The 102,198-nt window shown below is 39.5% G+C and overlaps 1 protein-coding gene and 1 pseudogene across 1 annotated transcript; one reads left to right on the forward strand and one right to left on the reverse strand.

Annotated features, from left to right (window-relative positions):
- Positions 1-8,448: 8,448 nt before the first annotated feature.
- Positions 8,449-85,498, reverse strand: TBPL2 (TATA-box binding protein like 2). Its single transcript, XM_020986156.2, has 7 exons — positions 85,136-85,498; positions 83,089-83,549; positions 80,781-80,868; positions 60,369-60,460; positions 53,734-53,901; positions 49,306-49,400; positions 8,449-8,525 (listed from the first exon to the last, which is right to left on the reverse strand). The coding sequence occupies exons 1-7, from the start codon at positions 85,496-85,498 to the stop codon at positions 8,449-8,451; spliced, it is 1,344 nt and encodes a 447-aa protein (XP_020841815.2).
- Positions 85,499-99,778: 14,280 nt separating this feature from the next.
- Positions 99,779-100,678, forward strand: LOC110208463 (L-lactate dehydrogenase A chain pseudogene; annotated as a pseudogene).
- Positions 100,679-102,198: the final 1,520 nt, after the last annotated feature.

The following is a 102,198-nucleotide window of genomic DNA, read 5'->3' on the forward strand; positions in this document are numbered from 1 at the left end:
GTCTCTAGAAGAGCATGATTCATTCCAAAGTGTATTTCGCATTTCTGTTCACACAATTTTTAGGTCTGCCTTGCCCTTCCCTCAAGCTCCAGGTAGGTAGAGACCATCTACACTTCCTGATGCTGAATGAAGTGAGCAGAACCAGGAGAATATTGTACACAGTAACAGCTATGTTGTGCGATGACTAATTTTGATATACTTAGCTCTTCTCAGCAATGCAAGAATCAAAGACATCTCCAAAAGTCTCATGAAAGAAAATGCTAGGCACATCCGGAGAAAGAGCTATGGAATTTGAATGCAGATTGAAGCATACTGGAGGCCTGACTTGCCCCCAGCCTAGGCACCCTCCATGAACCACCCTTTCCCCCTTTCCAGTCAAGCATAGATCCCTGACAATTTTCCATACTCCGCTGACTGCACTCTTATCCCTATCCCCCTCAACCCAACTCCCCTCAAATGTCCCACTGTAAGCTACCCAACCCTTCCACTGTGCTCTCTGGAATGCCTGCACCATAGGTGACACTAGATTTCATTGTAAACCTCTTTCTTTCTTGCTCAGTCTTCTTGCACTCACTGAGACCTGGTTCCCTCTTGATGACATGGCTTCCCTGACCACCCTTTCCAGCTGGCTGCACTTTCGCCCATTCATCCAGACTTACTGGTCACGGTGGGGTAGTTGGATTATTCCTTGCTCCCCATTGCCACTTCCAGACTCTCTTCCTTTCCATCATCACTCAGTAAACTCTCCTTCTTTGGAGTTCATTCACTACAAATTTATCTTCTAATCAAGATCCTAGAAGCTTTTGTCTACAGACCTCTAAGATACTATCCTTCCTTCCTCAGCGAGTTCAGTGCCTTACTCATGATCTTTTTCTGCTCTCCAACTCTTGCCCTCATACTAGGGAATTTCACCATATACACTGATATTTCTCAAATACTCCAATCTGCATGACCTACTTCTCCACCCCACCTCATTCATACAGAGATGGTCATACCCTTGATCTTCGCATCACCCACAAATGTTCTACATCCATGTTCATAAACTCGGAAACTCCTGTATTTGATTATGATCTGTTTTTATTCCACTGCTGCCTCTGCCTGGCAACCTCAAACCCTGTTCTTTGCCCTTACCATGACTTCCAATCCCTTGACCCCCCTCAGTTCTTTCCTAGGCCATCACCCCTGCACTAGCTACTTTCTCTTCCCTTGCCCATCTTGATCCTTTGGTGAAACAGTTCAATTTTATACCATTATCTTCTTTTCAGCCCCTTTATCATATAGAAGAGCTTCCCCTTCTAAGCTTCAATCTTGGATCACTCATACCTTTCTACAGCTGGAGAAAATCAAAGAACCACATTGCCATGATCCTCTACAAAACTGTGTTACATAGTCTCAACTAGGCCCTCACTAAGACAAGGCAATCATTTTTACACCTCCCAGATTGACTATCCCATCCATCACAGCAGCTTTTCTAAACCTTTTATTGGCTTCTCAAAGCTCCCACAGCTCCTCCTCCCCCATTCTCTCAGCTAAGAACTTTGCCTTAAATTTCAGTAAGCTCAGATTCATAAAATCTAACCACTGCTTAGATTCCTTAAGAACTTAGCCAATAGCTCACAAATGTTCAGACTCCTTAAGAATCTGGTCCATATAGTGAATGTTCTAATAAACCTCGTCTTTGGCTGAAAAAAAATTTTTTTCACTGAAAAAATTGAGGCCATTTCCTAAGAGTTCTTTCTTTTTCCATTATCTTATCATATCATTCAGATGTATTCTGGCAAGATCTCTTTCTTTATTCCTTTTCCACATGAAGAGGTAGTCTTTCTCCTTGCCAAGGCAAACCCCTCTATATGCATAAGTGATCCCATTCCATCCCATCTTCTCCAGGATATCGTACTGTCTACCCTTCCTACTCTTTTATTAAATCCAGTTGTTCTGTCTACCTGCAGCTTTCCTACTGCCTAAAAACACATCTAAGTCTCCCCCATCCTCAAAAACCCATCACTTTATCCTACCATCCTGGCTAGTTATCATCCTATATCTTTCTTCCCTTTTTTGACTAAACTCCTGGAGAAAGCCAGATACAGTAAATGCCTTCATTTACTTTCTTCCTCCTTGCTTAACTCTTTGCCATCTGGCTTCTGTACTCATCATTCAACTGAAACTGCTTTCTCCAAAGTTACTGACAATCTCTAAATCTAATAGCCTTTTCTCAGTCCTCATCCTTCTTGCTCTCTCTGGAACTTTTGACACTGATGATCACCCCTCACTTCTTGATAGCCTTTTTTTTCCTTGAGAGTCACTACTATCTCCTGATTTTCCTCCTACCCATCTGACCACTCCTCAGTCTCTTTTACTGGATTTTCATCTATATCACGCCTGCTAACAGTGAGGGCTCAAGGCTCTGTCCTGGGCCCTTTTGTCTTTCTACACTTTTTCACTTGGTAAGCTCATCATCTCCCATGGCTTCACTTATAATCTCCATACAGATCATTTCCAATCTATTTGTCCAGCCCTCACCCCAGCTCCTAGTCCTCTCCTCTCCTGTCCCTGAGAGATTCTTTTTTTAATTGTTCGGAGTTTCTCCATCTGGTGGCTTAGAACTAGATAGAAAAGAGATGTTATTGATAATATTTTTATAAATTCCAAATACAGAGAACAAATTAATTTGGACCCTTGTGAACATAGAATAAGCTCAGAAGCTCGATAGAGGCTGTATGTGAGGTGGCAACTCAGAGAATTTTCCCCATCTCCATTGATCCGTCCCTCACAACAAGTTTAATAAACTATTCACAGGAAAGGAAGAGAAGGATTGAAGGCTTTGACTAAAAAGAATGTCACAGCCTAAAGCAGGAACTGAGAACAGAAGGCACTGCACACATAAGGGATAGGGGTAAGAGGAGGTAGCTAGTTCTCCATCATCTTTCCCATACACTTTCTCCACTACTAGATAAACTACTACTACTACTACTACTACTACTACTACTACTACTACTACTACTACTACTAGATAAACAAAAATACGTACAAGATAAAAACTTGAGTACAACAATCCTCACTCTGCCTTCCTCCTCCTCTTTTCTGTGCCTCAAAAAGGTGGACAAATCCCAGCATTATTAGCCTATGGCCACACAGGTGAGAGGAGGCTTAAGAAGGAGGCAATAACAATCACCTGGAATACTAATTTAGGCAGAGAAATGGCTGGGGAAAATGATGTGAGCCTGCTACTCATTGTCCTTCAGCCCTTTTACTGTAATGAAATTTTTTAAAAAAATTATTTATTTTTAGTTTTTAATACTCTTTTTTTTAATGAGATTTTGAGTTCTAAATTTTCCCCTCGCCCTCCTCTCCACCCTCCCCAAAATGGTATGCAATCTGATATAGGCTGTACATATATGATCATATTAAGCATATTTCCACATTAGTCATGTTGTGAAAGAAGAATCAGAACAAAAGGGAAAAACCATGAGAAAGAAAAAACAAAAACAACAAAAGAAAGAGAAAATAGTATACTTCCATTTGCATTCAGATGCCATAGTTCTTTCTCTGGATGTGGATAGCATTTTCCATCGTGAGTCTTTTGGAATTGTCTTAGATCATTGCATTGCTCAGAAGAGCCATGTCTAACCAAGTCGGTCATCGAACAATGTTGCCGTTCCTGTGTAGTGTTCTCCTGGTTCTGCTCACTTCACTCAGCATCAATTCATGCAAGTCTTTCCAGGTTTTCTGAAATCTGCTGGCTTACGATTTCTTATGGCACAATAGTATTCCATTACATTCATATACCACAACTTGTTCAGCCGTTCCCCAGTGGATGGGCATTCTCTCAATTTCCAATTCTTGGCCACCACTAAAAGAGCTGCTATCAATATTTTTGTATATGTGGGTCCTTTTCCCCTTTTTTATGGTCTCTTTGGGCTATAGACCCAATAGTGGTATTGCTGGATCAAAGGATATGGACAGTTTTATAGCTCCTTGGGCATAGTTCTGAATTGTTCTCCAGAATGGTTGGCTCAGTTGTGATGAGATTTTAATAGCAAGGCTGTGCACCTTTGGGCATAAGCTACACTCAGAAGCATTTGGTGAATGCAGGAGGAGCCCATCAGGAATTGAGAGGCATCCTTGGAGAAGAGAATGTAGCAGCATATTCTTCATCAGGGACCTGAACAGAGGTGAATAAAGAACAGTAGCAGGAGGTCTAACATCCAGCATCCACCCTGGCCATGTGATTTTGTAAGTGATTGAGTCCTTCCCTTGCCAGGGGCAACGGGAGAGAGAAGTTTGACTTTGAGCACCTGAATCCTATTGCACAGAGATTCTGCATTTTGGCTTGCTTGCCAGAGGCAAGGTATGTGGCTCCCTGGGATGGAAGGAAAAACTGCAATCTCAAGTCTGAGCTTGACTACTGGCAAAGGCAGCTGGCAGGCTGTCTCACTTGGAAGGATTTGCCAGCTGAGGGCGGATGCCTGTCTTGGTTGCTCTGCTGTATTTGATTACTGATTTTCCAATATTTTGATTAAAGAACCATACAACCATACCTGCCTTGGCCAATGACCTCAACCTGATCATGGATAGGTTGTAAAGGACAGAATTTCTTAAAGCAATGATAATCTGATTAGATAAAGCCACGATTTTAGACTACAGAGGGTCGCTGATCACAAAAGAGGCCAAACTAAATAAAGGGGAGAGAAAACCAAATCAGAGAGTCAGAGAAAACGTGACTATTACTCCTAAGTGCCTTTTTACCCTTGGCTGGTGCACATAACAGCTGAAGTTACAATTTTTGATAGACTAGTGACTAAATAGTCCCAGGCATTGCTCTATAACCCTGGTTCCCATTTAGTGGCTTGAGAACCCTTTGGGAGTTTATGATGGTTCAAGGGATTTACTCAAAAAATTCTTTGATGGTTCCTTAAGCAATAAATAATTGCCCAATTATGTTACAAATACATTTTACCTTTGTGACAAGCATGTGCATGTTTGAAACATTATAAATTTGTTTCTGCAGCAATTTCAAGCTTTTTTGCACAAAAGTTATCACTGGAATTATTGTGAGCACTTAGTGAAAAAAATCTAAAAGAATATCATTAGTGATTGTATAAACCCAGGGGGTTTATAATACAATTTTGGGGTGAAAGGGGTTCACAGAACACAAAAAGTTGGAAACTGCTGTTTTATAACACAGCTTGGTTTTTGAATGGGGGGAGGGTTGCATAGTTTGAGGTAGAAGAGGAAATTAAAGGATGCTTTATATTGAGCAGGGGAGCTTAATTTGAGGTCTGTGACCTTGTTTTTAAAAATAGTTTGGTAACAGTATTTCACTATAATTGGTTTCTATTTTATATTTTACAACTAATAGGCCAGTTTGGCTAGAATGTGGAAGAGTCATGAAGGAGAATAATATGAAATAATCCTAGCAAGGCAGGTGAGGGCCAGATTTTGGAAAGTTTTTAAGTGCTTGACTGAGTTAATATTTTATTCTAGAAGAGAGAACCACTGAAGACGTTCAAGCAGAAAAGCGACATTACTGATGTCTTCACTTTTGAAGACAAGTGGCTACGCTTAGTTGACACTTGGATTGCATTTATAACACCAGCACTTACTAACCACCTTTACAGAAGCTAGAGTTACTGCTCTAAGAGTCAAATGGAATGTTGAACAGATGGGAGTTTGGGTGGGAAGTTTTAAGGCTGACGAGAGTTAATGGTGGTTTTAGAGAGACAGGAGAAGACAGAACAAGGATTAGGAAAATGCTTTTTTTTTTTGAGAATTATTTAACTCATTGTGAAGAAACATTACAAGTGGAATTTCTTGAGGAGACTGGAAAGCGTAACTAATTCTATGAGGAGGGAGTTTGGAAGGAGACTATTAAGAGAAGAAAGAAGATGAAAAGAACTTCTTTCCTAATGAAATTGCCATAACCTTTATCTTATGAATATAATGGAGAGTTCTTGAAAGGAGAAATTAATTGCTATCCTGAGTGAACTGAAAGTGTTTTATAAGTCATCTGCAGTTACAAGGAAAGTTAGCAGTAACCCTTGGCTGTAATCTTCCTCACAACTAAAATATTGTTAAAAAAACACTAAAAACTTATGTCTTTGTGTTATTATTAGAATGTTAATAAATTGTAGGTCCAGCAACTAATATTATTTAAGCCTAGAAGAATAAGGGTTTTGATATGAGATGTATAATTGTTTGTGAAAAAGGAAGTTTCCTCTAATTTATCAAATAATAATAAGAGTTAATAAACAGGGATAGAAGGGTTTAGAGCTTGCCAAAGATTGCAATTTAGTAATTAGTGAATTTATCAATCAAGAAATATCCAAACATATCCCCATAGCACTTTAGAACTCACGATGGTGAGAATGATCATGCTAAGAGATCAAGTAGCAAACTGTAGGGTAATTTACACACGAGTGTCATCGATCCTGTGTCATCTTGTTACATCCATGACCACTTGTTAAAGGAATCCAAGTATTGCTAGTTTTGGTAGAACGTCATGAGTGAAAAATTCCAGTGACTAAAAACTGAACTGTGCTATTTCTAATGGAAACCCCAAAATACTGGATTTCAGTTGATTGTGGACTACCAGATAAACTTCCATAATTTATCTTGACAGCAAGGTTCATGTCATGTTTGATTGCCAATATAGTTCCCCAAAAAGCATTGTAAATATACTACAACTCTACTGACTTGGCTTGTTTTGTTAGTTTCCATATCTCTGTCCCTGACAAATCATTTTAATGTGTAATTCCTCTACCTAGGTATTTAAAACTTAAGGCTGTCTTAAAATTTCTTATTGAATTGTGAAGGAAATGTTTCCTTGATCAAATTAGGTTAAAAATCACTGCAACTGAATATGGCTTAGCAACTCTAATATTAGTTTGTCTTTTAGCAAAAGTTTTATTTCAACATTTATCCAATTTTTGTTATTGACTAGAATTTTTGTAAGGCAAGACAGGACATTCAATTTCCTAGTTTAGGTTATCATGGCTCATGTTTGTTCATCAACTGGATCCCTGCCTCTAATTGCTGAAAGGCTATGAGTGTCAAATAGATATCACAACAGACTAGAAATGTCTATCCAGCTATATCATGTGAATAAATTTTAGTCTTGTACAAATATTGATTTGAAGTTTACACATGTAAACTTTGTGTCAAAGGGCCAGTTGCATGGGATTTGCTCCTCCCTGGTGGAGATTGATTAATCAATGCTCCATGCCCGGGTGAAGGGCAGGGCAGAGTAGATGACAGCTGGAGAGAAGAGAGGATTTTTTAATTGTTTATTTGGGTTTGTTTGTTTGTTTTGCTTCCAGCTTCTAAAGAGAAGATACACTCTTCCAGATTTTCTTTAGGTCCTTGGAGGGAGAAAGACCCTGGAAAGAAGTTGACATGTAGAGGAGCTGGCACTTCAAACATGTCCCTCTGCCCAGCTTACTATACTAGAGACTGAGCAATTTCTCCTTGGGTGAGACCTCATTGAACTGAGTTTTCTTGCTCCCAATGGGAAAGCTTATTTACTCTGTGTATTGTCTGGCATATATTCTCCTATGTATACTTTCTCTGATTTGTTTTTCTACCAAACTGGATAATGAGTTTACTTGGTATTTGCTGTGTGTGTGTTCATTGGATATATAGCTTGCGGCACTCCTTTCCCATTAAGGGATGGCAACAGTGCACCTTGAACCTAAAAATTATTTTCTCTAGACTAGCCATATTTAAGGGAGCAGACAGATTTAAATTTAGCCTAGGACTCTCTCTCTCTCTGAGGAGCACAGTGTGGCCAGCCTCTGATCCCAACTTCTTGCTTCTCTGGCAGGAATCAAAGTGTCTTTTTTGGAGAAGAGCAGGGTGAGGAAACTCTAGAGAAATCTTGCCTCCCTGTGAGCTGCATCTAGACAGACTCATGTGGACATACAACAACCTACATAGGCAAAATAAAATGACACCCATACATTCCCTGTACACATTGCTATAAACCTCATTTTTGTAGGATGTTTATTTTTATAATATATTACATATTCAACAAAATGACAAGCACACTGAATTTTGTCATACTAGAAAATACCAGTTCTGAACCTCTCAAAAATTTATGCTATCTCTTGTGCATTTTATTTTAAAAGTAAATTTATATTTCCAAGTTCAAAAAATAAAATAAAAAAGGAATGTTCTGATGTTATCAAAAGAGTTATTTTTTTCATTATTTAGGTATTTTCAACAAATTTATTAGAAAAAAATAGAAAGGTCTGGGTTTCATAAAAGACATGGCTATTAAGATAGCAGGATACTTCAATGTAACATTTAAAGTCTAAGCTTACATTGTGAATAGTCATAAACTAGCAAACTGGTTCAGTGTTATGCTGGTTGTAATAACAGAAAAATCTGACTTTAGTGGATTACTTTTGTGTCCACACAAACTAATATTCTTCTAAGGATTTAAAATTATATTTAGGCTTTTTTAAAACCCTTTAAAATGGGATAGATGTTTTCAAATGCTTCATAGATTTCAGAACGCTCTTTGGCACCTACAAAAAATACAAAGTTTATTCAGTTTATTCATTGTAGTCTTTAAGATAGAATAGATTCTATTTTAAAAACCGAAGTCATAGCTCTTATGCTTAACTCAAACTTCACCAGTTAAATAGCACAAATATTATGGCTACCATCTCTTTAGTTGCCATATTCTAGAAAAATAATATGGGTATGTGTGCAGTGTAAAGTGAAGAGAATATGACAACTATAGGTCACAGAATATTAGTCAGACATCAATGGTCATCAAGTCCAACCTATACTGCAAAGCAACCCCATTTAAAACATTCAAGCAAATGGTTATACAGTTTTTGCTTAAAGATCACTAATGAAGATGAGCTGACTACTTCCCTTGGCAAATCACTCTTCTTTTGGACATTTCTGTTTATAAGAAAACTCCCTAAAATCAAAGCTCTGCATTCTCCTCCCTGTGTTATCCCCACAACTTGCACACCCACAGTGGGTCCCACAGGGGATGTCCACTCCAGGTTCAAGGCACTCTATGGGTCCACACTTCTAAAACTATAGCTCACGGTTCCTTCCAGTACATCCACTTATAATCCTTTGACACAACTTTCTTGAAGCAAAGGCAATGACTGAAATGGCATAAAATGCACAGTATTAACAAAACATCCCTCCACAAACCATGGTTGCATTCTCTCATAAATACAGCAACAATGGGAAGAGTCAACATATACACTGAATACAAATTAGAGGGAGACACACATGCAGTAGTGGTGTGTTGGAGGCAGCCCACACTAGATCAAGAGAGGCAAGTGTTAAAATTTCAGTCGGAGGATTAATACATCAGGAATCAGCAACTACTACAAATCACGGTCTGATTTATCGTGTTGATTATCTATAATTGAGAAAGTGATGAAGAAAATACTAATGATGCAGATTAAACCTAAAAGTGTGTCTTGTGTATACTTTTTTCCTATCAGAGTCAGTGGTTAAATATTTACCTGCACACCCCTGTATGCAGAGAACAAACACAAACGGCCAAGGCCAGGGGTGGAGAACCTGTAGCTGTGAGGCCACATATGGCCTTCTAGGTCCTTGGGTGTTGCCTTCTGACTGAATCCAAGTTTTACAGAACAAATCCTTTTATTACAGGGATTTGTTCTGTGAAGTTTGGATTCAGTCAAAGGGCTGCACTTGAGGACCTAGAGGGCCACACGTGGCCTCAAGGACAGGTTCCCACTCCTGGCCAAGGCAATTCACATCTCTAGCACTGCAGGACTCCAATATTCTTTCCTTTCTTGTGGCATACTCATGCTGCTCTCCCCTAGGCATCGTGTTTCCACCCAGCAAGTCACTCAGAAGTGTTCCCTGAGCCTGATTGTCTTTGTAGTACAACTCAACTGCACAACTGGATTCTACGGACGTCCTTACTGCTAGGTATAGGGTTTCATACTGGGCAAGTTGCCCTGCCACAAAATACCATTGCTGATGCGGTGGAGGTGGGGAGAATAATCCTACTCCACTGCACACTGGAAGAAGTTCAAGGGTAAAAAAGTGAATCCTTCTCAATGGCTGGGTTCTTCCCTCTATAGCTTGATGCTCTCACTGATTCACTCAACTCACAGGTGGACTCCACTCCATGAGATGCTGCCGTGGAGGTGAGGATGATGAAAGAAATTCCCTGTCCGTGTTACCTTGCCCATCTTTGCTAGATATTATAGAGCACCTGCAGAGACCATTAGCTTTTTTTTTTTTTACTATTAGCTTTTAACCAGGGGTGTGGTTGATCCTTCAGCCAGCCAAGGCTAGCCACCCTCTAATTCCATCAAAATCACTTCTTCCTGCCTCCTATAAGAGAAGCAAAGTATAAGCATCTTTATATTTGCTTTACAAGTTGTGAACAGATCAGTTTTGAGTTTTGTTTTCTTTCCAACAGATCACTCAGGGTCTGAACCAAGGTCTAACACTTTTTTTTTTTTTGGCTAGGCAGTGGGGTTAAGTGACTCGCCCAGGGTCACACAGCTAGTAAGTGTTAGTGTCTGAGACCGGATTTGAACTCAGGTCCTCCTGAATCCAGGGCCAGTGCTCTATCCACTCCGCCACCTAACTGCCCCTTAACACCTTTTATAAGATGCAAATGTCACTATCTTAACAACTTGTCTCTATTATCACCTCTTCTATTCTATAATTTCAGCAAGTGGAGGGAACTCAATCAGGTTTTCTCTAACCCATTCCATCTAGCCTCCCATTCTACCAAAATATGCCCTTCTACAACTTCCACTAATTGAGGTTAAACTTATTCCTCTTCACTAATGTCATCATCATTATAAATACTTGAAAATCACTATCATGTCCCCCTAAATTTTATCTCCTCTAGATTTAATGCTTCGCACTCAGTGAGCTTACAAATGGTATGATAATAGAGGGTCTTCAGCTTGTCTTCCTTTGTACATTCTCCAGTTTATCAATATCCTGCCTAAAGTATGCCAGTCTAGATGAAATCTGGCCAGAGCGGAGTGTAATGAGATTATCAGTCTGTGTACTGGACACTACGACTCTCTTTGTGCAGCCTAATATCATAGTACTTTTTTGATTGCCAGGTCACAGTGGGAACTTGTAGTCTGCCAAAACCTCTAGATAGTCTTCAGAAATTTTTCTTCTACCTATACCTTCCCATCTTATATCTTTTATTCATCTCATTTGATTCATCTCATTGTTCTAGTCCATTGAGATTTTTTTGTATCCTTCTTAATCCAAGGTGTTAATTATCAAACTGCGGCTTTGTGTCATATATGCCAATTCAAAAATTGAGAAGCTGAATGACAAAGCACTTATGATGCCCAAGAGATCCACTGGACGGCTTCTTTTATCCCGTTAATGACTAATCAGATCAGTTGATTTAATCAGTTTCTAATCCACCGTACTAAACTGTCATTTACCCCCTATCCAGGGGGTAAGCTGGAGCCAACTCGATTTGGCTCAAGAGAATTGATTGTTAAATTTTTCAGTGTAGGCATAGACACTTCAGAAATCACCAAACACTACAACTCAGGGCTTGATTTATTGCTTTGTTGGTTGTCAAGACATAAGGTGATGGAGGAAAAAAAATATTATTAATGAGCTTAAACTTAAAAGTGTGTCAGGTGTACACATTTCCAGAGGGGGATTTGTTAAACATTTACCAGTATACTCTTGCCTATATATCTCTATTTTGTCCATAAAAATAAGCAGGCTATACTTTGTCAAATGTTTTGGTAGACAATCTGTGTCTACATGCTTCCCTGATTTACTGGTAAAGAAACCTTAAGAAAAAAAAAAAGATCAAGTTTAGTCAGGCATGACCTAGGCTTGAAATCTTTGCTGAATGCTAAATAAAAGGTTCTATCTAAGCTGCAGTAGTATCTCTGGTTAACAAGTGCTATGGATGACGACATTAACAGCCATATTCAAAGGACTCTGGAATTCCTCGAAAAACAAATGATTCCAGAGCCATAGCCTATTCCATTACCAAATTAAATGCCCTACAGGATGTTTGAGGTGTAGAACTTTTTGTTGTATTAGGACTATTAACCAACTTTGCCTGAGAACAGCACGTCTGAAGCTTAATAGAGGTTGTTTTATACTAGTATTGTCGTTTATCTCCTTCTCTATGAAGAAAACCTAAAGGAAGCCCAGAGTCTCTCTTTCCCAGCCCTGTGTTTTGCCTTTCTTTGTATCCATAGTGCTTAGCAGCAGTGTCTGACGCATAGTAGACATTTAATAAGTGTTTACTGACTGACCCAGCCCCTTCTATTCCACTGTGGGGAACACATTCAGGTAAAATTTAATTACAACAAATGCCATTAAAAAGGAAGGTTCAATATAACAAAGCCTTTTCTGTATGACAGAGAATACAGAAATAATGGGCTAGTCACAGAACATTTTATACAACGCAGAATTCTGTAGGGGTTATTTCTGTCCCACAAAGCCCAACTGTAATGCTAGAGACAAACTGTCTAGTACATTGACCAACACCTCCCAGCTCATGACTAATTTGTGGCTAATTGCTGAGCTGAACATGGAGGGTGTGCTTCTTTATATAGTATTATATAGTCACATGGGAATTGCCTTTCTTTGTCATTTAGTCATTTTTCAGTCATGTCCAACTCTTTGTGACCCCATTTGGGGCAAAGATACTGGAGTGGCTTGCCACTGCCTTCTCCAGCTCATTTTACAGATGAGGAAACTGAGGCAGACAGGGTTAAGTGACATGTCCAGGGTCACATAGCTAGTGTCTTGGGCCAAATTTTAATTCAGAAGATGAGTCTTCCTGACTCCAGGACTGGCACTCTATCCACTGGGCCACCTAGTTTTATTTCCTCAGCACTTTCTAGCACACCAGCTAAATTGCCTTTCTCTTCTCCTATTCTTCATCACTATTTCCTTTTATCATTTTCCCCATACTACTTGTGGTTATTAATGGGATGAACTGATGATCACAAAGTAGACTGGTTTTCATCTTGAACTCTGATTTACAAAGAGTTTGTGAGAGGGAGGGAAAGATCAATACCACAACTCCCAACTGCAGGAAGTCCTCTGGCTGCTTTTCTAGGAAAGGGTGTGTGTGGGGGCGGGAGGGGGAGAACACAATAGAGACTATGTTTCTCCACCCCTTAGGGTCAGAAAGTCCTTGTTATAACCCCTCCACCCCATAAAACTATCTGGACCCTTACCAAAAAATGGGGTGGGTCCAAAGTTCTATAGCCAAGCTACCACAAGCATCTTATGCCTGAACTGGAATTGCTAATGTTAGTACAGAAAGTCCGTGAAATCAAGAAATGGGCATTGGTAATGACTTTCTTTCCTTTCTTTCTTTCTTCTTTTTTTCAAGGGGTTGGGGGAGATGACTATTTCTGGGAGGAGGTCAGTGATGAAAGAACCACAGATCCCTCAAATTCAGCATGTCCAAAAAAATCATCTTCCCTCCAACACTTTCCTTTGCCTCTTTCTTTTTCCCATTGACGATCAGATAGACAGTCAATAAGCTTTTTTATTAAGCATTTAACACGTGCCAGGCACTTTGCCAAATGCTGATGGGAAGAAAGGTAAAAGACAGCCCCTGCTTTCAAGGATCTCACAGTCTAATGGTGGAGACAACATGCAAACAATGATGGTGCTGTGAAACTTCTGATACCTCAGACTTCTAACTTTGGAGTCACATTTGACTCTACCACTTCCCCCCTCCCTGACTCCATCCCAGTCCAGTTAACTTCCAAGTCTTGTTAAATTTACCTATATGTCAGTTTGTGGGGCAAAGCTTCTTTTGGACTGAGTGGCTCATTCTTAGCTGATAAAAGATGTAAAATTTTAAGTGACTTTGCATACAAAGAGGTCAGGAAACTCTAAAAATGATGATAATGATTTGTTGTTCAGTTGTGTCCAACTCTTCATGGCTCCCTTATGTGCTTTTCTTGGCAAAGATGCTAGAGAGGTTTACCTTTTCCTTCTCCAGTAGATGAAGGCAAACAGAAGCTAAGTGACTTGCCTAGGGTCACACAGCTAGTAAGTGTTTGAGGCTGGATTCGAACTCAGGTCTTCCCAACTCCAGGCCTAGCACTTTATCCACTAAGCCATCTAGTTGCCTCCTAATACGAAAGATAACTAGCATTCATATAGACTTTAACATGTATAAGACATTTTACAATGATTATCTCATTTGATCCTCACAACACACCAGTGAGGTAGATGCTATTATTATCCCCATTTTACAGATGAAGAAACTAAGGCTAAACAAGGCTATGTGATTTGCTGAAGGTCACACAACTAGTAAGTATCTGAGGCAGAATTCAAATTCAGGCCTTGCTGACTCTAAGGGTGCCTCTCTCTATTCACATCATCACACTGCTGCCAGACAAGGGCCTTGTCCCAACGCCTTTCTTTCTCCCCACTCACACAGTGACACTGGTGAACAAGAGAGATAAAGCTGAAACTACCAGGCAGTCCAGCTGCAAAGCCGAGCAAGCCAGAGAGAGAAGTTAAGAGTCTGGCAGCCTGGAGCTGGGATATGGGCTTTGATTCTCTCCAAGAGCACAGGATCAGCGTGGCTATGATGTCATCTCAGACCAAAGCTGTGAACGGTGCAAACTACAGTCAAGCAAGACACACCACCACCAAAGAGCAAATCTAGGGAGAAGACCATGAAACCATGCTGACTGGGTTCATGACAAATGTATGCTATGTGATCTCCAGCTCCCCTCACTGCAGCAAGCAGTCCTTTTACTCCTCCCTAAGTGAGTCACCTTTTCAGCCTTTCTCAAGTCTCATGGCCCCACTTCCTCTCACTCTCTCAGCTGAGGACTTGCCTCATACTTCCCTGAAGAACTGAGACCATCTACCAAGAGCTCCCACTTTTCCCCTCTTCTCATCTGACATCAGTCAAATGTCTTCTCCCACTCTTTTCTTCACTTGGCTCACGTGAAGAAGCGGCTCTTTTCCTCGCCAAGACAGATTCCTAAATATGCACCATTGATCCCATTCCATCTCATTTTCTCCAGCAGATTGCCCCTTCTATCATCAATATTCTCTCTTCAGTCTCTCACAACCTAATGGTTGCTTCCTTACTGCTTATAAACATGGCTATTCCTCCCTCATCCTTAAAAAAAACTCTCACCTGCTGGTTATCATCCTCCATCTCTTTTCTCTTTTGTAGCTCAATTCCTTGAGAAGGTTGTCTACAATCAATTCCTTCCTCTCCTCTCATTTTCTTCTAAACCCTCATAACTCAAAATTCTGACCTCATAACTGAACGGAAATGGCTCTCTTCAAGTTTATCAGTGAACTCTTAATTGTCAACATAATAGATTTTCCTCAATCCTCATTTTCCTTGAGGTCTCTGCAGCCTTTGACAATGCCAATCACCTTCTTCCCTGCCTGGATACTCTCTCCTTCCTAGGCTTTCCTGACACTGTTCCTCCTACCTGTCTGTTGCTCCTTTTCAAACTTTTTTTTTAATTCATTTTTTATTTTGATTTTTTATAAATTTATTTCTAGTTTTCAACATTTACTTCCACAAGATTTTCAGTTTCAAATTTTCACTCCATCTTGCCCTCCCCCATCCCAAGATGGAATGCATTCTGAATACCCCTTCCCCTAGTCTGCCCTCTCTTCTATCTCTCTCCCCTCCTTCTCTTATCCCTCCCCTTCTATTTTCCTGTAGGGCAGGACAGACTTCTGTACCCCATTTCCTGTATTTTTATTTCCCAGTTGCATGTGAAAACAATTTTTTTTTAAATGTGTTTTCAAAACTTTGGGTTCCAAATTTTCTCCCTTCCTCCCTTCCCACCCATCCTCATTGAAAAGGCAAGCAACTCAATATAGGTTATACATGTGCAGTTATGCAAAACATTTCCATAGTAGACATGTTGTGAAAAACTAACTCTATTTCCCTTAATCCTATCCTGCCCCCCCATTTATTCTATTCTTTCTTTTGACCCTGTCCTTCCTCAGAAGTATTTGCTTCTAATTACCCCCTTTCCTGTAGGTTAAGACAGATTTCCATATCCAATTGAGTGTGTATGTTATTCCCTCCTTAAGCCAAATCCTATGGGAATAAGATTCACTCCTTTCCTCTCACCTTCCCCTGTTTCCCCTCCACTATAAGAGCCTTTTCTGTTTTTGTTTTTTGTGAGATAATTTACCCCGTTCTACCTCTCCCTTTCTTCTTCTCCTAGTTTAATCCTCTCCCACCCCTTAATTTTGTTCTCCAGATATGACTCCTTGATCTTCAACTCACCCTGTGCCCTCTATCTATCTAGCTATATACATATACATATTTTTTTCCCTCCAACTACCCTAATACTGACAAAGATCTCATGAGTTATAAATATCATCTTTCCGTGCAGGAATGTAAACAGTTCAACCTTAATAAGTCTCTTATGATTTCTCTTTCCTGTTTACCTCTTCATGTTCCACTTGAGTCTTGTATTTGAAAGTAAAATTTTCTATTCAGCTGTGGTCTTTTCATTAAGAATGCTTGAGGGCAGCTAGGTGGCCCAGTGGATACAGCACCGGCCCTGAAGTCAGGAAGACCTGAGTTCAAATCTGACCTCAGACCAAACACTTGACACTTACTATCTGTGTGACCTTGGGCAAGTCACTTAACCCCAATTGCCTAAAAAAGAAAAAAGCTAAAAAAAAAATCAAGAATGCTTGAAAGTCCTCTATTTCATTGAATACCCATTTTTTCCCCTGAAGGCTTAGACTCAGTTTTGCTGGGTAGGTGATTCAGGATTGTAATCCTATCTCCTTTGCCCTCCAGAATATTGTGTTCCATGCCCTGCGGTCCTTTCATGTAGAAGCTGCTAAATCTTGTGTTATCCTGATTGTGTTTCCACAATACTTGAATTATTTCTTTCTGGCTACTTGCAATATTTTCTCTTTGACCTGGGAACTCTGGAATTTGGCTACAATATTCCTAGGAGTTATCCTTTGGGGATCTCTTTCAGGGGGAGATCTGTAGATTCTTTCAATTCCTATTTTGCCCTCTGGTTCTAAAATATCAGGGCAGTTTTCCTTGATAATTTCTTGAAAGATGGTGTCTAGGCTCTTTTTTTTGATCATAGCTTTCAGATAGTCCAATAATTTTTAAATTCTCTCTCCTGGATCTATTTTCCAGGTCAGTTGTTTTTCCAATGAGACATTTCACATTGTCATCTATTTTTTCATTCTTTTGGGTTTGTTTTACAGTGTCTTGATTTCTCATAAAGTCACTAGCTTCCAATTGCTCTATTCTAATTTTTAAGGAGGTATTTTCTTCAGTAAGCTTTTGGACTTCCTTCTCCATTTGTCCAATTCTGCTTTTTAGGGCATTCTTCTCCTCACTGGCTTTTTGGACCTCTTTTGCCATTTGGGTTAGGCTATTTGTTCAGGTGTTATTTTCTTCAGTATTTTTTTGGGTCTCCTTTAGCAAGCTGTTGACTTGTTTTTCATGATTTTCTTGCATCACTCTCATTTCTCTTCCCAGTGTTTCCTCTACTTCTCTTACTTGCTTCTCAAAATCCCTCTTGAGCTCTTCCAAGGCCTGGGACTGATTCATGTTTTTCTTGGAGGCTTTGGATGTGGGAGCTTTGACTTTGTTTTTCTTCTTCTGGTTGTATGTTTTGATCTTTGTTACCAAAGTAAGACAATATAGTCTGACTCCTTTTGCAAGGTTTGCTCATGATGCCAGCCAACTACTTGAGTTTTAAACTCTTTGTTAAGGTAAGAGTCTGCTTCCAATGTGGAGAACGTACTGTCCCAAGCTTCGGGGGTTTGTATAGCTGTTTTCAGAGATACTTGTAGTGACCTGTAAATTTTCAGTTCTTCCAAGGTGGTATGATAAGGGGGGAGGTGTTTACTCCTTTCCTGGCCTGTGCTCTGGTCTTTGAGTGACAGGCCACAAGCAGTCTTTTCTCTCTTGGAACTAACTATGAGGAGGGTTTCCTCTCCACTGCCACTACAAGTTCCACCACGCCAACCCTCCTCCTCATCCCAGGACTGCCACCCAGAACTGTGACCCAGATCCACGCACAGGCAAAGCAAGAGATTCCTGCCTCAGCACCAGCAAAGAGATCCCTGAAATCTCCATCTGATCAGCCACTCAATTCCCCCTCAGTCTGTGGGCCAGAAGCTCAGGAGGCAGTTCCTGCCCTGGGCCGTGCTTGGGGAATGGAGCTGAGAGAAATAGACTTTTCCCACTGACCCTCTAAATTGACTTTGGTGTTCATGGATTGAGAAGTCTGGAAACTGCCACAGCTGCCCACAATTCAGTTCTCTGAGGCCTGCTCCAGGCTCACTGTGGTCTGCCTGCCCCCGTCGAGTTGCACTCCTCTCCCAGCCCAGCACAACATGCCTTTCCAATTAACCATCCAGGTTGTCTTGGGCTGGAAATTAGTTTCACTCTGTCTTTTTGGGCGTTCTGCTTCTTTAGAATTTGTTTAGAGCCATTTTTTGTAGGTATTTGGAGAGGTTTGGGGGAGAGCTCAAGCAAGTCACTGCTTTCACTCTGCCATCTTGGCTCTACTCCTTTTCAAACTCTTACTAGGTTTTCCTCCAGGTCATGCCCACTAACCATGAGTATGCCCCAAGGGTCTGTCTTCCACCCTCTGCTCTTCCCCTTTTATACTGTCTGCATGCAGATCCCATCCACTCCAGTTGATTCAATTATCATTTCTATGCAGATGATTCTCAGATCTATTTATCCATCCCTAACCTCTCTCTCTCTCTCTCTCTCTCTCTCTCTCTCTCTCTCTCTCTCTCTCTCTCTCTCTCTCTCTCTTTAGGCAATTGGGGTTAAGTGACTTGTCCAGGTTCACACAGCTAGGAAGTATCAAGTGTTTAGTCTGAGGTCACATTTGAACTCAGGTCCTCCTGACTTCAGGGCCGGTGCTCTATCCACTGCGCCACCTCGCTGCACGCAACCTCTCTTCTGACATCCAGTCTTGTACCACTACCTTCTTATTACACAGGTGAAACTCAGTATGACCAAAACAGAACTCGTTTTTCCTTCCATCCTACCCCAAACTCTGCTCTCTTTGGAGAGAGCAGCCTTACAATCTTGGTATTATCCCCAAGTCTCTCACACCTACGCCATATATCCAATCTCTTGCTAAGTCTTGCAGTTTGTACTTTCACATTTTCTGGATGTATTGCCTTGCCTTAACACACACGTGCACACTCACGCACACACATATGCACGCACATACATACATATACATATATATACACATACACATACATACATATACACACATACATACATGCACACATATATACACAGACATACACATACACACACACACACATACTACCATTCAGCTGCCTAAGTGATCTTCTGAAAACAACAATCTAACCATGTCACTCCACTAAGGACAAAGACAAACTGAAAGGGTTAATGTGGATGGATAGCCTTCCATGCTTCCTAATTCATGATATCTCCACAGCAGAATTTACTGGCTCTAAAATAAAGGACTCAAAAAAATAAAAGCAAACCTCTGATCTGTTTTTGGGGTTAGAAACCCTGACCTTTGAAGGAGGAATCTCTGGGTCCTAAAAGGAACATGGTGTTGCCCCTGATGAGATACAAAGGCCTGACGTGAGGAAGTATGGGTGACTGCTAGAAAACCTCATAATATGATACGCTCAAAGTACAATACTCTTGAAAGTACAGTATTTGAATGTTTGCAAAGGTTAGTTAACCAGTTACTTAGCCAGATAGAAAAAAATGCTAATGATATCTGTATGAGGTCCCTAACTACCCTACCTTTCAGCAGGAGGTATCTAATTTTGTTTGAAGATGGGAGAAGCTACTACTGAGGGCTGGGATCAAAAGTATAATTCTTATAGAGTCCGTGGACCATGGTAGACTGGGACTGTGTAGGATGGCTTGCTGTTGATATAACTATGGCTGCGTAAGTGCAAGGAAGGAGGAAGAGAATAAACATTTACTATTTTCCAGGCACCATGCTAAGTGCTTTTTACAAATGTTATCTCATTCAATTCTCACAACAATCCTGCAAGGTAGGTGCTATTATCCCCATTTTACACATGAGAAAACTAAGGTAAAAAGAGGTTAAGTGACTTGCCCAGGGTCACACAATTAGTTAGTGTCTGAGGCCATATTTGAACTCGGGTTTTCCTGACCCAGGCGTAACACTCTATCCACTGTACCACTAAATCTAAGGACTTAAAGAAATATTGCCCATGCCCAGCGTTCTGTATAAGTAAAAATTGGTCTATCATAAAGAGGAGCCTAAGAGCATGCTGAGGAAATAGAAAGCTTTTTTGTGGGGTTTCAAAATGTCCATAGGCAGGTTGGCTAGGGGGCGCAGTGGATAGAGCACCGGCCCTGGAGTCAGGAGGACCTGAGTTCAAATCCTGCCTCAGACGCTTGACACTTACTAGCTGTGTGACCATGGGCAAGTCACTTAATCCCGATTGTCTCACCAAAAAAATAAATAAAAATAAAACAAAATGTCCATGATATGGGCCACTGAGGCCCATGGATCTGTCTGACTCTGCTTCAGGGAACCAAGATGGGTCTTCTTGGAGATGACCTAATGGGCAGAGACACCCCTCCTGGAAGGGGTAAAGAGCTTAGGACCAGAAAAGCAACAAAAGAAAGAAGATGATAAAATTGCGCTGTATTTTGTTTCTACTGTGGTCTAAACAGATACATCAGGGATACTGTATATACCTGGGAGTATGCTGGTAAATGTTTAACAACTGGCTCTTTGAAAAAAATGTATCCACAGAACACTTTTAAGTTTAATTTGCCTTATTACCATTTTCTCCATCACTTTCTTAAGTCTAGACAATCAACAAAACAATAAATCAAGTCATGATTTACAGTGTTTGCTGATTCCCAGTGTAAATGGCGTCAACGCCAATTCCCGGTGTAAATGGCGTCAACGCCGACTCCCGGTGTAAATGGCGTCAACGCCGATTCCCGGTGTAAATGGCATAAATGCTGATTTCTGGTGTACATGCTCACAATGAAAATTTAATAAATGGCTCTTAGGAGCCAGTAGGACCTGGCTTCTGCAAAACACTGTATGTAGCTAAGAGAGAAATGCAGAGTTAATTCACTAGAGCCTGAATTCCAAAGGAATCAGCTTTGGGAAACAGAGATAAAATCAGTTAGAGGTTGGCCTAGACCCTGAAAATAGTAAGCATGACCCCATTCTTACTTAAGTATTATTCCAACCCATCTGGACTTGTAGGACCCCAGAGAAATGATGATGAGAATATGAAATGCACTACTGTACTGGAGAGTGAATCACAGATGACTATGGTGTCCCAATTCCTCTATGAAAAATATCTGAGGACAATTCTGTGGCAGCCCATGGAAAGGTTAGGGCTTCATATACTGATTGACAAGGACTACCCATACATGGGCTGCCTAAGAGAGAGCCTGGAGTTTGATAAGGAAGTTGTGCATGATGACAGCAAAACAGATACCTGGTCTCTGATATGTTTAAACCCAGAGAATAGTTCTAGCATGACCTCATTAATTGGTACCTTAGTTTATTTGAGATGCTAGTAACATTCTGTAAGCAGCAAGCTAGGACTCGGTATTTGAACATTTTAACCATGCAGCTTGTGCCAAGGCCTGTGGAAAATACAAGTGGTGGCAGAGAATAGGCCCAGAGCACTGATTTCTTCAAGTTAGGAACAGATTTAAAAAAAAGTTGATTTGGTGACTCTTTGGTACCTAAGAATGGAAGAACTAGTGGAGGAAGAAGCTCACTTGGTGGATAAAGGTGTTTTCATTGCAAGTGTGAGATGTGGGAGGTGGGGGGGGCGGAGCCAAGATGGTGGCATGAAAACAGTGACTTGCTTGAGCCCTCCCCCAAACCCCTCCAAATACCTGTAAAAAAATGGCTCTAAACAAATTCTAAAGCAGCAGAACATACAAAAAGAGAGGAGAGAGTAAAACAAATTTCCAGCCCAAGACAGCCTGGATGGTAGATCGGAAAGGTATATTGCGCCGGTCAGAAAGAGGAGTGCAGTTCGGCATGGGTGTGCAGGCCGCAGCAAACCTGGAACAGGCCTCAGAGAAATGAATCACAGGCAGCTGTGGCAGTTTTCAGACTCCTCAATCCACAAATGCCAAAGACAACTTAGAGGGTCAGTAGGTTTCTGCAGTGCTGAGAGAGGAGTTAGGTCAGAGCCAGCTCCAGAGCGCAGGCACCGGGGCGGTATCTGAGTTCCGAGCTTCCAGACCACAGACTGAGGGGGAATCAAGTGGCTGATCAGAGGGGGATTGTAGGGATCTCTTTGCTGGTGCTGAGGCAGGAATCTCTTGCTTTGCCTGTGCGTGGATCTGGGTCACAGTTCTGGGTGGCAGTCCTGGGTGAGGAGGAGGTGGCGTGGTGGAACTTGTAGTGGCAGTGGAGAGGAAACCCTCCTCACAGTTAGTTCCAAGAGAGAAAAGACTGCTTGTGGCCTGTCACTCAAAGACCAGAGCACAGGCCAGGAAAGAGTAAACACCTCCCCCTTATCATACCACCTTGGAAGAACTGAAAATTTACAGGTCCCTACAAGTATCTCTGAAAACAGCTATACAAACCCCGAAGCTTGGGACAGTACATTCTCCACATTGGAAGCAGACTCTTACCTTAACAAAGAGTTTAAAACTCAAGTAGTTGGCTGGGATCATGAGCAAACCTGCAAAAAGAGTCAGACTATATTATCTTACTTTGGTGACAAAGAAGATCAAAACATACAACCAGAAGAAGACAACAAAGTCAAAGCTCCCACATCCAAAGCCTCCAAGAAAAATATGAATCAGTCCCAGGCCTTGGAAGAGCTCAAAAGGGATTTTGAGAAGCAAGTAAGAGAAGTAGAGGAAAAACTGGGAAGAGAAATGAGAGTGATGCAAGAAAATCATGAAAAACAAGTCAACAGCTTGCTAAAGGAGACCCAAAAAAATACTGAAGAAAATAACACCTTAAAAATAGCCTAACCCAAATGGCAAAAGAGGTCCAAAAAGCCAATGAGGAGAAGAATGCCCTAAAAAGCAAAATTGGCCAAATGGAAAAGGAAGTCCAAAAGCTTACTGAAGAAAATACTTCCTTAAAAATTAGAATAGAGCAATTGGAAGCTAGTGACTTTATGAGAAATCAAGACACAGTAGAACAAATCCAAAAGAATGAAAAATTAGAAAACAATGTGAAATATCTCATTGGAAAAACAACTGACCTGGAAAATAGATCCAGGAGAGAGAATTTAAAAATTATTGGACTATCTGAAAGCCATGATCAAAAAAAGAGCCTAGACATCATCTTTCAAGAAATTATCAAGGAAAACTGCCCTGATATTTTAGAACCAGAGGGCAAAATAGAAATTGAAAGAATCCACAGATCTCCCCTGAAAGAAATCCCCAAAGGAAAACTCCTAGGAATATTGTAGCCAAATTCCAGAGTTCCCAGGTCAAGGAGAAAATATTGCAAGCAGCCAGAAAGAAACAATTCAAGTATGGGAAACACAATCAGGATAACACAAGATTTAGCAGCTTCTCCATTAATGGACCAGAGGGCATGGAATATAATATTCCAGAGGGCAAAGGAGATAGGATTACAACCAAGAATCACCTACCCAGCAAAACTGAGTATAATCCTTCAGGGGAAAAAATGGTCATTCAGTGAAATAGAGGACTTTCAAGCATTCTTGATGAAAAGACCAGAGCTGAATAGAAAATTTGACTTTCAAATACAAGACTCAAGTGGAACATGAAGAGGTAAACAGGAAAGAGAAATCATAAGAGACTTATTAAGGTTGAACTGTTTACATTCCTGCATGGAAAGATGATATTTATAACTCATGAGACCTTTGTCAGTATTAGGGTAGTGGAGGGAAAAAATTATATGTATAGATAGATAGATAGATAGATAGATAGTAGATAGTATAGATAGAGGGCACAGGGTGAGTTGAAGATGAAGGGGTGATATCTGGAGAATAAAATTAAGGGGTGAGAGAGGATTATACTAGGAGAAGGAGAAAGGGAGAGGTAGAATGGGGTACATTATCTTGCACAAAACAGACAAGAAAAGGTTCTTACAGTGGAGGGGAAACAGGGGAAGGTGAGAGGAAATGAGGGAATCTTATTCTCATAGGATTTGGCTTAAGGAGGGAATAACATACACACTCAATTGGGTATGGAAATCTGTCTTACCCTACAGGAAAATAGGGGAGGAAGGGGACAAGAGAGCATGGGGATGATAGAGAGAAGGGCAGATTGGGAAAGGGGTAATCAGAAGGAAGTACTTCTGAGGAGGGACAGGGTCAAAAGAAAGAATAGAATAAATGGGGGGCAGGATAGGATTAAGGGAAATAGAGTTAGTTTTTCACAACATGTCTACTATGGAAGTGTTTTGCATAACTGCACATGTATGGCCTGTATTGAGTTGCTTGCCTTTTCAATGAGGGTGGGTGGGGTGGGAGGAAGGGAGAAAATTTGGAACCAAAGTTTTAAAAACATATGTTTAAAAAAAATGTTTCCACATGCAACTGGGAAATAAGAAATACAGGAAATGAGGTACAGAAATCTATCCTGCCCTACAGGAAAATAGAAGGGGAAGGGGATAAGAGAAGGGGGGGAGAGATAGAAGGGAGGGCAGACTAGGGGAAGGGGTATTCAGAATGCATGCCATCTTGGGAGGAGGGGCAAGATTGGGTGAAAGTTTGGAATCCAAAATCTTGTGGAAGTAAATGTTGAAAACTAAAAATAAATAAATTTATATATATATATATATATACATATATATATATATATATATAATAGAGTGAGATGTGGAATGTGCCTGAGGTGAAAAGCACAGAATCCACAGTACTGACTTCTGAGCTTTTCAAGAATTCTCATGGAATATTACCCTGTCTGTGATGAAAGATCTCAGAAATCATATAAAAGAACCGCTGTTCAATAATATCATTACAGAATTCCAAAGTCATTATGCGTCAATAAAGGAAGGAAGAAGCCTTTATTAAATACCTACTATGTGCTAGGCACCGTGATAAGCACTTCATAAATATTATCTCATTTGATTGTCACAAATACCCTGTGAGGTAGAAGCTATTATTACCCCCATTTTACATTTGAGGAAACTGAGGCAGATAGAGGTGGAGTAACTTGCCCAGGATCACACAGCTAGTAATTGACTTGAACTCAGGTCTTTCTGACTCCAGACCCACTGCTCTAGCCACTATACTACATAGATGCATTTTAAGCCATTTTTAAAGTATAGTCAATTCTTCTATCACACTTGTTTTGAAAATTCAAATTTGTTCAAATGTGAATGATGTATTAGAGAACAGTTTAGCATAACACCAATTTCATGTTTGCTTATATATGATTTGTTCTGCATGGAAGAGCTAGAATATAGAACACTGCACCCAGCTAAACTGAGCCCTGTAGGAACTTAAAGTGTTACTGAAAAATAGTTACAATGGTTTGAAGATAACTACTAAAATGTTGAACCAGGCAGCTTCTGGATTATCCTCTTGTATTGTCTGTACTGGCTTAAAATATAAATCACTTTCTGCTGTTTTGCTATCCTCCCCCTTTCATCCAAATTAACCTGGATGCCACACGTGACTTTTTCCACTACATTCAGCATTATAGCAGTTATTTTCAAGCCGCTGTAACCATGTGAGTGAGACCAGTGCCATGAAAACCCAGAGAGGAAAGAATATTCAGGAGGACAAAGGGTATAACAATGTCAAATGCTGCAGAGGTCAAGCAGGATTGGTCTGAGAAAAAGCCATTAAAATGTAAGAAGTGCAATAGTCCTGGGTAACTTTGGAGAGTAGGTTCCTTTGAAAGATGAGGTCAGAAGCTAGGCTGTTGAGGATTTCAGTGAGAATGAGTGGGGAAGAGGTAGCAGTACTGAGTGTAGACAGCTTTTTCAAGAAATTTAGCTGAGAAGTGGAAGATAAATATAAGATGATTGCTAGTGGGAATTATAGAGTTTTGTGAAGTTTTTTTAGTGTTTGTTGTTTTTTTTTCAAATGGGAGATTGGGCATGTTTGTAGACATCAGGGAAGAAATCTGTAGAGAGTGAGAGAATGAAGATTAAAGGGAAAGAGTGGAAATGATAGCGGAAGCAATCTGGCAGAGAAGATGGGAGGGGTTGGAATTAAGGGTATATATGAAGGGGTTGGCCTTGTATTACCTATACCAGCAGGACAGAAGAAGACTGGAAAGATCCAGTTTTGCACAGATTGCAAGATCTTGAACAAGAGAAATAAAATGGATCAGTATACCACGTAAGCACTTCAGAATTCCCTTAATTGCTTGCTAAGCAACAAAGGGCTTTCAGTTCTGGATACCCAGATTCTCATAGCAGAGGAAGACAAAAGAGCTATTCTGGGCCAGACCTAGCTTAGGCTAGTCCAGTGATTAGAATATAATGAAGTACTCTAGACCATAAAATGCAATAAAACCAACTATACTTAAGATAAAAAAGACATCATTCAGATAAAATGCTGTTTATTTCCTTCTGCTTCCACATTCCCCAACTGTCACACTAAGCCAGAAAGATACCCTCTCAAGTCAGTGGTAATTCTACTAAGCTTTCAACACTGAGTTCCCATAGGCTGGGGTTTTTTTGTTTTTTTGTTTGTTTGTTTTTGGTTTTTTGCCTCTAGTTGCAAAGAAACCAAGCAAATGATAATTTCAGGAACAGCTTTATCTTCCTTTTTAAAGGAAATTAGCCCAGCTTACATAAAACAGGAAACAGCTATCAATCAGGCTTAGTGGATAGAGTGCCTGGTCTTGCGTCAGGAAGACCCAAGTTCGAATTCAGCCTCTTCAGTCACTTCATCTCTGTTTTCGTCCACTGAAGAAGAAAATGGCAAACCACTCCAGTATCTTTGCCAAGAAAACCCCATGGACAGAATTGGTGTGCTGTGGTCCAGGGGTCACAAAGACTCAGATATAACAACAACATAAAGAAATACCTGGGTTTTTTTTGTGTGTGTGTTTTTGTTTTTTGGCTAGGCAATGGGGTTAAGTGACTTGCCCAGGGTCACACAGCTAGTAAGTGTTATGTGTCTAAGGCTGGATTTGAACTCAGGTCCTCCTGAATCTGGGGCTGGTGCTCTATCCACCGCACCACCTACCTGCCCAAAAATACCTGTTTTATACTGCCCTTACCTGACCATCTGCTCAGTACAGTCACACATTGATTGACAAACTAGGCCCTCCTCTTCTAAGGAATTAGGGGCAGCAGGAAACCCTGTGAAAGAAGAATCACTAGCTTCAGGTCAGCTCACAGAAGCAGGAAAACATATCAGCTCTAGGCTAGTGCCTGAAAGTAGAGCGGGTCTGCACAGACAGATGGGACCACGGATACGGCAGAGCATGATAGCAGCCAAGAGCCATGCAGAGCTGCAGAAGCTACTAGAAAAGGCAGCTGTCACAGGCACCGATATTTCAGGACCAGCACTGCATGATCAATTAATGCACTAGAGAGACGGGCAGGCCCATTGTTGGAACAAGTCAGGACTCCCAAACCAGGACTAAGAACTTTTTTTCCCTCTCCTCCCCCTCTACACTCTTTTAACTTCCCTTTCTCTGCAACAGAGGGGCTAACCTGATGCCTTTCTCAGGGTGAGAGAGGCTTATCTCCTTTTTTTTTTTTGGTTTTATTTCCTTACCTTCCTGTTTACCTTGTCTTCTAAGATAGTTTGATGATAAGATTAATTATTGTATTGCTGATGTATATGCTTCATTACATAAATGCAGCTGGGAAGGCCATAAGGGAAGACCCAGGAGAGGAGAGAGAAATTTAACACTGGATTGGGTTTTTTTCCTCCCCAAAGTGCTATTTTTTTCCCGGCTAAGGGCATAGAGCTGAAGAAAAGAAAACTGTTAGTTCTTAAAATTCTCAACGAAGCACCTACTGGGAGCACTGTCCAGGTGATGAGTCAGTAGTCTGAGAGTGGCTATGACAAACTGGGAAGGCATGGGGGGGGGCTTTGTCATTTTCCCACTCTGTTTGAAAGGAAACATATTTCTCTAAGGGCAGAAGAACCAAAGGACGGACAGTGAGAAAAGCTGCACCCAAGAAGAGTCAACGAAAGAATAGTTCAAGGGTAGGGGCACAGTATAAAAAAGGAATGACAACCGTGATTAGTTGCACAACATAATACTACACTGCTTCTAGATTAAAAAAAGAAAGTACAGAACACAAGCCCCTGCTATTGTTGATGTTTTAAAAAAAAAGTGCAAAAAAAAAAGCAGTCTTAAAGACTCTCTAGCATTATACCATATGTACATACATACATACACGTGTTGGGAACATTCCTTGAAAGGTGCAACCACAAAGATAAATTTGTTCAACTGATTTTTTTGGGGGGGCAATTGTGGTTAAGTGACTTACCCAGGGTCACACAGCTAGTAAGTGTCAAATGTTTGGTCTAAGGCCAGATTTGAACTCAGGTCCTCCTGACTCCAGGGCCAGTGCTCTATCCACTGTACTACCTAGCTGCCGCTATTCAACTGTTTTTGATATCAAATGAGGCATGAAACAAGGAGATACACATTTACTAAAGATGTTTGCTACTCTCAAGCAGTATGTCCCACATATGTCATAGGAGCATAGATTTGTAGATGAAAGCAACCTTGGAGGTAATTTAGTCCAACTCCTTCATTTTGCAGATATGGAAGCTGAGGCTCAGAGAGAGTAAATGATTTGCAGCTAGGTGGCATAGTGAATAAGTACACTGAGCCTGGTGTCAGGAAGACCTGAGTTCAAATCTGACCTCAGACTCTTACTAGCTCTGTGACCCTGGGAGAGTCATTTTGCTTTTTCACCTTCAGTTTCCTCAACTGTAAAGTGGGAATCATAATAGTACCTATTTCCCAGGGTGGTTGTAAGAATCAAATGAGATAAGACCTGGAAAGCACTTGGCATAATGCCTGGCACATAATAGGTACTTATTAAATGCTTTTTTTTTTCTCCCCCCCCCCCCCCCCCCCCCGCTCAGGGTCACACATGGGAGAGCCAACATTCCAACTCAGGTCTTTTAACCACAAATCAACCCTTGCATCAGGCCAAGTTCAAATGGAAAAGGTATTCCCTAACTATGAGGAGGCCCTCTAGATGCTCCTGTTTTCAGGACCTGTAATAATTGTGCTAATTACAAAAAGCTCCAAAATAACATAGGGCTTTCTCAAAGAGATCTATAACTAATTTTTTAAAATTAGCCTAATAGACTAAGGCACTTAACCCTGTTTGCCTCAGTTTCCTTATTTGTAAGATGAACTGGAGAAGGAAATGGCAAACCACTCCAGTATCTTTGCAAAGAAAACCCCAAAAAGGGGTCATGAAGAGTCAGACATGACTGAAATATCTGAATAAAAAAACCACTTTGTGTGCTGTCTGGAAAATCCTGGAATTTTAAGGTAGAATGTACAAGAGAGAAGTATTTGATCCTTCCTCTGGACCCCACCTTTGGAATTTTGGGCATAGTCACTCTTCCCAGACCACTCACAACTTTGTCCTCTCATCTAACAAAGCTACTCCTCAGTTAATATCCTGACCCTACTAAGCATGCTCAAGGAACAAATAATGCAAAGAAGACAAGGTAGCTGCCATATACCTGGTCCCCCTCACCAGACCACCATGGCTACCTGGCTTGTGATGTTAGCCTGAGTGGCAGAAGACAAATCCTGGATCCAGTTTAAATTCTGCTTTTGGGAAGTACAACCAAACGATATTAGTGACCAAAATCACAAGATTCCCTAGTATAGGTCAGAGCCACCAATGTAGGTTTAAAGCAGTAGCAATTTTAGACAGTGGAGATACACCCCTATCTTCCTCTTTGTACCAATCCCAGTCATTCACTAGCTCACTCTGTTATTTCTTATATTAATAACTAGTTATTGAATCAGGACCAGGGTTTTTCCCCTTTTCTACTTCCTCAACCAGAAATCAATCAGTGTGGGAAATCTTTCTCAAAGACTTATCCAGCCACGGTAGCTAAGATCTAATCAAAGACAGCAAAAGAAATTCTAAGTTTAAGCAAATGGGTAGATTCCTGCTCATTGTGTTTGCTCAGACAGGTTTGGGAAAATGTGGATTCTCCCTTTTGTTAGATAGGTGATATGGAAATTGATAAGTTTCTTTGACCAAGATTTGGGTGCTTGGTGTCATGTACCTCAAGACCCTCTTTGTAATACAGCCCACCTCTCATTGTAATATTCATTCTCTCATTAATTATTAACCAATCCAAGTTGCTTGCCACCCTCATGAACACCTGCTCTTCCAAGGGCATATAAACTGTGAGCCCTCTGCCATGAAGGGTCTTTGGCATTTGAGAGTGCCACTCAACTCTTTTATTAATAACATGCTAGCCTTATTAATAAATTATTAGGTTACCCAGAAACTATGTCTCTAGAACTTTTTAAGTGTCACAGTTACACTCCTGGTATTCACAAATTAATAACTGATACAAATCACACAGCAGTTATGACTGCTCATAACTTTATATCAAGGGGGAAATAATTTCTGAGATACTAGGAAACAGCCAGAAATGAGTAACAATGTGAGTAATAGATAAGTCTAGCCAGAAGTGGTGGCACAGGCCAGGAATCCCTGATGCTATGAAGGCTGATGCTGGTGGCTTGTTGGAGATTGGGAGCTCCCGGCTGCAGAAGGGCTAAAGCCCAACTGTTTATAGAATGTCTGGTGCTGATGTGGCAAGACCTAGGGGGTGGCATGAAGTGGCCATCAGGCTGCCTAAGGAGGGGTAAACCAACCCAGGTCAGAAACAAATTAGGCTGAAGTTTCCATGCTGGTTGGTGGTGGATTTAGGCCCTGAGTGATGGCCACTGTGCTTCCAGTCTGGATGCAACAGGAGCACCTAGTCTCCCACCCCCCGAAAAAGCAATAGAAATGTGTGTTAGCAAATGCCTAAAGTCTGTAGGAGAGACAGAAAAGGAATCAAACACTTGAACTGTCCATTAAAGTCACATACTCTTTCTTAGTGATTTGAAGAGATGGGGGTGGTGAATTGAAGAGCGCTCATGTTGTTCAGTATGTTAGCCTTAATCTCCATTCAAAGTACCTCCTAGAGCATCTCTGTATCTCCCTAATTGTCAACTACAGACTGCTAGTGCACTGCTGCTGCTCTCCTTCCTCTACAAAAACTGCCTCAATAATTCCTCACCTCCCCAAACTGTCATCATCCCTCCCTTCTCAGAGAGAGATTCTTACACTGTCACACACTTTGACGATTCCAAGAAGTTCACGTAGCTAGGTCTCAGAGGCATTTTGAATGCCCAATTACATTAACAATGCACACAAGAAACTTCAAGTGATTAAAAAAAATGCCAAATGATATGATGGCATACTTAGAGAACTTAGAGTGTCAATTAAAATTAATTTAAATAATTAATAACTTTAGTAAAGTTGTGGGATAGAAAATACATCCATATAAATCCCAATATGTAACTGGCAAAACCCTGCAGGAAGAGCTAGGAAGAAAAATTCTATGCAAAATAACTACAGAAGTTATAAACTATGTGGAAATGTATCTACCACAATTCACATAGAGAGTATGAATCAATTATAATATCTTCTTTGTAGAAGTAAAGTCAGACCTAAATGACTGGAGAAATAGAAATTGTTCATGGTTAAGTAAAGAGAGACAATATGATAAAAAACAATAGCGCCAGCCAAATTTATTTGCTTATTTAATGCTGTACCAATCAAGCCCCCAAAATAATATTTTATATATAGAGAAAAATAATAACAAAATTCATATGGAGGAAGAAAAGGTCAAGAACCTCAAGTGTAATAATGAAAAGTGGGAAGGTAGATCTCAAACTGTACTACAAAGCAGTAATCATTAAAACAATTCAGTATTGAGAGACAGAAGGAGATGGGGGGGAGGGGGGGAGAGGGAGAGAGAGAGAGAGAGAGAGAGAGAGAGAGAGAGAGAGAGAGAGAGAGAGAGAGAGAGAGAGAGAGAGAGAGAGAGAGAGAGAGAGAGAGAGAGAGAGAGAGAGAGAGAGAGAGAGAGAGAGAGAGAGAGAGAGAAGTCCTAATCAAATAGATTAGAGAGATATATAACAGAATCAAGGAAACATAGTAATACAGTATTTTGATAAATCCAAAGAATCCAGTTACTGAAGGAAGGGCTCACTCTTTAACAAAAACTGCTAGAAAAAATGGACAGCAATGGGCAGAAATTGGAATTAGATCAATAACTCACACCATAGACAGAGATAAGCTCCAAAGAGATACATGACCTGGATATAAAGTATCACACCATAAACAAATTAGAGAAATGAGGAAGAAATTACAGACAGGGAAAGAGTTCATGACAAAACAAAAGATAAAGAGGATCATACAAGATAAAATGGACAATGTTGATTATATAAAATGTAAAAGGTTTTTGCACAAATCTAATGTAGTAAAAAAAGAAATAGGAAACTGGAAAAAATTCCTTGTGGCAAGTTTCTCAGATAAAGGATTCAAAGGTTTCATATCTAAGATATATATAAGGAACTGATTCCCTAATAGTCAAAAGATATGAATAGGCAGTTTTCAAATGAAGAAATTCAAACTATCAACAGCCATATGAAAAAGTGCTCTAAAACACGAAGACAGAAATGCAAATTAAAGCAGCCCAAGTCCTCCTTCACACCCATCAGATTGGCAAAGATGACAAAAGGGAAGAATAACAAATGTTGGAGGGACTAAGAGAAAACAGGTACAATAATGCAGTGTTGGTGGAGGTGCGAATTAGCCCAACCATTTTGGAAAGCAATTGAGAACTATGGTCCAAAAGTTACTAAACTGTGCATCTCTTTTTACTCAGCTATACCACTAGTAGGCCTGTACCCTTAAAGTGATCAAAGAAATAGGACCTATATGTACAAAAGTATTCATAGCAACTCTTTCATAGTAGCCAAATGTTAGAAGTCAAGGGAGCTGGAGAATGGCGGAACGAGAATGTTATGGAAAATTATTGTACAAAAAAAAATGATGAAATTGACAGTTTCAGAAGAAACTAGGAAGACCTCTATGAACTGATGCAGAGTAAAATGAGAACTTAGTGAAAAATTTATACAATGATTACATTACAGAGAAAAACAACTTTGAAAGATTTTAGAAATCTGATCAATACACCGATAAAGCGTAAATCCAAAAAGAACGAACGTGAAACATGACATACCTCCTGACACTGTAAAATCCAGAAACAGACATACATTTTTGGACATGGCCAATGTAGGAATTTATTTTTCCGTACCATGCAACAAATATCGAGGTCTTTATTTTTATGGTTTTTTCCTCTCTCACAATTTGTTCAATGGGAGTAGGGTAAGGGGAGAAGAGAGAAATCAATAATAATTTTTTTAAAAATAATGCCTATCACCCAGATTACGATGTGTGTTTGGATGGGCAACTCACTGTTAGTTGATCCAGTACACACATTTTTTTTTTTGCCTTTTTTTTTTTTGGTGAGGCAATCAGGGTTACGTGACTTGCCCAAGGTCACACAGCTAGTAAGTGTCAAGTGTCTCAGTCTGTATTTGAACTCAGGTCCTCCTGACTCTAAGGCCAGAGCTCTATCCACTGCACCGCATAGCTGCCCCCAGTACTCACATTTTAGACAGGCATTGTAAAGCTGTGCCCAGAATTTAAGAGGATGAAGACACTATGCCAGATTGAATTTAGAAAATTGTACATTCTTTTTTTAAAAAAAATTAATTCTGAACTTAAACACCAAAAGATAAGCATTTCCATATATAGCAGAACATAAATTGTACAAGAAACTGTGAATCACTATTTCATAATACTTGCCTTTTAAAAAGTTTATAATAAATCCCATGTCATTTTCCTGTTTGTCTATACTTTGTTCTCTTCTGTGCATTAAGAAAAAAATTGATGATTTTGATTGAAATCAGTATTGCTAACTCCACTTTCCTCCAATGGAATCTCTGCCCACCCCCCACCCCCCAATTAAAAGTAGAGAAAGAAAAAAAAATTTTCTAGCAAATAAGCATAGTCAAGTAAAAACAGGTCCTCTGAGAAGATGGTCACTACACTGGATCAGAGTTTGAGTTCTTCAAAGTTGTTTTTCTTTACAATGTTGTCCTTGGGTAAATTATTTTCTTGGTCCACCTTCTCCCCCCCTCCCCCTACCTTTTTCTGCTTCAAGAAAGTTTATTTTGCTTGTAAGCATTCCCTATCCAGTATTATCTTCCCTGTTAACCACCCCTCTCCTTATCATTGCATGTTTCCCGGTCAGTTTGCTGTATTTTGAAACCAAACTCTCTGCAAATGAATGCAAGTTCAATCTTCCTTTATTCATTTCAGATGAGTGAGATTCAGGTGTCGCCCACTTCTCTTTTCTCCATATTTGTGTATTCTTCTCATGCAACTCAAGAGAAACAGCAAGTTCTATCTCCCTTCTTCTGCCTTTCTACACAAATATACTTAAATATTTTTCCTTAGTAGCATTTTATTTTTTCTAATTACATGTAAAGATAGTTTTCAACATTCATTTTTGTAAAATTCTGAGTTCCAAATTTTTCTCCCTCCCTCCTTGCTCCCTGAGACAGCAATCTGACATAGGTTATGCATGTAAAATCATGTTAACCATGTTTCCACATTAGTTATGTTGTGAAAAAAGAATCAGAACAAAAGGGAAAAACCATGCGAAAGAAAAAACAAAAACTCTATCCCTTTATAGGATTATGTTCAGCTTTGTAAGATAGATTGTTCTTGGTGATAAACCCATACCTTTAACTTTCTGGAATATTTATATTCCAGCATCTCTCATTCGTAGCAGAAACTGTCAGATTACGTGATGCTAACTTATATGATCCTAACTGTGGTTACTTAGTACTTTTTCTTTCTAGATGCTTACAATATTTTAAAATTTGATGTAAAAGCTCTAGATCTGGGGGGAGGGTGATATTGGTGGTACTTTTCCTTTTGGGAATCCTGTCAGGAGGTAATCAGTGGGTTCCTTTTATCTTTACTTTGTCTTCTGTTTTTTTTCTTTCAAAATTTCTCTTGAAAATGTTTTTCAATGAGTAAGTATTCAAATTTTTTCTCCTTCCCACCTTCCCCTAATTGGAAAAAGAGAAAAACAAAACCCTTGTAACAAATACACACAGTCAAGCAAACCAAATTCCCACATTGGCCATATACAAACATATATTTCATTCTGCAGCTTGAGTCCATCACCTCTCTTGGGAGGTTGGTAGCATTCTCCATCACTGGGCTTTTGGAATTAATGTGCTCCCTGAAATCACAGTTGATCATTTCATTGATCGGAATTCTTACGCCTTTCAAAGTTGCTTGTCTTTGCGATGTTCTTATTGTAGATGCTGTTTTCCTGGTCCTCTTCACACTGCATTAGTTCATACAGATCTTTTCTCTGAACCTATTCCTTTGGTCATTTCTTATGGTACATAATATTCAAATACCAATTTGTTCAGCCATTCCACAACTGATAAGTACTCCCTTACTTTCCAATTTTTTCTACTACAAAGAAGCTGAAATATTTTGTACGGATGGGGATTTTTCTCCTTTCTTTGAGATCTTTGTTATGTGTGTCTAGTAGTAGTCAAAGGGTATATCCAGTTTAATAACATTAGGGACATAGTTCCAAATTGCTTTCCAGAAAGGCTAGATTAGTTCCTAATTCCTTCAATGGAGCATTAGTGTGCCTGTCTTCTTATAGCTCCTCCAAAAACTGTCATTTCCCCCCTTTTTTTCACAAGTTTGCCTATCTTATGAGTGTGAAGTATAACCTCATTTAAATTTGCATTCCTCAAATTCAGTGGTTCTAAAATTGGGTCAATGGACCCTCAAGATATCCATAGATTTCAGAAGGTCCATGAACTTTTTTTCCCTTATTTTTCTCAATTACATGTAAATTATTTAAACACTCATCTTTTAAAAAACGCTAAGTTTCAAATTCTGTCCCTCCCTCTTTTGTCAGAGAAACTTGTGTAAAAATTCTTCTCCCAGTTTCCTACTTTCCTTCTAGTTTTTGGCTGCATTGGCTTTGTCCAAAACCTTTTTAATTTAATATAGTCAAAATTATCCATTTTATACCCTACAATGCTATCTTGTTTGGTCACAAATTCTTCCCTTGTCCATCGACCTGACAGGTAAAATATCCTATGCTATCCTAATCTGCTCATGATATCATCCTATTTATGACTAAATCACATACCCAATTTGTCTTTATCTTGGTATATGATGTGAGATACTGAACTTTATCTAGTTTCTGCCAAACTGCTTTCCAGTTTTCCCAGCAATTTTTCTCAAGTAGTGAATTCTTGTCCCAAAACCTTGGATGTTTGGATTTATCAAAAATTAAATTACCGTGGTCATTTATACTGTATATCACATACCTAATCTCTTCCACTGATCCACCACTGTATTTCTTAGCCAGTACCAGATTGTTTTGATGATTACTGCTTTGTAATACAGTTTGAAATCTGACTTAGTAGGCCACTTTGCTTCAATTTTTTTTTCACCGATTCCCTTGATATTCTTGACCTTAGGTCTAAGAACTTACAAGGGAAAAAATGTTACATCTTTATTTTCACTAACCTCTAACTTAATTTAGAATTTTCTTCAACTATTAATTTAAAAAAACCCAAACATCCAGTAATTCTGAGAAGGGTTCATAAGCTTTACTAGCCAGTCCATGACACAAAAAAGGTTAAGAACTCCCACTCTTTATTAGGGATGTGGAGCATTATTTCATATGGCTGTTGGATTTCTTCCTTTGAAAACTGCCTATTCCTTACACTATTTATTAGTTGGGTAATGGCTCCTGTTCTTATACATTTGAATCGTTTCCTTCTACATCTTGGAAATGAAATCTTTACCAGAGAAACATGCTTCAAAGACTCCCCCCCCCCCCCCCACCATGAACTAATTCTCCTCTAGTTTTAGCTTTATTGGTTTTGTTTGTATAAAAACTTTTAAAATCTTATGTAATCAAAATTGTCCATTTTTATCTTTTGCAATCCTCTCTATTCCTTATTTAGTGATAAACACATTTCCTATAGTAGATTTGCAAAGTAATTTCTTCTTTGTTCTTTATTCTAATTTGTTCATGACTGGAACTTTTACATCTAGGTTATGTACTCATTTGGGGCTTCTCTTGGTAGTCTGTGTGAAGTGTTGGTCTATACCTAATTTCTGCCAAACTGTTGGCCAGTTTTTCCCACAGTTTCTCTTGAATAATGAGTCCATACCCCAGTAGGTGGGTTTTTGGTTTATCAAACATTAGCCTACTAGGTTCATTTGCTTCCGTATGTTGTATACTTAATCTATTCTGCTGATTTATTTTTTAACCAGTACCGAATTGTTTTGATGATTTCTCCTTGTTTGTGACCTGTTACTGCTATGCTCAGTTGCTTTCTCCTATTATTTCTCCTTGAGGACAGGTAGTACTCTTTGCCTCTTTTTGTCTCCTCAGTGCTCAGCACAGTACCTAGCACATGGAAAGTACTTGATAAATGTTTATTAATTGATTATTCCCTTTGAAATTCTTGACCAATTATTAGGAAAAACTAATAGCGTAATTGACCATATCAACAGCAAAACCAACAGAAATCATATTATCTCAATAGATGGAGAAAAAGCCTTTGACAAAATACAGCACCCATTCCTATTAAAAACATTAGAGAGCATAGGAATAAATGGAGCTCACCTTAAAATGATAAGTAATATTTCTTTAAAACCATCAGCAAGCATTATTTGTGATAGGGGTAAGCTAGAACCTTCCCAGTACAATCAGGAATGAAGCAAGGATGCCCATTATCACCTCTATTATTTAATATTGTACTAGAAATGTTAGCTATAGCAATAAGAGAAGAAAAAAAATTAAAGGAATTAGAATAGGCAATGAGGAAACAAAACTGTCACTCTTTGCAGATGATATGATGTTACACTTAGAAAATCCTAGAGAATCAACTAAAAAACTACTTGAAATTACTAACAACTTTAGCAGAGTTGCAGGGTACAAAATAAATGAACATAAATCATTAGCATTTCAATATATTACCAACAAAGTTCAGCAGTAAGAGATAGAGAAATTCTATTTAAAATAACTGTAGAAAATATAAAATATTTGGGAATCTGCCTGCTGAGACAAACCCAGGAACTATATGGAAACAACTATAAAACACTTTTCACATGAATAAAGTCAGATCTAAACAATTCAAAAAATACTAACTGCCCATGGTTAGGCCAAGCCAATATAATAAAAACGACAATTCTATCTAAATTAATCTATTCATTCAGTGCCATACCAAGCCATTGAAAATCATTTTATGGAGCTAGAAAAAATAATGACAAAATTCTTCTGGAAGAAAAGCTCAAAGATATCAAGAGAATTAATGAGAAAAAAGAAAGCAAAAGAAGGTGACCTAGCAATACCAAATCTTAAACTATATCATAAAGTGGTAACTATCAAAACAATCTGGTTTTGGCCAAGAAATAGAGTGGTGGATCAGTGGAATGGATTAGGTACAAATTACATTATAGCAAATGACTATAGTACATGGTAAACCCAAAGACCCAAACTTTTGGAACAAAAACTCATTATTTTACAAAAACTGCTAAGAAAGCTGGAAAACAGTATGGCAGAAACTAGGTATAGACCAACATCTCACAACATATACCAAGATAAGGCCAAAATGGGTACATGAATTACATGTAAAGGGCAAAATGGAATAGTTTATCTGTCATATTTATGAATAAGGAAAGAATTAAGGACCAAAAAAGATACAGAGAGCATTATAAAATGTAAAATAGGTAATTTTGATTATATAAAATTAAAAAGTTTTTGCACAAACAAAACCAATGTAACTAAAATTATAAGGAAAGCAGAAAACTGGGAAAAAAATTTTTGCCTTAAGTATCTCTAATAAAGGCCTCATTTCTCAAATACATAGAGAACTGAGTCAAATTTATGAAAATACAAGTCATTCCCCTTGATAAATGATCAAAGGATATGAACAATTTTCAGACAAAGAAATCAAAGCCATCTAGTCATATGAAAAAATTCTCTAAATCACTATTGATCAGAAAAATGCAAATTAAAACAACTCTGAGGTACCTCACACCTATCAGAGTGCCTAATGTGACAAAAAGGGAAAACGTTGAATGTTGGAGGGGATGTAGGAAAACTGGGACACTAATGCACTGTTGGTAGAGTTGTGAACTGATCCAACCATTCTGGAGAGCAATTTGGAACTATGCCCAAAGGGCTATAAAACTTTGCATACCGTTTGATCCAGCAATGCCACTGCTTGGTCTATATCCCAAAGACATCCAAAAAAGAGAAAAGGACCTATTGTACAAAAATATTTATAGCAGCTCTTTCTGTGGTGGCTAAGCATTGGAAATTGAAGGGATGCCTATCAATTGGGGAATGGCTAAACAAGTTATGATATATGATTGTAATGGAAGATTATTATGCTGTAAAAAATGACGAGCAGAATGATTTCAGAAAAACCTAGAAAGACTTACATGAACTCATACATAGTGAACAGAAACAAGAACTGTTGTACACAGTAATGGCAATATTGTTTGATAAAGAATTGTGAATGACTTAGCTATTCTCAGCAATACAATGATCCAAGACAATCCCAAAGGACTAATGATGATGCATATTATACACCTCCAGACAAAGAACTAATACCGATAGGATATGGAGTAAAAAAATGCTATTTTTCACTTTCTTTCATTTTTTTCTTTTACTCAAGTCTTCTTGTATAAAATGACTAATATGGAAATGTTTTACACAATTGCACATGTATAACCTATATCTGACTGTTTGCCATCTCAGGGTGGGGAAGGGAGAGAAGAGGAGAGGAGGGAAGGGAAGGAAGGAAGGGAGGGAGGGAGCGATAGAATTTGGAACTCAAAACTTTAAATAAAAATGTTTTAAAAAATTGGAAAAATAAATAGGCAAAAAAAGAAAATAAATTCTTGACCTTTTATTCCTCTAGATGAATTTTATTATTTTCTTTCTATTTCTATCAAGTGATTCTTCACTAGTATTGTATGGCACTGAATTAGTAAATTAATGTAGATAGTATTGTCATTTTTATTGGCAAAATCTAATCATAAGCAACTAATATCTTTCCACTTAGGTTTGTCTTTATTTTCATAAAGAGTATTTTGTTGTATTCATATAATTCTTCTATACGCCTTGGTAGATGTAGAATGTCATGTATTTTATACAGTCCGTAGTTATTTTAAGTGGAATTTCTCTTTATATCTCATTCTGCTGGGTTTTGTTGGTAATATACAGAAATACTAATGATTTGTGTGGATTTGTTTCATATCTTACAACTTTGCTGAACTTATTTCAGTTAATTTATAATTGGTTCTCTAGGGTTCTTCTCAAAGTAAACCATCATATCATCTGCAAAATGTGAACATTTTGTTTCCTCTTTACCTAGGCTTATCCTTGATTTCTTTTTCTTATCTTACTGATGCAGCTAATATTTTAAATATGCTATCACATGGTAATGGTGATCATGGCCATCTTTTCTCTACCCCAATCTTATCGTAAAGGTCCATAGTTTATTTGCTCCCTGGTTCTAATACGTGTAGTCTATTTTCATTTTTGTTTTATTGAAATAAAGAGTTTAGGCTTTTTTAAAAAAAATAATGTTTTCCAGGGAGACTAATAATTATTAAATTCTCAATCTATTTCCCATGTAGTCATTTTTTTGTATCAACTATCTTATACTTTCTTCTATTCATCTATCAATCTTTTGGTTTTGTTCTAATATGTATATATATTTTTTGTTTTGGTAAGGGCAATCAGGGTTAAGTGACTTGCCCAGGGTCACACAGCTAGTAAATGTCAAGCATCTGAGGCTTGATTTGAACTCAGGTCTTCCTGACTCTAGGGCCGGTGCTCTATCCACTGAGTTACCTAGCTGCCCTGTTCTAATATTTCTTGCTGTCTCATGGAATCAACGATTTTTGTTTAGTCTATTTAAGTATTCAGAGTTCCTTCAGTAAGTTTTACCACTTTCTCTTCCAAGCTATTTGTTTTCCTTCCAATTCTTTCCTACAGAGCTTTTTTTTTTTCATCTCTTGCTTTATTTCTTCTAGATATTCTTATAGTTCTCATGGAAAGTCCATTTTTTCTTTGAGTTTTTGTTTGTAGTTGTTAGTTACTCTCTCCTTTTAGGCTCAAATAATAGCTCGGTTCCTATACAGTATTGATCTCACCAAGTTAACATCCCAAGGTGGATTCTGCCAGATGAGTTCTTGTCCCAGTTGCCATTGGGCTTGGGTGCCAAAGGTTGGTGATTCCCAAAGGTCATCCTTTGCTCCTTCAGGCATTGATGCTGTGCTGGCTGTACAACCCATTCTTAGATTCTTGTGATTTGCTCTCTTGACCTTTCAAAACTCTAAAGGTTAGAGACTTCACTCTCTTTACCTAGAATGGAAAAGAACAAGGAAAAAGTCCAAGGACCGAGGCTTCTTTCTCAGGGCCACAAGACTTTTGAAGGGAGAGGGCCCTACAGTCTCCCTACTTATGTCATGGTCTCTTACAAGCCAACATGAGATCATCACCAAGGTCTACTGAGGTAAAAGGGGAGGTACATGATGCTGACAGGCAAAAATGAATGCTTCCAAAACCAATCAAAATGTGTTCCCTTCACCAATTGGTTAGCTGACCAGAACCAGTTATGGAATATCTATACATGGTCCACACTTTCTACAAGGCATTTCTCTTAGATGTCATCACACCTCTCTCGGAAGCAAGCTCCCTATAGCATCTTCTGTGTGGAGCAGTGGCATCGGCTGAGTAAACTAATAGGGTCTATACATGTAATGAGTCAGTCAGACTTCCATTACACTACTCGGTAATTTCTTTGGTTTACTGATCTTTAAAGAGATGTATATACTTTGGTTTAGTTCTCAAATTAGGGCTGTGAGTCAGGGCCAGGGTCTGCCCTGGTTGGGCTTCTAAGTGGGGTGGTACGTGCTGCTTGATCTTGTCCTGGGTCCCTTGGGTTCTTTCATTGATCTCTTCCCGAAAGTTAGGCCTCCTGGTTTCTTCTTTGAGGTTGAGAGTGCTGGATGTTTGGGTCATTCTATAGCATTTCAGAACAGAGTGCTAAGAACACCTCGGGACCCTGGACGCTTGGGCAATTCCAGTCTGAATACTGCCATGCTGTACTGGTTGCTGACATTCCGGGTAGCTTCTAAGGTCCCCATTTTGGGTCTCTAACCTCCTTAGGAGGGAAGCCTACTATTCTTGGTGTCTCTGGATCTAGAGCCCTAGAGACTACAAGTATTTCTAGCATATCTCTGATCATGCTGGGAGGCTTTTGCTTATTTGCCCACACTGGCACTTTCCTTGCTTAGCTCTCTTTCCCATTGCTTATGGGCATCTGGTTGATTCTTTGGGTGCAATTCTGGAGTAGAAGTCACCAATTACAATAGTTTCTCATTGGATTTCTTGATTATTTCTTCAGGAACAAATTTCAAGAGTTTGCTGAAATGGGTATGTGGGAGCTGGGTGTTCCACCTCCATTCATGCAGTCATCTTGGTCAGCATTTTCAATGATATCAAATGGCTCCCTGCCATAACTTTAACATTTTCTTGGTAATGCTACATGGCTGTAGACCATGCAACATCATGGTCTCTGAAGAATGAAATTGTGGTGATCCAAAGGACAATGTTAAGGTTCCTGGTGGGTGTGAACAGACTGTAGCATGTAACCAACCATAACCTGTGCATCAGAGGTGGTTTGAAAGGTATCATCCAATATATGTACAATAAGAAAAAAATGTCAAACTGGCAGGGAGAATTAGAAACGCAAGATGGGGACAGCCAAAGCACTGCACCGATATCCACGAAACGATAAGAGAACCAGAGGAAGGCCTCCAAGTATGTTGGGTAGATCCTCCATGGAGAATCCATAACCAGCCATCTCTGCCAACCAATTGCCACACTTGGGACAAGCAAGCCAATCTAGCTGAAGCAGAAGGCATCCTGAAGGTGAGATAGGAGGCAGCACATGCCACACAAGTAAGCTACTACCACCAACTTTGAACACCATTTCCCTTCAAACATTGATGAACCCAAAAGACTTCAGAACAGCAGTAACCCCCAAACCAGCTTCTAAGTTTATCTCTTACAGCTATCCTCAAGGGGAAAAAAAATCATTGTGGAAAAAAGGAGCCATCTTTCTCATCACTACTAGCAATAGTTGCTGACCAATTGTGACCAACAGGAAGATGGACATAGAAGTCTTGGGAATGGCAAAACCCCTCTCCCCAGACTACCATCCCTGCCTCCATTAGCATAGCCCTCGTAGCATTGTCAAATGGTTCAACATCAGAAAGTGACATGATTTTATCAGTGGAAATGGCATTAAAGAAGAGGCATCACCATCTGTTTAGCTGCTGTACTCTGAGGATCAAGGTATTTTTCCATCTGACTTACAGCTGAAACCTTTATGTATTGTCTCCCTCATTAGAATATAAGTTCTTTGATAACAGGGACTTCTTGCCTTTTTATTTGTATTCCCAGTGTTTAAAATAGTGCTTTATACATCCTAAGTACTTAATAAATGCTTTATTCATTCATTTATCAACAGACTGACAAGAGTTCCACAGGATCACAGATTGTTAATGGACTTTGTTCTGCACAGCTATGAACTTAGAGGTTTACTGAAGTACAGGGAAAAAGAATCTTGGTATACATGTCTGGGGAGGCGGTATGTAGAGAAACTGTTAGTTATGTAAGGGAAGGTTGCACTTACATCCCTAAGGACATTATAGCCTAACCTAAAAGTGGGGTTCCAAGTTTGGCGTTTCAGAGAGTAATTTATATTGTATCATATATATATATATATATATATATATATATATATATATATATATATATATATATATATATATATATATATATATTTTACTTTTCTCTTACCAGAGAAACAAAAGAAAAACTTGACATAGATTTCTTGTACCCTATCAGGCTTCTTGACACATGGGCATATATCCTCCTTAGGCATAATCTAAACTGCAAGACGTATAATAGATAACAAAAAAGATTTCACAACTTTTTAATTTTTAAGTGCAGTTCTATTTTGGAACTCACTCCTAGGAGTTTGGAAACACACCAATTTGTATTAAAAGATTTTGCGTTTCATTGGAAATATGAAATTCTCTTCCACCCCACCCCTCTTTTCAAACATTTTCTTTAGATATAAAACCAAAGCTGATTTCCTGAAGAATATTCACTTCAAGCTCGTATCACACCATATAGTATTATGTTTTGGCTCCCCCTGGAGGGCAACAAATGTCCAACAACTAGAAGGAAGAAAATTATAATACAAAATTTTAGAGCCAGAAGGGACCATTGATATTATCTAATTCAACCCCCTATTTCACTGATGAGAAAACTGAGCCATAGAGAGGTAAGATATAGAAGAGCAGGGACTAGAGACATTGTGGTACAGTGAAAAGAACGCTGGATTTACTCAGAGAACCTCAGTTCAAATCTTGATTTTGTTACCAGATATGTCCCAGAGATCTCAAATTTAATGTGCTCAAAATAGAATTCATTATCATTAACTCAAATTACATCCTTCTTCCAAACTTTTACAAAGTGCACCACCATTCTTCCGTTATACAAGTTCATACCCTTGGAGTCCTCTATCCTCCATAGCCACTTGGCAAGTTTTGTCAAATTTGCCTTCATAAACTTCATATTCTTACCTCTGCCTCCTTCTGTCCACTCACTACCCTAGTTCAGTCCCTAATCACTGCTCCCTTGCCTTGTCTATTACAATAATCTCCTAATTGTTTTCCCTGCTTCCAACCTCCCTCAAATCCATCCTCCTCACAGCCGTCAAAACGATATTCTCCATCACTCCCTTGCTCCAGAAACTTTTCAGTTTGGAATTTAAAACTCTTCAAAATATCTCCAGCTTATCTTTCCAGGCTCATCCCATCATTACTCACTCTACAATAGTGGTGTCAAACTCATTTAAAAACAGATCACTAAATCATACATAAGGATCCCTGTTGGTGGCACATTGACTTAGAAAACCTCACGTTAACCTTATTCATGCTTTATTGTATTTTTACACATGTTGTTAAAATATTTCCCAATTACAGTTTAATCTTGTTTGGGCTGAACTCTGAAGTGCTATGTACCACGTATGTCAGCAGAAGGTGCTCTACTGTATCAACAAACTGTCTTACTGGCTGTTCCATTTCCTGTCTCCATGACTTGGCATTCTGAGAAGGTCTTCCCTCCTCACTTCTGCCTCCAAAAATCCCCAGCTTCCTTCAAAGCTCAGTCCTAAGTATCATCTCTTCTACAAGGTCTAGCCTGATCCCTGTGGTTTCTAGGGCTCTTTCCTCACCTCCACACCCCAGGAGTTGTCTGTGTTTATTTAGAATTTACTTTATCTGGATTCATGTTGTTTCTCTCCAGTAAAATCATTAGTTTGGCTCCTTGCTGAGAGACACGAACTTCACCAGGATGACACAAAGAACTCCTATTTGCTCTCCATGACTAGTGTGCATCACAAAGATAATTAGACTCTTTTTTTCAGTCAATTAGGGTTAAGTGACTTGCCCAGGGTCACACAGCTAGTAAGTGTCAAGTGTTTGGTCTGAGGTCAGATTTGAACTCGGGTCCTCCTGACTTCAGGGCTGGTGCTCTATCCACTGGGCCACCCAGCTGCCTCATCTATTTCCTTTTAAGAGCCCAAGTCAGCAACAAGTGATTCTAAGAAATGGAAGCTTCCAATCTTGGTGTTTAACCTTATGAGTTCAAGAGTTCCTGACTCAGGTGCTAGCTGCCCAGCAGATTTATCATGGTTCTTAGATAAGATTACCCATGGTAAGGCTGTCCTGTAGCTGAAGGATTAGAAGCCATGCCCTTCCACTGCTAGATTTGTGCCTTAGAGTGTTTAGGTCCACGGTGAATATCAAATATCAGTTCAGCAGTCCCACAAAGCTTTCTTTATCTTCCAAGGAGAGAATGATGACCATAATGGAGGTATTTGCAATGTTTTACATATTTTTAAGGTATACCTGAGATTCTCTTATACCGTATGGAGTTTCGGTAGTAGAGAACGTGAAAAGCTGTCCTATATCAGATAACTACATTGTTTAGTCATTGAGTACCTTTTCTAGAAGGGATACTGTTATCATATTTTGGGAAGACTATTGATAGGAGCCATACCTAAGCTTTATTTTGGATATTTTCTTGGACTTAGTCGGAGGTAAGCCAGAGAAAACCTGACCTCCCCTTCCATCCCACTCTATGTTCATGCTTTCCCCCAGGATCGAATATTAGTCTACATAAAACTGGCACTCTACCCTTTGAATCACGGTACAAATGTAATTCCCAGCAGCTACCCTCATTCATATCAGTGAAGATGTAGCTTTTAATAACCTTCCCTCAAACGATATTTATTAAACATCTCTTGTATTTTTCCAAGTCTCATGTTTCTATTAAATTTACTGTTGCCAAAAATTGAAAGAACAAAGAGTAGCCACTAAAGATGCTAGATTAGGAAAAAATGAAAACAAAACTATCATTTTGGGGGAGGAGCCAAGATGGTGGAGAGAAGCCTGAACTCTCCCCAATTTCTCTTGGAAACGTTAAATCAAGTCTCTCAAAGAATTCTGGACGACAGAATCCACAAAAAGACAGTGAAACAATTTTCCAGCCCAAGATAACTTAAAGGACTTCAGGAAAAATCTGTCTCACCTGGTCAAAAGGGGAGCACAGCCCAGCTCAGACAGTGTCCAGGCAAACCAGGGGAAGGCTCTTAGCCACAGCACACATCAGCAACTGAGGTCCCTTGGTCCTGGCTCAGAAGGCCAGTGGCACAGCGGGACTGCTGTAAGGCCTCCACCCCCCAGTGCAGAAAGCAAACTGCCAGTTCCGGAACCCCAGCACAACAGGTGCAACTAGGCCAGATCACCCCAGCACAGTGAGCAAGCCATGAACCCTGGAGGCCCTTTTGCAGAAAGTCAGTGACCAGGTCCCTGGCCCCCAGCGCAAGAAGGCTTGAGAGAGTTCTCCCTGTTTCCCCCACCCCTACCCCTTGTCCCAGGAGCAGAGTTAAACTTTACGTCATGAAATCAGCTTTTAAAAATGAGCAAAAACCAGAAATGAACCCTGACCATAGGAAGCTACTATAGTAACAGGGAAGATCAAAACACAAACTCAGAAGATGACAACAATATTGAAAAGCCTGCCTACAAAGCCTCAAAAGGGGAACATGAATTATTCTCAAGCCCAAAAAGCCTTAAGGTGGATCAATGGAATAGATCAGGTACACAAGACCCACTGTTTGATAAACCCCAAGACTCCAGCTTCTGGGATAAAAACTCACTATTTGACAAAAACTTCTGGGAAAACTGGAAAACTATATGGTTTAAGGTCTCGGGCAACTCAGCAGAACACCTTTACACACAAAATCCTCCAGGGGAACACTTTCAACAGGGCCAGGAAGGGAAAGATACTTAGGAATCTTTCTCCCTACAGTCAAGATGCTCTGGGAGGTGATGAGGCCCTGTCTCCTCTTTTCAAGTATAATACAGTTTTATAGAGTGTTTTTGTTTTTTGGTGAGGCGATCAGGGTGAAATGACTTGCCCAGGGTCACACAGCTAGTAAGTGTTAAATGTCTGAGGCTGGATTTGAACTCGGGTCCTCCTAACTCCAAGGCCAGAGCTCTATTTACTGCCCAGTTTTATAGTTTTGAGGGCAAATTCCAAATGCCACCAGCAGAACCTCTGGTTCTTTGTTCCTATGTGCAGACTGTAGGGACCTATAGCATGGGGAAAGAGTCTGCCCTTCCTCCTCAGACTTGCTTTCTGTGCTCTCTTGTTACTAGTGATAGGTATACTTATTTACTCACATGATTTGGAACAACATCAAAAGTCATAGTAACTTTTTGGACAAAATTAAAATCTCATGTACGGTAAAACCTTATGGTTTTTCTTACCTCAAGGGCAGGTGGAAAAGGCTGATCTGACTTAGCTAAGTTTAAATTATGAAGTATTTGAAGAACGTTTTTTATTGACTTTACATACACATGGTAACACTAATTATACTAATGATGTTATTCAGTAGAGGTTCTTTGGGACATAACTTTAATGAATTATTTGAATTATTTATAATAATCTCTGTATTGAAAAGTTTGTTCACTTGATTTTGTGTGTTTGGAAATTGCTTGCATCAAAACCCATCTATAAGTAAGCAGATGTGTCTTAAGAGAGTTGTGCAAGGCTCAGAGGAGCTAAGTGACTTAGCCATGATTGCACAACTAGTAAGCATTAGGGGCAGGAACTGTCTTTAATGACATCAAGTCCAATAGGCTGCCTTCTTTTGTTCACTTAAGTTGGCTAAATATGTCTAACATAAATTATCCATTTGATTTAAAGGCAATATGGAAGAGTGGAAAGAATGCTACATTTGGAGTTAAAAGATACCAGGGTTACAATCTCCCTTTTGGGACTTACTAGGTAGATGTCCACTGGTAAGTCAGTTCTCTAAACATCAGTTTATTCATTTTGCAAACAGGACAACCCTCATAGTATTTACCTTAGTATAGGTAGAACACTTTGCTACCTTTAAAGTGCACCCTCTCTCTCTCTCTCTCTCTCTCTCTCTCTCTCTCTCTCTCTCTCTCTCTTTTTCTCTCTTTCTCCTCCCCCACGTAATATACATAAAAATATATACACATACACACATACATTTAGCAACTACTATCAGTATTAAAAAGGCTGTCAAGACAAAAGTCAACTTCAGGTAATGTGTATCTGAATTACACATTCTAGACCAGTGGGATTAATATGAAGGGGTTTTTTTTTTGGTTGTTGTTCAATAGTTTACAGTTGTGTCTGATTCTTCATGACCAAATTTGGAGTTTTCTTGGCAAAGATACTGGAGTAGTTTGCCATTTCCTTCCCCAGCTCATTTTACACATAAGGAAACTGAGGCAAGCAGGGTTAAATGACTTGCCCAGGGTCACAAAGTGAGTGTGTAAGGGCAGATTTGAACTCAGGAAGATGAGTCTTTCTGACTCCAGGCCCAGTACTCTAACCACTGTGCCACCTAGCTGCCCCAAATGAAGTTTTACTGTATGTCAAAAGTATTGAAATCACCAAATACACACACACACACACACACACACCACACACACACACACATATATGTATTTATTTACAGATAGCTAGAAGGACAAACAAGTAATTGCATTTGTGTAGAAGATAGCAGATATTTCTAGAACTTACCTGTTAATACCACTTTTCCAGATACAAAGATAAGCAAGACAATTCTTGGCTTCACCATTCTATAAATGAGGCCAGGAAATAGTTCAGGTTCATAACTGTTATGATAGCAGAGGAAAAGATTATAAGTCCTTGACAACTATTTTCATTTCATATTTAAAACTCAGAACATAAAATTACATCTTACACCATCTTTGAGAATACCACTTGCATAATATCAAGGAAGATATACATGTAACCTATTATTAAGGAGCACAGAGTTTCAGATCTGGAGGAGCTCTCAGAGGCCGTCTGGCTCAATCTGAACATCTTACACTCTCAAATAAAAACTCTCTCCACAATATAATCATCAAGTAGTCATCTAGCCTTTGTCAGAAGATGTCCAGGGAAGGGAAACCCACTACCCCATAACAGCTGAATAGTTTTACCTAATAGTAGAATGTCTCATTTAACAATATCTAACGCTTCAAAAACTATTGATCTCTTTAGGTTATTGATTTTAATATGTGCCATCTTAAAGCAATCTGAATATAAATTCATCAACTAATTTAATTCAAGTGGAACATAATCTTGATATGAATTTGAATGTAATAGAGGCAAACCTATGAGTCTTCCTGAACTTTGAGGGTCTGGGCCATGTCCTCTGTACTTAAGGTCTTGGTGCTTTAGGATGATAATGGTGAATTTGGAGTAGTCCCCAGGGACCTCTCACCCCCTCAGTATGAAGACTTGAAAAAAGCTCAACATGAGTCAGCACGACCTTGGCTGCCCAATCTCAGGGTGTGTCAGCGCAAATACAATATTCTTAAGAACTCCTATTCCCATGTTTCTATATACTGGGCAGACCACGTCCAGTGTTGCATTCAGTTCTGGGCACTACAATTTAAGAGACATTAAGAAAGTGAGATATGTCCAAAGGACAATCATCAGGATGGTGAGGGGAATTCTAAGCCACATCATATGAGAAATGGGGATATTTGGCCTAGTAAAGAAAAGCATGTAGTTGTTTTTCTTTTTTTTAATATTTGAAAGGCTGTCATGTAAAAGAAGGATTAAAAGGAGCAGAGAATTGAAACATGGGGCTAGACTACACAAGGCCATTTGCTAAGCCATGGAAGTGTTGAGCTGTGACTTGGGCAGTATTAAGTTCAGGTGTACCCTGCTGTCAATAGGTAGACATTGTACAGAGACAGATTTCAGCTCAAGTAAAAGAACAAATTAAAGCTATCAATCAAAGGAATAGGTTGTTTTGTGATGCAGTGAGTGCCTTTAGAAGTGTTTGAGTAGAGGCCTGTCAAGGATATTATCAAAAGGAATTCTGAATGGAGTGAAAGATAGGACTAATTACCTCTAAACTCCCCTTGACTGCTAAGTTTCTATAAGCTACAAAATTATGCGTAAAATACATATCTGTCCTGGAAATGTGCAGCAGAAATAGCCTAAGTAAATTCCAAATGGCATCATTCCCATCCCTCCCCTTTTTGGGAAGGAGCCAAAAAGGCAAATTAGCAAAGACCGGATCATGAGGTAAAAGCGAGTATCATTCCTTTCTTCATAGGAGGGATTTGTTTTATGTATAAATAAAAATCTCATCTTCCAATGATCTACTGAGAGGTTTAATATCTTTGACTGAGCTTCATTTGGTAGTGCCACCTAAACATTTTACTTTAAATTTTGCATGTTCTTTACGGTCCTTTTTAGCCTTAAATCTACGATACCATAATACTCAGTGATCTTTGTCTTTCCTCTAACTCTGGTCTAATGAACCATAAACGGCTGTAAGGATAAACCCCTTTGCTTTTTAATTTGGCCGGTTTGTAAGTGGAGGAAACATCAGGTTCAAATCCTAGTACCTGTGTGACCCTGGGCGAGTCATTTAATTTATCTCTCACGTTCCTCATTTATACAATAAGGTGGTTGGACCAGATGGATTTAAAGGCCCTTCCCAGCTCTAAATTACTGCCCCTGTGATTCTGCTGCCATAGTCCTAACAGGGGCACATATTGAAAAGAGAAGAAGATGCCCTTTGGTCTGAGATCTCTACGTTTTCTGTACTTTGCCCTCTTGAGCTCAGGCTAGAGTCTTTTCCTCTTCCTTTTCTCTCTCCCTGTCTTCCCCTAACTGAACAGGGCTCTCTAGCAGAAAAACTGGTGGTCTCCAAGCTCTAGTCTTGGCTCTCCTATTTACTAACTGTGTGATTCAATTGTTCTGAACCTGTTAACTTATTCATGAAATAAAGGATTTGAATTAGATTAGCTCTAAGGTCTCTTCCACAGCTCTAATGATCTGTGAGTCTATGATTATCTGAAAGAAGTTATCAAAATATAGGGGCTATGTTATGGTATTTGGCTGGGGGGATATTTCTCAAGGCAGCTACAGAAGACAGAAAGAAACTTCACCCAGACATAGCTGGAGCCAGAGTTGCCAGGAAAGTCTAATTTGCTGTATAAACCAATGAAATCCTCACAGCAGAGTACATCAGAAGACATCAACTCAGAATCAGGCACCTAACATGTAGTAAGCATTTAACATTTGTGGAATTGAAACATGTGGCTAGACTACACAAGGCCATTTGCTAAGCTGTGGAAATGCTGAGCCCTGAGTTGTCAGTATTAAGTTCAGGTGCACCCAGCTACCAAATTAAACCCCATCAAATTAACATGCCAAAGAGCTAAATTAAAGCTTGGTTGATTGTGTCACCGAAAGATTATTTATTTTATAAAATAATTCCCTAGACGGTTGAGGACTATAAACTCCCCACCTTCTAACATATTACCTGTGTTAATAAAGAGCATGTATGATTTTCCATCTATGTGATCAAAATGACGCCGTAACAATTTCTAAGCAATGTCCATTATCAGTCCTCACCCCTGAGTCTCTGGAGGTCAAACCTGCAGCAGCACCTTGAAAATGAGAAGTTTGGCATCTCTAAATGCCAGGGTAACATTAGGACTTGAACCCTGAATTCAGTTCTAAGTTGGTCGATTCTCACACAGGAGACTGCTTTACTGCTCGTGGCAAATCCATCTCAAATTCATTTAAGGACAAATTGAGAGGTATCTCATCACCGGGAATAAATGTGAGGGTGGGTGAAAGGGTGAAAGGCATTTATTAAAGATCCTATAGTGTGCCATGTATTATGCTAAGAGTTTATGAATATTGTCTTATATGATTCTCAATAACAACCCTGGGAGTCAGGTGCTGTTATAATCTCCATTTTGCATTTGAGGAAACTGAGGAAGACAAAGCTTAAGTGACTTGACCAGGGCCACATAGTTGCTAAGTGTCTGAGTTGAACTTAGGTCCTCCTGATTCAAAGCCCAAGGCTCTATCCACTGCATCATCCAGCTGCACCTAAATAATGAGGTTGATTGACAACCAATAGAGTGCCTAAGGTGAGGTACCTTCTCCCCTTTCCTTCAGTCCTAGTTGGGGCAACTTTGAAAGGTTAAGTACTTTGTAAACTTTAAAATACTTTGCTATTAATACAAGAAACTGTTATTATTAAGCGTTATGATTATAATAGTGAAACATGCAGGTCCTTGAGATGTTGCTGCCACACTTCCCCATCCTTTCCCTAGAGATGTTCTCCAAAATAAGCATCCATCAGTTCCAAGTCAAATTGGCTCCAGGCTAGTTTGCACATGGCACAGAGGCTATGAGACTAGGAAGATCCTGTGCTCAGGGTATGTATCATGACCAGATGTAATCCCATAGTCAAGATAGGGTTGAGGAGTCATGAAAATGCTCTGGAGCAGAGATTCTTAACCTTTTTTATGCCACAGATTCCTTCGGTGGTTTGGTGAAGTCCACGGATTCTGTCTTAGAGTAGTGTTTGTTTTTGAGTGCAAAAAATAAAATCCATAGGATTACAAAGGAAAACAGTTATGTAGAAACATATAAATTTTTACATACACTTCATGTATATATGTATATATTTATGTGTGTACACACACACACACACACACACACACACCTTGGGCTAAGAATCCTTGCAATTTAGACACAGTTAATATAGGCCCTAAAATAGGAATTAGGTGAGACTACTCACATAGCTTCACCATCTGACTCTTGTAATCTTCATTCCACAACCCCTCCCTTCCCTTCCTACACCTCCTGAATCTCTGACCCTCTGCTAACCTTATTAGTCCTAGCAAGTGAACACTCCTCTTCCCCTGCTAGTGGTGTCGCAACAAATTGCCTTGCACACAGTAGGTGTTCAATAAAGATGTTCAATAAGTCCACAGATTTTTTTAAAAAAGATTGTAAACATGGGATATGATAATTTTATAACCACTTAAGTAAGGTATCTTTATTTCTATTCTGTCTTCCAATTAAAAAAATAAACCTAACATCTTCCAAATGACACATTATATAATGAAATGAGTTTTAACTTCAAATTAACCAAGGTCATAGAGGTGGCTACCATACCTGCTGAACTGCTGATGGGTGAGCGCCAAGCTTTCCAACCTGATGGGAAACCTCATATCACAGCTTCCAACCATGTTCTGGATTTTAAAATCCAGAAATCTGGCAGGAAATCCAAGCTTTTGTACCACACGGGCAAATTTCCTTGCTGCAAGTCGAGACAATTCTTCACTGGAAAGGGGCATAAACATATGAAAGGTCTTAATATAAATTCCAAAATGGTTTTTGATTTATTTAAAACACATGTACGCATGCACGCGCGCGCACACACACACACACACACACACACACACACACACACTAGTGTGTACAATCTTCAAGGTACTGTTTTTAGGTGCTAGAAGGGGTTCTGCCCTCAAGGAGCTTATGAAGTATGTGGCTAAATAAGACATATGCACATAAAAAAAAAAACCATAAATGACATGTAAATGCTAAATGAGTGCTTGTGTGTGTGTGCGTGTGTTTGTGCGCGCGTATGTGTGTGCGCATATCTAGAGATGCACTGTTGACATTTCCAAAATATGTCCATTATATAACCTGATTATTGGATACTTTTTACTATAGATCTGCCTTTTAACTCAGACCCTGTCAACCAGATTAGAACTAGTCTGTAACCTCTGGGTGGCCAGAGCCAGACAAAGCAGGCAAGAGACAGGAGAGTCAGGAATCAAACAGAAGTTTAATTAATTTCAGAGTGAGGAAAACAGCAAGCCAAGACACATGTGTCAGAGCCCAGCCCCTAGTGTGTGTGTGTGTGTGGGGGGGCCGGGCCAAGGCAGTGCAGGGAGATCTCAATATTTATACCAATGGCTGTGTAGTGAGCTGTAGCCCTGACAATGAGGGGTAACAACAACAGCGTGAACATGGGTACTACAGGTGCTTGTCCAAGCTCAGACACCACCTGATGCCGGTGCGAAACAATTCTGGGATTTTGCTGGAGCTGGGAGCATCCAGAGGGTGAGCTCAAAGGATTATTGTTATGCCAAGGTCAAAATATGGCCTGCTTGCTGGGCCTTAGCTCTAGAACAAGAGGGTATCTCTCCTAATATCTTGACAACCCCAAATGGGAAGAAAATAGTTAGAACGTTGTAGTAAACAGAAGCGACTAGTATAGCTGTGATATTGATCAGATCTGAGTTGGGGGCAGGGGTATAGAGAAACAGAGCAGGATGTAGGAGGAAGGAAGTTGGTGAACTATGTGGATTCCTCTATCTAAAGATAGGCCTGAAACTGAAAATAAGGGAGGAAAGAAAGAAGGGGGACAGGAAGAGAGAGAGAATGGGGGGGGGAGAGAAAGGAGAAGAAGGGAGGGGGGGGAGAGGTAGAGGGGGGGAGAGGGAGGGGGGGAAAGAGAGAGAGAGAGAGAGAGAGAGAGAGAGAGAGAGAGAGAGAGAGAGAGAGAGAGAGAGAGAGAGAGAGAGAGAAAGATTCTCTGAACTAAAGGAACTTACATCTATGTAGAGGATGTAAGAGTAACGATGACATTTAATATCTGTAACCTTTTAAGCACTATATAAAAATCTCTTTTCTCTCAACAGTACAGTGAGTTACATAACGCAAGAATCACCGTCCCTATTTTATAGATGAGAAAACAGAATCAGAGAAGTGGTCCAAGTAGCTCAAAGCTACATGGCTAGGAAGTAAAACCGACTAAATCCAGTATTCTTTCTGTGGTAACACATGAGACAAACGACTTTAATTCTATGTCAAGACTTCAGTGCCAAATCATCTGGAAGAACAGAGGAGACAGAGAATTCAATATGCTTGGGTAAAGGGAGAACGAAAGCCGGGGAAAATCTTTGTTAAAGAGGGTGTATGTGAGCTGAACCTAGTATAGTCTGAGACGGAAGGCACAAGAATATTTTAATGAAGGGAACAACATGAGCCCAAGGCAGCCAACAATGGCAAAGAGTTCAGTGTGTCTGGAACATCGTTTTTGAAGAGGAGAACAGTGGATAATAAGGCTAGATTGTAGATAATGGCGCCAGATTGTGAAAGACCTTTAATGTCAGGCTAAGGAATGTGCAGGTAATTGTAGCGCTGACAATTTTTGAGCAGAACGATAAGACTTACTCTGAAACGTATAGATCAGCAGAGATTAAACTAGGAGGCCACCACAGTCATTCAGTAGTGAATGAGGGCCTGAAGTGAGGCAGTTTGAGCTGAATTAGAATCAACAAGAGTAGGTCACTGATTGGACCTCATAGGCAAAAGAGATCAAGGCATCAAGAAGAACTCTAAAGCTTTAATCATGGGTAACTAAGATGGTTTTTGGTTGTGTTCTTAACAGAAGTAGATAATAATACTTAGGGTAGCAGAGGATCATGCATTGGTTTTAGAAATTATCTTTTTTTTGGGGGGGAGGCAATTGGGGTTAAGTGACTTGCCCAGGGTCACACAGCTAATACAGAAATGTTTATCTTGAATGAATGATGGGACATTCAGTTGGAGTTCTGAAGCAAGCAGTTGAAAATCTGATTCTAGAGCTTAACAAAAAAGGTGTGGTTAGGGATAGATAGATTTAGATTTATGTATTTGAACTTCTGTGATGACTAGAGCTTAGGAGTAGATGAGATCACCAAGTGGGAAAGAGGGAATGAGTAGGTACTTCCTCCCCTTCCCTCCCCATCCAGAACTTGAACAGAATCAGGACCTAGTGAAGGAAAAATAGATGACTCCTAATATAAAACTGGATTTTTAAGCACTTGTATTGTTAAATTTTTTACATATGTGTTATAATAAAAATAGCAACTAACATTCATATAGCACTTCAAGGTTTGTAAAGCAGTTTATAAATACTATCTCAGTTTATCCTTATAACAATCCTGAGAGGTAGGTGCTATTATTATCCCCATTTTACAGATGAGGAAACTGATTCAGACAGTGGTTAAATGACTGGCCCGGGGTCACATAGCTAGTAAGTGACCAAGCCTGGAATTGAACTCAGGTCTTCCTGCTTTCACATCTGCCATTCTAACCAATGCATCACCTAGCCATTACGTACATGCACACATATATTTAAAAGCATTTAACTTGGTAGAACAAAACACAGTCTTTAAAGGTTATATTCAAACTAGGTGTGTACAATCTACATGTCAAAGTTATATAAGATTCTATGGTCTATGTGACTAGAAAACTTTGTTCAAATGAGTAATAACTGAGAGAAAAATTTAAAGACCTAAGCTCACCTCACATATTCAATGTTCCGGAGTGCCTTGAAAAGATTCTCTCAAATACTCCTATTTGTGGATGACACTGTACTATTTAAAGCAAGTCTTGAAAAACTATAAATCCTCCTTAGTGAGATCCATATGATTTGAAAAATCGGTTTGGAAAATCAAAGTGGATAAAAAACACACTGCAGACACTTTTCAAAAGAATATTCAAACTATCAACAACAATATTAAAAAATGTTCTAAATCACTAATTAGAGAAAAGCAAATTAAAGCAACTCTAAAGTTTCATCTCACACGCATCAGATTGGCAAAGATGACAAAAACAGAAAATGATAAATGTTGGAGGAGATGTGGGAAAATAGTAACACTACTGTACTGTACTATTAATGACCAAGTGAACTGGTCTAGCCATTTTGGAAAGCGATTTGGGACTATGCCCAAAGAGTCACTAAACTATGCAAATCCTCTGACTCACTGATAGCACTACTAAGCATATTCACCAAACAGATCAAAAAGAGAGGAAAAGGACCTACATGTGTGAAAATATGCATAGTAGTCCTTTTCGTAGTGGCAGAGAACTAGAGACTAAGGGGCATCTATCAGTTGGGCAATGGCTGAACAAATTATGGTATATGAATATGATGGAATATTGTGCCATAGGAAATGACGAGAGGTGGGCTTAGAGAAACTTATATAAACTGATGCAGAATGAAGTGAGGTGAACCAGAAAAATAATTTATACAATAATAATAATAATATTGTAAAGACAAATAACTTTGAAAGACATAAGAACTCTGATCAATGTAATGACCATCCATGATTCCAGAGTACTAATGATGGTGAGTGTTACTCATCTCCTGACAAAGAGGCAATTGACTCAAGATACAGAATTATACACACACACACACACACACACACACACACACACACACACACACACAAACACACATACATGTACAGATAGCATATTTTAATGAAGGTCTTGTTTTTCTTTTTTTTCCCCAATGAGGATGAAAGGGAGAGAAGGGTTGTATGTGGGTTGGGTGCTAATAAATGTGAACTGTTAAAAAAAAATCACAGGGTCCCTTCAACCAAAGCCACGTGTTGTCGCATGTTGCATTATGCTAAATTATATATTATGTAGTAATATTCTGTTTAACAAATCCCTGAACATTGCTTAAAAGAAAATCTCTTGATCAGTGCAAAAGAAAAAGCGCATATTGCTTGGATTGTGAAATATATCTTGAACAGTCCATAGAGTTAAGCTATCAATATATATGTCTTGGAAAGGCAAGGCATGTGGAATGAAATAGATTCAGGACTGAGTAGGAAGAAATGAGACCATATTACATTTGAGCGATTGCGTAGTGATTTAATGATCCCGAGCTTCTCACTTAGGAATGTAGATGACTCTAAATAATAATAATGATTAGCATTTAAATAGCACTTTAAGGACTGTGAAGCTCTTTTCTTCTGTTATTTCTTTTGATCCTTACAAAAGCCCTGGGAGGTAGGTGCCATTATTATTCCTGATTTTTATAGATGAAGAAACCAAGGCTGAGAAGAGTTAAGTGACCTGCCCAGGATCACATAGCCAGGTTACTTTTTTAATATGTATATTAGTAAAGGAAGGGGGAAAAAAGCATTGAAATTCAGGAGTAGCAGGGATGAAGGAGAGTTTGGGGGTTATTTTTTAAGACAAAGGAGATATGAGTATATCTGTAGTTAGAAGAGGTAGTCTTAATGGAAAGGGAGAAATGGAAGATGTGCGAGAGAAAGGTGATAATTTCTAGGCAAGCTCCCTTATGATGCAATAGAATAGGTAACTCTGGAAAGGTAGAAGGACAACTCTCCCTCTGAAATAGAAAGCAAAGAATGAAGAGATGAAGATCTATTGAAAGACTGATAAAGAGAAAGAAAAAGCTAAAGTAGGAAGGCCTCTATCTTCTCGACCTGAGTGATTATTAAAAATGAGGACACTAGGCATAGAGCTGAAGTAGAAAAGATCAATCACTGTGGGGATTTCAACAGGGAGTTACCTAGAGAAAAGTGAAAGGGGAGCTGAGCGGCAGCTGAGGTTAGACAACATGAATGTGTAAGAGAACCAATTAGCAATTAGTGTGCTTTTCTTCAAAAATCCTAGGCAGCTTGGGAACTCATGCTAAGAAAGCAGATGGTAGAATTTACATAGGATTGGGAGTTTGCAAGGTATAGACGGGTTAGGACAAGGAATTCTGAGGCATCAGCAGGAGTCAGATTGAACGACCCCAGTGGAGATACACCTTATTTGGAGGGGACAAGTGGACAGTTCAACCCCCTGCAATATGGTTTCTTTCCCTACCTTAAATTGCTGTGACAAAGAGTCAGGTGGGGCTAGGAGGGGGCTAGTGCACAGGTTGGATAAGGCCTAAAAATAACATAAGACTGCTAGATGAGTACTAGTCCTGACTCTATCAACTATTCATATATCTTTGGGAAAGCCACTTCCTTTGGGCTTCATCTAAATCGAGAAGACTGGCATAGACAAACACCATTCTTTCCAGCTATTCCAGCCCCAAGATCAATGATCTGTGACTGGAGGTCACAATGAAGAAGCAGAATGGGTTCAATAGAAATGAAAGAACAGAAATTAGTGGCCTGGGAGGGTAACTTCAGAAGTTAAGATCTTAGAAGTCAAGCAGGTGGGTTTTGGGTAAGGACAAAATATTAGTTGTTTTTTGTTTTGTTTCATTTTTTTAATTAGCAGCAATAAAGTCTAACATTTAAACTGAACCCTTGGGATACAACCACTGTGCTTTGCTTTAGGACATTTTTTGAAAGACTATTTCCCTATCTCAATCTGGAAATGCTGTGATCACTCACAGGCCTAATCCCTATTCTAATCAAGACAGAAACTTTGCCTTATTCCATTTCTGACCTGGGCCAGTTTGAATCTCCTTAGGCAGCATGGAATTGGGTAGTGACAAAATGAATAGAGTGCCAGGCCTGGAGTCAGGAAGACTCACCCATCCTGAGCTCAAATCTGAATTTAGACACTTACTAGTTATGTGACCCTGGGCAAGTCACATAACCCTGTTTGCCTCAGCTTCCTCTTCTGTAAAAAAAAAAAAGCTGGAGAAGGAAATAGCAAACCACTCCAGTATTTCTGCCAAGAAAACCCCAAATGGGGCCAGGGAGAGTCAGACAGAACTGAAAACGACTGAACAACAACAAAAGACAGTGTGGTGGCACCCTGCTCCCTGGGGCTCCATGTGTCAGTGCTGAACTTAGGGCAGATACCTGATTGGCATAGCCCATTATACCTCAGAACTCCAGAGCTCAGGTAACCTGCCAGCCTCAGCTTCCTGGGGAACTGGAGTTACAGTATGTGTCACTGCACCTGGCCGGAACCACATTTTTCTAATAACGCCACCCAATTTAGGTGCGATTCATTTTTTGGGGTGATAACACGGGGGTCGGTACCTTTTGGCTCCCGTGCAGACCATTTTCCCGGAACTAAATATAAGTGCCGTTGTCCTGGGCTCTCGAATCCTCATTATCACAGCAGCAAATCTCTATGGTCAAAAGGCGCAACAAGAATTCATTTCCTTTTCACGAATTACAAGCCATCATCTCATTAAATACTCAGTAACATCACATTGGTAATTTAAAAAAAGAAAGCAGAATCTTAAGACGTAAAAAAGGTTTTTCCTTCTGAGGAGTTATTTTATCAGCTTATCTAGACATCAGAGGTATTTTCAAAGACAAAGATGAAATCCTACTTCACTTTTCTTGGCTGTGATTTTCACCTTTGCTGAAGACAGGCAGAGTAGACTTTAGACAAGATAATACAACAACGTTTTCAGTCACTTTTTTTTTTAATTCCTCTGTTGTACCTCCCTCTCCCTTTAAGGATGCCATATCTTCTCCCATTCAAAATCTCCCCCAAAAAGAACTCGAGCTGGTTCAAATCCAGGTGAAAATGATAGTAAAGCTTGGTGTGCAGCAACTTCCAAGGTACTAACTTTTAATGGACAAAAGGAGAATTTATGTATTAGCCAGTACTGTATGGGAGATATTTGGGAGTAGGCCAGAGCCAGCCTCAGAGTGTAGATTCAAGCCATACCTGCTGTAAACTCAGGCAAATTATTTAGCCTCTTACTTTCTCAGGCAGTAACTTCTCTAAGACTGGTGAAGGGAGTTCCCTCATTGGAAGTTCTCTACACAACTGAAAGTCTGTGTCAAAGAAAAAAAAAGGAGGCTGGGAGCAAAATTAGCAAACATTTTGTTAAGGCCTTATTTAATAGAATGTTTACATTTCTATCAGAGGCATTTTAGAGTAAAGGAAATAGAATTTGTTCCCTGGGGCAAAGAAATTCATAGCTGTAGGCAGCCCCAAGTAAAATATGAGAATTGAGTCCTAGGACGTGTTCTATATTCTGGGTGCCAATCGGCTGAAACCAGCCTCTAACCTGAGTATGGCTGGGGAGCCAGACAAAGCAGGCTAGAGACAGGAGAGTCAGGAATTAAACAGAAGTTTAATTTCAAAGTGAAGGAAATGGTTTGCAAGAAAAGACACATGTGCTGGAGCCCTGCCCCTAGTGCAGGGACCCAAGGCAATGTGGGGAAATCTCAGTACTTTTACCAATCAATGGCTGCACAGTAAGCTGTAACAGCTACGATGAGTCAAGTTTGATTCATAGCAGGGCTTCATAACCAGAACATAGGTACTTGTCTGAGCTTATCTGAACTCAGAGAATACCTGGTACTGGTCAAAGCAATACAATAATTATATGCCAGAGGGTGAACGCAAAGAATTGTTGTTATGCCAAGTTCAGGGCATAGCTTGCTTGCCAGGCCTTAGTTCTGGAAAACAGGGCGCCTCCTGTTTTCTTGACATTTCCCCCTTTGGCCAAGAGGCAGGTATAAATCCAAGATGCCACAAGAGGCCAGGTGGGCCAGGATGAGATGTTGCCCAGGGGAGAGGGGGTCAGTTCCTTGAGGGGACCTATTGCAGAAGTATGTCCTAGGTATCACTGCTAGCCATTGTTTGCTTACAAGTAGAAAAAAAGAGGAGGGAAAAAAAGAGAATGTAGAGGGAAGACATGCCAACACACACTCGAATCAGGTCCTTCCTAGTTAGGCACACAACAAAATGGAAGAGGAAAAAAAAAACTAGGACAGTGTACTCAGCCCTCATCCAGAATCTTGGAACAGCTGTCTCATCTGGATGTCAGCTACTTCTGGGCCCATACTAGACCAGCTCTGAGGTTCCTGGAGGGTTCTGCCATCCACTCAGGAGTAGGGGCTTTCTTCAGATGCCTCAGGGCTACATACCCATAAGTTTGACAGCTGGGGGACTAGGCAGAAGGACCTGGTAGGGGCCCTTAGAAACAATATTGATGGCCAATTTTCAGATAGGATATATGGGTTGCTTGAGATGTACAATTGTGAGAAAACCCTTGCATCAATCTTTGAATTTGAGTTTCCGGTTAGCATAACATGGTCCTTAGTTAAGGGTCTCTAAACAACATATAGAGACCATCCAGCCACAGGTTTTGCTAGGTTCAAACAATGCAATAAAGTTTTCTCAAGAGTCCCATAATTGCATAGTTACATTAAGTCAGGTACAGATCAAACTATTTAGAGGGCTCACAATGGACTAGTTTTGCAAAGGAAGATTGATATATCACCAAGAAAATTTAAACATAAACATCTTGAAACAAAAGACTAAAGCAACACAATGATTATCAACCATATTAACTAATATCAAGTCTCCTTGTATCCTAGTAACCCATACTCAATGTTCATGTAACCAGCACATTTTGAGTCCCAGATGTCTTATGTAGTTATCTGGTTCTTAGATATCTTTTCTTGGACAATAGGCTTTATTCTCAGGACACCTCTGGTTCCAAATCTAGAGGTTCCTAGATAATTCTGACTTGCTATAATCTTACTATAATTTAATATAATCATTTAAATCTGATTCTCCAGTCTTGAAACTTCAGAGAATTTCAATTTATATACTGTTTGCTGTTTTTATCCATGCCTAAATCCTGTACCTGATATAAGAATAGTTAAAAAATTTGTGAGGGTCCAACTGCAAAATGAACTCTTCTGCTCTTTAAGATTATCAGACATACCTTAAAATAATTTCACTTTCTTTACCATTACCCATACAATTCATGTGTAAAATCCAATTTTGAGAACTTATTACCAAAACATGCTCAAAGCCTGAATTTCAATGATGGATAAATTTTGGAAGCCAATCACATACATTAGTATAGAGTTCTTCAAGAAAACAGTCTAATCCTATTGCTTTTCTCCAAATTTACTATTCCATTTAATCAGAAAACTTTCACATTACATCTTTGTCTGATTATTTTGCTTAATCATTTCCCCTTTAGGAGAATATCATCCCTCTGTTATACTTTGACCATAATACAGATTAAAATCATAAGATGCTTATATTTGCATCCTATTATAGTAACTCAGATGTTTCAGTATCAATCTATTATTTCGTAGATTTAGTATTGTAGTTAAAAAATTTCTTGATTTTAGAAATTTGCTATTTTTAAAAGGAAAAAGAGGGACATAGTTATAACAACGTCAGATATCATAACGGGGGGAAACTTCCTTAGCTCTGTTTGATTTGAGGTGTGAGTCATCTCTGACAGCCAATCATGTAATCACAGGGTGTTAAAAGCAAGGTTCAAGACTAACCAAGTGGGAATTGCCCTTTTTAGAAAGGAAATAGCACAATGGAGAAATAGAGTAGAGGCAGCTAGGTGGTGCAGTAGATAGAGCACTGGCCCTGGATTCAGGAGGAGCCGAATTCAAATCTGGCTTCAGACACATTACACTTACTAGCTGTGTGACCCTGGGTAAGTCACTTAACCCCATTGCCTAGCCGAAAAAAAAAAAAGAAATAGCGTGAGGAGGATCTTACCTAGGCTGTGCCAAGGTCATTCCCAAAACTTTTCCCAGGCACAGACATCCACCTTTAACAGTTCCCAGACTGCAGCACATGCAATTTTCTACTATTGGCTTCATGACAATTTAGACAACTATCCCTGTACCCAAAGCTCAAAACAAGAATAAATTACAGTTCCAGGCAGTCTCACTTTAAATGGCAAAATTTCACTAACCACAATCTAGGGCTTGAATATCTTTCCTGATGTTTCCGTAACAGTTAACATTTCATTTATCTTTTACTTATAAATTAAAACTACTCATATTCTGGGGCTTCAGACAGGTAGCAAATACCTGATAGTTGATTCATTAATTTGTTAAAGCTATATCTTTAAACCACTCGATACACTTTCATAATAGCCAAGAATTTCAAATAAAAATTTGCTATTATATATTACTGTTTTATAACACAATATATCTCATTAAATATTTAACAATTTTCAAATATCTTTTTATCACATCCATTTAAAAGCCCAATTCATGTGTAACAGTATCCAGATTAAAAAGCTGTTTTGTCTAATAGCATTTCTATTACAATGGTCTCTCAAATCTCATAATATAAGAGAATTTAGAAATACAGTAATAACACAAACTTCAGATGACATCAATTGCACTTCCAGATTATCACATATAAAAATCATTGATCTTATTACTTTTGTTTTGACTTTTTTTTTTGTGAGGCAATTGGGGTTAAGTGACTTGCCCAAGGTCACTCAGCTAGTAAGTGTCAAGTGTCTGGCCTGAGGCCAGATTTGAACTCAGGTCCTCCTGACTCCAGGCCTGGTGCTCTGTACACCGTGCCACCTAGCTGCCCCTCAAACTTATTACTTTTGAAACCACTTTAGAGTTATCAGGCATGGAGCAATTACTTTCAATTAGAGAAATAATAATAATATAATGTTCAGCTTATGCCAGTCACTGTGTCAAGTACTTTACAATCATTATATTTCTTTGATCCTCAAATCAACCCTGGGAGGTAGGTACCATTATTATTTTTCTCTTTACAGATCAGGAAACTGGGGCAAATAGGGACAAGATAACTTGCCTAAGATTACACAGCTAAAAAATTTCTGCAACTGGAATGTAATTCAAGTTTCCCCGCATTTTTCCAGCATTTTTTTTTAACACCTGCATTTGGGAGTCTGATCTGAGATGAGAGGGGTTACTGGGCAGAGGGTCTCTGACCTGGGGGAATCACAGGAATCTCTTTGGTTTAAGCAATCTTTTCTCTTTTCTTGGTCTGAAAGGTCAAGGAAGGATTAACAAGAGGTTGCTATAAGGTGCAAACTGCTTATCTATTTTTTTTTCTTCACCCTATGATTACTTCCAAACTAGCTGCCTTCCTTTATTGACATAGAATAATGAAGCTGTTAATCTTGCTACTACTTTTTTTACTTGCCATTCGCTTTTTATTAAAAACTTTTAGAATTTAATTCTTATTTTGCGTTAAAACAAATTCTATAGAGTGGTACCCCAAAACTTACTAAGATACTTCAGAAAGGAGTGAATTCCTGGAATTACCCCAAAGTCCCAGCAGTTTCCCCCTGCAATTTTAAAATGATTAATCTTCAAACTCCTTAATCTGCTAAAATGTTTTTAGTAGTTCCACAAACTTCAATTATGTGACTTTATTTCTATAACTCCAATGTAGCCAAAGCTAAAATGACAGGAAAAAAGTGTTTTACAGATTTTTTTCTCTCTTTTCTTATAACCTAATCTCCCTCAGAAAGCCTAAAGTGGGAGTTAGTCATGCTTACTGGGACAATTGCTTCAGCTATGAAAGGTCATTAATCTTTCCCAGAGTTCTAAACCCTCTGGCTACAGTCCTTAGAAGTTTTTCTGGCTGGTAGCATTTTACATCTTTCAAGGTAATAGAATGTGCAAACAACACAAACACAACATAGACATTTTACATTTTACAAAGACAAATACAGACAAAACAACAAGACAGATACAAACAGACACAAATAGTTCTGACAAAATGCACAGTCACAGTCTGTAGCTGAGCACATGTTTACTGGTTTAAAAAAGGCACAGAGCTAATCCAACACTCTCTGGGGGATGGGGAGGGGAACAGAGCTGGAGCAGAGCAGGTAAGAACCTCCTGGCCTGTGGAGGTCAAGGCCAAACAGTGCAAGCAGATTTGGGGAACAGAGCATGCACAAAGGATATCCTTACCAGAGAGATCTGAGATGAATCAGGGCCCCCAGAGTTTTCCTCTAAAGAATGGTAAGCTCCATCAAGGTGGGAGCTTGGAGGACTGGAGCAGGGATAAGGGCAGAGGACTCACCAGATGAGAAGGGGGCCAGACTCCGTAGAAATAAATCTCCAGTAGGAGAGTCCAATGGCCTAGCTCTGTGTCCAATCCCACCACTACCGCCCATTAATGTCAACTAGAAGAGCTGGTCTCTAACCTGTGGATGGCCAGAGCTGAACAGACCAGGCTAGAGACAGGAGAGTCAGGAATCAAACAGAAGTTTAATTGCAAAGTGAAGGAAACGGTTTGCAAGCAAGGACACGCGTGCCGGAGCTCTGCCTTTAGTGGGGGGATCGCAATACATCTACCAACGGCTCCACAGGGAGCTGTACCCTGACAATGAGAGGTAATAGCAACGATGAGACAAGTTTGATTCATAGCAAGGTTTTATAACCAGAACATGGGTACTTGTCTGAGCTTGTCTGAGCTCAGAGAATACCTGGTGCTGGTCAAAGCAATATAATAATTATATGCCAGAGTGTGACCATAAAGAATTGCTGTTATGCCAAGTTCAGGGCACAGCTTGCTTGCTGTGCCTTAGCTTCAGAAAATGGAGCGTCTCCTAATATCTTGACAAGGGCAAGATTTTCCTCTTTTCTCCAGCTTCATGAAGGAATGATTTTAAAAGCCTTTATTAATCACTAAATGTGTACGAAGTATTAACCTATGTGCTGTAGATACAAATAGAACAGTCCATGTTCTCAAGGAGCTCATATGCTAATAAGAGGACACAGCACATAGAGGAAGGTGCAGCTGTATGGCAAATGGAAAAGTCCAGTTTCTCTTAGATGGATGTAGCAGGACAGACAGTAAAGCTCAGCAGTCTGGAAATCAAGTAATACAGTTTGACTGAAATGATCAGAGAGCCTGGACATCATATTTCAAGAAATTAGCAAGGAAAACTGTCCTGTTATCTTAGATCCAAAGGGATGGATAGCAATGGAAATAATCCACCAGTCACCTCCTGAAAGAGATCCTCGAATGAAAACTCCCAGGAATATTATAGCCAAATTCCAAAGCTCCCAGGTCAGAAAGAAAAAATACTTTAAGCAGCCAGAAAGAAAAAATTCAAACATCATAGAGCCATGGCAAAATCACAAAAGATTTAGTGCTTTCACATTAAAGGAGTGGAGGGCTTGGAATATAATATTTTGGAAGGCAAAGGAACTAGGATTACAACCAAGAATCACCAACCCAGCAAAACTGAGTATAATCCTTCAAGGGAAATGCATATTTAATGAAATAAAGGACTTTCAAGCATTCCTGATGAAAAGACCAGAGCTGAATGGAAAAACTGACATTTAAACACAAGATTAAAGAGAAGCATAAAAAGGTAAATGTGAAAGAGTAATCATAAGGGACTCAATAAAATTAAACTTCCATTACATGGGAAGATGATCCATGTAACTCTTCTTTTTAATTTTTATTTTAAATTTTTTTAATTATTTTTAGGCAATTGGGGTTAAGTGACTCGCCCAGGGTCACATAGATAGTAAGTGTTATGTGTTTGGTCTGAGGCCAGATTTGAATTTAGGTCCTCCTGACTTCAGGGCTGGTGCTCTATCCACTATGGCACCTATCTGCTCCCATGTAACTCTTAAGGACTTTATCATTATTAGGGCAGTTAAAAGGAGTTTACGTAGACAGAGGGCATGGGTGAGTCGATTATGTTGGAATGATCTCTAAAAAAATAGAGCAGTAAGAAACAGGGATGCAGTGAGAGAAGGGGGAAGGGAGAGGTAGAATGGGGAAAATTTCTTACACAAAAGAGGCATAGAAAGAGCTTTTACAATGGAGGGGGAAATGAGAGGTGGTAGTTGGCAATGCTTAAACCTACTGTTATTGGAATTGATTCAAAGAGGGAAGAATGTGCACATGCACGTGCAAACACACACACACACACACACACACACACTCAGTTGTGCATAGAAGTGTAATTTACCTAGTAGGGAAATAGGTGGGGAAGGGGATAAGAGAAAGGAAGGTGGATAGTAAAAGGGAGGACAGATTAAAGGAGTCAGTGTTTAAAAGCAAAAGAGAATTTTGAGGAGGGACAGGATAAAAAGAGAGAAAGAAGAAGAAACAGAAGAAAATGGGGTGGAGGGAAATACATAGTAAGCATAACTGTGAATGTGAGTGGGACAAGCTTACCCATAAAATGGAAGTGGAGAGCAGAATGGATTAGAAACCAGAATCCAACAATATGTACAAGAAACATTCTTGAAGGAGAAAGACACACATGCACTTAAAATAAAGGGCTGGAACAGAATCTAATACATTTCAGCTGAAGTAAGAAAGGCTGGGGTAGCAATCATGATGTCAAAGCAAAAGTAAAAACAGACTTAATGAAAAGAGATAATTGGGGAAATTGCATTGCTAAAAAAATACAGTAATATCAACATTTCTTACAGCAAGTTTCTGATAAAGTCTTCATTTCTCAAATATATATCGAGTGTAGAACTGAGTCAGATTTATAAAAATAAGAGCCATTCTCCAAATAATAATTAATCAAAGGAATCGAACAGGCAGTTTTCAGAAAAAGAAACCAAAGCTATCTATAGTCATTTGAAAAAATGCTCTAAATCACTACCGACTAGAGAAAGGCAAATTAAAAAACTCTGAGGTATCACCTCACACCTATCAGAAATGACACATGCTGGAGGGGTTGAGGGAAACATAAGTACACTAATAAATTGCTGGTGGAATGTGAACTAGTCCAACGTTCTGGAGAACATTTTGGAACTAAGCTATAAAAAGGGCTATAAAACTGTGCATGCCCTTTGACCCAGCAATACTACTACTAAGTCAGTATCTTAAAGAGATTGAAGAAAAGGAAAAGGACCTATATGTACAAAAATATTAATAGCAGCTCTTTTTGTGGTGACAGAGTTGGAAATCAAAGGGATGTTCATGAATTGAGGAACAGGTGAACAAGTTGGACATATGATTGTGATGGAGTACTACTGTGCTATAAGAAATGATGAGGGAGGGGGTGTTAGAAAAACATGGCAAGAACTATATGAACTGATGCAGTGTGAAGTGAGAAGAACCAGGAAATCATTGTGCTGAGTAACAGCAATGTTGTGATGATGGTCAACTTTGAAAGGCTTGGCTACTCAGATCAATAAATACAACGATCCAAGACAGTCCCACTCATGATTAAAAAATGCTATCCATCTCCAGAGAGAGACATAATAAACTCCGATTGCAAAATGAGAGAATTTTCTCACTTTTTAAATTTTTCTTGCTTTTTGAGGGAAATGTGGATAATATGGAAATATATATTGCACGGTTTCACATGTATAATTGATATATTGCTTGTCTTCTCAGTAGGTGTAGTAGGGAGGGAGAGAATTTGGAACTCAAAATTTTAAAAGAATGTTAAAAATAAACAATAAATTAAAAACAAAAGCAAAAAGGAAAAATATGGTTAGACCTGAGCCTTAGGAATATTACTTTGGCTGTCATGTAGAGGAGTAATTGAAGAGGAAAGGCACTGAAATTAGGATGCTGTCACATTAACCTAATCAAGAGGTGATAAGAGCCTGTACCAGGGTGGGATAGCTATGAGAGAAGACACTGAGGGAGAAATAATACAACTTCAATGATTAGATATTGAAAGTGAAGGCAAAGAATTAAGGATTATTTTGAGGTTATGAACCCAAGTGACAGAAGAGATTGGTATCCTACGCAGAAATATGGAAGTCGGAGGAAGGTTAAGATTAGGCTGGTGGTAAGTGTGTGAGGTAAGAGAATGAATTGTGCTTTGGACATGTTGGAATTTGAGATGCTAGTAGAACATCTGGGACGAGTGAGATATATAGATCTGGGAATCATCTGCAAAAGGGTAATACTTGAACTCATGAGAACTGATGACAAGGTAAGCGGAAAGATCAATAAAGAGAGAGAGTATAAGCAAAGAAGAGGAGTAGGCCCAAGACAACGCTCAGCAAAGGAGAATGAAAAGGATCAGACAAGTAAGAGAACCAGGAGAGAGAGGGCTGTGTCACAAAAGCCAAGGAGAGAACATATCCAGAAGTATCCAGTATCAAAAGCAGCAGAGAGGTTCAGAGAGATGAGAACAGAAAACAGCCTATCAAGTTAGACAGTTAAGAGATCCCTGGTAACTTTGAAACGAACAGTTCAAAACAAAAATGAGTTTTAGTTGAATCGGGCTCAGAAGTCAAGCAAAGGGTTGGGAAGCAAATGAATGGTGAGCCAGTGAGCCTAACATTTTTTTTTCTTTTTTTGGTAGTTTGATATCAAAAAGAAGAGTTATAGTATGGGAGTTTGAGGAGGTGGTAGAGGAAAGTGTTTTTTTCCCCTCCTTTTAAGAATGGAGCATACCTAAACATGTTTGCCTAACTCTTCACTTCCTACCTTGCACATCAGTGCAAGAGAACTAAGGATTCTCCAAAGGATCTATGGAAACACAACAAATTTTTAGCCAGAGATCACAGAAACAGCAACATTTGAGTTTGGAGATGGGAACTCTGGGAAAGAGAAAAAGGAAGAGAATCCATCTTGCCACATGGAGGAGGGAGGCAAAAGGACGACAACATGGTGGGTGCAATCTCTAGGGCCTTCTCCCCTGCCTTTTCCTCTGGATTTGATATTGGGTAGCTGTTGTGGACAACAGCGTTAAGGAGCTGAGGAGTAACCATCTGGCTGAGAACTGGTGGGAATGTTGGATAAGACCACAGATGGAAGCTTTTGCTCTCTTCCTCCCTAGGCCTTCTCTCTGTTGACTGTCACCAATTTCTCCTGTGTATAGCTTATTTGTATGTATTTTCATGTCACCTCCCCAATAGACTGTGAACCTCTTGGGAGACCACCTTCGTATCACCAGCTTGGCACAGTGCCTGGCACGTAGTAGGCTCTTAATAATACTGAGTGATTTTAGCTCAAAGCTCACATCCCTACTAAACTATTGAATTATTTCTTCCTGTTTCCCCTCCCTTTGGAAAAGGGAAGGAGCTTATTCTATACTTATTGCTAGTACCTGGAACAACCAGTTTTTCTTCTCCAAAGATCTGTTTCCTTATTGCTTACTGTACTTGTTAATTACAGCCATATCCACCGAAGCCTGGGACCAGAATTATCATACCTGAAACCTCCCCATCACTAGGGTATGGCTCAACTCCATTTCTCCCATACTCATGAGAGCTGGAAAAAGTAACAATCCACACACAATTAACAATATCACAAGGATTGCTATGTAAAAATATATGTAACCTGCTACATTTTTAGGCAGAGGGGAAAAAAAACAGTAAATAGAGAGAGTTTCATACATTGCAAAAATAAGGGGCTACTAGACAGGTGAAGTAAACCTCAAGGAAGGAGAAGCAGGCAAGTAATGGTGAAAGAAGAAAAAATCTGGAAGTGGCAGTGGGGAACAAGGATCAAACCTGTTCTGCTTCCTGAATAAGTGTGTCCAGGAACGTGAATGAATAGCACCAGCTCTGAAGAGTGGCCAGGGAATAAAGTTCTTCTACAGAGAGTAAGTTTTCCATGAACACAAGATGGAAAGAGTAGGGATTTCACAGGGCTTCATGGAAAGAGAAGTCTGAAGAAGAAAGGGACTGGGAAAGTATAACATTGAATTGGATAGGGATAATGGGGGACTAGACACAGGTTTTTGCCTTGGGAGATAGCAACGCTGAAACAATTGTTAGGGGAATAGGAAGTATCATTCTAGACTCGAGGCAGAAAGTATCAATTAACTGAGGCTTCTATCCTCTAATGTCTTGTGACAGAGGGGCAGCATTAATGAAAAGCTCTCCAAACTGAGAACTGGGAGTGACCAGAAGTTCAAGTGAGAGACCCAAGTCCCCAGCAATCATGCTAAGCTCATACATGCTACCAGCTCTGCAGCTGTAAACCACGATGTCTGGGGATGATGATCCAGATGGTATCCTATACACTGAACATGGAGGCCTAAAAATAACCTTGGTCAGTCCTTTCAGTGGTAGGTATGGTGTCTAAGCCTTTAGTCTTTTTGGGCACTGAGTGATTATCTATGGTCCCAGTGGAATTAGTCCTTTGTCTTAGATGCCAATTTTTCTAGCTCTAGGTATAGTATGTAAGGCTTGGTCTCTTTTTGCGCAAGTCTAACTACTTTCCATGGAGTTTTTGCGATATTGAAAACCATTAGGTTGGTGGCTGGAGTACGAGGGAAAAAGAGAATATTTCACTAGCAAAATTTTGCTTAGGGACCCAAACTTTAAATTTATGCCATTTCCCTCATCTTTCCAATTTTAAACAGATGTTTAAATTCTCCTTTTGAATACATTCTTAATAATTCTTTAATTTAATTAATTAAATTTAATTAAGGACCTAGTACATGCCAAGCACCATGCTAGACCCTATAGATACAAAGACAATTATGAAAAAGTCCTTATCCACAAGGAGCTTACATTCTTTTGGGAGATAGAATATAAGTGCACAAGGTGTGTATGTGTATAAAATGGAAGGACTGACCAATAAGGGCCCAGGCATTGATGTATGCTTGGACTTGTCTTTTGTTCTGCAATACAGAAAATATTTTCAGCATTTACCACGTGTTTCTAATCCGGAGGCTGGGGGAACCTACCCTTGGTCATCAGTGACTGGGGAGCTAATGAGAAATCTTCTGATTGGCTAAGGAGCTAGAAGACTGATGACTCAGGAGACAGAGCCAGAACCCAGTTTACATATACAAAAGGGTACTTCGTACCCTTGCCCCGAGAGTTTTTTCCTTCCTAATAGTGAGAAGGGAAATGTAATATACCCCTTGTGGGATACTTCCAAACTGTCACTTGGACTGGTAGGCCAGAGTCCCAGAGGGCAAGCGACTGCTTGTTCCCTTAGAATTCTAGGGGGTAGATTTGTAACAGTAATGTGCATCCCTATCTGGTATGCTCTTTTTTGATTACTAGCCAGCCAGATGTAATTAGGTTGTAGAAAAGGGTATACACTTACTAGCTGTGTGACCCTGGGGAAGGCACTTAACCCTAATTGCCGAGGGGGAGAGGGGGAGAGAAGAGAGGAGAGAGGGAGAGAGAGAGAGAGAGAGGGAGAGAGGAGAGAGAGAGAGAGGGAGAGAGGGAGAGAGGGAGAGAGGAGAGAGGGAGAGAGGGAGAGAGGAGAGAGGGAGAGAGGGAGAGAGGAGAGAGGGAGAGAGGAGGGGGGGGGTTTTGATACAAAATCACCCTAAATGTCTGCAATGGATTTCCCCCCCAAGCATAGAGGGAAGGGGAAAATAGGTTCAAACTTAGGGAACATCTGTGGCAAAGGGGCATTTCACAGCTCCCGATTTCCGGAAGTCCTTCTCTTTCCTTTTAGAATCCCAGTGAAGTTCACCTTAGGAGGATGTACCTTCCTGCTTAGCCTTGATGGCTGGATGCCCTTGTAGGGTTCTGAACATGTCTTTCTCTTCACCCTGAAGAGGTCATACTCTCTGAAGGAGATTTTTTTGTTCTTGTTGATGGGTCTAGTTTGCTTTCTCTCAGCTCCTGGCTGGATACATTGATATTTGTCTAGTCTTCTCAGACATAGTTGTTAGGGGGAGGAGAAGGAAATTGTATAATGTTTCCTCTGGACTCACTTCCCCATTTCCTCCCATGCCACTACCTTCTGGTTATAGGTCCAAGGGACTGGCTCCTTAAATGTTCCCAAAGCTCAACTCTTCAAGCCGTTGCTACAATCTCCTTCTCTGATATACACAGGCCAAAAGATGTGTAATTCTTTCAGCCATTTCTAATATTTTTTGTCATAAAAGTACTTCACTCCTTCCAAAGTTGTATAATTAAATCAGGGGTAGGGAACCTGCCACCTCAAGGCTACATGTGGCCTCTGTAGGTCCTCAAGTGTGGCCCTTTGACTGAATCCAAACTTTGGAGAACAAATCCCCTTCATAAAAGGATTTGTTTTGTAAAACTTGTACTCAGTCAAAAGGCCCCACCCAAGGACCTAGAAGGCCACATGTGGCCTCGAGGCCTCAGGTTCCTCACCCCTGAATTAAACTGTTCCAGGCAATTCTCAAAGAAAGAAATTTAAGATATAAGTAGTTTAGTAATGAAAATTAAAGCTACTCTAAAAGTTCTACTTCATACCCATCAAATTAACAAAAGTGACAAAATCAGAAATAGACAAATGCTAAGGGGCTGTGGGAAAAGAGGCACAGTAATGCACTGTGGGTAGAGCTTGAACTGGTCTAGTTCTGGAAAGTAGTTTGGAACCATACCCAAAAAAATAGTTATTGTGTATGCTCTTCCATAGAGAAGAAAGAAGAAAAGAACCCACATGTACAAAAACATTTGTAATAACTCTTTTTGTGGTGGCAAATAAGAGGGTGCCTAGCAATTGGGGCACCCAATTTAAATTTAATTTAAATCCCTGTTTAATAAATTATGTTATATGATTGTAATGGAATACTATTGACGAAAGAGATGGTTTCAGAATAAACTTGGAATATACGAAATAGTAAAATAGAATCAGGAAAATAATTTGTGCAATAACACTGCAGAGACAAATAACTTTTAAATACTTAAGAACTGTGATCAACGTAATGACCATCCATGATTCCAGAGTACCAATGATAAAGTATATTTATTACCTCCTGATGAAGAGATGGACTCAAGATGCAAAATGAGACATGTGGTTTTGATGCAGCCATTGCAGAAATTCATTTTTCTTGATTACACACATATTATGCACATTTACAAAGGTTTTATTTCCTTTCCCCTCCCACTTTCAATGGGGAGAGGGATATAGGAGGGAGATAACATAAATGCTTATTAATTGAAAAATATTTTAACTAGGTTGTTCATACCTAGTTTAAACCTTTGATTAATCAATAGAAGCATCTAGGAATCGTAAATACCTATTTTACACCTTTGATTTGATTGATTCTATAACAATAAAATAAGCATTCTCATCTGATAAAATGTATCATGGCACAAAATATCTTGTTAGTTATAACAACTGGAGCTAGAACCCGAGATACTTCCTTTCCACAACAGCTACTTAAAGCATGAAGGTAAGGGAAGGAGCAATGGCTGCTGATCCCCACCTTGACCACCATTGTTTATTTCTTTTATATTCATTCTTTCCTGATATTAGATGAAGAAGCATTACGAGAGTAGAGTAGAGCATGAGGTACCCAGGGAGAATGGAAGAGTCATCAGATTCATTGTTTCTACCAAAACTGGTAGGAGCAGCAAATCCAGTGAGAAGGTAGTATCACAACTGAGTGACCTTCTTGACCAGACCTAGTAATAGAATAGCCCATCACACTCAAGACAACTTAGCCCTGCAAGGAGCCATCCTAACTGAGCAGAGGGAGTGACTCATCCATCGTCAACATCTCACACTAAAGCCACTTTGTTAAGGATCATACCAAGGGAGAAAAGAACTCTCAGAAGCAAAATAACACACACCTTAACTTCCCTAGATATATCTTACTACCTTTGTTAAAGTAGTTTGAAACTATTCTCCCCAGTGACTGTGTGCGTGTGTGTGTGTGTGTGTGTGTGTGTGTGTGTGTGTGTGTGTGTGTGTATAAGGGTTGGGGTGATACTTTTGTTAACTATCCTTGTCATACATTCTTGTTAAAAAAATCTTTTTTATAAAAGCTAATTTGTGTCAACTGGTCAATGCTGGGAAACACATTAGATAGTGACTTGTGAGTGTAGCATTAGAAGTTGCAACCCCTCACAGCTATACCTAGAATACTAAGAAGAGATGTATTTTCCCCTTTAGGAGACTAACTTGCTAGTTCAGTGCCAAGAAAACCCTAAAAGGAGTCGTGAAGAGCTGGACATGACTGAAAAAAGACTGAGGGGAAGGGTAGAAGCTTATGAAAGGCACAAAACTGGAGATTGTAGAGCTAGAGGCAAGCATGTCAAATGGGTAGAGGGAGCTCTGGCGTCTGGGGAGGACATAAGAGTGGGTATGGCCTGGGGGATGATACCCGTAGATTCCTGCAAACATACTGAGAAAGAAAAGGATCTGCCCCCTGCAGCAGTGACTGCTGTAGCATAAGGAATCACCTGGAAGACCAGATACTGTGATGGCAAGAAAAGATGGAACAGTCCATGCTACTGAAAACAGGACTAGTGATATGTCTTCTCTTCTCTCCCATTCCATCCCCCTCCCCGCTCTATTTGTCTGTTCCTCAATCTCCATTTCCCAATAGTCTGTTTTGTTGTTGTTTTAAACTGGGTTCTCGGGGCAGCTAGGTGGTGCAGTGGATAGAGTACTGGCCCTGAAGTCAGGAAGACCTGAGTTCAAATACAGCCTCAGACCAAATACTTGATACTTACTAGCTGTGTGACCCTGGGCAAGTCACTTAGCCCCAATTGCCTTAAAAAAAATAAAATAAAAAATAAAAAAGTAAACTGGGTTCTCTAAGATAAATGTGGTCAACTATTGCTGATCTATGTGTTTCATTACTCATATGAAACAGGGAGTGATAGAGAGTAAATGCTTCAAAGTTAGCTAGAAAGATTCTTTTAGCTGCTGCAGGAAACATTCCTTGGCATGGGGGTGCATTGTGAACAAAGAAGAATTTTTGATTCACTCTATTGCAATTTCCCAGAGCAGGCCTCATATCTCTTCTGGGTAAATTGGTCAACAATTTTACTGGGGAGAGTTGTAGTGGTAGAGAAAGAGTTGTAAGTAGTTACTGGCATGGGAGGTAGCAACTAGATCACTATATTTTCCCATTGTTTCTCCTCCACAGTTGGCTAGAAGAGAAAACCATACCATACTCCAAAGGGGCAAAGCTAAGTTAGAGAGGAAAAACCACATCCAAAGGGTAGGACAGAAGGAGTGGCTAGGAAGTAGTAACCCGACCTACACAAAAGTAAGGACCAGAAAGAGAGAATTACTAGCCTTCTCCTCCTTACTCCAGTGTAGCAGTCAACCCACTACATGGCTACATAGTAATAATTACGTACTGATTACCCTTGATATATTATGATAATATTACTGATGCACAAATAGTTGACAAGGCATGACTTTGAGTTCTTAGTAGTTCTGCCTTCTCCCATCTGTGCCCTTGGTTGTGACATTTCCCATGCCTGGAATCAGTTCTCCTAACAGCCCTGCCAGTGGAATTTCCTCAGGAGTCCAATGACATACTATACCTCCTCAGTGCTGGGCCATCTCCAATTATCCCAATCTATATCTTGCCACTGGACCCAAAAGGCTCCAGAGGAGAAAGTGAGGCTGGTGACTTTGCACAACCCTCCCTCACTTAAATCCAATTCACTTGCAAGGCCTGGCTTCATCTTCCTGATGTCATGGTCCTCTTTGAGGGCAAAGGACAAATTACAACCACCTCCTCTGTATGTTTTCCATGACAATCTCCATGGTGAAAGTATTTTCTTCCTTCTCACATTTCTTGTAGCAAGTCAGCCTTTTCCTATGAACTTATACTGTCCCCTGTACTATAATTATCTGTGTTTGTGCCTTTCCTTTCCATGAGCTGATAAGCCTTGAAAGCTTGGTTTATAGTTTTATTTACAACTTTATATCCCCAATACCTAAAGCAGTCCATTTACACATGGGAAATTCTTCACCAGTTTTCTGAGATCAATAGTAATTATGAATTTAGGCTGATCACTTTATGCCTTTCCAGTTTTCTGCTCCTATAAAAGCTAATTTGCAAAACTTATTGGATACAGTTTAAGTTACAACATGAAGCAAAGAATGAAGTTAAGCAGAGATGAAATATAAGAATGTTGTACTAATGAAGCTTCAAAAATAATTATAGGGCTTATAAAAATAGAGAGATAGGCAAAGAACCATAGAATCTCAATAGTTGGAAGAGAGCTCAAAGGCTATTTCATCTACCCTGTATCTACTATTCATTAGGATCTCCTATAATATCCTGATAAGTAGACAAGTAGGCTTCACTTAAAAGCACCTGTTAAGGAGAATCCACTGCTTTAAGGCAGCCCATTACTCTCTCGGACAGCTATAATGCTCAGGAAGCTTTCCTTATATCAAGTGTAAGTCTACCTCACTGCAACTTCTACCCATTTCCTCCTTCTAGTTTTGCTTTCTAAGGTTAAACAGAATAAATCAAATTCTTCTTTCACACAAGTTCTTGAAATACTTAAGGGAGATTGTCATTTTCCTCTAGATCTTCCCATCGCCAGGCTAAGCATCAAATTCTTTCAATCATTCCACATACGGTACAGTCTTTACAAACAAAACTTTGTTTTCAGGGAGTCCAATGATTTCTAAATTAGGTCAGCATTTTTTTTTCTTTTAAATATCAAATGCCTTACATTTTATTTTGTTGATCTTTTTGATTTTGTCCTAACTTTTCCTTATCTCAGTCATTTATTTCAGTCTGGCCTGTCCTAGTTTTTACGGAATCTACTTCTGGAATAAAAATCCATTTTATTATTTATTTATTCACCTACCAATTATTTCCTTAAGAACTTTGATGTTGTTTTAAAACTCTTGCTTCATTTCTTCTTGTAATTAATAGAATTCCTGTAGAAAACCTATTTTCTCCTTTAATCCTTTTTGCAGTGATACTGTTTCTCTCCAGATTGGTAACAATTTTTAATTTCTGGTTTACTCATCTCTCCAGCTTTAGTTCTTGAACTGGGGTTTTATGCTAGGGACAGGCTCCGCCCTTGCTGCCCTTTCCAGTGGGAGTGGTTAGCCTTGCTTGGTTTTGCCCCAAGTTGCCTGGATTTCTGCATTGACCTCTCCCGGGAAGAGGTTAAGCTTGCCTCTGGAAAGGGTTAAGCCCCTGTGGACCTCTGAGGTTTAGAATACTGTCCTCTCTTAGGAAAAGATTCTGGAAATCTTGAACCCTTCATTGCCTCAGTCCAAGGTGCTCCCCACTATATGTTCACCATCACTGCGGGGCTTTCTTGGAGGAGTCCTTACACTTTTCTTGCCTCTGAAAAGAGCCTTGAAGGCTGCATGTTTCTCTGGCCTTCCTTTGGTTGTGCTAAGAGGCTATGGGCTTATTTGCCTGAGCTGCCTCTAGCTTTGGTAGGCAGCCTCCTTCTCTATTGCCCATACTAACTGACTTACTGCACAGTTCTTGGGTTGAAGTAACTTATTGTAGTTTCTTATTGGATTTCTTGACGGTTAATCAGTCTAGTGTGAATTTTAGTCTTTTTCCAGATTAGAAGTTAGTGAATTGGGCCCTCCATTCATGCAGCCATCTTGGCTGAATTCTGTATGGCATAGACTTGAGAACCAACTTATTAAAGTCCTCTGGAAAATGTAGTACATAGAATAGATGACAATACTTCACCCGCTCCCCCCCCCAAAAAAAAAAGGTCCAACTAGGACAGCATAGAGTAGGACAGTTATTTCCCATATTTAGTATACTATGCCTCTCAATTCTTTCCTCTAATTTCACTCAGCAATAGTTTTATCTGGTTGCTTGACCAGATACCTATATATAAGGGACATAGAAACTCTGAAACTTGTGAGAAACATGCTCCTTCTCTCCTTCCCTACTTGTCTTCACCAATTTAGTTTCCCAAGCAGCAATTTGAGGCTGCTAGGTACACATAGCTGCTTTAATCAGACTGCAGCCAAGTGTTTTTTCAATACTCAAGTTACTAGGAGTGTGGCATAGGAACAGTGGTTTTCAGCTGGGGTCCAGGTATCCTCATTGGGCAATGTTCCCAAATATTCTCTTGTGGTCATGGCCCTGTAGTGAAGTCTATTGTGAGATTGATGAGATAAAGCCAGCGATACAAATGGTAAAACATTCAAGGACACAGTATTAAATTGGAGGGGGAAAAGTGGGACATTATTAAAATGCTGACAGAATCCTAACATGACTAGACTCTGAGTGAGTCTGTCTGGCCTTCCTATATTCAAAATTTAGATTTTTCTTTTCATTCTGAACATGAATTTATAATTTACTGACTGGTAGACTAAGTTGGTTTGGATAGAAATCAATTAAGCTCCGCTAGAAAGACCAAAAAGACATTTTCCTATTAAGATCAGAATCAACTTAGAACTACAAGCTTTGGTATTTGTATTTAAGCTGCCATTATCATCTGCTGAAAAATCTTCGATAAGCAATGATTCTTGATCTATGAAAAGTAAGGTCTTGGCAGAACCCACAAAAGCTATAATTTTAAATTTAAAATGTGAAGTGGTAAGCTGAAGAGTTTCAGAATTTTACATTTCTAGAAATTAACTCCTCCAAAAGACCCTCTAAAATTTGGGAATGATGGGAGTTACCCAGATATCATGGAGAACCTCTCCTCCCATCCCCCAATCAGAAAGATTAAGTAGCTTAGACTAGGTAATCTTTGAAGTCCTTTCTTGCTCCTCAGTTCTATGATTATTCATTTCTATTTCCAGGAATGATATTAAATTGAATAATATTAAGAAAGTCAGTACTTCGTTACACATTCACAAATAGTTTTAACAACTAGAAGATGTGAACTTTTAAGAATCGCTCATCTTATTAACATATCAAGAAAGGCTTATAAAGATTTACCCATAGAAAAATATGCATTTGAACAATCCATCTAAAAAAATTTTTTTCCAAAAAACTTTAATGACTTAATTCCTCTGTTTCAAAAGCAAAAACAGCCTACAAGAAGATTTGGTGGTACAGTCTTAGGCAGAAAGACAAAACATGCGAGAATCTATTAGCATTTGTTAAGGATTCTGAAAATTCTTACCTTTGGGTTATATTCTGCATTTTTAGCTTGCAAAGCTATTTTCTTCAAATCTAATTTACAAGCCAGGTTTACAGTGGATACTATATTCCTAGAAAAATTTTTTTAAAAATGGTAATTGTCAAGTTAAAAACAGCAAAAAGCAAAAAAGCAAAAAAAACTATTTTAAAGTAATTTTATAAACTGATAACTTCAAGATTACTCCTTGTGACAGGTCATAAACATTTAGTTATTTCTTTCATAAAGGAAGTACTTAATACTTAAGTTGGTGTAGTGAATAGAGCACTGGGCCTGGAGTCATGAAGACTAGTTCAACTATGACCTCGGACACTTACTAGCTGCATGATGCTGGTCAAGTCACTTAACCACTGTCTGCCTCATTTTCCTCATCTGTTTAATGGGGATCATAAAAGCAGCTCACAGAATTATTGTGAGGATCAAATGAAATAGTATCTGTAAAGTTCCTGACAACTTCCCCCCTTTTGTTTTAAGTGTTTTTTAAAAGAATTATTCAAGATGTGAAATATTGAACCTACACACAGAGTCTCTGAATAGCATACATTTTTTTAAAAAGCACTAAAAAACAAAAAAACCCCACTTCAATCTCTGGTTGAATTCTTTGGATTTCATGGCTTTTCTCTCCAGTAAGAGCTACTTCTAAACGCAATGACCAGCTCACTACATTGAAAGTACATTCTACTATTGCTCTATAAGAAATAAGCAGGCAGATTTCAGAAAAACCTATAAAGACTTAACATGACCTGATGTCAAGTGAAGTGATCAAAATCAGGCAAACATTGTACATAGTAACAGCAACATTGTCCTATGATCAAGTATGATAGACTTAGCTCTTCTGAGCAATGCAATGATCCAAGACAATTCCAAGGGACTCATAATGGAAAATGTTCACCACACTGAGAGAAAGAACTATGGAGTCTAAATGCAGATCGAAACGTACCATTTTAACTTTTTGTTTTGTTTTTTTCCTTTCTTGTTGTTTTTCCCTTTTGTTCTGAGTCTTCTTTTACAACATGACTAATGTATAGATATGTTTAACATGACTGTATATATAACCTATATAGGATTGCTTGCTGTCTTGGGGAGGGAAGGGAGGGAGAAAAATTTGGAGCTCAATATCTTACAAAGATGAATGTTGAAAACTATCTGTACATGTACTTGGGAAAAAAAGGTAAAATACTATTAAGTAAAAAAGAAAAGAAGGTACACTGTTTTTTAAAATGATTTTCCTTTAGGACACAAACAGCTTTAATTCATGAATTTGCTAAATGGTTTTTTTATTAATTTATTTTTAGCTTTCAGCATTCAATTCCATCAGATTTTGAGTTCCAAATTTTCTCCCTATCCCTCCCTCTCCCCTCACCCTGAGACAGTATGCAATTTGATATAGGTACATTCACATTGAACCTATTTTCACATTAGTGATGTTGTAAGTAAGAATTATAACCAATAGTAGGAACCACAAGAAAGAAGAAACAAAACAGAAGAGAAGGAAAAAAAAAAGAGCAAATAGTATGTTTCATTATGAGACTTTTGGAGATGTCTTAGATCCTTGCATTGGTGAGAAGAGCCAAGTCTGTCGAAGCTAGTCATTGCACAGTGTGACTGTTACTGTGTACAACGTTCTCCTGGTTCTGCTCACTTCACTCAGCAGCAGTCCATACAAGTCTTTCCAGGTTTTTCTGAAGTCATCATTTCTTATAGCACAACAGCATTCCATTACATTCATATACCACAACTTGTTCAACCATTCCCCAATTGATGGGCATCCCCTCCATTTCCAATTCTTTGCCCCCACAAAAAGAGCTGCTGACTTCATATCCAGCACTCTTTTCATTGTGCCATATAACACAGATCACATCAATTCTTGGCTTGGTGGATAGTCAGATGAACTTGGGAGCTGGAAGATCCCAGTTTGAATCCCACTTAACTATGTGCCTGGGGCAAGTCTCTTTGCCTCTCTCAGCCTCATCTTTAAAAATAGGATAATAGCCACTACCTCACAGTGTCGTTGTGAGTTATATAAAGTGCTTTGCAAACCTTAATTAATATCCTATATAAATCTACCTATTGTTAATTCTCTACCTAGTAGCCAACAATTACTGCTCCATTTTACAAATGTGAAGTACAACCAAATAGTATTTATTATTGCCTAAAGTCATGAACCATTACTAGAAGAACCATTGGACCTAGGCTTGCTATTCTTACTGTTTTCATCTTAAAATAGGAATTAGTGTCCTGTAAGACAATGTATAATATGTATATGGGATAGTAAACACATTAAAAGACTTACTGTAATTGGGGAACTATTCCAGAGCCTTCTGAAACAGGGGTCACTGGCATCAGGGGAGTCATGGATGTCAAAGGAAAGAAGCCAGAGCTAGAATTCTCTGGAGAAGGCAAAGTTGAATTTCCATCTGATAGTGGGTTCAAACCAGAATTTGACAAGCTGAAATCATCTGTGCAAATGCCACCACTATCCTTCTCATTTAGTGACTGTACCCTAGATGGAGCTCCTTGTATTTCATGGTTTCCTTCTACTCCTGGTTTCCCTTCGGTGAGAGTCTGTTCTGTGTTTTCTTGGTTAAGTTCGTCTGGCAGGAAGCTAAGGTCTACAGATGAAAGATCAGTAGAAGGTTCTTTGGAAGGTTCAAGAGGAGAAGCAATAGTCTCTTGATTAGATGAGGTGTGCAAGTATGAATCATATGGCACAATAGGGCTGAAGAGATGAGAGCTGGTAGAGGCAAGCTCATCCTATTAATTGTTTGATTTTTTTTTTGTAGAGGGAGGAAAAAACAGCAACAACAAAATTCAGTGTGTTACATCATAATATAACATCTTTAATTAAGGACAGGCACCTACTACAATTAACATTCCTTGATTACAACAGGAGGGAGTTCTACCTAGGGTTTTGTGAATTTGTTTTTTTAAGTATTTTGATAACCTTTTTCAATCTAATCAATTTCCTTTGCAATATTTTACTTTATGCATCTAAAAAACATTGTTCTAAGACAGGGTCCACTGGTTTCACCCAACTGCCAAAGAGGTCCATGAAACAAAAAAGGTTAAGAACCTCTTAATTGTAGGTTTTCAATACACTTTAAATATTGACATTCTAGATTCAGAAGGGACCTCAGGTATTAGTCTAATGCCATTTAAAGTTAAGAAAATGCAGCTCCGTTAAGGGGGGGGGAACCAACTACTCCCAGTTTCCAACACTTGCAAAACCAAATGCCTCCCTTGCATTGGCAAACCAACTGCCATTTCCAAAGTAATTATTAGTGTACATATAGAATTTAACAACCACTGTTGATCTGTGCATAATAAAGGAAAACATTTTATTATATTCCTCAAATTAAATGATTGAAAAAACAACCATGTACCAAAGTGTCTTAAGATTACATTTCTCTAACAGAGATTTGTAACCTTTTTTGTGTGTTATGGTGGGCAGTCTGGTGAAGCCTTTGGACACCTTGTCAGAATACTGTTTTAAAATGAATTAAAAAAAATACATAGGATTAAGAGAAAACCAACCATACTGAAATAGTTATCAAAAAAATTTTTAAAAGGTACACAGACCTTAGGATAAGAATCACTGTTTAGAATGTAGAGAAGCCAAATAGAGTGTACTCTTTCAGGGCTCACATAAATACAAATATAAGCAAAAGCCAGTGCAGATTTAAAAAAAAAATTCTGTTAGTGAGAGATAACAGGACAAAAAACATTCCTACTTTCAGAGTGTATCAGAGAACTAGTTTGTTAGTTTTGAGATTTTTTTAAAATTCCCTTTTCTACTAAACTGGTTGGTTTTTCTTTGTTGTGGCAAAGGGAAGGAAGAGCTAAAGCATCTCTAAACAGAAAATGTACAAAGCTATCTCCCCATCACCACCCCCAAATTGCCTCTTAAGTACTGAAGCTTCTCAGACAATGACTAAGTTATGGTGGCTAGCATTTCTGGAGATAGTGACTGGAGAAAACTGCTGTAAGGAACACTCAATTCCTTCACAGAAAATGAAATGTCGTGGTTCACAAAGGGCGGTGAGATTAGTTGGCCTCCCTCCTTTTGCAGTTTCATAAACGTTCTAACTTTTGTCCCTGCTGGACAGAAACGAGGCTAACTTGGGACTCGGAAGAGGAGGGGAAAGGACAATTCCCACGGCATCCCTACCCAGCTCCAGTGCCTGAGCGCAGGACAAACTCAGTAGCCCCCTCAAAACAATGCAATCTGCAAGGACCAACCCAGCCAGCGCCGGAGGCCAGTGCTAGCTAGGAGCGCAGGTCATCCGACAGTTCTTTACAACAGGCTTGGGAGAAGGAAGTCGAGTTTGCCGCCCACTCACCTGATTCATGCACCGATCTAAGTAAATCTCGAGGTATGGTTCCTCTTCCATTAGGGTAAAGAGTGGACTCGAAATCAGCAAGACCCTGGGTCTTTCAGTCAGTTTTGGAATCGGGGAGTGCGATGGGGACCGGTGGGTGTCCATCAAGCGAAGCCGCAATATATCATCACAGGCTTGGCTCGTGGGCTCAGGTCCCGCGGCGCCTAGGAGTACGCGCCACTGATTGATTCCAGGATAACTAGCACCTACTGTGAGAGGCCGTGGGTTGGGGCAAATGAAACAATCAGCGCCGGCCAGGAGCGCAATGCGTAACCCATCGGTAATCAAGTTGATAAAACGGGGCTGTTTGCAGGGTCGAGTCATGGGAAAAAACGTGCTGTTATCACTTCCCTGGGGTCTGTAGAGTACTGCCCACGCTTCCTTTCCTTTTCCCCCTTTCTTTTCTTGTCACCCTCTCTCCGTGTTCCCTCTTCCCCAGTTATTCTGACAATTTGAGATCCTGAGTTAGTTGAAAAGGGTTGCCTGAGGATTAGAGGCATTATTAATAATGACTTGATTATAGTTCTATAGACAAGTGTACACGCCCTTATAAATTTCCTTGTACTAAAAAAAATTTTAAAAGCCAACAGCTCCCTTTCTTCTTACACTTCTTACACTATTGGTCACCATTTTTTTCCCTAATTGGCAGTTGCCAGGTTCTGATTGGTCTAAAGCAATCGTTCCTGATACAAAGAGCAGAATAAAGTATAGCAAGTGGTGGAAAGGTGAAGATGATTAAAATCTGTGTGAGTGCAAGGAGTTCCTCTATCAATAAAACAGGTTTTAAAAATTATACATAATGTGTGCATGTGTATACACACATATATACATATATGTATCTATGCTATGCTTCAGTAATCACTTCTTACCCAAGAACTTTCCCAAAGTAGACAAATTCAAGTGCTTGCAACCAACCAAATAAAAACCTCTTATAAATCCCGTTATTTCTGACAAAATATATACATACATGTACGCATATATAGTTTTATATATAGCTATCATATATGTACATATATCTGAGTATAGTTCAGAAAACACAACCATCCACCATTTTCCCTTGAAACTAACATTTGCTTCTTTAAAAGATTGGCTTCATAAAAGGAGAGACTGGGGCTAAGAAAGCAGGATATTTGATCCCTGCAGGAGAGCTGCAAAGGAAATCTTGCTAAGAAATCTTGAAAGGGAGCTGCAAATCAGGGGAGCTAACACAGTTAGTTCCTGGAGAGATACTAGTTAAGATATTTCTTTGTGGCGGCTAGGTGGCACAGTGGATAGAGCACCAACCCTGGAGTCAGGAGGACCTGAGTTCAAATGAAGCCTCAGAGACTTGACACTTACAAACTGTGTGACCCTGGGCAAGTCACTTAACCCCAATTGCCTTGCCAGAAAAAAAAAAGATACAAGTGGAAAACCAAAAAAATATGTTCAGGGGGACTTCCCAGAAGTGGTTTGGCCTCAAGGCTAAAACAGAGAAACAAAAAATATAAAAAGCCTTATTTTTATAATGATCAGGAAAATTAGAGCAAGTGCTATATGAGTTGCAATGAAACTAAGAAATAAAGCAGAGGATGTTATTAAAACATATTTTAAAACTTTAAAGAAGACTATTTTGTGAGTAATTCCTCAGAAATAAATGGTGAGCTCCTTAGAAAACCATTAAATTAGATCTTTAGCCAGACCTCAGGTAATCTAATCCAGCACTCATTTGTTTTATCTTTTTTTTTGGGGGGGGGGACTGGATCTTCCTATCTCACCCAGGCAGAAGGTACAGTGGCCACTGATGAAGTCAACCCTACTGCTACTGATCAGAGCTTTGACTTAATCGTTTTCTAACCTGGATCTTCTATGGCAGCCTGATGCCTCCCTGCTTCCTGGAGTCTTACAATATTGGTCTCAGACTTCGGTGTAGGCATCCAGTTGGCTTAGCCCACTGCAGCTCATAAGTGTTGTATTCAAGCAATCCACCAGCCAAAGCCTCTCTATTAGCAGAGATTATAAGCGTGTGCCACCATAACTAGAACTCATTTTACAGGTAAAGATACTGATGTTTGGAGACCCATCCCTCAGTAACTTACTGAAAGTCACAAAAGTAGCAAGTGAGTGTCAGAACTCTAACCTAGATCTTGTGACTCTAAGTTCTGTATTCTTTCTACTGAATTAGTAAAGAAAGCAGACCACTGAAAGTTAATAAACACGAAAACACACTTGATTATAATTACTTTTTCCTCCCAGGCCCAGAAGGTTAATTAAAGAAACTTAAGTAAATGGCATTGAAAGACTAGAAGTATATTTTAAGGGTGGCTGCAGAATTTTCTTGACTGTGGTTATATCATTCTGTATTTAAGTATGAAAGGAAATTTCTTCATTCAACAAGCATTTATTATTTGCCTTATCTAAAAGAATGATTTTGCGGGAAAATGAATTGAGTACAAACTCAGGCTTAATCACAATTCTTAGAAGAAATTTTGTTTTTTCTACCCCTAACTCATGCCAAAATTCCCAGTCTGGAAACTTGAAGACGCTACAATTCCATTGTCTTCTCTTTTATATCAGCTTAGGTCCATATGCTCATCTAATATTTTCCCCTTTCATTTCCTAAACAACTGCTAGTTGTCTGACAGTATCATGCTTTATTGGGAGGAGGTATCTTTTTAAAAATAAGTTTTATTGCTATATTTGATTTTTACATCACCATAGTTTCCCCCAGTACCATCTTCTCTCCCTCTCTTAGAGCCATCCATTATAACAAATAGTATTTTTCAAAGACAAAAAAAGAAAATGAAAGGGAAAAAAATCAGCACAACTGATTAACATACAACTTTCTGACCTCCCACCTGGGCAAAGGGATGGGGTGAGGGTGTCTTGTCATAACTCTTCTTTTGAATTGTACTTGGTCTTTATAATTTTGTAACATTCACATTTGAGTTTGTGTGTGGGGACTGTTCTTTCCATACATAGTGTTGGAATTACTTTGTGTGGGGGAGGGGTATGGGGGGGTGTGGGAGTTTGGCCTTTACTTAACTCTGTATCAGTTCATGCACATCTTTCCATACTTCTCTGTACTTGTCACATTCATCGTTTCTTACAGCACAGTAATATTTTATTACTTTCTGGTAAAATTAGAACTAATTTATTTATATTGGGCAGCTAGGTAATACAGTGGATAGAGTGCTGGAGCTGGAGTTAGGAAGATCCAAGTTCAAATCTAGTCTCAGACACTAAATAGCTGTATGACTCTGGGCAAGTCACTTAATCCTATTTGTTTTAATTTTCTCATCTATAAAATAAACTAGAGAAGGAAATGCAAACCACTCCAGTATCTTTGCCAAGAAAATCCCAAAAAGGGGTCATGAAGAGTTGGACACTAGTGAAATGGCTAAATGTTAGACAGGTAAACACACCCACTACACCATTTCTTAAATAGGAGATATAGGAGGACTTCTGGCACCTCTCTCACTACCAGGTTCACTTTTAATATGGTCAGACAGAAAGACAGGAATGGAATCATAATAAGGGATTAAATAAGCTTACTTTATTGTGGTCTAGTTTTCTCAAAGGGAGATATGGGAGCTGATAATGGGAGCACCAACTCCTGCCGAATTCCCTAACAACCCTTCTTGAACGGGCCGGTGTGAAAGGGGGGAAATGACCCCTCCATCTACATGGGGCCAATCAAGGGGGGCTTCTTGAGGCAAACACACAGATTCCCTCCCCCAAGTCTTGATGGGGGCCAATCAAGGCATGCACAGCATTCTAGCATGTGCAGTCACCCCAAAAGGGGTCCCCACTCACCAGTGCCCACTTCCTTTATAAGGCAACAGATTAAAGAAGGCACCTTGCCAACATTAGCCTCACTGTGCAGTTGCATTGGATATTTACAATTCAAGCACAAATGTTTATATTATTTGTCATTATATAACTCTTTGCAAGCATGGTGGAAATGTTTTGAACCATGATCGTGAGAACTCATATCTAACATCTGGGGACTAGAGATCGTTATGGCTATGGATCCTGGGAAGTAAACTGAAAGAAAGAATAACAAAAATGCACCTTACAAACACTAAAATTCACCTTACTTACACTAAATACCAAACGTTTATTTATATAATCCTTTCATTTGAAAAGTGTTCTGTCACAAGTGATTAAAATAAATAGGTAAATACATTGTAAGTGATCTATACAAGGAAGACTGGCAAATCCAGGGACAGTGTAATTTTCACTTAGACCTGGAGGCGTCTCAGGTCTAGCAATTTTCTAAAATGTAGCAAATGTGTGCGGACATGAGTGCAGTTAAATTAATCATAGAAAGTTAGTGATGAAAGGGGCCTTAGAGAATAACTAGCTCAAACCCTTCATTTTACAGTTAAAGAAACTAAGGCCCAGAGAAATAAAGTCACTTTCTCAAGGTTACATAGCTAATAATAATAGCTGGAACTAGAACTCAAGTTTCTCTGACCTCAATTCAATAATCACTGTATGCACTATATACACTAATTCACTATATACTTGGTTAGTCACGTCTGACTCCTTGCGATCCCATTTGGGGTTTTCTTGGCAAAGATATTGGCAAAGATACAAAGAAATTTGTCATTTCCTTTCTCCAGCTCATTTTACAGATGAGGAAATTGAGACAAACAGGGTTAAGTGACTTGCCTAGGGTCACACAGCTAGTAAGTATCTGAGGCTTGATTTGAACTCATGAAGATTGTGTGGGACAGAAACCACTACCCAAATTAAAAACCAGAGTCTTGACAAAAGTTTGCAAAAAGGAGAGATCTCTTTATTGACTTTCTCAAGAAAGGGCACCCCCATGCTGCCTAAGCTGCCCCAAGAGTCTGAGTGCTCTTTGTTTAATGCAAAATTATATAGACCCTAACTCCCTTCCCGTCGGCTCATTGGCTGAGCCTCAGGTGCACAATCTATTTGTGTAAAAACTACACCAGTAACAACAGAGAGAACAAAGAGGTGTAGAAATTATGTTAGCACGTTCCCCTTTTCAGGGCCTCACAGTTTCAGCAGCCTTTTACCTAAGGTCATACCACCAGCTAGAGGATGAGATAGACAGGATGCTCCCATGTCTCAGGAATTTCTGCTAACACTATCTAAGAGTAGGGGAGGGAGAAGGCTAGGGGAGGGGGTCTTGCATTCTGAGAGGTCTTCACTTAGTGTTGCACACATGTACCACTCAAAAGCAACAATACCAGGACCATTAACAAGAACTAATGACCCTTTGAGAAGGTTTCACTTCTGAGAGATCATCTCTCACAAAGATGAATCTTGATTTCAAGCCCACTGTTCTCTATCCACTGCATCACCTAGCTATTCTTCACTACACACACTTCATCCCAACTAAAATAATGATCCATTTGACTTATCAATAGCTAACAGAATGGTTCAGTGGTGTATTTGTGTTTTGGGGAGTGGTTTGGATTTTTCCTATGAGTATCATATAAAACCTGTTCTTTTTCTGGGTAAAAATGACTGGTATTTGACTAAAGTACACAGTGCACAGTTTGCTGTTTCCTGTTTTCTTTAAAATTGGATATGAATTTGTTTTGGTTTTAATTTTCATAAAATCTGCATTTGGCTTTCATATTAATTGCTATAGATAGATAATGCTAAATTATTGCCAAATGTTTTTTAAGTCTCTCTCCCTGGTTTACTAAACTGCATCCATAAACACACTCATTGAGTCATTTCTGTCCTGTAGTGTGTCCTTACCATCTGTTTCAGACGAGATTTAATTTCAACAAGGCGCTATCAAGAAGCATATCCTGGCGTAGAAAGAAAAGGAAAAGAACTAGAACCTAAAGCGGTGCTTTACGTGCCTCTTAGACAACTGGGGAATAGCTGAACAAATTGTGATACATGAATGTAATGGAATATTATTGCACTGTAAGCAATGAGGGAGATTATTGCAGAGAATCCTGGGTAGTAGGAACTCAGAGGGAAGGGAGCAGAACCAGGAGAACAATTTATATAAAGAGAATAATGTCGTAAAGACAAACTTTGAAGGACATAAGAACTCTGATCAATGCAATAACCAAACGCGTCTCCAGAGCACCCATGACAACATAGATCTTGACAGAGAGCTGAGGGACACAAGATTCAGAAAGGGGTATACATTTTTGCACATGTCCACTACATGGATTCATTTTGGCTGGCTATGCTTATTTGTTACAAGGATTTTTCCCCCTTTCCTTTCTTTTGATTTTTGGGGGGTGAGGGAAGGGAGAAGGGGAAGGTTAACAGTAGTGACGCCATAAATAAGAGAGCTATAGAGAGACTTTAAAATGCAAATAAGAGAATCAAAGGAAGTTCAGAAGCACAGAAAAGGATGGTTTTTAAAGCAAAGTGGAACATTTGAATTGAAAATACCACGTTTGGGGTTTTCTTGGCAAAGACACAAAGAAATTTGTCATTTCCTTTCTCCAGCTTATTCTACAGATGAGGAAACTGGGGCAAACAGGGTTAAGTGACTTGCCCAGAATCACACAGCTAGTAAGTGTCTGAGGCCGGATTTGAACTCAGGAAGATAAGTCTTCTTGACTTCAGACCTGGTACTCTATCCATTGTGCCACCTAGCTGCCCCTAATTCTACTTTGGGCCCATTCTGTTGTCTGTTTATACTCTCTGCCCCAGATATGTGTGTGTGTATGTATATATATGCATATATACATATGGGTGTATGTGTATATATATATGTATACACATACATAATGATGAAGTGGTAGCAATATTCTAATCCCCTCCCTGTCAGCAATTTAGGTTAGTGGGTTTGTTTGTTTGTTTGTTTTTTGTTTTGGTTTTTTTGTGAGGCAGTTGGGGTTAAGTGACTTGCCCAGAGTCACACAGCTAGTGAGTGTTATCTGTCTGAGGTCACATTTGAACTCAGGTCGTCCTGACTCCAAGGCCTGTGCTCTATCTACTGTACCACCTAGCTGCTCCTGATTTTTTTTTAAGGCCTTGAAACTTTCTTTGATATTTAGGTGGCTCAGGTGACTAAGGCTAAGGCTATTGAAGCAGTTTCCTGATCATCTGGTTACAAAATAGTTGAGACATGAGGCTTTAGACCTTAGAACAACACTTAAAAGCTGTGCTCAATTGAATCAGTGCTTTATCTTGAGGAAGCCTCTCTTCCCAGATTTGAATATCCTCTCCCTGCTACTGGTAAACTTCTTTTTATTAATAGTAGATGTCTAATGGTGGTGGTGGGATTCTGACCAACGAGGTCCCAGTTTTGGGGGCATGCACAGGTCGCTCTGCATGCTGCCAGTACATGTAAGGCCTTGGGGAGCCTATTTCAAAAGTCTGTGACAATGTGTAATGAATGGGCCTGGCTGTCTACTCCAACGCATGTGCAGGTGTTCTGTGATGGTTTCCTTTCTACTTAATGAGTAGTAAAGAAAACCCTTTTGATTGGCTGCAGAACCAGAACTGAGTATGCATTCCAATAAAGTGACTAATCAGACAATTAAATAGCTCTCTTTCTGGTGATGTAATGTGGAGAGAGAGAAATACTGACAACAGCATATTCTCCTTACCTGGCCATATGTGAAATCATGAATGCATGATATGACTGGTTTTTTTTATCTCTTGTATTTCATTCTTTCCTGCTCTGAGGCGAATGAGTTTGAGATGGAATAGATTAGGTGACAACTTTGCAAGAACATAACCCACTCCAATCCCCTTTCTGTTCCCATCCCCACCAGTAACCTCAGGATACAGCCTGGCAGTGCTGCAGTCTGGTGACTGAGACATGTGGCTTTGGAGCAATCACTTGAAATTTTAGTCTTCTCTTCCCAGGGACTGAGGTGCTAGAAGGGAGAGTTTGGTCCCAATCTGTGTGTATGTCGCTTGCATTGATGATGTTGAAGAGATGTTAACATGTACTGACAAGTTGGGCCCCCAGGAAGAACAAAGAGTAAGATACAATGATAGAAGTGAAAGGGTCCCTGACCCAGAGTTTATAATCTAGTAGGGATAATAAGACATGGTGCTCATCAGTCTAATACAAATTAGAATGTAATACATGCATAAGAGAAATACAAAATGCCATGAGGTCAGGCAAGGGAGATATTATTTCTAGTATAAGAATTTAGGGAAATCTTCATGGAAGAGGCAGCATTTGAGCTGGGCCACAATTATTACTTTTAAGATTGTTTATATAATTATTTATATAATAATATAATTATTATTTTTTAAATTTTATTTTTTCTCAATTACATGTAAATGGGGCAGCTAGGTGGTACAGTGGATGGAGCGCTGGCCCTGGAATCAGGAGGACCTGAATTCAAATGTGACCTCAGACACTGATTAGCCATGTGATCCTGGCAAGTCACTTCACCCTGATTGTCCTGATTGCCAATTCTATCATCAATTACATTTCTACCCTCAATTACGTGTAAAATGAGTTTTAACATTTTTTTAATAATTTTAAGTTCCTAATTCCCTCCTCACTTCTCCTCCTTCCTCCTTGAGAAGGCAAGAACTTTAGTGATACATGTGCAGTTATGTAAAATATGTCTCCATAATAGCTATTTTGCAAAAGAGAACAAAAAAAAAACTCACCAAGAGAAATAAAGTTTAAAAAAAAGTATGTTTTGATCTGCATTCAGACTCCATCAGTTATTTCTTTGGAGATGGCATTTTTTCATCATAAGTCCTTTGGAATTGTCTTGGATCATTGTATTGCTGAGAATAACCAAGTCATTCAGAGTTGATCATCGTACAATATTGTTGCGTACACTGATTTCCTGGCTATGCTCAGTTTACTTTGTGTCAGTTGCAGGGCCGCAGCTGTACAAGTTGTTAAGCAATATATGAAGTTAATGAAAGGTGATGAGCAATCTCTTTCAGGGATATGATGGCAATAGAGGACACTTGGACCTGAAAGTTACAGGGATAGTAAGTGGGGCCATACAGTGATAGATTGACATGCCTCATCCAGAAACAATGGTAGAATTGATTTGGTCATGGTTCTGAAATCATGGGGTAAGTAAGGGTGGAAAGATGAAGAAAGAGTACACACAAAGAGTAGGGAATCAAGTGAATTATGGTGACTGGAGCTTTCCAGAAAAATGGTCCAGGAGAGGTAGTTGCTGTTCAGGACAGAGGCACTACTGGGCAGAAGTTTCTCCAGGGTACAAGGTAGTTGGCAAGAAAGCAATGGCCTGAGAGGAGGGAAATTCAGATTTTTACCAGAAGCTGCAGCTCAGCCTACTATTTATATTTCACTTTCAATTACTGTAGAAAATACATTTAGCCTGTATGGGGAATGAATAAGTCCTTTGGGGCTCTGTTATAAAGGGAAATAAGACTGGTGACCCCAAGTGGATGGGCAATAAAATTGCTGTGCTTTCTTCCCCCCTCCCCATGCCCTTCCCCCTCCCCCCGGGAATTAATCTATATCCCTGGAGTGGAACATGGAACCTGGGTTACCAGGGAAAGACAAGTGACTATGGGAATATTTTTGTACATGCCCAATTAGAAGTAAACTGGCATAGCTCAAGCTGTTTTTTTTTAACCACCTGTTGGGTTGCAGAGCTATAGCACCCTTGAGCAGCTGCTCTTTATCACCTAGCAGAGATACACTACATGTGCGCACTCTCTATGGCATGTGGGGCAAATGTTTCATAAAAAAGGATGTATTTATAATGTTAATATTAGTGAATTTACTTGTCATGTAAGGCAATTAAAAGACTTTGGAATGGGTTAAGATTAAATATATATTATATATATGGAAATTAAGACAAAATACATTATTTGCCCATTTTACTTCATTTCAAAACTAATTAAAATGCCAACTGGGGAGAAAATAAAAGTTTTCATTCATTCAGTAATTATTTATGAGGTGTTTACTGTGTACAATCTTATGTTAATTGTATCAAATAGGTTATTTCTATTATTTTTAAAATCATCATAATTAAAAATATACAAAGGAGATTTGCTAATCCAGTCTATAGCTGGAAGAAAGAAAAGCCATTATAATATGATACTTTATTTTTGCCTCTTCTTCTCTTAACCTTTTAATACTGAGGTTGTTAGCTATGTCTTTTATTCAGTTACTCTTCTTACAAAAATTAACATTTGCTAGTTGAACTTGAGTTTGGGCATTAACCCATAAGATAGCTTCCTGATGACATCTAGGTGGAATAGCTCATGCATCTGGTCTGGTTCAACTCTCTCCCCATTCCAGGCTATTCTTCAACTCAGCTATCAAACTGATCTTCCTAAAGCACAAATCTGACCATATTATCCTCATATTCAATAAATTCCAGTGGCTTCTTATTAGCTCCAGAATGAAATATAAAATCCTCTGTTTGGCTTTTAAAGCCCTTCATAATAGCTCCTTCCTACCTTTCGAGGGCATTTTCACTGGCTGGCCCCTTTCCTGGAATGCTTTCCCTACTTACCTCTGCTTCCTGGCTTAGGCTTCTTTTAAGACTCAGTTAAATTTCCACGTTTTGCAAGAATGCTTTCCAAGTCATCCTTAATTAATTTCTGTCATGATGGAGTTTGTAGCAAAAAGGGCAGGGTGATTAGGCTACTAATCTCTACCCTGTCCAGAGAATTTATTTATCATTCCAGAGGGAAAAGGATGTGCCACAAGTGATATGTATTACTTCTGGGACAAAATGACCTTACATTAAGCCCTTGTGGCTAGTCCTGTCTTCATGGAGGGCATTGTGAAAAGCTTAACTGGGAAGGTGTGGTCAATTATTAACTAGGCTTTTGGATCAGCTGGCTGCTCTTATGGTTATATACTTTCCTCAGGTACCTAGGTGCCTGTCAAATAAAGAGATCTTGAGGGCTGCTGCCAGCAAACCTACAACCACTGTTCTCTCATTGACCATTCCTTTTCCTAGGCAGAAAATTATCCTGAACTTGGAGTAAGAATGACCCAGACCAGAAGTGTCTTAACTCATGACAGCAAAACTCTGGAGTGGAGTAGGAATGAAATTAAAATGTGGGAAATGTTTAACAAAATAAGTAAAAATACAATGCAATGTTGATAACATTAATTTGTGGTTTTCTAAGTAAATATGCTGTCAGATATGTTTCTACTTGAGTTTGACACAATTGGACCGGATCATCACACTTGCACTGCAAATATACTCTTTAAGAAGGAATTTGATAGGTATTTATACAGAAGTGAGGCTGTTTCTACTCTACCTACTCCAGGCATTACCAAGAAGATCAGGATGCTGGAGATAAATTCCTACTGTTTGGGCAGAGATCTCCTCATCTTCTCCTTTAACTTGGAACTAGTGGAAGGGGATGATATAAAGCATAGATCAGGAAGCCACTGGGAGCCAGGAGAGGGAGAGGCATGGAGATGTGTAGAGCTGCCATAGACATTACAGGAGGGATGAAGTCATGAAGTCATCAGTACCAAGTCAGGTCAACAAGCATTTATTAAATGCTTTTTATATGCCCGGCACTGTGCTAAGTGATAGGAATACAAAGAAAGGCAAAAAAAAAAATTCCCTCGTGTCAGTGAGTTCACAGTTTAGTGGTGGAGATGACATGCAAAGAAATATGTACAAACAAGATATATACAGGATAAATTGGAGATAATCCACAAGGGAAAGGCACTAAAAGACTGGGGAGGGCTTCTTATAGAAGGCAGATTTTTAGCTGTGATTTGAAGGAAGCCCAGGAAACTAGGAAGCAGAGATGAGGAGGGAGAGAATTCCAGGTCTGCCAGGCAAGGAATATCCACAGAGTTGGGAGGTGGAATATCTTGTGTGAGGAAGAGCCAGGACAGTGTCGCTGGGCTACAGAGTAAGATATAAGAAGACTAAAAATGTAGGAGGGGGCCTTGTTTTGGAGGGCTTTGCATGCCAAACCGATGATTCTATATTAGATCATAAAAGTGATAGGGTACAACTAGAGTTGATTGAACAGGGGGGATGATGTGGTAAGACATGTGTTTTGGGAAGATCAATGTGACAGCTGAGTGGAGGATTGACTGGAGTGGTGAGAAACTTGGGGCAGGGAGACCTCATGCTATTGCAATAGGCCAGTCATGAAGTGATGAGAGTCTGCACCAGGGTGGTGGCAGTGTCAGAGGAGAGAAGGGGGTGTATACAAGAAATGTTATGAAGGTAGAATGGACAGGACTTGGCAATATATTGGATATAGGAAGTGAGAGAGAATGAGTTGAGAATGACACCTAGGTTGTGAGCCTAGGTATCTCAAGGAATGGTGGTACGTTGGACAATAATAGGAAATTTAGGAAGAAGGGAGGACTTAGGGAGAAAGACAATGAGTTTGGTTTTAGTTATGTTGAGTTTAAGATATCTATTGAGCATCCAGTTTGAGATGTCTAACACCCAACTCCAGTGCTGGAGTTGTGAGACTGAAGGTTAGGAGAGAGTTTAGGGTTAAATAATAGATCTGGGAATCATCAGCATAGAGATGATAATTGAATCCATGGGAACTGATGAGATCACCAAGTGAAATAGCATGAAGGGAGAAGAGAGACACCTACCAGTGGGCATGACCTGGACAGAGATCTGACCACTGAGGAGTGGTCAGACAGGTTGCAGAACTAAGAGAAAGTAGTGTCATAAAACCAAGAGAGGAAAAGTATCAAGAAGAAGGTGATCTACAGTGTCAAACACCTTAGAGAAGTAAGGAGGGATGAAGATTGAGAAAGGGCCATTAGATTTGGCAATTTAGAGATTATTGGTAACTTTAGAGAAAGCAGTTTCAACTGAATGATGAAACTGGAAGTCAGGCTGAAGGGATTTAAGAAGAGAGTGAGAAGAAAGAAAGTGGAAGAATTAGAGTTCAATCACAAAAAGGAGAGATATGGAAGGGTCTCTATCAGTGATAGAAGGATCAAGTGAGGGATTTTTTAGGAACAGGAAGACATAGACGTGTTTACAAGCAGTAAGGAAATAACCAGTGTTCAGAGAGAGACTGAAGAGAAGTGAGAGTAGAATAATGGAGGAGGCAATCTTCTTGAGAAGATGGGATGGAATAGGATTACTTGTTTGTGTAGAGGGGTTAGCCTTGGCAAAGGGAAAGGCTGCCTCTTTATATGTAAGAGGTAGTAACGGAAGAGATAGTAAGAGAAGTTATCTGAATATTGTGAGAGGAGGAAAAGGGGATAGAGAGAGACCTCAGCAAACGGCCTCAATTTTTTTCATTGTGATATGAGGCAAGCTTTTCAGCTGAGATGGTAAGAGAGCGGAGCAAGACTCCAAATGCACGGTGGCATGAGCATGGTGTGTGGGTCGGGACAAATTCAGCAGTATCAAAAAAAACCCCCCACCCTGAACTGCCAACCCAAGATAGTGAGTTTTCATTTCTCTTCTCCCTTTCCTCTTCATCTCTCCTCTCTACAGGAAGGGCTGGAACCTTATATCCTTTCCTGGGATGTAGAGAAACTTGCTTCTTAAAAATCAGTTTAGAAATCTGGACTTTCAGGAGCCAAGATGATGGGGTAAGCAGTAAGTTGCTCTTACTCTCCCTTATTGACCTCTAAAAACCCAGAAAATATCACCCCAGGAAAAATCCTGGAACAGTAGATCCAGCAGAAAGATGAGGAGCAGTAGTCTTTTAGCCCAGGAGGCTTGGGAGATTAACAGGAAAGGTCCCTCTCCTCTGGTGGAAGAGTAGCAGTACAGGACAAGAGGTGTCCTGGCAAGCCCGCAGCAAGCCCCACCCCAGCAAACCGGTGGGAGATCCTAAGCCCTAGGGTGGTGGAACAGGCAAGCGCCAACACCAGGACTTCTGTGTGTCTCGGCATAGCCAGGGGAACTGGCAGACTCTAGCTTGGAGAACCACCGTGTGCACTGATGGGCAGGCGTCCTCCAGCAGCTGAACCGCTCCATGCTTCAATGCAGCCTAGATGAGCAGGTATCCTCCAGGGATCAGACCCACCTCCACCCCAAAGGCTTCAGTGTAGCCCCAGGGAAACACAAAAAACCCCACCTGGTCTCAGGACATACCAGCCACCCCCACTAGGACCCCAGCTTAGTACCAGGTAAGGTGCCAGACCCCTACAGCCTTAAGCTGTCAGCACCTGAGGCCCCAGCACACGAAGCCAGTGACCAGGCCCCTAGCCCCCAGTACAAGAAGCTAGGGACAGTGTCCCCTGTGTTCCAGCAGAAGCGCTCAACTTTAAAAGCCAGGAAATAGGCAAACATCATAAACAAAAAGCAGAAATGGACAATGACCATAGATTCCTTCTATGGGGACAGGGAAGATCAAAATACAAATTCAGAAGAGGGCAACATGAACTGGTCTCAAGCCCAAAAAGCCTTCTTGGAAGAGCTCAAGAAGGATTTTTAAAGTCAAATAAGAGAGGTAGAAGAAAAATTGGGAAAACAAAGGAGAGGTATGCAAGAGCGAGTCAATAGCTTGGAAAAGGAAAGACAAAAATTGATTGTAGAAAACAAGTTCTTAAAAAATACAATTGGCCAAATGGGGAAAAGTACATTGAAGAAAACAACTCCTTAACAAGTAGCATTGGCCAAATGGAAAAGGAAGTACAAAAACTCACTGAAGAGAACTCCTTGTGTGAGTTTGGGAGCAGCAGAGTCACATTGAACTTTGGCATCCTGACCAGCAACCTTGATCTCCCCCAAAATGGCAACTACTGTCAATGATCAGCAGATTGTGAACGTCCTGAAGGAAGACCAGATTCCCCATAACAAGATCACTGTTGTTGGGGTTGGTGCAGTTGGCATGGCATGTGCCATCAGGCTCTTAATGAAGGGTTTGGCTGATGAACTTGCCCTAGCTGATGTAATAGAAGGCAAACTAAAGGGAGAGATGATGGGTCACCACCTTGGCAGCCTTTTCCTCAAGGTGCCAAAGATTGTTTCTTCCAAAGACTACAGCATGATTGCAAACTCAAAGCTGGTTGTTGTTACGGCTGGGGCGTGTCAACAGGAGGGAGAAAGTTGTCCTAATTTGGTCCAGCACAATGTGAATATCTTTAAATTCATCATTCCCAATATTGTTAAATACAGCCCTAATTGTAAGCTGTTTATTGTTTCCAATCCAGTGGATATTTTGACATATGTGGCCTGGAAGCTAAGTGGCTTTCCTAAGAACCATGTTATTGGAAGTGGTTGCAATCTGGATTCTGCCCATTTCCATTACCTAATAGGGGAGAGACTTGTTGTCCATTCTTCAAGTTGTCACAGATGGGTCCTTGGGGAACATGGAGACTCCAGTGTTCCCGTGTGGAGAGGTGTGAATGTTGCTGCTGTCTCTCTGAAGACTCTTTATCCTGCTTTGGGAACTGATTCTGATTCAGAGAATCTAAAAGATGTTCATAAACAGGTGGTTGAAAGTGCTTATCAGGGGATCAAGCTGAAGGCCACTGGCTTGTCCGTGGCAGATCTGGCAGAAAGCCTTATGAAGAATCTTAGGAGAGTGCATCCAATTTCCACCATGATTAAGGGCCTGTATGGCACTAATAAGGATGTCTTCCTTAGTGTCCCATGTGTCTTGGGGCAGAATGGCATTTCAGATTGGTGAAGGTAAATCTGAATCTGCAGGAGGAGGGCCATTTAAAGAAGAGCACAGATACTCTTTGGGGAATCCAGAGGGAGCTGTAGTTTTAAAGCCTTGTAATGTAGTGCCATTTTACTATCAAGAGAACATGACAGTGGTTAAGGGTTATATATGATGCGCTTTTCAAATGGTCAAATCCCTCCTCTGATTAGCGATTGAACAGCAGAAATGTAAAACCTATGAACGCGCTCTAGTCTCTTCCTAAAGTTAGAAATGAGGAATATAGTGTGGTGTGACTACTATTTGTTAAACCCTGTTGTTGTTTGCATATGATGCTGGATGTGGCTTGTACAGTCTCTGTAGTTGATGTCAAGCAGCCAGTGCCCCACAGGTATGTAACTGCCTGCCTTGTATGTAGGTGCTCCAGGTTCCCATAGGTCCAGAAGACAACATTCCTGGATCTAAAACACCATATAGTAGTAATATTTTACCGAGGCATTGATTCTCTTTGTGCTCCCCTCCATTAGGGCTCTACAGCATGGCCCCATGTATCACCTTCCCAGAGGACCTGATTTTGTATATCTATCTATCTGTCTATAGACATATAGATTTAGATATGTCTCCGTCTCTCTCTCTCTCTCTCTCTCTCTCTCTCTCTCTCTCTCTCTCTCTCTCTCTCTCTCCATATATATATATACATATATATATGTATATGTATGTATATATATATCAATAATTATAATTTTCCATATTACATAAAAAGATCTATATATGTACAACAATGCAACCAATTCCTCAAGTGTCATACTAACCCTAAATACCGAATAAACAACAAATAGGAGGCAGCTAGGTGGCCCAGTGGATATAGCACCGGCTGTAAAGTCAGGAGGACCTGAGCTCAAATCTGGCCTCAGGCCAAACACTTGACACTTACTAGCTGTGTGACCCTGGGCAAGTCGCCTAACCGCAATTGCCTAAAAAAACTAAAACAAAGCAAAAGAAACAACAAATAGCTGATAAGAGAGAGAGAGAGAGAGAGAGAGAGAGAGAGAGAGAGGAGAGAGAGAGAGAGAGAGAGAGAGAGAAACTCCTTAAAAAGCAGAATTGGCCAAATGGAAAAGAAAGTACAAAAGCTAACTGAAGAAAATAACTCCTAAAAATTAGCATTGTGCAAGTGGAAACTAACTCTATGAGACATCAAGAATCAAACAAAATCTAAAGAAATCAAAAATAGAAGAAAATGTAAAATACCTCTTTGGAAAAACAACTGACCTAGAAAATAGATCTAGAGGAGACAATTTAAGCATTATTGGTATACCTGAAAGCCATGATTAAAAAAAAAGAGCCTGGACAGCATCTTTCAAGAAATCATCAAGGGAAAACTGCCCTAAGGTCCTAGAACCAGAGGGTAAATTAAGTCATCGAAAGAATCTACCAATCACCTCCTGAAAGAGATTCCAAATTGAAAATGCCAAGGAATATTGTAGCCAAATTCCAAAATTATTAGGTCAAGGAGAAAATACTGTGAGCAGCCAGAAAGAAAC

The sequence above is a fragment of the Phascolarctos cinereus genome, unplaced genomic scaffold (genome assembly GCF_003287225.1).
Source record: "Phascolarctos cinereus isolate Bilbo 61053 unplaced genomic scaffold, phaCin_HiC Scaffold_3;HRSCAF=262, whole genome shotgun sequence".
Lineage (NCBI taxonomy): Eukaryota > Metazoa > Chordata > Mammalia > Diprotodontia > Phascolarctidae > Phascolarctos > Phascolarctos cinereus.

Bases quoted from the DNA above. Each gene is read 5' to 3' on its own strand.
- TBPL2 (XM_020986156.2), bottom strand. From the start codon at position 85,498: ATGACTCGACCCTGCAAACAGCCCCGTTTTATCAACTTGATTACCGAT. The intron at 83,550-85,135 runs GTGAGTGGGCGG...AACAATTAATAG, and splicing joins TAGATCGGTGCATGAATCAG to GATGAGCTTGCCTCTACCAG. The intron at 49,401-53,733 runs GTATGGTAGCCA...CTATCATAACAG, and splicing joins ACCCATCAGCAGTTCAGCAG to TTATGAACCTGAACTATTTC.